This window comes from Calonectris borealis, chromosome 2, assembly GCF_964195595.1.
Source record: "Calonectris borealis chromosome 2, bCalBor7.hap1.2, whole genome shotgun sequence".
NCBI classification, from domain to species: Eukaryota; Metazoa; Chordata; class Aves; order Procellariiformes; family Procellariidae; genus Calonectris; species Calonectris borealis.
In genome coordinates, this window is record NC_134313.1 from 153,058,732 (window position 1) to 153,168,327 (window position 109,596).

Sequence of the window (109,596 nt, forward strand, 5' to 3'; positions counted from 1 at the left end):
TAAAGCCTACTTCCAGTGAAAGTCTGGGAACATTCATTATAAAAACGCAGACTGCATTTCTCTTAAATCAATTAAAATGGCAAATGACATTATAGATTTTCTCAGGTAAACAGAATTTACACATCAGCTGGCCTCACAAAAGGCCCTTAATTTTTTTATTACTTCTTTGCAATTAACTCCTTGCATGCTCAAAGAATCCATATTTATACAGAGACCCACTTATCTTCAAACAAACACTTCCCTTTGATCTGAGCTTCTGTCATTCCTACCTTCATGGATAAAAAAGATGATAGGTCTTAGTATGTAGCTCAAAGAACTTTGGAAATCTAGCACTCAAAACGAAAAATTCAGAGAAATTCATCTGTAACATTCACGTGAGTGGAGCAGTGGTATTCATAACACGGGTTCATCGTTTGCCCAATGCAGGGAATCCTATTTGAACACCCCTGAAAGTGTCAGCTTCTCTCCAGCAAAGCTCTCCCCTGGCCAGCTGGCTGCTGACCTTGTGGAATGTACTAGCTCAGCAGAGCAGGGGCTGATCTGTTCTAATTCCCTCCCTCCGGAGCTTTGCTTTCCCACCAGAGGGCATATACTGCGAGCACACAACTGCCTTCAGAGGAATTTAAAATATATATTGTCTACTAGATAAATGAACTGACTTGAATGCCAAGATTTTGTACTCGATTCTATTCAAAGGGGCTATTAATTCATCCTGTTGCTCACTGGGTAAATTATTCCACTTTCTACAAAAGCAGTTGGTTGAGCATACTTTTGTTTGGCTTCGTAGAGTGCTGGATGTGCAGCGCTTTTGAATAAGGCCATTCATTTATTTAGCTACTGAGCTAGCTGGTGGTACTGTACTGGTGTTCACCCTCATCTCCAAATACCATGGAAATAGTTACTCCCCACGTTCTAGGCTTTTAAAATCTCATGCCTTAAATTTTAATGTAAATAGAAGTCATTAAAGCTATTACAAAAATACGTGGCTACAGTGGTAATTTGGGTGAATTATGTAGAACTAGGTGTGGGTAGGAAGATGGCTGTGAGGAGGGGAGGAAGCAGCAAAACAGACTGCTAGGGTGGTGGGGGATCTCCTGAAGATAACCAAGGTCCATAAAATGGGTGGAATATAGCAGTTTTGAAATGTTCATTATCATGTAATTGTAGTTATACAAGCAGGCAAAAGAAAGGGTAGGAAGAGGAAAAAAGCAGAGAAAAACAAACAAGGAAAAAAAAAAAAACAAGAACCGTTTCCTCAGTCCACATGGGAGACACTCCCTGGGATCAGCGCTTCAACGGGTTCTCGGGCCCCAGATTGAACCTGCCATCACCCAGAGCGGCTCTGGGAGGCCCCTGGGGACAGGCTGGCCCAGGGGCTTCTCCTCGGCCTCGGTCTGGCCGCCGGGGCCAGCCGGCCGCCTCCGCGCAGCCTTCGCCTTCCGCTGCGAGGGGCTGCCGGAGAGGCAACGGCCTGAGATGGCGGCGGGAGGAAGAGAAGGCGCTGAGGGGGGGCGGGCGGCGGAGACACCTGTGTGGGGCCCGGCCGTGCCGCTGGGCGGCCGAGGGGCGCGGCGGGGCGGACTCCGTTTCCCGGCGTGCCCCTGTCGGCCTCGGGGCGGTGCGAGGGGAGGGGAAGGGCGCTGCTGTGGGGACATAACATGGGCGCCTGAAGCTGAGGCCGAGGTAGGGGTCGGTCGTTGGCTGGGCTGGAGGTGTTGTGGGCCGCGCTCGGTCTGCGGGGCGAGGTTGGTCCGGGTGCTGGGGCGGGTTGTGCCCAGCCCGGCCGGAGGGGGAGGGCTGGGGGACCGGGACGGGCACCCCGCCCCGCTGCCGCCGGGGGGTGGTGGCTGCGTATGGCCCGTCGCCTCTCAGCCCCTCTCCCGTGCAGTCGGCTGCAGGCGCCGCGACGAGGGAGACTGAACTGAACTCGCCCTGCTTGACGCGGCCCGGCGGCCAAGCAGGAGGTGGCGGGCGGTGAGGGGACGGACGGGACGGGGACATGGCGGAGACCGGCTCCGTGCACGCCACTAGGTTCGAAGCGGCCGTGAAGGTGATCCAGAGCCTGCCTAAAAATGGTAAGTGCGGCCTGGGGGGAAGACCGGTGGCATCGGCGCGGGGCCTGGCCGCCCGGCTGGCACCTGCGAGGTGGGCAGGGCCCGGAGGGCGGGGGGAGGCGACGCCCCTCTCCTGCCGGCGGCCGCTTTCTCCGGGGCAAGCGCTCCCCGGCAGGGGCGGTGGCGCGGCCCGCCGGGTGGCTTAGGCCGGGGCAGTAGGGCCGCCGTCCCTCAGCCGCCTAGGGCCGGGCGCCCGTCAGCAGGCGGCGGCTGGAGAAGCGCCTGGAAAGCTTGGTCTTCGTGCTGCCGCCCGCCTTTCCTGAAGAAACGCCGGTTCGGGGGCTGCCGAGTCCACGAGAGAAGTTCCTCAGTCAGGCGCCTGGAGGAGGGGGCCTGTCAGCTCGCCGCGGCGCGGTGCGGGAGCGCCGGGGAAGGGCCGCTGCCTCCCTGAAATCCTGAAGTCGGTTTGACGGCTTCGGAGCTGGTATCATGAGTTCCGTCTGCTGAAAGAGTTAACAGAACGGAAAAGCAAAAAAATCGGAATGTATGTTTTTGATAAGAGTAATAAAAATAAAAAAAAGTTGGTTATTACATACATCATTAATTCTGGTGTAAGTAAAGCTGGGTTTGTTGAGGTACTAAGATAAAGGTCAATGTAAACTTCTACTAATGACTAGAATCGAACCTCAAAGTATTTGATTTAATGGATTGGTTATGAATCTTCCCTGCCAGCTGTTACAGTTTTGTATTTACATTTCTTACCTCTACAAAAGTGTGTTCCACAAAGGAAGAAGAGAAAACAAAACTAGGAGAAACAGTGAAACTTATTGAAAGTGCTGTGAAATACCCAAAGTAAACAAAAACACTGCGGAAGGCTGTGTTTTGGGTTTGTTATGTTTGGTTGGTTTTTTTGGTCTTTTTTTCTTTTTTTTTAAGTTCTGGTGTCTTTCAATAAGTTACTGTTTGTGACAGTAAAGTGACTTGCAAGATACTTTGTTTACTGGGAGCTAAAGCTGTCCCTCTGAACTGAGTGAAAGGATACTTGCTTTATATTACTTATTACTCTCTTGTTATTCTAATTGTGGAGTCTGACCTTAGGAGTGGTAAAGGTTGTAGTCCCTTAAACTCAATCTGAAACTTGCTGTTTGTAAAGTAAATATTGTCAGTGGTGCTGGTTCATGGTAGATGAAGTAAATGTTCTCCATTGACTTAAATTGTACTGCTGTCAATCAGGCTGTAACAAACACACAAATACTAAGCTTGTAAAATACTCATTAATATTCTTGATTACAATGTAATTGTATTTTTAAATGCTTTCACTAGGTTCATTCCAGCCAACGAATGAAATGATGCTCAAGTTCTATAGCTTTTATAAGCAAGCAACCCAAGGACCCTGTAACATTCCACGACCTGGATTTTGGGATCCGATTGGTAGATATAAATGGTAACTTTTCATGAGTTGTTGTTTTGTTTTTGTTTTTTTTATGCTTGGAGTGGAGATGTTTAGAAGAGTGGCACCTGGAAAAAGAGTTTAGTGAGTTTATTTCTCTCTTAAAAAAAGAACATTCACAACCTTTGATGCTTGAATTTGTCTTCTATCTTGTGTTCCAACTTTCTAGCTCAAATAATTTATAACTTCTCAGAGTTGCAGGTGAAAACATTGCCTCAGGTTCTGCAGGTGGGTAGGTTTTTCTTGGGCAAGCACCATCATGGTACCTCTGCAATGTTTATCCCATGTTGTAGCATGAAATTGTAGGTGCTCTGCAGAATGAGTGATGTGGATGAGTGTCTGGAATTCTTCTTTCGCAATTTTTCATGTATGATGTGAGCATGAAGTAAATAAGCGCTCATTGACAGCCATTGATACAGCTTCAAGCTTTTGGGGAGAGGTCTGGTTTATGTATCTTTCTGGTTTGTCTGTGGCAGGGCTTCCTACTATCTGTGTTTTTCTTATGCTGGGAAGACTTCTGATTCACCAAATTGCTAAGATCTGGTTGAAAAGCCATGTGAATGCTTTGCTTATTATATTTTAATAACGATTTGTCCTGAACAAAAGTATTATTGCTGTCTTTATGGTTGTGGTCTTCTTGGGATCTGTGAAATGATTCCTTTGACTTTTTTTTGTTGTTTTTTTTCTCTCCTTCCTTCCTCCCCAGTCTCCCCAAGTCAGGGTGAAGGGGGTGTCTTTGCAGATGACTAGGGCAGTAAGCTTCCACCCACCTGGTTGGTTGTAGCTGAAATGTGAGCCACCAACCTTGGGGTTTTGCTGTAAGTGGGACAAATACTCTGGCACAGGGAAGGGACAGTGTGAAATCAAGTGCAAGACTGAGTAAGGAAATGTTTTACTCCAGTCTTGTGTTCTGACAGATTCCTAGTGGAATACTGATAAATTTGATTGGAGTTTTCTGTGTTGGAGAGGGGGAGATTTTTTTAGGTCATAAGTAGCTGCTGTGGTAACTGGGGGCAATGATTAAACTATTTGCCTACTAGATTGATGTCTCTTTCCCCGGTTACTAAACTCAAAAAGGACAGATTTTTCTTGTAGCCTGTTCTAACTTGCTGACAACTGTTTGTAAGTGCTGGCTGAAGTGTCTGTGCCTGCTCTTTTTCTGCAGTAGAGGGTCTTTTAAAAAAAATCAACATAAACAAAAGGAAAATGTGTGTGTCTCTCATTTGGGCTTGTTAAAAACTTACCAGGTACAAGATCATAGCTGGTCAGTGGGGAACTCTTCAGTCCCTAAGCTGTTCAGTTTGTTGCTTCTTTGTTGATGCACCACTATGTGATTATCCTAGCAAATTATATACTTGGGCTTTTAAAAAAAAAAAAAAGTTGTGAATTATTGTTGCATTTTATTTGTGTTGGAGAAACTTTGGGCATTACATAACTGATCTCCTTAAGGCCAGGCTGAAAAAATCCAGGCTCTGAAGATACTGAAGATGTATGTGACTTTCTTTCCTAGGGATGCTTGGAGTGCCTTGGGAGACATGTCCAAAGAAGAAGCCATGATAGCCTATGTTGAAGAAATGAAAAAGGTAAGTTTACTAATGAATGGAAGGAATCTTCTAGAACAAATATTCCAGAAATAAATTAGAGAACATGAGTACGTTCTTGCTGACTCCTACTGTCACAGCTCCAAATGAGTTATTCCCTATGTGAACTGTTACATTTCAGTACTATGCTGTTTGGCCCGTGGGGAGAAGAAAACTAAGTAGTTCATTCCAAAGCTATAGAATTTGGGTTTTTTTCAGAGAAACATGAGCTCTCTAGCTGATATGAAGCTTAAATGACAGCTAAAGAAAGTGGAAGTATTGAAATCATGGTAAAGGGGACAGTGGGGAAAAGAGTGGAACTTAAAGTACAACAAAAGAAAAGCTGATTTGCTGCAAACTGCCTCAGTTCTCAGAGTTGAGAGAGTAAGTGATCCTTATCTTGGAAAGGAAAAAACAACCCTCCAGAGGGCCTGCAGGAGCAAGAGTCTCACTCTCATGACTGGAGACATGAGTATAGTCAAATATGTAAATTTAATCATCTTTGAATTTTTTTCAAGAACTCAGGAACCTGAATTTTCTGTACTTGTCATGAAAATATTCCTTGTATATTATAGTTGCAGTCAAACAGAGTTGACTAATTTGGTCTGTCTTTTTTGGAATAGATGTAACTTGTAAACAGTTGTAATTATTAAGCAGTAAACATTCAGAATTAAAGTTTGTTGTCTTTTATTAGCTAACCCTTTTCACTGCAGTCTTTTCACTGAAGCTCTTCTAGGTGGCCTTTCCAGTTTAAAGATTATTTACTGTCAATCCGGATAAAAGTATAATTGTAATCTATTATTCTAATGAGGTTAGCATCAAGGAGAGAAAATGTAAATTCTACTCCGAATACACTTGCTTTTCTCCTAGGCCATTATCTTGACATTGAACTCTTAACATGTTTAATGATTGATACAACAAAAACTTTTACTAGGCAAGGAGCTGGAGTCTCACTACTGTTCTTTTTCGTATCTCTAAATTTTGGTAACTTAGTTCCTGCTGGTATTACTGTAGCTGCTTTAAAATGAAAAATAAACAACTTCAGAAAACACAGAAGGCCAAATATTATTCATTTGGTCAAAAATCCCACTAAATTTTAATAATTCCTTTTGAATATGTGCCACAAGATTTAGTGTTTCATTTCAAATCTTGGATTCAAAATGTGTTAACACTTCAGTAGAGTACCTTATTTTTTTTCAATACAGTAATTGGTTTGGTCAGGACATGAAAACTAAGTGAAACTGCAATGTTTGTTCTAAAAAAACCCCTAGTAATCCTCCTGTGAGGAAGTCTACTTACTTGACCCTAATGAAGCACAAATATTCTGCCTCTGTACAGATTACATGTAGGGATTGGAGAGCAAATTACTTCTTGCCTCCCTCAGCTTTGAAACTGGGCAATCTGTTTACCCTGCTTTGGTGCTGTTTCAGCTCTCGCATTTGAAATACTAGCTTCAGCTTTTCCAACCCGATTGATTCTGCTTGAAATGTCAATGGAAGTGCATTTCAAATGGATCCATTGGGTTGTTCTATCAGCACATGCTGCACTAATCCTTGTGGTGTTACTGTGGGCATTCTGCTGTTGCTGCATAGGTATCCATGTCTAAGGGGGCAAAAAACCACTTATATACTACTATCACAGGACTGTGTTTGAGGGTGTATAAGATTGCTATATTCCCCCCCCTACCCCTGGGGCATGTTCCTAGCATTTGCACATTGTGTTTGGGCTATACATGCATCAGATGACCCTGTCACAAGATACTTTTATTGTAAACTTTTTTGGTGGTTTTTTCCCTTTACGTGGTAGCCTTGAAAATCGCAGCTGTTGAGGAATGTGTCTGGCTGAGGTTTTGAGGTTCTGGTGGGAGATGACCAAACATGTCTTAGTCTTAGCTAAGATGAATCTGAGCTCAGGTGCACTTTGTTTAAGGTTAATTAATCTTCCAAGTAGCATTTCTGAAATTTTTATTAGAAATGAGTGATATCTTAGCATGAAGAAATGTTAACACTATATGGTGTTTCTAATTTAAAACAAGAGTCTTCATATATTAATTGTCTGGCATTCAAAGAAAACAGTAATTCAGGCTACATGATAACATACGTTGCACTTTCAAATTTTAAGATTGCATATTATGCCTAGTGGCTATATAAGTAAGCAGTTGATTTTGTTTGTGGAAGTATTTGCTCTTTTCTTGCTCACCTAAAAACTAGCAGTTACAAAACTCTTACTTTTAACAGAAACTGTGCGGTAAGATTCTAAGAATTGCTCCAAGTTGCAGAGAGTATTTTGAGGTCTGTTTAGAACAGATGAAAAGCAGTTACATGCAGACATTATAGAAATACACATACGAAATAGTTTACAGTGCAGACTATAGAAGTAAATACATAGCAAATACAAATGTTATTCTAGAATAGGTTTCTTGTTTCTCTCAATGCTATTGAAGTTAAAAAAAAGAATTAAAAAAAAAAAAATCACAAAATTGTCCTGTCTCTGGTTCATATCCAGCTTTGTATCTGAGCACTGAGTATTTCTAACAAATATGGAATGAATTATATAATCTGAATAGATCAGAGAAGTGGCAATGAAACTGCAGTTTGATAGGATCGTTGTCTCTTGGTATCCTTAATTGGTTTGCAAGTGTTGACTTGTTACCTGCTAGCCTGCCTGGAGCTCCTGCTTTGTGAAGTAATGCTGTAGCTTTTGCTTCTACTGCTTAGTGACGTGCTTGGTGCTCTTGAGCAGCATGTTCTGTGGCAACTTGCACCTCCACCTGTTGCTTTCTTGGTGCTCTTCTGGAGGAGGAGGTGTACTGTAGCTGTTAGTTTGCTTCTGCCTGAGTCTTTTCCTATAGCTATTGCCTCTTTTAAAAAACTAATAAAAAAAGTAGAGGATGAAAGAGCAACAAAGCTATTGGCAAAAAGCTTGGCTGAAAGGACTTAAACTAGGATGGGACAATAATATCGTATGCTTTTAAAATAATATTCAATTATCAAATCTCTTCTGTTTAATCTATTTTAGATTTAAGATTTTGCATTCCTATCAGATGATCAAAGGTTTTGGTTTTGTAATTTAAAATGAAGAAATTTTTATCAAAGGAAGAGCTCCAAATGACTTGAAGAACAGAACTTGTTTTTAGTTTGCTTTTCTTCTAGTTTGCTCTGTCTTTGTACTGTCCCAGTTTTGCTGTATTCTGTCCGTTTTGTTGTTTGGGTTTAGATGGACCCAACAGGACACTTGTGATCTGCTCCTTACATTCCACTGAAGATGGCAGGGTTTGACAAATACGAAGAATCCTCTAAGAAAAAAAAATCTTCCAGTTTCATTTTCTCTGTGGGAAGACTTGTCTATAAAATAAATTGCATCAGATAACAGCAGCCTGTTGTACTTTGAGTTGGTTTAGTTTGAAATTGTTGAAATAATGGATTCCAAGGTCTACTAATACTGTGCTGAGGCTGTCCTTTAGAGTTGGCAAATGCATTAGCTCTCCCATCTTCTTTTCACCTAAAAAAAAGTTAATACAGCTAGTTAAGATTCTCATTTGATAGATTAGTTTTATGTTGTTTTCCTTCAATTAAAAAAAAAAAGTAAAAAATCAGAATAATGTATTAAGTGACATAGTGAAATATTACTGAGTTTTACAATGACCAGCAGTTTCTAGAATCAGTTGAAATGAATGAATCATTGAAATGCTGTTTCATAAGATGCTTCATATTTTGGACTTGTGCAGATTCTTGAGAGTATGCCAATGACGGACAAAGTTGAAGAATTACTACAAGTAATAGGCCCGTTCTATGAAATAGTAGAAGATAAAAAGAACAGAGGATCTGACCTAACCTCAGGTTTGGAAAAATAACTTCCTTTATACTACTAATAATCACAACTCCAGATTTTTTTGCGCTTGTTTTCTGTAAATGATTTTAAAGCTAAATGTTGCATCTTTCTGTTCATTCTCTTTACCATATGGCAGTTCGAATGGAGAAAGTCTCTAAGTATTTGGAAGGTAGGAATAATAAATTATGTGTAAGTTCATCTTTTCCATTGTTTTGATGCTGTAGTAACTACCTGCTAACGCTTGTGACTTCTGGGCTTGCCATCTCATTAGGCTGGATTTTGTTTTATTTTGCTTTTGCGGTACAAAACAAAGTTAGACCTAGGAAGCTGCATGTTTAGTCCTTGCCTACAGGCTTTTTGAGCTGCTGAAGGAAGCCTCCTCCCAAAAAAAGGAGAGTATTTAAAACAAACAAATAACTCCCCCAACCAAATATAGTTTCTGCCTTTCCATTAATAAAAGGAACAATTAATGTGTACTGCTGCATCCTGATGTAGCTGCAGATTATCAAACTGCATGCAGAGTTGGTAATCCAGCTCTGTGATCTGATCTAAAATAAAAAAAATGCTTTTTTAATCATGGTTTCTTCAATACATACAAAATATAAGATGAGTTTGTGAAACTTTCAAGTTAAGTTTTCTGAGGCTCAAGTTCATGAAGGGGATATCTATTTAAATGTTTTAAATCTCTGACAAGTGGCAAACCTAGTGGTGTCATAGCTGCATAAAAATCGGTGTGGTGATTTTTATTTAGCAATACCATTGTGAGAATGTTTTGATAATAACAGTTATGTTACAGGTAATGTGTTTATAAGGTTGTAATATAAGCCTTAGAGTTGTTTAAATCTGGCTTAAAATTACAGTTAAAAATCGAAATGCAACAGGGCAAAACTTGAAACAGTTTTTAAAAAACAAACTATTGCACAAATTAATTGGTTTAATGTGTTTAAGAAGTAGGAGTCAGCTGGTTAAGTTGCCTTTTGCATGTGGCTTTTTTTTCCCCTACCTTAAAGGAGCATAGTTTTGATTTTGGTTTTGGTATCAAGTCTCAGACAAACAGAAATAGTTTTTCATTGTTTTTGAGGAGGGGTAGTGGTAGAAGTTTTTAAATGGCCATTTTGAAAGCTGTGTGACTTTTCTCAACTAAAATCGTGTATGCTTCATGTCTGGGATTTAATGAGCTTGCCTGTCAGCTGGATTGATGGGCAAGACTGTAAGAGTATCAGTAGATTCAGGTCAGTGATCCATGTAATAAGGATTTACTTGGACTTGGTGTCTCTGGCACAGTGCCAAAAGCCACTTCTTAAAAAAGAAATTGACTTATCTAGGCAAACAGAGAATCATGGAAGTTAAACCATACCTGTTTCAATAACAAATCTAGCATACTTGTTTTTTAAAGAGGCAGCTTAAACATAAGACAGTGTAAGTAAAACAGAATAGCAAATTTCAGCTTTATCTTGTTCTTCAGTGTTGCAATAAATCTGGTGATATGTTGTCATTCATAGAGTTTAAATCTGCAACATCTAATTATGTCACAATGAATTAAGACAGAATTTTCACAAAGTCAGTTGTATGTTACAACTTTACCATTGCATTTAAGACTTTAAAACCCTTTCTTCAGTGCTGTTATGACTTTCCCAATTAAAAGTGAAGCTGGAAATAATAATTATTACTTACAGTACAGGTCTCAAAATATTTCACAGAAGTATGGAAGCATGAATACCTTCAGTCTTCCAGATAAATGCTAAAGAATAGAACCAATCTGCCCAAGTCTGTGTTTGAGATGGTGTAGACACTGGTGACAATACTGTTAAAAATTGACACATGGTTATGTTTTGATTGTGTTAGTTGATCCAGTCCTGTTTCTTCCCCTGCCCCCAAGCCACTACTCTCTGTAGCTTCTGTTGTGGAAGGTGGTTTTCATGGGCAGGCAATTGGTATGTTCTGGAAACTGAGGCCCTTCTCTTGAGTCTTTTACTTCATACTGTACTCCCACCATCTTCTGGCCCATTCTGCTTTGAGTTTGCCCTCCATTCTTCTGTCAGATTTTAATCAGTATGAAGGTAATTGTCTAATTGTTTAAGAATGGCATGCCACCTCCTCAAAATCGACAGTATTCTTGAATTAGTCAAAGCGATAGCTGATGTAAACTTCCAGACTATGGTTGGTGTATCATCTCTAGCAGATTGGCCTCAACATCAGCTATGGCTGGTGTATCATCTCTAGCAGATTGGCCTGCCTCAAGAGAAAACTGTAGCCTTTTAAAATTGAATTTCTACTCCTTGTGGTTTCATTGAAAATGTTAAATACAAATACTGTCTTTGTGAATCAATAGAGCTTGTGGCTTTCCTTAATGAAGAACACTGAGGCCTGACATGCCAGCATTAAAATGACTTGTAACATCTACTAGACAACTAGGTCAAACTTGCTGGATCCATGGGTTACAAATATCCAGACTTGGATGTGTTGGTAAAGAAAGGAAAATAGAGAATTCTGAGCAAATCTGAGGGGTATTTCAAAAGGATCTAACCTGGGTAGTGTTTTGAAAGTTCATCCTGCAGCTGTGTGAGAAGCTTAGGTTCTCTAGGAAGTTCATACCTGTCAGAAAGAGACTACTGACTGAAGTACTTCTTTACAGAGAAAATTATTGACAAATTATTTTCAGGTACATAAAATACTAGATATCAAAGAAGAAAGTGGGATCTTAGCCGTCATAGCGCTGCAGAAGAGAATAGGTAACTGTTGCAGTATTACAGAAGGACCCTTTTGTTTGCAGCTGCTGGAAGAGTAGAGGGAGGACTATCAGGTAAGGTGGGGGTGTGCTGGGGTGCTTTAGAAGAGCAACCTTTTAACTTTTTGCACTTGCTAATAAATGCACAAGAAATCTGATGTCTAAGCCAATGCTAAAAAGGCAAGCTTCAAAATACCTTTGCTCAGTGAATTTGAAATTTTCAGAATGGGCATTCAAGCTTCCTCGTTATGTTATACCTGAAGAAGCCAAAGGTGGTCTAGAATTGGCACCCTACTGATCTGATACTGGGCGAAAAATATCGAGAGTTTCAGAGCCAACTCATCCTTCTGAATGTTTCCTTAAGAATGTTTGTGGATGTTTTCTTTTTTCTGAATGTGAGAAATCCAAAGGGGGGCAAGAAAATCCCTACCTTACAGGCATGTACTAAGTTAACTCAACTAAGCAAAGTATCTGGAAATTGTTCACAAGTTCTTCAGTAGAATTTTCCTACTCTTTATGCTTTGTGGCAAGGCATTTAATCTGTTTTAAAATCCTACTAAGTAAAGATGACCCTTTGCCTTTATGCTGAGTAGTAGTACTCTTTGTAAGCCTTTGTGAAGACTAAATGTTGCCTCCAGTAATGACAAGTTGTGCACTGCAGAGGCTGTGGAAAGTTTCAGCATTATAATGCTCCTAAACTTTGTCATCCTAATGAGTGTTTCTCTCCTGAAAACTTTGCTCCCAGCTGTATTGCAACTGCACCTATTGAAGCAAGATGACTCATATTGCTGCACATGCTGGCTTTGGGCAGTGCTGATTGCAGTTTGCGCTAGGAGCCCACGCAGGGCACTGCTTCAGTAGCAGCTTCTGTGAATGGCGGAAGTTGGCCTGGCTCACAGGCAGATTCGGCCGTTTACCAATTTGCTCAGTGTCTTCCTGCATTGGGTATGGGAGCTAGGTTTAAAAGATGATACTCGCTGAGAACAAGCAAATACATGTAAACGCTTCAATTTCAAAGGTAGTAGTTAGTACACGACATAGGTAAGCTTGGAGGGGAGGATTGCACTTGAAAAAAGTGAGTCTGTGCTTAATTACCACTTTCCAGGTAGAAACACTTGCTCTTAAAATGCAATATATTTTCCAACTGTGCTTCTGTAGATTGCATATGATTAGTTTCTCTTTTCAAACAGTTTTATTTTCTCAAAGAGCTTCTCATGTTATTTTCAAATCTTTGCTTTGTAATAGAGCATTTTGGTGGCACGTTTTTCCTGCTTATGTGTGGGCCTCTTCTGTGAAACACCCTCTGTTTGCTGCATAAGCTCACTTTTTCATTTCTGTTTGACTTCAAATACACTTGCTAAACTGATTTCCTTCCTTCTGCTTCCTCTTTTCTTTACTAGGCGTTTTAAGGAACTCAATGGCTGTGAATCTTCTTAATGCTTTGTAGGAAGGGGGAAAATACTAAAATCCCTGAAATAGCTGTGCTTTAGTAGGATGTGTTGAATGGGTGGCAGCACCACAGCTAAGAGGTGCATTAAGGCAGGGCAAGCATGGGGCAGAAGGAGCTGGTGGGTGAGAGAGGTTTTTAAAATTCCATCCTTTAAACTTTTTCTCCTCTTCTAGTTTCCAATGATAAGCTAAAAGCTATAATCGAGGTTACAAATTATATTCAGGGAGACCAGTCTGAAATTTACTATACAAATATTTTTCTTAATATCTCACTAGTTTAATAGTTTACCTTAATAGCATCTAGAACATTCTCTGCAGCGTTTGCTGCAGGGTGGGATTATAGGGTTAAGGGCCGGGCCAGCAAGTGCCAAAGTCAGTGGAGAGTCTCAATGAGATGTGGATCAGTGTCTCAACAAGCTGTGGCTTGTCCTGTTGCAATATATACCTGTTTCAGGCTTTCCAGTTCAAATCTGAGCCTACTTTGTGATTCAACTTCAAACTGATGGTTTTATGCCAGTGTTGTCTAACAATGTTGGAAATTAGGGCAGAGCATCAGTATAGCTCAAGCCTGAGGATATCAACACCTTCTCTCATACAGAGTAGTAGAGAATGTATCACCACAGGGTGAGCAGCGGAGTATCCAAATATGAAAATGTAAGAATAAAAATTGTTTCTTTCAAAGTGGAGGGAGCTAAGAGAAGCTCTCTTCCATGGAAAGAAAAGCCTGTCTGTATTCTGTTTCATGCTGGATTGAGTTAACATAACAGTTTTTGTGCATAATTGGTCTTTGGACCTGGATTTTTTTCCTCCAGCCAGACAACAGTTCCCTGCAAAAGAGAAAATAAGTTGCAAAAGCTCTTCAGGTTTTGAGAATCTAGCAGATGTACCCACTTGCTATAAAATGTTGGTGTCTTATATTTTAGAGGTCTCACTTGTAGTTAAGATCTTTTAATGAGAAAACTGAAATCCAGATTTCTCACACCTCTGTTCTACAAAGACAAGCTACAAAGAAGTAGTAGACAGAGGTATGGGAGGCTGGGGAAGAGCAGATGTAGGTAGTTGTATTTTGATTGCTTTCAGAAAAGTGCCCAGTGGGCATGGGCTGGTGTCATGCATAACTTCGTTATAGCAAAAATAATTACTTTAATCATAGCCTCTAAGATGTATGGAAAAGCCATCTGTGTTATCTGTGAGGCTGTGTTTAACATGGGCATTGTAAAAGGCTGTTCAACTTGTAGACTTGGAGTAGGTAGCAGGAGAATATAATCTTAATGTTATTTTCTGTTTGTTTTTTTTTCTTGTACAGGACAAAACAATTTTTGATTCAGGCTACAATATTATAGACCAGAGTTTCTGGACTATAGGTGACTCAGCAATTTGGTTTTCTGTTGCTTTCAAGCATAATTCAGTTTTCTTTATGGGGTTCTGAGTTCACTATGCTCATGGTTTTTATTTTCTGGGACAAAACTCAAGAGTGTAATGCTCCTCTTTACTTGCCACATGAAGTAAAAGTTCCAAATGTTGACTGTATCTCTTCCACACAGAAGGGAGCTTAGGAAGTCCTGCTCATTATCCCAGAGGGAGGTAGAACCAGACATGGGGACATCCTGGATACTGAAAGATCTTACTATTCTTGCAAGTTTCTATAAATATCTAAGAAGCAGCTATTCTTTGTATTCATTCTTGTGTGTGATCGTTGGCTAAGGTGTTGACACTAAATTGGCAAAGCCTGGATCCATTGGTCTCGCTGCACATGCACCATGTAACTGACCTGCGTGTGCTTGGTGGCCCTGTACTCTGGGTATTGAAAAGTGTAAAGGTCCAGGATGACTAGTCAGTAATCCTAAATACCATACTTGCAAGTTAACATAAATGTCTAAGCTGCTGCTATTGTCTGTGTTCATTCTTATCCACAAATTATTGTTTTGATGTTTATAAATGGTAAATAAAGACATGGGTATTGTTGATTAAATTGTTTTTTGAAATACAGTGGCATCTCTTTGAGTGTAACAGCTTGAAAAGCAGATGAGCAGAGAGGAATGCTGATAAAACAAGGCTGTAGTCTTTTGGAGTATTTTAAGAGAAAAATAAAGAGGAGGAGAGGCTTCTTTTTCTCTGTTTTAGTAAAGTTTAGGAAGACTAAACAACAAAAAAGAAAAACTGTGTAGAGGAAGATCTGGCTGCCATGATCTGTGTGCTTAGGGAATACATTTTTCAGAGAACTTACACTTAATGCACTTAAAATTAAAAGTGATAAAACAGTGGTAGTTAAAGTAAGGAATTTTATATTTTTTCTGTCTCTATTTTTGACAGACCTTTCTAAAATCTTTTTATTTGTGATAGCAGCTCGTTTGAGTACTATAGAACAGATGTTACAGAGCAGGCTGGGCCCCTGGAAACTTTCTTTGTAGTGTGCTATATTAAAAAAAAAGGGAAGGAAATGAGGGTATAGAAACTCATCATCTTCTAGCTGAAGAGCTTATTGCTCCCAGATGCTTGGATGTACTCCTCCTTTCTCACTGCGATTACTCACTGCAGTGAACTCCTTGCAGTATTGGGATACATCAGTTTCAAAAAGGAGGTGGAGATTTGTGTAATTAAGTGTATTGGAAATGGCAGAACGTGGTTGCATAAACTTGGAATTGAAGCAGGGAACCTACTTGGATCAGTAACAAGCATGAAACATCAGGTTGTGATGGCAAGAAAAGAATTCTAGTTACCTGATTATCAACAATTTTGTACAGCGTATAGGTCTCTCTCTGCGACTCAAATTATGACAGAGCTCGAGTCTACTTCAACGCAGGAGTGCAAAGAGATCCCTATATAAGGTGATATAAGTGTAGGTCATGGAAATAATATTTTAGTGGCTAAGATTTTGCTGCTATTGAGCAGATAGTAAAGTTATGGTATTTTACGGAAGTCCATAATTAAATTATGAGGATCTACACAGCTAGTTAAATGTTTTATGATGTGTTTCACCCACTATTGTAGAGTGTTTCCTGATCACTGGTATTTGCAAAGAATGAAAGAGGCTGTAGGACTTGTGTGAGGATACTGTGTTATGCTGAGCCAACCATTAGCACAGCTCTAGCAGTGCATGTTGATTTTGTATAAGAGTTACATGCCTGTTCAGAAAACCAAAAACACAAGACACTTGAGAAAAACCTGCTAGGCTAGGTTTTCTTTGTAAAAGGATCCTCGAGCTGGGGCAGATCCACAGGGGCATTTCATAGAATGGTTTGGGTTGGAAAGGACCTTAAAGATCACTTAGTTCCAACCACCCTGCCATGGTCAGGGACACCTTTCACTAGACCAGGTTGCTGAAAGCCCCATCCAACCTGGCCTTGAACACTTCCAGGGATGGGGCATCTACAACTTCTCTGGGCAACTTGGTCCAGTGTCTCACCACCCTCATAGTGAAGAATTTCTTCCTTATATCTAATCTAAATCTACCCTCTTTCAGTTTAAATCTGTTACCCCTTGTCCTATTACTACATGCCCTTGTAAACAGTCCCTCTCCAGCTTTCTTGTAGGCCTCCTTCAGATACTGGGAGGCTGCTATAAGATCTCCCCAGAGCCTTCTCTTCTCCAGGCTGAACAACCCCGGCTCTCTCAGTCTGTCTTCATAGGAGAGGTGCTCCAGCCCCTCTGATCATCTTCGTGGCCCTCCTCTGGACTTGCTCCAACAGGTCCATGTCCTTCTTATGTTGGGGGCCCCAGAGTTGAATGCAGTACTCCAGGCGGGGTCTCACGAGAGCAGAGCAGAGGGGGAGAATCACCTCCTTCAAGCTGCTGGTCACGCTTCTTTTGATGCAGCCCAGGATATGGTTGTCTTTCTGGGCTGCAAACGTACATTGCTGGGTCACGTTGAGCTTGTCATTAACCCCCCCAAGTCCTTCTCCTCAGGGTTGCTCTCAATCCATTCTCCACCCAGCCTGTGTTTGTGCTTGGGATTACCCCAACCCATGTGCAGGACCTTGCACTTGGCCTTGTTGAACTGTGAGGTTCGCACGGGTCCACCTCTCAAGTCTGTCAAGGTCCCTCTGGATGGCATCCCTTCCCTCCAGCATGTCAACTGCACCACACAGCTTGGGATCATTGGCAAACTTGCTGAGGGTGCACTCAGTCCCACTGTCCATGTCACCAACGAAGATGTTAAATGGCGCTGGTCCCAATACCGACCCTTGAGGAATGCCACTTGTCAGTGGTCTCCACTTGGACATCGAGCTGTTGACCACAACTCTGTGAGTGAGACCATCCAGCCAATTCCTTATCCACTGAGTGGTCCATCTGTCAAATCCATGTCTCTCCATTTTAGAGACAAGGATGTCATGTGGGGCAGGGTCAAATGCTTTGCACAAGTCCGGGTAGATGACGTCAATTGCTCCTATCCACCAACTCTGTAACCCTGTCATAGAAGGCCACTAAATTTGTCAGGCACGATTTGGGAAGCCATGTCGGCTGTCACAAATCACCTCCTTATTTTCCATGTGCCTTAGCATAGTTTCCAGGAGGATCTGCTCCATGATCTTGCCGGGCACAGTGGTGAGACTGACTGGCCTGTAGTTCCCCGGGTCTTCCTTTTTTCCCTTTTTAAAAGTGGGGGTTACGCTTCCCCTTTTCCAGTCAGTGGGAACTTCACTGGACTGCCACGAGTTCTCAAATATGATGGATAGTGGCTTAGCAACTTCATCTGCCAGTTCCCTCAAGACCCACGGATGCATCTCATGAGGTCCCATGGACTTGTGCACCTTCAGGTTCCTTGGATGGTCTCGAACCTGATCTTCTCCTGCAGTGGGCGGCTCTTCATTCTCCCAGTCCCTGCCTTTGCCTTTTGTGACTTGGGTGGTATGGCTTGAGCACTGGCTGGTGAAGACTGAGGGAAAAAAAGTCATTGAGTACCTCAGCCTTTGCCATATCCTGGGTAACCAGGTCTCCCATTTCCTTCCAGAGAGGGCCCACATTTTCCCCAGTCTTCCTTTTATTTAGGCTCCTGGCTTCCATATAGGTAACAATAGGTGAGAAGTTAGAAATAAAATACATATTTTTGCGAAACTTGGCCCTGTTATACAGGTCATGGAGAAGAATTGTAGTGCTGCCTTTAAAGAAATATATTTAAAATTGCTCTTAGGAAATCTCTTAATAGAGCTGATACAAGAAAATAAATAAATAGTGAAAGCTTGTAGAGAGGCTGTATGTCTGTTCTTCACATCCTTTCCATCTCACCATTTTCTTTTGTTAAATTCTTCCTGCTGTTTCCATGTTGTTACTGTTACACAGCTCTTACTATATCGTATTTAAAAAAACACTCCAGGCTTTTACAGTAGAATATAACTCCTGGTACAGCTACAGAGCAGTACAGCTTCGATTTAGAATACTGTCACAAATCTCACAGTTTGGTGTTGTAAGCAGTGAGATGAAAATAATAAACCAAGAGGGATTCTATAGTATCTAAACGAGGGCAACAGAAAAAGCCACTAACATTTTGCCTGCAGTTGAAGCGTGTAAACAGAAAGAATAAAGAGGTGGATGGATGGGTGGGATTAGCACAAAGCAAATAAGGTTTTAAAAGGTTGCTTGACTCTTATTCATCATTCATATTAAAAGAGACATTCCTCAGGAAGTAGCCATTAACCTACCAACAGGGACTGTAGTCACTACTAGTTGGCTGTTTAGTCTTTAGCCCTATCATCCCCAATATTAGTCATCATTGCTGGTTTCTTAGCAGATACTGAGAGTAACAAGGAGGACGGCAACAAACTGTGATTTTATCGTGTGGTAAAGCAATTGGGAATGGACCTGATGAGCATAGCAGCGTAAAGGTTCTGAGGAAAAGTACACAATTAAGCGTGATATTTCAAGTGGCCAAATCTCTGTACAATGCTGTGTTCTTCAGAGTCGGCATCAAAGCAGTGCCTCTTTATGGTCTTCAGGAGCACTTTTGCTGAGAATGATTTTGTGGAAGACATGATCCTGATGGATTTCAGTTATTTAGGTGTCCCATGGCATGATACCATAAATCTGTTACTGTTGATACTTTCTCTCAGTTCCACCTCTTTATTTAAATATATGTGATGTATCGCTTAGAAGTTTCCCCAAATGAATAATCTCCTTGCTGAAATTAAGTGAAGAGAAAATATTCAAAGACCTTCCCTTCCCTTCAAAAAGAAAAAAAGTAAATCTTAAGAAAAAAGCTCATGGTATAGCTGGGGCTTTTTACAATATCTTTGGTAGGGCGAGGAGGTTCACAGTTTTGATTCGCCTTCCTTCACAGCTAAATGTTCCTCCTAGTCTTGTCTTTCCTGTTTACTCCCACGACTGGGTAGGACACACAGATGATTGTGCCCCCACTCCCTTTTTGTTTCAAAGGGAAGCTTGATGCTTGCCTTACCATGCCAAGGGAGCTGTGTCTGTGCTTAATGCTCATGCTGTGAGGACTTAACTGCTACCTTATCCTCCTCAAACTGCTGCTTCTCAGAAAAACATCGTGAGAATTGGGTTTCACAATAAATGAAACATGTTTACAAGAAATTAACTGGAAATATGTTGGGATTTTTCTTCTGTGAAAAAAATTTCCTTGGAAATAAGAAGTGTTCTTCAGTGAGGAGAAAATGAGCGTGTGATTCCTTATATTCTTGTAATCTACAAGACAGACAATAGCTTTTCCAGTTCTCTTTTTACAATAAAAAAGCATTTTTTTTAATCTTCAGATAAAAGTTGGATTAAATCAATCCAAAACACTGACGCAGGGTGCCCACAGAAACCTTACCTTGCAGTAAAACTAAGGTGAACAAGATATTTAACATATTCATTATTTCTATGCAAGAAGTTAAGTTATTTTGCCTTTTTTTTTTTTTTAAAGCACTACGGATAAGCTTTGAAACTAGAGGAATGTGGGAAGGTTCTTCATTACAAGTCTAAAACAGAAACCCTTAGCTCTAAATTACCATGCAGCAAAGAAAGTAGCGGAGCTGGTTTGGCAACTCCAGTATAATTGGATATTATTTTGCTTTTAATGTTAAGCCTAAACATAAGAATTAATCTTTCAAGGTTCTGACGAGGGAAAGTAGAAATTATGCAAATGGAATGCTGTGGTGACAATTAAAACAGACAGGATTCAGCCTTGGAGTCAACATGTAAACTGTGCGAGTGCCTCGCAGAAACTGTCCCCTCTTTGTATCTTAATCACTCTGTCCTAACATAGGAAGCTTAAATGATCATTAGGATGTTTTTAACTGTATTTTTTTTACAGGAGGTGGTAGAATTGTCCCTTAAAATCTCCATATTTTTAAAGGATCTTTACTTGCAATTCTTTGTACACTCAGAGTAAATTGTTTGTGATTCTTGGAGTGATCAAAGATGTGGAAAACAAGGATTTAGCAGTTACTTTGTCTATTTCAAGATTTATTTTTTTAAATATTTATGTAATTAGACATGCAAACAAATGCTCAGTGCATTTATTTCATCATCTTTTTCACTGAAATCAGAGAATTTATTTCCATATGCCCTTGGCTAGATAAAGATCTGTATAAACTCGAGTCTTCTTACCACATTTTGCGTCTGCTTAAATTGCTGCAGGAGAAGATGCATGGGATATTGTATCTACCTTCTGCAGAATCCTGTTGCTCACATAATTTAATAAAATGTTTCAAAATTTGCCTTTGAATTGAGAGCAGTTTTGAAGCATTTCAGCCCAAAAGGGAACGTCTGTAAAAATGCTGACTTCTGGGTTTAGAAGAACATGGCCACATGAGTCCTAGAGAAAACTGATCTGCAGCTGCAGTTACTGCAGCTATACCATAAATATGGGTAATAGTCTTGGTCAGAGACTCAGTAGTGAAAGTGGCCTGCTGCCTCTTTCCAGTAGGCTTCCTTGGAATCATTGAGAATCTCTTCACCAGTAATCAGGCATTCTGTGGTGAGCCACAAAAGAGAAACATTAAACCAATTAAGGAAGAGCTTACAGAAATAAAGCTGGCATTATTTGGTACACCTTCTAATATGGAAATACTTTTGTAGAACTATGATTAATAGTTTGCGGGGGTGGGGGGGTTCTATATTTGTTTCTTATAAAATATATCTTTTTTTCCTCTCTGAATTTTTTCTTAGACCTTAGTAATGTCATGAATTCCACTCCAAATATAAAGGCTGTGAATGGAAAAGCTGAAAGTAGCGATAGCGGAGCAGAATCAGAAGAAGAAGGGCTTCGTGAAGAGGAGGAAAAAGAACTGCAGCTAAATGGAAAGGGTATGTTTTCTTCACTTGGACCACTGTCTCTTCCAAAGTTATTCCTAGCCACCTAAGTGGCAGAAAATCCCAAAGGATCATGAATGCTGTACCTCTTCAGGAGAATTAGATGCAAATACACATGGATGCGTGTGTGAAGAATGGCAGCGTCTCAACCTGGGTTATAAGATTTAGAACTAGTAGAAATTTGTGAGCTATACCATACAATTTTTGACTTGGCTAGGAAGTTCTATCGGTAGAATCATAGAATCATTAAGGTTGGAAAAGACCTCTAAGATCATCGAGTCCAACCATCAACCCGATACCACCATGCCCACTACACCATGTCCCTAAGGGCCTCATCTACACGTCTTTTAAATACTTCCAGGGATGGAGACTCAACCACTTCCCTGGGCAGCCTGTTCCAAGGCCTGACCACTCTTTCAGTAAAGAAATTTTTCCTAATGTCCAATCTAAACCTCTCTTGGTGCAACTTGAGGCCATTTCCTCTCATCCTATCGCTAGTTACTTGGGAGAAGAGACCAACACCCACCTTGCTACAACCTCCTTTCAGGTAGTTGGAGAGCACGATGAGGTCTCCCCTCAGCCTCCTCTTCTCCAGACTAAACAACCCCAGTTCCCTCAGCCGCGCCTCACAAGACTTGTGCTCCAGGCCCTTCACCAGCTTCGTTGCCCTCCTCTGGACACGCTCCAGCACCTCAATGTCCTTCTTGTAGTGGGGGGCCCAAAACTGAACACAGGATTCGAGGTGTGGCCTCACCAGTGCCGAGTACAGGGGCACGATCCCTGCTCCTGCTGGCCACACTATTTCTGATACAGGCCAGGATGCCATTGGCCTTCTTGGCCACCTGGGCACACTGCCGGCTCATGTTCAGCCGGCTGTCAACCAGCACCCCCAGGTCCTTTTCCTCTGGGCAGCTTTCCAGCCACTCTTCCCCAAGCCTGTAGCGTTGCCTGGGGTTGTTGTGGCCAAAGTGCAGGACCCGGCACTTGGCCTTGTTGAACCTCATACAGTTGGCCTCGGCCCATTGATCCAGCCTGTCCAGGTAGGCTAGCTAAAAGTCTATACCCTGTATTGTTTTGTTTTTTATTGCCAGTGCTGTTTGTAAGAGCTGTGAATGGCTACATGGGCTATAACAGTAGAATTGAAAATAACTTTTTTTCTTCAGGGAAAATAAAACAGAACTTTCAGCGAGATTCGTTTAGGGTGTCCATAAGAGCATCAAGTCCATACCAGCATCTAGTGAAAACCAAATGAAATTACATATTTAGAACTCTATACAGATTTTTTCCTCCAAGGATGTTAGGATAATTACTTAGTTTATCAGAGACCTACTTTGGATTTGCTTACGTATGTTTTAAATATCATCTGCTTTTTATGCAAATTAAATTTTATATTTACACTTTTTACAAGAACAGAACAGTCCCTGTGAATGTGAATCTAGGAGCATTGATATATTTTGTTGTGCAGATACATTATACTTACAGTCCACTAGAAAGTTAGCTACTTGAAGAAACATGTTTTGAGCTATTAGGTGCGTAGCTTTCTGTTTGCAAGGTTTTCTTTTTCCTTTACAGACTATAAGAATGTGAAACCAGAATCAGCACCTGCTAAGGATTTGGAAAGTATTGTTACTAATGGCTGTTACAAGGACAGCTTTATCCCAGATATGCAGAATGGCATCCAGACTAAATCTGCCCTGAATGGCTTGAACCCGGACGAAGAAATAAAGAAAACGGAGCCACGCCTAGAAATAGCTAATAACAGTGCTCACCAAGGTATTGTCCTTGCAAGACCGTATTTTCATTTGCACGTTTTTCTTGGAAAATATTTCTTTTCTTGAAAGCTTAATCCTGGGATTCAGAGACTAGCAATGCTGTCTTTCAGTTGTAGAAACCTGAAGAAAGAATACTCCAAAAAAAATCAAATTTAATACCAGTTTAAAATAAGGCTTTCTTTTAGGATCTCCTGCAGAGAGGTGGATTCAGAGACAGAGAGGCCCAAAACCACAGAAATACAATTGTTTTCTTTTAAAATCATTATACTACCTATGCAAATACTATTTGCCTTCGAAAGCTAATTCATAGTGAAATGAAAATCACCAATATCTTACTTGTCTTTCTCAAAGGTTGAACATATTATAAATGCCAGTTTGTTGAAACTGATGTCTAAATATATAATTTTAAAATTAACAGATAACTTCAGGGAAAACTGCTTTATACTGAACTTAGGAAGGAGAGTGGAATGAACAAGGTGAAATTAAAATTATCAATTTATAATACAGAAATGCCAATATGAGGTATAGTTTTCCCATTAGTAAAAGTTTTGTATAATTCCTATATTAATATAACCTCTTTATTCAGAATCTAACTTCAGCATGACAATCATAGATAAAAGGGGCATGAGTTGAAGCTCACCTAGGCATTTTAACTCATTGCTTTACTTTTTGCCAGGATTGGCTCACATTTAAAAAGCATTTGTGCATCTCTCCTTTCCGTACAGGTGCAAATGAAGAGAATACTGAAGAGGTCTCAGCAACTCAGCACTTAACCAGTGATTCAGACAGTGAAGTTTATTGTGACTCTATGGAGCAACTTGGACTAGAAGAGGTAGGGGCTTAGTATTCCTAGGTGTATTTTAAAACTAGTATGCTTATTTTTAAATAAGTTCCTATCTGTCAGATGAACCTGGACATGCAGAGGTGAATGAAATAACTCATGCATACCTTTCTCCTGTTTGGACTATTGTTTTTTGTTCTTTTTATTGTCAGTCTTTTACAACTTGGTTATTTGGAAATTTTTGCCCTCAGAGAATTTATGTGAGGAGAAGGTATCAAAAACAACAGTACAAAGAAACAACTGTCAAAACAACAGTACAAAGAAACAAAGGGCTGTGTCCACAAATGAATTTTGGGTCTCCTAACATATATAGGGACCAGAATCCATATCTCTAAGCAGCAGGGAGTGTCTTTGTAACAATGAGCTTTTTGCGTGCTCTTTTTCTGGTCTAATGAATCCTGCATTTGTTTCTTAAAATAAATAAAGAGTAAGCCGTGGCAGGTGGCCTGTAGGCCAGTGCATGAAAGTGGCCTAGGTCTAAAGAAGTGGGAGTTGACAATGATTTTTGGGTTCTTTTGTACTCTCTTCAGCCATAAGGTACATCTCTGACTTCCATATAAAAGGTGGGCACCAACTGTGCTGGCTTAGTTTGTCTGAATTTGAGCTCCTGCTCATTGTATTAACCGTAGTCTTAGTTGACTTACTGGCTTGGTCTTCCTTCAGAGGTCCAGTTTAAGTGTGGACTTTGTAGATTGTACTCAAATGCCTAGTTTCCTGATTCTGGGGAGGAATATATGAATGATGCATGGGATCAGAAAGACCAATAAGCACTCTAATATTGCATGATTGTCTTGTCTAGCTGTTTCCTGACGATCTAGAGAATTCCTTTTAGCAAATCAAAATTTTACCCAGTAATGAAGCGTGTTGGGAAAGGTGATTTGGTAGAAGTGCTGCAACCTCTCTTATCTAGGTGATTTCCCAATCATCTTGTGTATCGTTTGAGCTTGTTTGAGATTCTTTAATTGAAGTGGGTGGATAATTTGTCAGAATTTCCCAACCTGCATGAGAAAAGTTCTAGTTCTGAACAAAATAATGACTGTTCAGGTATGTGTAAATAAAGACACAAGTGGAACTACAGATGAATCAATTCAAACTAGAAGAGGTTCATTTAAAGAATTAAATACAGCTTTTTATTGGAAAAGATGTAGCAAACACTCTGTCCTTCAGTTCTGATGATAGTTTTATGAACTGCTATTTGACAAATGGGATGTTGGCAGCAGTTTCCATTTCTTTGCCCCTCCTTTTGGTTATTTTGGCTTTTTCATGGAGTTATTTTTCAGCTAGCTGAGGTCCCCAGTCTGCTTCAGCATATACTTGTGCAAGTGCTTGTCCTTGCACTGAACAAAGGGTTGCATGAACCACCTTTGGGCAGTCCTGTTGCAGAACATGTAATTGTGACCTGATCAATGCATATGTCGTCCATTTTTAATATCGTCCTATAATACCACCAATTTTGAGTGAGACGTTGATAGAATACAATGCCTTTCTTTTGTTTCATGAGAGGTACAGGTTGCAGCCAAGCTGTTTTGAACAAGTTGATAATAAACAATGTGATCTCTTTGCTGTGAGTGTAAACACTGCCTACTCAAGGTTGCTAATAGCACGTGACTTTTGACAGTGTGGCTCATGAATCCAAATTAGGATACTATTTCACTGTCTAGGAAGCAAAGCCAATTTTACAAGGGAAAACTGAACATTTTCAGATCTTAATGTTCTATTTTAGTGATTACTGAGTATTACTGCATGTTAGAAATGTCTAAAGTAATTTCAAGTGGTATCACTGTTTTGAGAATATTTGCCTCAAATGCCTTTTCAATCTGAAAAGGACATTTAGACAATAGTAAGCGCATTGTACAGGAAAATAACTGCTCCTGTTAAAAGAAAATTCTTAATTCTGGGCAAACTATTTTGCTGAAGTGGAAGTAGAGATGATGTTCTTTATTTTTATTGGTTAACTGTCATGTGTTACAGAATTTGATTACTTGCTAATGTTAATTTGTAGCCCTTGGAGATCATCACATCAGCTAAAGGATCTTTAAAGCATTCGTCCCACTTCTTGGATGTAGATCACAGTCTTCTGTTAGAAAATACGGATTTTCCAAGGCACGCTTGCATGACTTATGAGAATCTCCAACCTGGAGATACTGTAGAGGGAACAGCTCAAGAACAAGGCGAAGTCAAATGTGGAGGAGAAGATGGCAAAGCCAGTAATGGGGGCCCTCACAAGGAGAAGAAAGGTGGAGAAAAAGCGGATTTCTACAGTGTCAGAAGAGGGAGAGGTACTGTGCACGCTGCTTTTGTTTTCCCCACTCTCCTAATTGCCGTAAGTTATTGGTGCCTGAGAAGCACTTGTCAACATTGTCCAGTAAAATAGTCATGCGGTATAGTGCTTCTGTCCTTCACAATAAAAATAGATAACAAAATCCTAATTACAGTGGGTGGCAATCAGCTTTGTCTTCAGAGTATTTATTTGCTATGTGCTACGGAGATCTTGTATAAGCATATTGGCTTTTTCTGTTTTGGCTTACCTTAAACTCCAGCTGCTATTATGGCACCTGTCTTTTTAGAAATGTAATCTTCAAAACTTGTCTATGCATGAGAAGAGTTTCTTTACAAGTTACATGTTTATTTTTAAATGCATATGCATTTATACCTCTATGGTGTCTTATTTGAAACCATGGAACATCTTGGAAAGTGATGCATTGTTTTCTATATAATTGGAGTGTTAGCCACACCTTTGAGTGATTCTGATATTATCTATTATGATTCTTAAAACTTAATGGTTCTTAATCACATAATAGTCCAGATGTTCAATTTATGTTGGACCTCTGCTCTTTTTAATTCTGTAATACTTCTAATATGGTGAGCAGCACCATATTCCAGTGGTATGATCTGTAAAGTGAAGGATAAAGTTTATTTTACTTGTACTAAAAAAAAAAAGCCAGAAAGTATTTTATTTATATATAGCATGCCTTTTTGTATAGCACTTATATGTGATCAGATGCAAAAATTAAAAAGAAAATCCAAATATAACATTTATTTGGAAAGAACATATTATAGTTTAACCATCTCCCCTTCTCTCTTTTGTTGTTTTACTTAGGTTTGCTATTTGCAGGTGGAAACCTGATAGTCTAGCTGTATATAGTTTAAAGGAGTATTGTAGGTTGTAAACAATTATCTTTTCTCATTACTCTATTCCAGTGTTCTTTGTTTTCCAGCTGGAGACTGTGCCAAACTTAAAACACACCTACCCTTGATAATGAGACAGATCTTACTTTCTTTTCGCTAGGGCAGAATTTACTGCTGAACTTGACTGGATGTGAATTAGTAATTTTTTGCTAAATGTTTATGCAGCTCTGGGACCTTGAATGATACTGTCACGCTTAGGCTGTAGGGAAACATCTCAAATGATGTTGCAGTTACCTCCCAGTGCTTTTGAACCGTCTGAATATAGCCTATGGTTAGGAGTACCACACTCAGTTCAGGAGGGAGAAAACTGAACTGTTAAAATCAAGCATTTTCAACAGAGTTGGTAGCCCATTCTGTGTTTTATGTATCTATTTTTTCTTCCTCAACATAGGGCATAGACTTCAGCCTCTAGAAGATGGTTCACAAGGTGGACAGATGGGTAGTGGAGGGGACGGAGAGCGCTGGGGATCAGACAGAGGACCCAGGGGTAGCCTCAATGAACAGATTGCAGTAGTGCTGATGCGGTTGCAAGAAGACATGCAGAATGTCCTTCAGAGGTTGCATATGCTGGAGGCGGTTACAGCATCACAGGTATTAGTCATTGAAATTATTTGATTACTTTTTATTAAATTTCCTTGGATATTTTTATGCTTTTTCAGATTAAAATTTCAGACAACATTTTCTTAAACTGTAAAGACATTTCAGTTATATTCTGTAGTTTATTTCAACTTAAAATTTCTTATTGATACCTACTCTCAGGAACACAGTTCAGGACTCTTGTACATGTGAGCAAAAACATGCATTTTGACCTAGAGATTACCCGTATATTATTTTACTGATTTCTGATCAGACTAATCTTAGCCATAGTTATTGATACACATTACACAGTCGCTATATAGAGATTACATCGTTAATGTTAGTAATACACGATCCCAGATAATTTCTTCATCAGTAGATCTCAGAGCATTTTCAAAGGAAGTGAGAAATTATCTTAATCTTCCAGACTGGTAAATGTTTGCAGGCAGAACTTCTCATTCCGTTTTTCAGTTAGCAGAAGACTGATTCTTCGTAGCATTCTTTCCCCGTGAAGTAATCCAGCTTCCTTGGAATTTCACATCATGTATACAAGATAGGCAAAAGAAGTCTTAAGCAAGTATAGGTATTTATTGATGTAGTGGTTCTTTTTCCTTCTGTTTCAATGGCAATACTGTATATTCGGGAGAATAGAATATGCTATGAATAAAGTTGACCCAGCAATGGAAAAATGTTTGGTTTTGTTTGATTTGCTGATATGTTTTGATCTACCTGAGAATGAGAGCTGGATAAGCAGTATCTTACGGGATGCACATACTCCAAATCTAAGGCAGCCAGGGAAAAGGATTTATTAAAACCATGATTTCACTCCATCACAGCTATTCAAGAATCTGATGTTTGGATACAGATTGATTTTCTTTTTTTGCCTGAGCAATATAAGAAATAGTAAAAGATTCTTCCCCAGCAGTTCATGCTGTGCTTGATACCCTTACTTAAAGAGAAACAGAACCTTCTGTTTCACACTTACATAAATTAAGAAAGACCTAGAAAACTGACTGCTTTGTTTTTGTGGAAGTACCACAATAGTGTATGGGAATAGTCTTGAAAAGTTTCTGGTACTTCTCATCTTCTCGATTGCCTGGAAGATTTGAAACAGAGTATTCTCTTTCCTGTATGCTGTTAGACATGCCTGTACCTATAGGCAGGCTAAAACAGTGCTTTTTGCCTTTGTGTAGACTAGTGTCGAAACATGTAATCACGCAAATTAAGCTGCTGGGATTTCTACTCTGGGTTGCAACTGCTGGGACTGGACCAGAGTTGAGGAAGTTGCTATGACAAGTTGGGCAGGGGGGCCTTGAAAAACTGTAAAGAGGTCCAGTAAGTGACACTGATTCATTTTTTAATACACAGAGATGTGATAAAAATGCTATAAAGAGTAATGGAAGCATGAGAGGTAAGTTAGAAACTAAGTGGTGAAAGGGGTGTTGCACAGGGGCAGTTCTGTTCCTTAAACTGTCATATATACAGATTGCAAAGCCTTCACAAGATGAAAAACTTCGTATTCTCATTTTGTGAAGCAGAAAATTTTTAATTGCAGTTTCTTTTTTATACTTACCAGCCTCTGTTTGTATTTAAAGGCAAAATCTGCAACACTACAGTCAAATCATCAGCCAGCCTCCTCTGTCAAGGTAAAATACTGTTTTTTCTATTTGCAAAAAGCAGTGTGAATGGTGAAAAAAAATGAGATTAATATTTTATATCTAGCTCTTAGTATGTGCTTTTCATATTGTTCTCCCTTGACTAGGAGATAAAAAATAATCTATCTCTGAAAAAGTTATTTGGTACATTACTTTTTTTCTGGTCTTACTAGTATTTTCTACTTTACTACTGTAGCATTTTAAGCGATTGAAAAGTATACATGTGGTATTCAAAATGTACGCACAGATTGCTGACTAAATTTTTTTTCTGTTTTCCTTAGAAACCATCATGGTGGCCCTTTGAAACTTCTCCTGGTATTTTAGCTTTTGCAATTGTATGGCCATTTATTGCCCAGTGGTTGGTACATGTGTATCTTCAAAGAAAGCGAAGGTAAAGATGTGCATTCAATAGGGCATATATACTGCATTTCTTGTGTTTAAACCAGTATGTAGTATATCATGTTATTTAGACAGGACATAAAATACTGCCTTCATGCGTAAGAAGAATGCAAGGGTATGCTCTCAATAAGGCTTTGACAGTGTATCTGAAACATCAGGTCAGTATCAAAATGGGCAGCTTGATAGCAATTGCTTTGATAAATCCTGTTTCCTTGAGTTCATAGAATCATAGAATCATTAAGGTTGGAAAAGACCTCTAAGATCATCGAGTCCAACCGTCAACCCAACACCACCATGCCCACTACACCATGTCCCTAAGGGCCTCATCTACACGTCTTTTAAATACTTCCAGGGATGGTGACTCCACCACTTCCCTGGGCAGCCTGTTCCAAGGCCTGACCACTCTTTCAGTACAGAAATTTCTCCTAATGTCCAGTCTAAACCTCCCTTGGTGCAACTTGAGGCCATTTCCTCTCATCCTATCGCTAGTTACTTGGGAGAAGAGACCAATACCCACCTCGCTACAACCTCCTTTCAGGTAGTTGGAGAGCGCGATGAGGTCTCCCCTCAGCCTCCTCTTCTCCAGACTAAACAACCCCAGTTCCCTCAGCCGCTCCTCACAAGACTTGTGCTCCAGGCCCTTCACCAGCTCCGTTGCCCTTCTCTGGACACGGTCCAGTACCTCCATGTCCTTCTTGTAGTGGGGGGCCCAAAACTGAACACAGGATTCAAGGTGCGGCCTCACCAGTGCCGAGTACAGGGGCACGATCACCTCCCTACTCCTGCTGGCCACACTGTTTCTGATATAGGCCAGGATGCCGTTGGCCTTCTTGGCCACCTGGGCACACTGCCGGCTCATGTTCAGCCGGCTGTCAGCCAGCACCCCCAGGTCCTTTTCCTCCGGGCAGCTTTCCAGCCACTCTTCCCCAAGCCTGTAGCGTTGCCTGGGGTTGTTGTGACCCAAGGGCAGGACCCGGCACTTGGCCTTGTTGAACCTCATACAGTTGGCCTCGGCCCATCAATCCAGCCTGTCCAGGTCCCTCTGCAGAGCCTTCCTACCCTCCAGCAGTAGTTCTTTGTTTCCAGACACGTCTTGCTTAACGTTCCATTGTATGTATCAGTGACCCATAGCTCTGAAGATACCAGGCTAAAGCAGATTGTACAGTAGAGTCCTTGGTATGGTTTTGATAGGAAGGTGCGTGTTTCAGTCCCAAGAACTGAAGCCAAATGCGCAACAAGAAATTCTGGAAGCTAGTAGGAGTGCTTTCCATTAGCTGGGAATTCTAGGTAGAGACATGTATAGTTTTCTTTGCCTTGAAAGTTTCTCAGCATAAGAAAGTATTGGTTAATTTGACTTTGTATGTGGTATGCCTTTTATGTGGCAATTTAGGTTAAATCCGTGAAGTGTGACGCAGGATAAATAATTTCAGTGAGCATACACAAGTGGGTGAACTTTAGTGTTGTTTAGCTAATAGCTCTCGAATGGCCATGTTGTCTCTCTCTCTCTCTCTGAACAGTATGCTGTTCGCGTAAACCTTTTTTGATCATCTGTTCTGACCTCTGTAGCACCCTCAATTAATTCACAGGTTCGGTCAGAAATCAGTTTTTAGAAAAGCGCCCTTTCTAGCAATTTTTCTAATATATTGTTTTAATGATTCAAAGCTTAAATGAATAAACAAATGGTACATTAGTTTTAGTTTGGATCTGTTTAGCTCAGCTTTCATTCATTGGATTTTCCTAGATCTTTATCTACTTGACAAAGAGCCCGTGATGTGTTTTCCATGGGTACTTTATTGCTATCACCAGGTCATCTCTTAATCTCTTGCTTGAACAAAACAGATGGAGCAACTGGAATCTCATTTTAAAGTTGTTTTCCAGTCTTGGGATGGTTCTGGTGGCTCTTTCCCAAATGCTCCACAGTTTATCAACATTCTTTTTGAGTTCTGGACAACAGGACTTTTTGATTGCTGGCACACAGATAGACACTGGTCTACTAACAGTAATATCAGTGTCTCTGTGAAACACAGAGATAGCGTAGCCCCAGATAGGCCTTGTTTTGTTTACTCATTCATGGATTGTATTAAGATGAGGTGAACCTCAAGAACAGAAACAACTAAAGAAATTTCTGTGTTCTTCAGCTTTCCTCTTTGTTTCTGAAGAAATCTGTCCATAGCCAGAATTTAAGGGCTATCTGCTTCTGCATCACCTTTCCATCCAGAGTTCCATCTCCTTTAGCAATGGGTAGGAAGTTGATCAAGTACACTCAGAGAGAAAATGGAATGGCAAAACAAGAGTCCCTCTCTGGTTGTCCCATTGCCAGTTTCAGCTTGTACTCTGTGTTAAGGTGTGTAAGCTTTTAGGCAACAGCTGTACACAGTGCATACATTGGCCATATTTATGTACTTTCGGTTTTAAAATACATGAACTGTCCTGGAGCAGAAACCAGGAGTCTGTGTTACCGTGTGAGGTTTTCTCATCGTGAAGCTGTGGAGCCACGACTCCTGAACTCTTTTTGCACAGTGGAGCAAATTCCATGGAACTGGTGGAGAGAAGGCCTTCTGTAGCCAACAGCTTTGTGTTCAGCTCATATCCCTGGGAAGGGGTAGCTCAGCTCACTCTTAGCACCCTACTGTACAGCGTTCTGGCTGGTTTAGGTCATCTTCTGAGCCTCTTAACCTGTCTCATTCCTTTATAGGGAACTTAATGCTGACGATCTGGGTACTCATATTGGAGCCTTCACTGAAGAAAGCTTGAAAACCTGAATCCTAAGGGCTCTAAAACCAGATCACAGATAGAAATATATTTTTAATAATGATTGAGAGTTGTTTAGATCCAGCTTACAATTTTAGAACGTTCTCATTGCACGTTTTCTGGAGTCACTGGAAAACCAGCTCATAAGTGTTGCTCTGCTGTGAGCCAGCAAACCACTGACTGATGTGGTCAGGGACTGTTCTGAGGAATTTCATCTGCAGTTCAGAATTCTTAGTGATATTTTGTACTCCTCGGTGTAAGTTGTGCCAATTTTGTAAACGTGCAGATTGTTTTGTAACTTAAGAGGGCAAATTTTCAGGTACCTTGAAGCAGTGTTGTATTTTAATGGATTGGAAATCATTCGTGTGTAACCTTAATTGATTTGTTTATTTAGACAAATGAAAAATCATCTCATATGTGAAGGTACATTAAACTAATTTATTTGGTTCCTCTTCTAGAAAACTGAACTGAGAATTCATGGCTTTTTGCTTAAAGACTGCTAGGAGAAGATGGCCCTGGAAAGCGAAGGAATTCTGAATTCTCATAGAATCTCAGAATCTGGGATGATGTTCCTTCTGTTATAGTAATATTTTATACTACCTTTGAGCTAAACATTTAAGGACTAACATCATTGAAACTTGAATGATTCACAGCTCCTAGGTTACAAATAAAATACATTTAATAATTCCATCCTCAAAACCATATGAACATTGATTATTTTGGAATGTGCTTGTGGATGGACCTTCAGTAATTACTGGTCTTGCTGATGTCAGATGATGAAGAGAATATCATCTTTGTAAAAGAATAAGTGAAAAATATGTAAAACTGTCACTTTAATATAGAAATAATTTTACAATCACAACATCCCTGCCTGTTTTTCCACAGGGTTTCATATTATCAGATGAAAGCACTAATAAAGTATGAATTAAATGCATTGTAAGCCGTTGGAAAAATACAATATAGCTCTGAAGAATTCAAGTGGTTACTTTTGCTGCTAAACAAGTGTGGGGCAAATTTCCATATAAATTGGTCAGAAATTAAGTTGAAAACTTCACTTATCCTTTAAGATTGTAAAGGAGATTTGGGAATTGATATATGTCTTGAAAGTTAGAGCCATTAATAACAGAGGGACTGTCAAATATAAGCTTGGAAACAGCTTGTGGTACAAGGGACCCATCTAAGGAGGCTGCACTTTATATTTTTAACTTTGATAATAGTATTCTTGTTGACAACAGCTTGTTTTAACTGAAATACATGGTTTAAGCACAAGGTGCTTTAAAATGAGATGAAAGCTAGCTCTGTAAGTGTATCTCTAAGATTTTGAAAAGCTCAGTGCACTGTAAGTTTTCTGTTGTCAGTTTATGTCAAATTAAAAAAGATTTAATCCAGCCCTAATCTATTGTGGACTTTTCCCAAGTCACATTACGAAAGATATCAGTTCTGGTATTTCTTTCTTATCCTTCTACTTCCTTTCAAAACAAAACTTTTCAGGTAATTTTGTTGCTGATTCTTTTTTTTTCTTTCATGGGGTATTTATTAACCAATAAATATACAGATAGACTTACAACTTTGTGAAGTTTGCTTGATTAAAGCATGCATTAAAGCATTGCTTGATTAAAGCATTGCTTGATTAAAGCACTTAATTTTAAAATAAATTAATATATAAGTTGTCTAAATCTCTGGAAGAGGGACATGCACTAAAATTAGATTTGACAGAAAACAAAGACATTCATTTGCTATAAAGAATTACATCATAACATAACTTGTGTTTAAGATCTGAAATTTCACCATATTATTGATGTGCTTTCATTCTCCACCTGGACTACATATTACAAATAATTTTTGAGGAAAGTTATTTTTTGTCGTTCCTGAAAATCTTTTCTAGTTTGGAAAACATTTTTCATACAAGCTATACTGTATAAAAATGTAATCACAGAATTTAATGTTTGTTTTACCAGAGCAATTTTAATCTTGTTTTTAGTTGTGTGGGGTTTTTTTAGGAGTTACTTTTCCCCCTCTTCTGATTTTCTTATTGTAAAGCTGAAATAAAAAATAAAATGATCAGAACCTTTTTGAAGGCTGCTGTAACAATCGGATGGTTTCACGTGCCAGAGATGAGTTTTGGTATGAGATGTACTGAAAACTCAGGTTTGAACAAAGCTTATGCTGGAAGGGAAGTGCTGCTGTGACCTGAAGCCATTGTGCCTGTAGCTTAAAGTTCCTAGAGTGATTGACGACTTACCATAAAACGATAGAAATGATTATAGCTGAAGGATACTCTAGCTTGAAGGTCACTTTAAAACAATAAAAAATCCTGAAGCAGCATGTCTTCTGTGCCCTGGAGTGCCTCCTCCCTCGGGTCATAACCATGTTACATGTAGGCATCTAGCTTTTAGAGATGGTACAGATGTTCTCAAAGGTACTTAACTGTTAACTTCCCACTGAAATAAATGTTATTTATTCATGTTTCAATAAATCAATCCCTTACTATTTTGTATTTTATCTTGAACTTTCTTAATGTTTAGTAAATGCTGTACATTGGATGCTTTGACTGTACACAGGAGCCTGCTGGCTACGTCGTGAAGAAGCAGTCTCAATCTTAAAGTTGTAATACAAAACAACATCGCTTTTATAACCATTTACTTATAACCATTTACCATTTTATACCATTTACCATCATAACTGGGCCTCAGCTGTTAGGGGTATCTCAAACTCACCAAAACTTGAACAGATTTCTAGTTAGCTGGTATTTCATCTTAAAGGTAAGAAAAAATGATTTATTTTTTATAATTTGCCCACATACAAAGAGAGACAGCTTTAACTTGGAGAAAGTGGAGAAGCAGATCACTGGAGCATGTTGTTCTAGCTGGTGCTCTCCCCAGGAGGGCTGGCAGTCAAAACAGTTCTGCATAGCACTGAAAACAGCACTTTTGAATCAAGTGTCCAGCTAGTTTCCTGCAGTGAATCAAACTTCATCTAAAAAGCATAGGTTTGCTCTGGATGAAACCAGATGGAAGAAGACATTCCACCTACTAATAGGCATTCAGTTGAGGGAAACAGAACAGAGCCAGGTATAAGGGGGGGTGGGGTGGGTGGGGGGCAGCCCTCTCTTTCTCTCCTGCTCTGGTCCTGCGGCAGCACAGTAAGTGCCGATGGAGATGGCGCCACTGTCTGTCTTTGACTCATTCTAGTTACCACAGAGGAGCAGACTCCCAGCAGGAGTTACAGAACATCCAAGGACTCCTTGCTCCCCTGCCATGAAATGCACAAATGTAGCTTGTAATAAAGATTGCAGGGAACTGGAGGGCATACACACCTGTATTAGAAAGTGTTGGGTATCTCCATACTTACAATCATTGTCTTTGCTGGGGTAGGAGGAAACCGTCGGGGTTTCTGTGTAAAAATCCACCTCTAACCCCCCCGAAGAGGGTCAAAAGTGTAAGACAGTTTAAAGACAAAAAAATGCAGAACCAAGGAACAGCAAGACTGCAGTATTTTATTTTATATATTTACACAAAAGTGTGCAAAGTAAATTTTTTGAGAACGTAGTAGAGAGGAAGAAAAGAATGCATTTTACTTTTAAGAGTAACCATAGGTAAACCTGATCATGCCAAAACTGGAACCAACTAGCTCAAGAACACATGGCAGCATTTCAGTATCTTGGCCTCCAAACATTGCACAGCATATAGGTGAGGCTAACGCAAGTTACTGGTAGTAATAGTTGTCCAAGACTGCTATTTCTGTGTAAGAAAGTGTGACAATTACTGATCTCTACAGTTTTTAGCACAGTTCTGTCCAGCTAACAGCAGATAAACTGTCTCCCAAGATAACCTGGAAGCTAGAGAGCTTGTATGTAGTTCATGCACATAAAGAAGTTTAGACCTTCAAGAAACACCATGTAACAGCTGGAGTACTTGCCAAGTGGCATTACACAGCTTCTAAGGACCAGAAAATTTTGCCAGCTTACACCAATATTTGTAGTTGATTACTAACGAGAAAACAACTTGAAATCTCTTTCAGCTACTACATTATAGCTTTTTGTACTTTTCCCTGTAGTATTTCAAGTCAAGCAATAAGTGGGGCAAAAACAATGGGATTAAGAGTTGACAAGGAATTCCATATTGAAGCTAGGATTCACCTTTTTAACAAAAAAAAAAACACCCACAAACCAAAAAACCCCACAACAAACAAAACCACACTACAAACCCCAACCATCAACTTGTTGAATTCAAGTCCATGTTTGCTATGATCAGAATAAATGCAAGATATTGAAGAGAATGGGGTATTGCAAGGCTTCAGTGCTAATTGTGCAGAATTTAACAGTTCTAGACAGCAGTGTAGTGATAACTTTTTACATTAAACATTCTGATTTGTCAGTCGGCCTATTTATTGTTCTACAGAATTTATGTTTTTACATTGCATTATAAAACTATAGTAGAAGAACCATAATTTTCTTTTAGAATAAGGTTTTTATAAGGTTTGAGGTTTTTGTAAGAACAAAACAGTAAGTTAACAAGATTCTTTATGCCTAATGTTTTGGTATACTATTATCTCTAGCTCTATATACGCTAGCATTAGATTAGCTAAAAGACTTTTAAGCAGTTCTGTAGTTCATTGTGAATGGTCAAGAAAAAGTTTAGATAGACGCTTACTTGACCCTTGCAGCGGATTAGGAATTTTTTCAAGGGGTTAGAGGTTACCTTTAAATGTTATAATCTTACATGTTATACTACTGTAACTAATTTTTTCTGCCTTGAAGGGAATGTATTATACAAAATGGGAACAGGTTGTAACCATTTGTAAAGTACTGAAGACAAAGAGCTGTTGTGGTGTTCAGTTTACATTATTTCCTAACACATTTTTAGAGTATTTTCCTCAGTATGAAACTGAGATTCATTCTTGTAAGACTAGTTTTCTTAAACAAGATTACTAGAAATGGAAGAATAAATTTCACAAAATACCAGTGATTACTTAAATTAAAGTATTCCTCCTCCCCCAGTTTATATATTCTAACTATACACAGGAAAAATGCTAAAGAACTTCTATCATATTCAGAGAATATTGTCTATGGATACTGCTTCGGTAACACATTACATTTGATTGCTTGCACCTTTTTCATCTAACATTAATTTTGGTGAGATTCAACAATTTAGAAGTTTTCTGAAACTGAAGTTCTTAGCAAAGGGAGTGAGAGTCACTGTATGTTTTGCCACTTGCCAAGATTCTGTTTCACTGTGGGAGTTATCACACCTAGAGCTGGGATTTGTCATTCTGAGCTGTTAAGAATTAGCTCTCTTTTGGTCCTAGGAAACTTCCTTTTTCTCCGCCATCCCCATTCCTTTCCTAGCTACCTGAGGGGGAAGCCTAGCAGACGCTGTTTGCTCAGAATTCCATCAATAAATCTGTCTTCCAGGAAGCAGGGCAATGAAGGGACAACTCACTCCCCCTGCAAGGAGGGTCAGTTCATGAGACTCAAAAGCCACTTGGCAAAAATCACTAGCAAAATGCTTGGCTTCTGGCACGTGGCCACTGGCTGGCACCACCATCTAGCACAATTGATCTTTATCTAGCAAGTACAAACCTGAAAAATAAAAATCCTGAGAAAGATACCTATGCAAGAAAAATATTGAAGATAATTTAAACAGAATTATCTACTAATAAACCTCTAAAACCTAGCAGATGCAAGTTTTGTGTTGCATTTGAAAACAGATTTAAATATACTTCCCCCTAATTAGGAATTATAATACTGAATATACACTTGTAACTTAAGTTCTAGTAAAATCTAAGATCTGGTTGTGAGTTTACAGAACAAGTCTGTTAATTTGCAATGCATTATAGTCTTTAATCTATAGCAGCTTCAGTATGAATAATACTTCACTTGTTAGCTAACGCTCAGGTGATTTTTTGTTTCCTGTGCTCACTCATGTTAGATGATAAACACATATACTCAACATTTTCTAATTAAAACAAGTAATTGCTAAAATGTATGCTGTTCAGTCCATCTTCCTACAGCGTAAGTGGTTTCAATGCAACGATTTACACAGGCTTGCCCCAGATATCCTTTCCCTACCCCATTTGTCTAGGAAAGGATAATAACTGGTGGAACTACTGTCAACCTCACATGTCACATTTAGCTGAGTTAACTTTGAATAACACTGTCTTTTTTAACCCTTCTTGGGATAAGATAAACAGAAGTAAGATGTTTCAATGCTGCATTAAGATTTCAATTTTTCACTTCAAATGAAAACATCTGTTTTGCACAGTGGATATATATATTCAAACCGGTCAGAAAGGAATACTCCCAAACAAGACTGCTGTTACACTGAACCACCAATAGGTAAGTTATAATTAGATACAAGTAGCATGCATTTATGTCCTTTCCCCATTATGTTTACCTGGGAAATAACTTCACACCTCCTAACTGGATTTACTCATTGCTATTAAAAAAAGCCCCATCATTGCCAAGTGTTATTAGCTCCAAGAAATACAACACTCTGGCCTCTTAGTAAGGTGCAGTAAGTGAGATAAAAAGTAGCATGGAAGCACTTGATACCAGCTAAGTTTTGTACAGTAGTAGTTTCACTTCAGAATAAAGGATATAATAATAAAAACAGACTGATAACTTAAAACACACTCTGAATTTGGCAAGGAAACTTACTTAAGACCAAACTAGTGTTATAGGACAACCTGTAAGTGTGCAAAAACATGGAGAAAGTTCACTTATCTTGATGCTATAAGCTAAATCCAGACACAGTCAGGTGCTGAGCGTTATTCCTAGCTTCAAAGTAAGAGGTATCAGTTTCATCATCCGGCTGAGGTATAAATGGCATAGTTTGATTCTGTAGATTATCCCAGTCCACACCATGAAAAAGGGGGTGATGTTTCAGTTCTGAAACAGAAGTTCATATAAGCATTATAAACTTCCTTCTGTCCAAGCGCCATAGTCACTTTGTTCCTTTGATGCATAGCTGTCAGTAGATTTGCTCTATTTTGCTGTTTTGGAAATTCACAAAAGCGCAAATAGCAGTTGGGTTTTGATTACCCCCAACCTCAGTGGGATCAAACTATTGCCTTCCCCTAGTTGGAGAACCTATTCTACACAGCACACATACTGGATCAGAGGTGCCCGAGGGACATTTCTCATGATAGGGCACCACGGACATTTAAGCATCACTTCAAGGTCTGTTTCTAATTTTGCCAAAGTTCTGTGCTGAGTAGACACGTGGGAGTCACTCCCACCCTCCTCCACTCCAGGCCACCTGCCTTTTGCTAGCTCATGCAGCAGTCCTCCTCTGCTTTTTACAGTCCCCTTTGGCCTACCACCAGACACAAGTCTAAACACCCTTACAGTGAAGTTACCACAGATCATCAGATTCCCCTTTCCAAGCCTGAAGGTGGGATAGCTAACCAAGCTGCAAGACTTTCTGGCTCAAGGAGAACTCCCCTGCCCTGTCCATTCTGACCAGAAGGTGACTTCCTGGCACGCAGGATCTGATATGTCTTTTGCATAACCTGGAAACCCCACTCCCTGCTGATAGTGACTTTGCTACTTTGATTCAATCCAAGAAAGCACCTTTTCAGCCAAGTGGGATACAAACCCATGTTTTTAATCACCTGCACCACAAAAATCAAAAGCAAATAGGAAAAAAAAAAAGGACAGGTGGTTAAAAAAAAAGTCACTTTTAGGAGGAGGTGGAAGTTTGACCACGACACTCACTATAAATTTTAATTCTAAGCACATACCATCTATCAGCTAAAAGCCTGTGGTAAGACATTAACACTTGTTTATTATTTCTAAATTTCAGGATCAAATAGTATAACACAATATTAAAATTTATTTTAGATAAAAGGCAATAAATCAGAGGGTTAGTCTTCTAAATCCTTCTAATAGCTTCAGCAACTATACATGCAGCAGGACGCTGCACAGATCTACTATCTCAGAACTGTATGTAGTTCTGCTCTTAAAGTTCTCACGTACTGAAACCTGTCTTCAGCTGAAAAGGTGAGCAGACTTCATTGTCTTTTCCAAGGCAGTATTGATGTGTACCATAGCTGGCAGTCAGCTCCTGCCCACGTCCTTGAAGAAGGGGGAAAAGACAAACCCAAACCTCGGATACCAGTGTTCTCTGCCAAATGCTGCTTTAAAGCTTCTCTTATCTGGAAAGACTGAACTCATAGAAGCACAGCACAAGGACATGACATAACTGGGATTTCTCAGTAAGTTAGGCTTCATGCTGGAGGAACAGAGAGAGGGGGGGCATGTGTGTTGGGGAGGGGGGAAAAAGATGACAGTGATGGAAACTCAATTACAATGAAGAAAACTTAATGGTTGTCCTGAAAGCTACCTATAAATTGGATAAAGAGATCAGATACAGTTAAAGGTCCCGACAAAGAATGAATTTCCAAGAACTTCAGATTGGAAGAAACCATTACGTGATCCAGTTTAAATTTCTATGCATGACAGGCAACTAGATTTCCCCCTATTATCCAGGAATAAAGACAATAACTTGTGTTCAACTAAAACATCTTCAAATTAAGATATTAGATGTTTTTTGAGAGACATTAAAGAGCCACAGAATTCCCTGTTGTCATCATGTTCTTCATTTATAACCAGGTGCCTTCTCTAATTTGAATTGGCCTGGTTTCAGCTTCTAGCTTTTAGTCTCTTTATGAGTAAGCATTTCCATAATATTTTCCTTCTCTAGTGATTTCTTGGGCAGTTTTCTCATAAGATTTCTTCCTCTTTTTCCGAAACATCTCACTCTAAGCTTCCGTCATGATATCAATTTTTTTTATAAAATATAGTCACTGTTACAACAGCAAATGTTTAAAGTCCTTGTACAAGGGAAAAAAATTATATAGACTTTGTATAGTATATATTGTCTAACTCTGTGTTCCCCCATACATTCAGTAAAGATAGGCTGATTCCTAAGAAAAAGCTCCTTTGAATTAACTTTTCTAGGAGGCTTTTCTCCCAAAGGATAGGCTTTTAACCAAGGTTACTGAAATCAGATAGGTCAACAACCCCAAATACCTGTTACCAAGTTAGATAAGAGTGAACTTTAGTATGTCAGAAGTCAAACACTAAACATCCATAGCAAAACAGCATTAAAGCAAAACAAAAGTTCAATAAAAAACCACCACAGCCCCCCAAAAATTTCCTCATTCAAAAGGGCAAAATCCCACAAGAAATACAGAAAGTACCACAACTTGTATAGGGCCAGAACACTTAACATGGAACCTAAATAGGCGTTAAAGTTTATTAGTCTAAGTTTCAGGAGGAGGACATCACCACTTCGAAATTTTTAATTAGTTGCAAAGAACACAAGAGAATTTTAATACTAACCCTTCAGTCCAGCTCTCTTAGCACTGTCAATTGTTAGAAGAATATCTATTGCATTTTGGGCGTTATCAGACAGCTTTTCTTCACCCTCAGGCCAGGGAATATCTACAGGCAAAGATGCAGATGAGTCGGTAACTCAAACCATAAAACAAAGGTTGGACATACATACTTCCCCCAATTACTGAAACAGATTACCTCTTTTCAAAATATTTTGGAAGACTTGTGCTGGTGTTTCATCATTAAAAGGTGGAATTCCAGTTAGAAACTCAAACAGACAAACTCCAAGGGCCCACCAGTCTACAGCAGAACCTGATAAGAGAAATCCAGGTCATTATACTAACACAAAGGTTTACTGATATTTGCAAAGATTTCAAGATTAGCCATGGCAGAAATTGAAGAGTGTTTAAATCCTCCAGAATTTCTTGGAAGTGAAGGAAGAGACAAAATAAGTTGTACTTAATAATCATGCAGAAGATTAAAAAAAAAAAATATTAAAGTCTGCTCCTTAATCCATTATAGATAATACCAGGGTTTACCGATAAAAGCAAGAGGGCTCTTAAGAACAATCTAATTTTCAACTCCCATCACAGAGAATCCAGGAGCTAACTTCTCCAAGAGATTGTTTTGTGATAAGAAACAGTTGTCTTTAACAACTGCTCTAGAGCCTGGATGAATGCTCCATGTTGTAACCCGTATCTTTCTCTCAGTTCTTTCAGAAGTCTCCAAGAATTCAAACTACTGAACTTGATTTTCAGTTGTCTAAATTTACGTCAAAATATTGAAGACAGCTTGCAGAATGAGCCAGCACGCAAGAAGCTGGAATTGCTTTCCATTAAACTAAAGTTGATTAGGGCAATGCATAGTTACTAGCTATCTCTCCTTTGTTATTAAATAGTTTTGGTTTTCCACATTTCAGGGTTTTTTTTGCCAAACCCATCTTATTAACCTACTTAAAAACAAGCAGGCAAAGCAATCCCAGACACCACTGCATGCATTCTAAGCTTTCTGCATCTTTAAGCCATGCCCACTCCACTGTATAAAGAATAGATGCCACGTTTGCTGCAAAAAAATCTTTGAAAGAGAATAAATGTAGTTTTTCTTGGCTTTTTGGCATATAAAAAAAAATTAGGACACCTCCAAGTTAAGAAAAACAAATGTTTTGAGCCATTTCAAAAGGACTATTGACTAAGTTTAGAAATGCTGAAAACTGAAGTGTGTAACTAGTAATCTAATGCACTTCTAGCAACTTTTAACAGCAATAATAGTGCCCCACCAAGCTAAGCATATCAAAGCAGTGAGATCACATCCCCTGTTGTTAGAGGTATTTGGATGTTCAGATAAAGTATTTCCAGCTTCAGTCAAAGTCCAATAAGATCACAACTCTGAACGATGCAGTAACACAGGTTTCAGAAGCAATTTTTCCCACCCGAAGTTTAACTAAAGATTTGATTAACTTCTACCATATCCCTGTTAAATCACTTCTATCAATATTTGAAGCAAGAAACAGAAATACCAGGTCTTGAGCATCTGAGCCTTCTTCACCCATACGCAAAGTAATTCAGACTGATCGCAATAAAGTAAAAGGAAGCAGTGAGACAGAGTGTCCCTGGTTTATTTCCTGTTACACAATGTCTTTAAGAATGCTGACTTTACTCCTGAAGTATAGGCTTAAGTGGGATTTCCGATAGCCTAGTCACAGTGATACTGATGTTTCCTGAATCTTTTGTGGAAGTATCACGCATTCTTATGTGGAGTGTATATTGGACATATCTTTCTATATAGAAACATTGTTCACCCGAACAATTTTCTTGGAAATTGTGATCTAGTTATACTTTGACTGTTCACAGTTATGCTGAACACTCCACTTCTGCACAGTATATAGCAAACTCACCAGAGATCAGAGTCCCTGCATATGAAAATATGAAAAGACAACGAAGCAAGAACATTACAATTATTGCAAAAAAACCTAACAAATACAAATATCAGATATCAAGTATGATTCTCTGAAGGCATAGGAATGCAGATTTTTTTCTTAAGGTAGTAACTCAACAATGAAGAAAGATGGCAATATTAAATCTAAGTTAAAAACAGAAATAAAATAGTTTTGTAACATGATTATAGTTTAGGATTACAACTACATTTACAAGCAAGTTAACAACACCAGAAATATTTAGTGAGGGAAAATTTTGAGTTCGAAGCCAGAAAACCCTGGCTTCACTGAAGGTAATGGGAGATTTTTCATTTCCTGACATAAAACCCAGGCTCTTTGCAAGTTATCACTGAAGTCCTGAAAACACTCAATAATTGCACAGAACTCACCTCGCAACAAAATTTCACATTGTCTAAGTAGCATTGATTACATTTCCAAACTATTACCCAGTTTTAACGGCTGCCAAATAACCAGGATTCCTAAATGGAAGTGCAAAACAACAACTACATATGTTTAGTAATTTTAGTCATTACAGTTAAATTGTTAAATCTCTTCATGCAGTTTTAGTTAATGTATATTGGCTGCATACAGCAGAATTTTACTGTTCCATGGATTAGTAATCACTATTTCTCAATGAAGATATCATATTTCATATAATTTTCCTAAGACTATTAAGCTCTACAAAATAAAAGTATACTTTTGAGATGGAAATAAAATGTAATTATAAGCACAACAAATGTATCAGGGATACATTGCATTTATTTTTTGTTAATGGTTCTTGCAAGTTAGCAGGAAAATATTTCAGACTTTTTGTTGATCTCAGTGGAGCTCAGGATTTGAGCCAGAGAAATTTATGCACTTCAAAGTTGTGCTATTTTATTTTCTTATAGTATTTTGCAAAAGAATATTTGATGGCTACTACTGTCCCTTTATATGGAGGATCCTGCCAGAAATCTTGGGTGTTTCATGAGGTCACTCAACTCAGTAACTGATTTTAATGCAGCTTTATAAGCTTGTCTGAATGCACATAACACTTTAATATGCATGAACAGGGAATACATTCTAAGAAGAATTGGACGCTTAATCCTTTCATACTAAATTTCACCAAGTTGCCCCTCCCCACCCTGAAGAATCTTTAAGGACACTCAGGATGACCAAGTTGTGATTCCTAAGCCACATACAAGTCCCAGGCTGCCTAAGCACAGCTTCCAAAGCATTAGATTAACAGCAGGCAAGACTATGTTGGACAGTCAAAACCTCCGGTCATGTGAAAAAAGTGAATGGAAGGAGCAGCTGAAGCAAACACAGCCATGAACGTTGGCAAAAGTTAAGCACTAGGTATTTTTAAAGAATTCACTATTGTATTACTTGAAGGGTTTAGAACTCCAGAGACATTTAGAAATGTAAATACGTCACCTTTCAAGTATTTACAAACTCCATGGTTTGTTTGTCTTACCATGAGGCTTTGTCAAAAGCAGCTCAGGTGCCAGGTAGTCTGGGGTCCCTAGGATGCGTTCACCTTCTACTGGGGCAGCTCCTCTTCTTACGCTCTTTGGAGTCCTATATGGTGTGCCAGCATCTCCCTGATGAGGTGTCTTAAAAAATGCAACAAAGATTTCAGACGTCAAACAAAACCAGCTGAGAAACTTTCATCTCCAGGTTTAGTAATGGGTATAACAGTTGATACTTAAGTTCAAGTCAAGAACATGTCACAAAACATACATTCCCTGAAAAAGTATGAAACGTGCTTCCATTTCTTTATCTCAACCATCTTGAATCAATGCCTACTCTTCAAGAAAATTTTCTCTAAGTTCTTCCTCCAGTGTCAAATCCACAAGTAATGTCTCCAAAAAAAAACCCCACCTAAATCTTAAACCCCAATCTTAAACTCCTCTTTCAAATTCAAATCTGAAGATAACCTACTAAATAGAATGTCAAAATAGTCTTCAATTTTAGCACTGAGTTCTTAATATTAGTCAATGAAAAGCAAGCATATATGTCAGATACCTGTAAAATAAAACGGAGAATCCTGACTTTTCTCACATATTGCATACCAGATGTACTCAAAATATATGAAATGAGCCCTTTATTGTTTAACCTGTACCCTTATGGGTTGCATAGTGCCTGCAGATGAAGTTCTGCTCAAGTTAGACTTAGTGACTGTTTACACAAGGTACACAAACCTTTTGAAAATAATTTGGTATGTTATTGGAAGATAAAATATGCAGGCTTGCGAAGAGATCAATAAATTCTTACAGCCAATAGGCTGACTGCAATGAAAAATTTCTTGTTATGACCTGGAGATACTACTAAATTATCTTGCAGAGATATATACCCTTAATTCCCATATATCTGGAATAATTTTGTTTCCATCTTGATCTTCAGTGCAGCAGAGATCAATTCATTATCACTATGCCATAAAGGCTACAGAATCCACTATTAAAATAGAAAACAGATAATTGGATTGCAATTATGTGATTTTAAAAAGAATCATAAAAGTATATAAAAAAGGTATCCTCCTGTTCAAATCTAAGTTACAAAAACATACAATGCCATCAGTCACTATTTCTCAGGAGATGAAGTGCATACTACTCTGACTCCATTTCAGCTAAATGCAAGCTAAGGTTCATGGTCAATTAAAGTTTTATGCATATGAAACAGAAGCGAGCAATTCGGACAAAGACATCAGAAAAAAAGGCTTCCCCGAAAATAATGTTTTGAATGTCCCCTTTTGGTACACCAAATCACTCAACACACTGCCAGTTCTGTCAGAAAGCTTTAAATCCTACAACTAGAACCTAAGTAACTGGATGAAGGTCTTGTAAAGCTATGCCAAAATGAAACAGGAAACACCGATTGAAAGGTATACTTTTCCTTTTCCCACATTGGGGCTCTAATTTACTTTAGGACAGTAAGATTTTTACTCACCATCAGAAGGATTAAAACGGTCAAAGCAAAAACTTCATAACCTGCAAGCAGTTTTACTGTTTACATCAATCTTTGTAAGAGGCTTGCAATTGGTACTTGAGAGTACACATTACACCATCACTTTTACCAGGATAAAAAAAGAAAATAGCAAGCACAATAGCAGTTACTAGCAGCTGAACAGGATTTGCAGACCATCTTGGGAGGGATGCAGGATAAAAAAAACAAAAAGGGAGGGGGGGAAATCAAAGACTTCCCATTACATCAGGAAACCTATAATTACTCACAAAAGTACCACACTGCACTAATAGGATGAGACAAAATAGCACAGGCTTTCTTTACCAGTTCACTGTAAAAGTAATGGATTTCTCAGAGTGGACAGACAATGCATGTTGAGTCAGAAGCAAGCCAGTGGACATACAGTTCTTGCTAAGCTCTTACAGAAATTATAATTTTGGCCACACAAGTGCAATAAGCAAAAGCCTGTCGGCAAGGGTCACTTTCGTAGAATCATAGAATCATTAAGGTTGGAAAAGACCTCTAAGATCATCGAGTCCAACCATCAACCCAACACACCATGCCCACTACACCATGTCCCTAAGCGCCTCATCTACACGTCTTTTAAATACTTCCAGGGATGGTGACTCAACCACTTCCCTGGGCAGCCTGTTCCAAGGCCTGACCACTCTTTCAGGAAAGAAATTTCTCCTAATGTCCAACCTAAACCTCCCTTGGCGCAACTTGAGGCCGTTTCCTCTTGTCCTATCGCTAGTTACTTGGCAGAAGAGACCAACACCCACCTCGCTACAACCTCCTTTCAGGTAGTTGTAGAGCGCGACGAGGTCTCCCCTCAGCCTCCTCTTCTCCAGGCTAAACAACCCCAGTTCCCTCAGCCGCTCCTCATAAGGCTTGTGCTCCAGGCCCTTCACTTTGACAGACTACCTCAAACTACTTAAATTTTCCCTAAATTATCAACAGAAATAATTTCAGATCACTAATGTCTAATGCATGCACAAAGTTTCTACATGTCTCCTTACATACCTGATAGACCCTATATGGTCTTCCTTTCTGTAATGGAGTAATAGCTGTTGGGTAAGAGCCACTACAAGCAGGTGAAAGATCCATTATATCTAAGGAAGCCATGCTACATGGCTCAGATACATTCGATATATTAATTGGACTATTATAACTTCGAAAAACAACAGCATTTTTTTTTAAGAGATTCAGTGCTTCCATCATCTTTTCTGAAGGAGAAGATACTGTGTCAAGGTAAGTTTCTTTCATGTGTTTTTGGTCATTATCCTTTTCATTATGTAACAGCTTGCAGTCCTGGACAGTATGTGCTTCCTCTCCATTTTGCGAGGCATCTCGGGACTCTGGTGATGTTATTAGCCTGTCTTCTGGTTTTGGTTCCTCAAAGGAGAGGTCTTTAACACTTCTGTCCAAATCTAAAAGCTGCTTTTCTAAATGGCTTTCTGTAGCAGACAATTCAGGAAATAAGTCAGAATCTGCACTGAGGATTCCTAAAGGTTTTTCATCATCAGTGCCTAAAAAACTTGAGTTCATGTACTCATTTTTATCATCCTTTTCATGGCCTGCATCCAGATCACACATAAGACTTTTGGCTATAATTGGAGTAAGTGATTTTTCTACTGTTTGCTGGTTACCAATAAAACTCTTAACTTCTTCTGTGTTTTTGCAGGTGTCACACAGGCATCCATCATCACAAAGCATTAAGGATTGAATTTCTGTTGTCAAACCTGTCCTTTTGTTTGCTGGAAATTCTGAGATCTGACAGCCACGTATATATTCCGCGTTGCTTTTTTTAACATAGTTAAATTCCTGACAAGGACTAGTGTCAACTAATTCAAAGCTTCTTTTTACACCTGGCTTTTCAAAAATTTCTTCCTCTTTGATAGGCTTGACAGGCTCATTCTGCCTTGAAGGATGTTGTTGATTGGAAGTTTCTGCTGTTTCATTAGTCATATCTCTTTTGTTTACGAAGAGTTTTTCTTCCCAAATCCTATTTTCAGAAAGACATTTTCTGACTATGCCTTTCACATCCAGTGTGGTCACAGGAGTATCTGTTATATCAGAATGTTCACTTCCCAGCTTCTGCCTACTGCCAGAATCATTGCTGCTGATGGGAGAAATGGCAGACTCCAGTTCTTTTTTCTTTAAAACTTTAATACCTTTGCTATTCAGTAATTCTACATTTGAAAGGAGAGCTGACCCACTGTTACTTGTTTTGGCTGTTGTAGAACATAGTTCATCTTCCCTTGGCTGCAAATGAGCACATTAAGTTTTGAGTAGCAAGAAAAATGGGATTACAGCATTATAGAAATGTGTCCTTTAAAATACCTTATTTCCACGTCCATAAAGAACTGCAAATTGGCAAGTGCTATTTATTCTTTATAAGCATTAGTAGTGACAAACATGACATAATACATTCAAAAAAATTAAAAACTACATTAGGGATAATTTGACTTTTTTTAAGAACATAAAATAAGCTTGCTAGAATACATAGAAAATGCAGTATTTTTAAATGCATGAGGATGAAGAAATATAGCAATTAAAGTTGTATTTGTGATTTTATGTTAAGAAGTTAAGCTATAGAAGTTCTCGGTTTCCAAGAAACCCCAAACCAAAGAACCCCATCCTACTATCCTGTGGCATATTATACTTCAGAGATGACAAAAGGCAAGCCTGATATTACTACTATTTTTGTAACACAATACTAAAAACAAGGCCTTGGGAAATGGACAGATAAAACAAAGAATTATAAATTTGTGTGTGATCTAAATAGGAATCGTGGCAAGGGACTAAATAGCACAGCAGCATTCTTTTAGGTCTGCATTTGCACAGAATTTCATTAACAGTTTAAAATAGGAGAAAGTATTTTGTAACAGCTATAATTACTGGTGTTAGGTTAGTTGATACAAAATGCTTCAGTAATATAAACCATAAACTTTTTCAGTTTTTAATAGCTAGTAGAAGTTTGAAGTGTATTTTGTTTATTATTTTTCTCAAGTTCTGCCTTTTAAAGAAATTCTTTTGTCTGCACGCTCAGTTAAAAAAGCTATAGCAATAAGGTCAGCTTCCAAAGAGCCAGTGCTCCCAGCATTGCCCACCTTGTGAAGAATAGGGCTAAGCCAGTGCCATCCAGTAGCAGCCTTCTCTTTCACTCCTTTCTTGCGGGCTAACTGGCATATGCTTTTCCCCATTATGTTGCAAAAGTAGTTTGATCCAAAACTCCTACTCAGCAAGGATTACAAGCCCTGCTCCTTCTCCTGTAGGAAGGCTTCTCTACACTTGAAATAACTGGGGGAAGTGAGTAGGAGATCTGCAAGAGTGCATATACAAATACAAGCTAATTTTCATTTATAGTGGGAAGATGAAACAGTCCTGACCTCTACATCTTTCTCCCACCTGGGGCTGCTGCAGCATTCTGATTCCATACTGGACAGGTATGTGTGCGACTGACTACTGGCACTGGAGGTACCAAACCTTTTTCTTGACTGAAGTAGAGTAGGAGTTAAACTTCTCACTGGCATCGCAGGAGTTAATTGAGAAGTATCAAGATCTTGAGAGAAAAAAAAAATTCAAATGTTGATACAAATAGGCAACATATATTAACCAGCTTCACACTATGCCAAGCTTTCACATCAAAGGAAGTTATGGAAAGCTATGCGTGACATCATAATTTCTCTTGTCATCTTTCCTGCATAGTCAATTCACTCAATTTTTGAAGTCGGGCCTTGACAAGAATTTAAAAGCAATATGAACATTAGCACCATAATAGCCTTCTTTCATTTCAGGTTAGAAATGAGACAGCAGCAAGATAAGACAATTTAAATGAAAACACACATTGCTATATTAAATCTTTTTCAATGAAAGTATGCCAAGAACTGACACTATTTCTGTAAAATCTTAAAGGGTCGTTTTGAATTCAGTAGTTGTATGTTTAAAAAACAAAAAAATCAAAAGATGACACAAGTAGTGTAGGTAAAAACATGTCAGACCTTAAGCACTGGAAGAATGGTAAACAGTAAGACACTGATCGAAGCACACCTTTTATCAAGTGGGTCCAAGCTACTCACATAAAATTAAAAGACCACAACCCTACAGCCAGGGTATTGGTACAAGGCTTGGTATACTCACATGTTTTGAATAATTTAGTTGAAAGAGGGGTATTTTCCTTTTGGACCATAGGTAAGGGAGAAACCACTCCATGCAGACTGTCAGATGATTGACTTGAATTGTGCCCTGGCATTTTCATTCCAACAGGAGTATACTATCAAGCAGGAAGAAGCATAGTTAAAAGTTAATGGAGCCTGAACAAAACATCCAGGATTGAGAGTATAACTTCACACATTCTTTATTATGTTTGCATCGGAGCTTAGCCATGCTCATTTACCAAATTTTTTGAAACACAACTGATAGTCATCAACTTGAAATACAGTCCAAGGTAATCACTTCAGAATTTCAAGGTACTGGAAACATGTAAGTTATTCTACCAGCTGGCAGAAGAGGTGCAGGAATAGCCTTATCACTCCATTACATTTAAGACAGTAAGTAAACTAAAAGAATGAAGTACTTCAAAGACAGTGAAAATTACTTACAAAACCCAGAGAACTGATGAGAGACAACAATTGTCCTGGAGTACGTGAGTAGTCTTGTTTTGGCTTTGCCATTGATGGTGTAGTAAGGATATCTATCATATTTATCTCTACAAGCAGACAAAAAAATATGAAGCAGCTCAGATTTTCCTTTTGCTATCATATAAGCAAAATTACAGGCATTTACTTAAGTTTTATCAAGAGGGAAAAAAATTTAGTCACATACTGAACAAATATACAAAAGAAGCCACCAAACCCAAGTGAAGACATACCCATACATTCTTATTCAACACAAGCTGTTTCTTCCTGTACATCCATCATAAAATTACAGTTTATAAATACAGAAACTGTAAAAGTCCTATTTCTTTTCCAAAATACTATGTTGTGTTATGTTTTCTAACTTGATACTAGCTTTGGGTTTTCGGTAGCAATTGCAGCTTATGGCCTGTGGGCTAAGATGTGGGTAAATTTGATTCAAAGCTTGCCTTCTCTCCCAAATATATCTCAAAAAAAGTACATATTAATTTTCATAGGAGAAAATTTAACCTTAGATGTCATTTTTTGCTCACTGAAGGTAAGTAGGCTTATAGCTCACATATCATGTTCAGCTAGACACAGTAATCCGTCCCATTAGCACTTATCAATTCAAGCAGTATATTATAGAAAATACAGTACATTATAGAGGAAAATCCTAAGTATTTTCTATGCTCTTAAAACCATGAATCAGAAACTCCATAGACAACTCTGAATTTCTATATTCCTTTAACTATATAAAAAGGATGTACCCACCAGCAGCTGTCTCAAAAAACTAAACTGGTGCTGTGCACCATTAGTTTGGCTGATATGGCTAAGGGGTTGGAGGTGCAAACTAGTTCAGGAACTAGCTATTCACCTTAAGACCTGCAGCCTATTGCCTGTGCCAGACAGTCATTTAACTCTTCAGCTATATTTTCTGCTACTTGAAAACACTATGTTCATATACTAAAGCGCTGCTGTATAATCTTCTGTTAGGGACTCACCACCTCCCCTTGTCCCACATATTAATGTCTGGAAGGTCCCAGTTCAGGTTAGAAATTAATATATACAAGGACAGAGAAACTTGAACTGAAGGACAGAAATAGCCAGAGAAACACCAAGAAAAAGCCAGAATTATCCATTCACCCTTTGAATTCTCTTAGTGGACTTCATAGAAAACTTTCAAATCCATACCCCTCAGGAGAAATGGCTCTAGATCATATTTCATACACCCTTGTCCCAAACAATAAATATTTTAGCTTCTGAAGTGCAATGCATAGAGCAGACCCTTTACTAGCACGTACCTTATCAGTACTCACCTACTAGAAATCAGATATTAATGCAACATTTGAGCTTATTTAATTGAAAGCTGCCCTCTACAGGGATGTAAAGCATTCAAGAATATGGGAATATGACACAAAAATACATTCTAATATAACCAAACAGATACAGACAACTCTTACCTCTGTTCAGAGTAACTCTGGAAAGCCCAAAGTCTGTCAACTTTATATGGCCCTGATTAGAAATGAGCATATTGTCTGGCTTCAGATCCCTGAGACATGAATATAGTTGAAGTCAGCAAAAATACAACTGAACAATATTAAGAAAGTTAACTGACCAGAAACACTCAATACAAAACATCGATTATAGCTGTTTCTCAGTAAAATCTCTTAGCCAGCAGAAGATTCCAATTGAAGAAATACACCAAAACAATTAAACATATCTAGCCCTAAATATTGTACAAACATCTCAGGCCTTGTAAAACCACCATGCATGTTACAAGAGTTGCACATTTTGTGTTTCAGCAGGTTTAACAAGCGTTCTTCCTGAGTACTACCATCACAACATTTACTAATGTGTAGCTCCTACACATGACAGTACACATGCCAAGCAAACCTCTAGTAAAAGTGTTCATGTGTGTTCTCTGTAGCACCACTGAATGCAGCAAAGAACTCTCACTACATGGGGATCATTAGAATAGTTAATGTCCCTTTGTGTGTCCTACAGTTACACGCTGGCAGCATCCAGAGGGTTCCCGAACTAACAGTCATTTAAAAGCCACAGGGAGAGGGGACCTATAAAAGGCAGCATAGCTGCTAATACACCACTGTACTGGGGGAAAAGCATGCAGGAAGGGGAAAGCAGTGTATATTTGTCTGCTTAACATATATGGACAGAGTTTATTTTAGGTGTTGTTTCATGACATTGCTGCAGTGTACACATGCAAAAAGAGCTTCCAGAAGCTCTAGCAAATGAGGTAGCTAGCTATTACTATGAAATGGTGATTGGTTATGTGTTTGAGTTAAAAATTAAAAACCCAAACTACCAAATACTTATTTGTAAGAAAAAAAAAAAGTAGGTTTTACCTGTGGATTATCCCATGCCTGTGAAGATAGTCAAGAGCCAATGCTGCTTCAGAAATATACTTAACAGCCATTTCTTCATCAAAATATCCATAAATATGGAGAAGAGATTTGACGTCTCCGCCAATAAGGTACTCCATCACCTGCCATTCAAGTGTTTTAAATTTAACGTTTTAAATTTAACATTTTAAAACACATTTCAAATTTGCAAGTAAAATATAAAATAGTTTCCTATAAAATATAAAATAGTTTCCTATAAAACAGGAAAATATAATTTCAAAGAGCGGAAGCTGATAGAAGCTTCCTTGTGCAAACTTCATTTCCCACACAATACTTTCCACTTGGATAAAATAATTAAAGCTTCAGATGACAGAGGACATGAAACATGTTCTTTTAATAGCCCATTTACTTATTTTATATTATTTGCCTAGCCTACTTTCTGTAGTCAGCTTTTTAATTAACTTCTGACAGATTTCTATATTATAGAAAATAAATTGCAAAGCACTTCTCTGAAACTCAAGGCCTGAAGCCAAAGACCACCGATATTTTGATTTGTATAGAACAGGTATCTCAATGATTTTATTTTGCAAGTGTTTATACACAATATTAAATTCAGACCCAAGACTTGTGAAGTAAGTGCAAATTTCCAGAGACATATACAGTGAGAGCTACTGTGCATTTAAGACATGAAAAAGTGTGTTTAAAAAAATACAGACAACCAAAAAAACTTAAGTAAACCCACACATTATTATGGCCCATGTCCTATTCCAGATAAAAGAAAAGTCAGCGGGGTTTCAGAAACTCACTCTTCAATGACAAGAACGAATTTATGGGGCTTTGGTCAAGAAATCTCACCAGTACTTAGATTCCAATATATAATACTATTCCATATATATGGCTATAGCATCTCCTTTACAAATCCTTCACCCTGAACTCCTCTACTCCACGCAGCAGTTAACAGAGGTTCCAAGAAAAGAAGCCTTCATTTACACTCAAAATGCGCTGTAAGAGTGCATAGCAACCTCGCCTCAGAATTTAATTAAGCTGTTCACTGTGTGTGCTTACAGCAAACCAGACAAATTACGCTAGACCCTTTGTAGACAATCTTAATCCATACTACCTTTATGTGGAGGCAGTATGTGAAACCACATTCAAGTCCTACTGTACTCCATAGTGCTCCATGTAGACTAGCACTTAGTTTTGCCACTCCATTATCCTCTTGTCATCTAGGCCAACTACCATAACGAGTTTTGAGCACAGGCAACAAGTAAAAGAGATTTCCTTTAAGTGAGCCACGGGGTGTCTTTCAGTCACTTGGCTTCTACTTGAACAGAATGGTTTCTTGTTTTGTTTTCCCTAAGATCTCTACATATTCCTAAGATATATTAGTTATTAGAAAAGACTACTGTAAAAAAAGGGAACACAGGTGGAAAGATCTCAAAGACACCAGGGGAAGAGAAATATTTCACTTGTTCAACCATTCTGAGAAAGAAGAAAGTAAAAGTGACTAAGAAATACCCACTCACTATCATAAAAATATGTTTTCAGACATGAATATAGTGCTGCACTCCATTTTCAACACTGTCATAAAACACCACAGCCATTTATTTACTCACTAAATAGACGTTATTAGCTGACTGAAGTGAGTAGTATAAGTGCACAATGAAAGGACTTTTACTAAGAGCCAATGCATCCCTTTCTGCCTGGACCTGGTGAACCATGTTTTTGTTGATCATGTCTGCTTTTTTCATCACCTGAAAAACAAAAAAAAAATCAAGTAGATAAACATTCTTTTCTTTGCTCAACCCACAGTTCTTTAGTCAGTTCATTTATCTCTATACTTCAAGCATACATATATACACGTAAAACAGAGCTATACCTTCATAGGCAGACAGAATTTTAAACTACAGGTTATTAGAGAACCATTTTCATTGCTTTCCTTCTAATTTGGTCCTGAATGGAAATCACACTACCAATATTTACTGCAATTGCATACACTGGAAAATGAATCTTTAGGCTGTATGTGAAATTAAGCTGCCCTGAGTCAATCCTCTTATCCACAGTACACAACTCAGAACCAGGAAAGAGTGTTTAACGCTTAGATATACACTTGCTGAACAAGTCTTTCCATCTCTTCAGAGGCTGAAATATATGGCCTGAGGATTGAAAATAGAGTGCAGCAGTAAGCCATCCCATCTTGGTATCCTCAAGAGCAAGACTGCAACTATTCCAGCCTCTAATTCTTAACTTTCCAGAAAAAAGCAAGTTAATTTTTGCTTAATTTAAAATTTACAATCAAGTCACCCAACAAATAAGTTTCCTTGGGAAGAAGCCTCAAAGGCATGCAACTCACAATGAAGAAATAACAAGCTTAACTGTGAATTAGACTCTAATTCCTATATTGAATTACTCCACTGTATGCTGATGGCCGCTCAATATTAATATTAATCTTGAATAGAAGATGCATAATAGCACAGCTGATATGTATTTAGGCAAGCATTGCATATACATTGGAAGTTTGCCTACCTTCAACACCTGGATATGTATGGTGATATTAAAGCAAGTTTAATTTATCCATTCTCTATGCAACACAACTGTAAAAAGTTGAGTCTACAGCTACCACGACCATTCAATAAAGGATATGATAACATATAAAAATAAGACATAAGAGCGTAATTTGATACCTTCTATGTAAGTGCTGACCTTAACTGTGAAAATATTTAACATATGTTAAATTCAGTAGCTTGAATAATCCATAAGTCTCACTGCAATACTTTCCATAAACTTGTGTAAGATACTAAAGTAACACACCTGAACCACTCTATATGCAACACCTAAACTGCAGAAAATGAGTTTCCACAGCTACCATCACTATTATTAAAGTTGATACAAAAAAAATTCCAAGAAATACACAGAATGCACAGAACTACACTTTTAGTAAGTGTTGACCTTAACTGTACAAATATTTAGCACGTTAAATGTTGTAGCTGTGAACAATCCATAAACTTCATAATAGTTATAAAGGATTTACACAGAAGCTTTCACCTAACAGGCTTATAATAAAATCACGTAAATAGACATATACAGCTCTGAAGAACAATGTCTATTTTGCATGATGTTTTTACATTTCCTTTACTTTGTGTACTATGCAGCTGGTTACAATCCTTTCAATTGCAAAGTCAAGCTCGCACAAACCATCGGTAAAGTTTTTACTACTGACAAGCCTAGTTTTTAGTCCTTTGTGTATCAACATAAAAAAACCTGTTGCATTTTCTTTTTTAAATGTGTACTCAGCAAAAATCCTTTTTATAACTTGCTCTCTTTATATATCTCAGAGGCAGATTTTTCATTCACGAACAAACGTGAGAACGCCCTCCCAAGTGGCACGACAGCTGAATGTATCCAATTATAACAAGCAAATAGCGCACTGACGCTTTGGAAGAGTTTTAGCGTAGTTTCCTGGACATTTAAGGTACTTCTAAAAGCAGTTGTCGTTATCGGATGCCTCCTAACCAAAGCCTCCAAGCGAACAGGAACGTCCACAGAAAGCTAAACGCAGCCGTGCGGACAACACATCTCCCGGGCACCCGGCTTCTGCCAGAAGAGCGGCAGCTCCCCAGAAGCCCAGGTGCCGGAAGGCAGGGGGACTCATGTCAGGGCAACCGACGGGCCTGCCAGGGCAGGCCTCCGAGGGCGCCTCCTTCTCCCCTCGGGACGTCCCTTTCCCACACAGGGTTAAACGAAAGCGGAGGACTGCAGCGCCGCGACAACGGGGAACGAGGGGGCCCCGAGGGCCGCAGGGGGCGGGGAGGCGCCCCTCGCCCCTCCTCACCTTCACGGCATAGAGCCTCCCTGCCTTGCGGCCCAGGTACACCTTCCCGAAGGCGCCGCGGCTGATGGGCTTCACGATAGTGAACTCCTCGATGGAGGGGGGCCGGGGAACCTCGATACGCCTCGGGCCGGCAGTTGCGGCGGCACCCCCCTCCTCCTCCGGCCGCGCCTCGGCCGCCGGCTCCACCGTCCCCATGTCGCGCCTCAGCCCTGGCGCCCCGCGCCGATTCAAAGCGGCACCCGCCCCGCCCCGCGGCGTCACCGGCCAACGGGCGGGCGCGGGGAGGAGGGCGGTGCTCTCGCGAGACCCCTCGCGCGGCGACCGTTGCGGCCGCACGAAGGCGCCTGTAATGGCGGCCGAACCGGTGCGGCGGTAGGCAGCCCCTCGCAGCCCCGCCTTCCCTGCTGCGGGCAGCCCCTCGCTCACATGTCCGGGCAGCGCCGGGGCGCTTCATGTGCCTGCCCCGAAGCGCTCCCGCCGCCGCCGTTAGAGACGCCATGGCTGCCGTTCTGCGCAGGCCTCTGCATGGTGGCGGCTGCCCTGATGCCCGCTCTCCGGTCTCACCCGTGCGATGCTGCTCCGGGTGGTATCTGGTGAGCAGTGTGCTCGGTTTTGTTCACAACCAGAAGGAGTTAAATATTTATTATGGACGCAGGCAAACTGAATAAAGTTGGTTGCAATGTTACCTTCGGAGTTTGTGAGTGTTGCTCTAGTGCAAGTATTTCTGATAGGCTCTCCTCGCTCTCTCTGGCTAGACCGTATTGCCTCATTACAGCCTTCCCAGCTGGATCAGAAGGGCTCCTTAAAAATTTCCTCATTCTCTTTAATGTATACAGCAATTAAAAAAAAAATCCACAGCATTCATTCTGTGGGGTCTTGGTTTTTTTTTTAGAACATCTGTTATGACAAACTGTCAAAGCTGTTGATCTGACTAATGACTACACAATTTGTTATCTAGGTTTCTAATTTGGCAGTAGGTTGTTACTTGCTGTGAGCAGGTAGACTGTCCTTTCATTTCCATGGGATGCTTGAAGGTGTAGGAATTCAACAGAACTCAGTGTGAGACATTAAGGAACTGGAAGGTAATATTTAGAAAGAAACAACTGATTTTCATTCTACATAATAATTTTCTCATGCTTCACTCACATTTTCTCACACTTGCATACTTGCAAGCTCCAACAGTTGTGCGTCCAAATGGCGTAGCCAGGATGGCTTGTGTGCAAGAATATGCTGCCTATCCAGTCCTTACTGTTGCTGCTGAGCCCTTAGTGTCTCTTGGCATCCTCTGGATTGGTGATGACAAACTTCTTTCTGGGCAGGTCTTTTATGATCAGGAGTTAGAATAATGTGATCTGTTGCTTTCCTCGAATTCCTGATTACTTCAGCCTCTAGGGCTTGCTCCCTGTTTTCTTTGATTCCTTATTTTGGATATCTCCATGGATACATTCTGCCTTCCTGTTGTGACAGCAGGGACAGGGACGGCATTTACAGCGTACGCTGACCTTGTTGCCATCCTTCTGTTCCCGGAGCACAGGCCTTCTGACAAATCATCTGTGATAGCGCCTTATCGGAGTGCGGGCCTTCTGCTCTCAGTTTACACAGCACCGTCCTCAGTGTTTACCAGTTTTACTGCTCTCAGTTGTGCTCTTGGTCATTCTTTTAACCCTTGCCTTACTGCTTTTATGTTGCTTTCACATATACATTCATAAGTCACTCACACCAATCTTATTTGTTCTGTTGCAGTCTATACATCAGCAAAGAGCTAGCTCTGCAGACGTCAGTGCAGAACTATGGGTCTCTTAACACAGTAGATTAGTCTCATCAGGCCCTTGTTTTGCTTTAAGATACATCACTTACAATCTGATGCTGCACAGGGAGGCCTTGCTTGTACTCGTGAGGGAGTGCTGCTATCCCACAGATCCCAGCAATAGATGCAATTTAATGAGCAAATGTAGAAAACATGTTTTAAATTAGCTTTCTATAATGGTATTAAATACAATTTATCACTGGCTGTATTTGTCATTTAACTCTGCAGCATTAGTTTAGCTGTGTCTCGTTGGCAGTGATTCCAGCAGAGAAGCCCAGCTGAGAGCAGGAGGGATTGCTCCTTTTGGTGACACCACAGGCCGACATCAGGTTGTGCCAGCTGTGAAACTCTTAACTGTCAGCCTGCATGTGTTCCACTACAGCCTGAGCTCATCTAAGAGAGGACCCACGTGTTCTCTTGCTTCCCTTGAGGCAGCACTACCCATTGTTCAGCTGCGTGGAAAACTGCTTCATGGAGTGGATCCAGGTAAATGTTCATCACCTTTTAGGTTTTTTTTGCTGTTGAGTGAGGTTTCTGCCAAGTCGGCTAGCTGAGCCACATGATTGTGATCATGAGCGTGGAGAACAAAAGGGATATGCATGAAGGCAGGGCGAGGCAGCACTGTCGCTGCGCTGATCCGCATTGGTGTAAGTTGGTGTGGGATGGCACTTTCAGTGAGGAAAGGAAGAACAGTGAAGAACAGTCGTCAGGTGAAAGAAAGAAAATGCTAATAAAACCCCACAATAATTGGAGAGCACATGGAAAAAAATAGCACAAGGCATAGAAAAGGATGAGTATCAATGACCAAATTCTGCCATATGTAGATGCGTGTGCCTATAATCTCTTCATTTAGATTACATTTTAACTGAATGTGAATAACAGTATTTAGGTTATTGATACATATTTTAATTTGTAAGTTTCTTTCTACATGCGGTATACTCTAACTCCCTGCAAAATATTTTCAGTACTTCAGGAAGGCATCTTGAGTAGTGATTGTAAAGGATGTGACCTAAATGACACATAATTCTTGCAAATTTGTTCCACGTGCAGTGGCTACGCTGATGGTGATCCTCCTGCTGACACCCCGCGGAGCTGGCAGCTACGCTGCACTGCGCTTGTGGTGGTAGTCTTGGTCTGGGCACAGTGTGACCGCCCTGCCTCCAACCCACGTACACCCCCACGCTGGAAGTCTTCTGCTGAGCAGGCGTCCTGCTATTTGAGGGTTTAGAGGAAGCCCTGGGGCTCAGAGCACCCTCTGCTTCTGCAGAGGTGTCAGAACGAAGACACGGCCCGAGCACGCCCTGTGGCCAGCCCCGCTGGCCCTCCGCGGCCAGCTCAGCTGACAGAGCGCAGGCCCCGCCGCCAGCCTTCCTCACCCATCACCCTTTGTCGCGGATCGCCCCTTCCTGGCCCAGCAGCTCCGCCGCCCCCGGGTGACAGCGGGCACCCCGCGGGGCCCTCCCTGCTCCTCGTCCTGGGCATCCCCGGGGCCTGGCTGCGCCCGCACCCCTCCTCCTCCTCCTCTTCCCGCCAGCCCCGTTGTGCTCCGTGCCGGCGGCCCGGCCGCACGGCTCCCCGAGGCAACTGCCCCTGCAGACGGGCCTGCCCGGGAGGATGGTTTGCCCCCTCACCCCCCTCCTCCTCCTGTAACTGATGGTTTGATCCTGCACGCGGCGTAGCCGGGAAACGCGGGAAAACAGGGGTTGCTAAGGGACCTGGTTGCGAGGCAGCGGCTGCGCGGGGGCGGGGTGGGGGGGAAGGGTGGTGGAAGGGAGAGGCGACCCGGAAGCTCTACCATCTCCAGCCTCTTCCGGGACAGCTTCGGGCCTGGTCACTGCCGGCCGTAGGGGGCGGCCATTTTCCCGAAGAGTGGAGCCGTGGGGCCCTCCTGCTGGCGGCGGCGGCGGCTGCCACAGCGACTGAGCGGCGGAGGCTGACAGGCGGGCACGGCTTCTGCGTCTGGGCTGGGAAGCGGAAGAGGCGCCTGTGGTCGCCGCCGCCGCCGTCTCCGCCGGGAGGATGTTTTCCTTCTCAACCGTGCAGCCTCAGGTAAGGGGCTCGCGGAGCGCACTGGCAGCGGCCCCGGCCCGTTGCGGTGCGCAGTTTGCTGCGCTTGGGGCCCCCTCTCCACCGGGCTGCGGTCGGGGGCTCGTTTCGTGTCCGGGTAGAGGCAGCGGGGCCGGGTGAAGGCACTCGGGGGGCCCGCGGGTTGAGGGCCTCGGCTGGAGCAGCCGAGGTCCCGGCTGCCACTTTTCTGGGGCTTTGGGGATCGTCGAGCGGCCGTGAGCGAACGAGGTGTGGGGAGCGCATTGGGGGGGGCTGCCGGCTCGGCAGCACCGAGTGTTGCAACGGGGAGGGGAGCGGGTGGGGGCTGCAGCGGCCTAGGGTTCTTATCTGGGAAAAAAGAACGTAAATGGAGGAGAGAGGAAGGTACAGTAAAAGCTTGTGAAATCTGTAATGAAGAAGTTACCTGGAGATGACGCTTTTTAGTATCTGTTTTTGTAGTAGAAGCAAGGGAAAGCTGGTGTTATTACAGCTAAAGTTAAACTGTGCTGTTAATTGTCATGGGTTGTTGTGGAAACCAAAAATAAATGACTTAAAAATTAGAAGAGTTGGAGGAAAAGTCCCTCAATTATTTGTTACATAGAACAGTCTGGATGCAATTGGGAAGGCATCTTTTATTAGATAGTGAGTTGGGTGGGACTAGTGGGTTTTGTGGACTTTGATCTGAACCAGTGGTTTTATTTTTGTATTTTGTGTTAGGGGGATTGGTATGCGATAGTTTTATTCCATAGTGGGATTTCGTTGTTCTTTCCAGATGTGGAAAATGTGTTAATTGCTTTTGTTAGCATAGTGAAATGACAGAACTTGTAGTGATATTTTTAGGAATGTGTCATTCCACCTTTTCATAGTGGGAAGTGTAGGACTAAAGGTTAGTTAGTGGTTGGGATGCTGGCTTTGACCTCTGGAGGTTTTATGGTTTTGCCACAAACTCCCAGAGTTTAATTATAACTTTGGACAATTAATTATGAGGCAGTTTTCATGTCTCACAGCATTGTCTCTCTTGATGATCTGTCTAGTCAACAGAGAGATGGAAGTTCTTGCGGAAGGACATTCATAGGCAGAGGCTTGATTGGGTATTGCAATCAGATATTGTTCCAGCAGCCAGAGTTGCACCCCAACTCTCTTCCCTAGTGATGTGTAATGAGACTGAGGTGTTTTGGAAGTGTTGGCATTGTTGGTACCGTATGTTAACAATAGACATAGTCATGTGCTAGAGGAGGAGCCCTGATATGTGGTGCACCTGGGCTTCTGTACTGATTGATGAGGTGGTGTCTCTGAGTTGACCGAGTGCTGCTGAACTGCAGAATTGACTGTGATATGTGTATATGCTTTGTATAGGTTAGTTTGATATGGGGTATGTTGCTAAAGTGGGATCCCAAGGAAGAAAACATAAAGGAGACTTCTGGGAATAACTTGTATAATCCAGGAAAAAAAAATAGATATTTCGAGTTATAAAAGTATTACTTTATACGATGAAAATAGTTGTTGTTTGGAAAGTAATACAGGAGTCGGTAATATTTAAGAACGGTGATCTCTGAATTAGTAAGATGTTGATAAATCCTCATGATTCAATGCTCTTCAAAAGCAGCCACTGAGCTTTCTGTTCAAGTTGGTTCAAGGGAAATCAGCTTGATGAGATCAGTTGCTTGGATATCTGTCCAGCGATAATCTAGAATTTACTATGTTATAATATTTCATATTAGAGTCTGAAATTAAGGCCTACCACTAAAGAGTACCTCATTTACCATTCTTTTTCTGTTCATGTTGTTTAAAGAGCATTACTTCTCTTCTGTGGCTGTGTTGTGAAGTCTTATCAGAATGGTGATCTTAGGTTTGTCTTGGCGGACACCAAGACAGGCTCAGGTTTATTGTAAGTGAACATTTCTTTCAAAGAAGAGAAAGTTCTTGAATGACAGTAACTATAAAACATTTCAAGGAATGGTGTCAACTTGCAGACTGTTCAGCGTAGAGTCGTTTGCTATTGTTTTTCCCCTCTTTTTCTCTCCATATTGATTGTGTTTCCTTTTTTTGTGTCTTCTATTGCTATGTGGGGAAAAAACATCTATTTGGAATATAACTTAATTGACTGTGATGGGGGCATGGTGATTACAAGGGAAAAACATTCAGTTTCACAGTTTTGTATTTTATTTGCATGAAATGATTGCAAGTTTGTAATATTTGTCAGAAGACAGCAACAATCCTTATTCTTCTGTCATCTGGTTGCAACAGCACATACCTAACACAGCAAACAAGTGATACATCAAAAAAAAAAAAAAGGGAAAAATTAAAAAAAAAAATTCTGAAGGAAGTATTAAATGTAGTAGCAATTTTGTTTCCCTGCTGTTTCAGCTGAGAACAATCTATAAGAAGTGTCTATTATTTTTTTGTAACTAAACATTGTCTTAAGCGCAAATTGAGGGCAGTCTTTGCATCTTCTAAGAGGTGATGAGTTCATCAACCTAGTTCTGTATTTGCAAATCTAGTGATTGTTTTCTTAAACCATGCTTATGTTTGAAAACCAGCAAATGTAGCCTTTTTTTTTTTCTTCTCTTCCAAGCTTTGTGAGCTTCTAATCTGTCATGAGTACTTAACTTTCTTTTTTCTTTAAATAGAGGTATCAGCTAACACTATGGTGTTGAAGCTAAGTTCATGTGGTTTATTATGAAGTCCTCAGTTAAAAGGCAGTGTACAAGATACACAATTATAAGGCAGGGTTTGGAATGGAGATATGTTTAAATAGTTTAAACAAGCCTAAACTGTTATCTGATTTCTGCCCCTCCCCCCCCCCCCCCAGGCTACTGTTCCTCTGAGTCACCTTATCAATGCCTTTCATTCACCAAAAAGCTCCACTACTACTGTCAGCACAGCATCCGTACAGCCTGTCCAGAGGGACACCTCCCCGGAGCATGATCCTCAGAAGAGTGAGGTACTAAAAACTTTTGGAAAAAGTGGTTTGCTTTTAAATGAATTAAATCTGAATAATATCAGTTTACGTGAATGTAACATTTAACTTGTTTTAGAAAATAATGTAATGTAACTAAACAAAACAGAGTGTTAACACATAGAATGTAACTTCAGTCGGTTGGTGCTTTGGCAGTAACGATTCTACGAAAATACAGTATTTCCTTAAGAAAAAAAGCTAGTACTTGTCTCAGTAGTAGTTTGCAAATCAGAAGGGGATTTGTTTTCACTTTCAACTTAATGTTTCTTGCTCTAAAGTAACAATAACTTTTCTGTTAATAAATCCCTTATTGTCTTTTCACACTCTTGAGTTCTAGCAAAGTTTGTTTCATTATCGTTTGTGAGAAAACAGACTGTAACTTAAAATATGTTGAGGGGTTTTGAGAGATTAAGTAACATATTTGCATGTTTTCTTATTTTTCTATTAAAATATCTTTCGTTATCATTAGATACTTTTTGTGCTTCACATTGAAAATCAAAATACAGAAAGTGCAAAGTAGTATCAGATCTTGCCACTTCTCTTTCAACTCATTTCGTACAACAAGTTTTATAGCTAAGAAAATGTTTGGGAGGGAAAACATGGAGTTTCTCACTAGCTGCAGAACTTTAGAAATCAGCATGGATTGTACTAATCATCCCTGTGTTGTGATTCTGTGTCCTTTTTTTTTTTGTGATTCTATATTTGTTTCTAGTGATAAAAATTAATTTCATCTTGCCACTTCTCTTTCAACTCATTTCTTACAACAAGTTTTATAACTAAGAAAATGTTTGGGAGGGAAAACAAGGAGTTTCTCACTAACTGCAGAACTTTGGAAATCAGCATGGATTGTACTAATCATCCCTGTGTTGTGATTCCTTTTTTTTTTTTGTGACTCTATATTTGCTTCTAGTGATAAAAATTAATTTCAGCAGGAGACCTGGATTATTGAGTGAAACTAAAAGAAATAAAATTCAGTTCTGTATTTGTCTTTCTAATCAGCAAGAGAATCTGGCCTCCTTTAAATACAGGTGTTTTTTTCACATTTAATACTTTCTCTCTAATTCATTACACACCTGTTTGCTTCCTCCTAGAATGATAAAAGTATAAAAATAATAATTTAAAAAGTCTCTCTTAAGTATTTTTAAAGAAAGTTCTTAAAGCAAGTTGATTAAAGTATAATAAACCTAAGCTTAAATAAAGGTTAAGCTCAAATTTAAAATCAGCAAATACTGACATAGTACATGCAGTTCTAATATTGAATAAAGTTGAACTATTAGAATGGCAAAAATAATTTTTTGAGAATGTGAAGCCTCTCTGCTGTGAAGTTAAATCTGTATTTGGAAGTAGTAACCTGTTCTGAAGGGTCACAGAAGATGTTACTTTTTTTTTAATCTTCTCCCCCATTTATCATTTCAGTAATTTTCAAAGCAATTATTAAGCTGAAGTAGGAAGGCTTGATCTACTCCTTTAAACAGTGTGTAAAAGTCAAATGATGTTTAAAAATGTATTTGTACTTATTTTGAGTATAAGTGGACCAGAAGCAATTTACCCTAGCCTTTAAAACAGAATACTTTGTTACTTAAGAAATCCATTTTAAACTATAGACTTTGAATATGGTGGTATTCTGGATGCACGTAGGAATCTGTTCTAAAAATGCTTCTTTTGACATTTTGTTCAAGTATTTTTCATGTATGTCTTTTTATTGGAAATCTAGTTTCACCTTGAAAGTAGATCAACATAAAGCTTTTACATAAAAACAATTTAGGAAAAACAAAAATATAATCCATAAAGTTCTAAAAATCAAAATTTACATATCTGTGCAAATACATTTAGAATAGAATATTTATTTCTCAGTTAAGAAAATGTTACTGCAGAAGCAATATTGAGAGGCTAGTAGATATTTTATAGGATCCAAACCAATATGTATTTTTAAAACATACTCGCCCATAAAAAGATTTTTTCCTATCTGTAAAATACAAGATTAAAATTACTTTGATCAAGGTTACTTTTTTAGTAACTCAAGTGTATGTGCCTTACCTCCTTGTTTTTTTCATAGTTGCTTTGCTTTGTAGGAAATCCCAGATTCCGTTTCCCCATAGAAACTTTTGCCTTTCATTGTGTGTCTACCTCCCTCGTGGCTTTTTAAGATTTTAATTCTAAGTATAGTTTCTAGATATCCAGTCTTTGTGTTGCTGCTGAATCTGCACTATCTGCAAAAAGGCTAGCCAAAAAAAAAAGAGTTTGGGGGATTTTGCTGTTTGTTCACTTGGATTAAATATAATGGATGGCAATTGCTGTACATATTTCCCCCTCTCACTCTCCATTTGCTCTGTCATAAAGAGTAGAAAGAATTGGAAACCTACATTTTTTTTGTGCCTGCTTTTATCAGGGAGCAGGAAGGTGTTAAAAAGACTGAACTGGGAAGAAAATATACTTGTCATAAATGTACTGTGACAATGAAAATATCAATGTGTGCAAATGGAAAAGTTATTCTGCATTGACGGTAGAAAATATTTTTTCTTTAATCATGTCCTTTCATTCATTTATCTTAATTTAGAAATTTTTTATTTCAGTCTGAACTGTGAAATGTAGATGCTGTATCGAGCCAAAAAATTAAATCAGTTATTCTTAAATTTTTTTCCCTGAAGGTAATCTTAAGTAAATTTTGAACATTAATTTCTATTTTGCAGTCTGTACTTAATTTAAGAGATCTGGGATTGTCTGATTTGAAAGCTAATCAGTTCAAAGAATTGGTGAACAGGTTGCTTCCTGGCTACTCTACGGAAAACAAAGTCTCTTCGCAGTGGCATACATCGTACATATCTGCTGAGTCCTTCTTTGAAAATAAGCATGGTATGTTTCAGAGTAAAGTGCTTATGAGAATTGATAAGAGTTACATAATAAAGGTGAACACAGTTATTCTTTAGTTTAATCTCTTAGGCTGTAGATAACTCATAGTTTAAAAAAATCTTTAATAAAAAGTATTAATGTATTTTTTATTGTATACAGGTTGTCTCTAGAGTGGTGCTTTTGAATCTTAGGAATTTTAGAAAATTCAACCCAGATTTTGGAATTGTTTCTTCAAATTCAGATTTGAAGTTGGCTGCTATTAAACTTGTCTGAACTCAGCTGTAGTACAAGTGCATTGTCTCTTAATGATGAACCCGAGCTATGAATTCTTTCACCAGTTTGTTTCACCAAATAGAAGAAACTAGATTTTGCTAATCTACTAATGTTACAGAGTCATGAACATCTCCAGTTTACATTAAGTTATTCCTTTTTTGCCTGAACATTACATGAGGATATTAATTAGAAAGGAATTCAGGGTGGCAAACTGTTACCAGTCCCTGTAGAGTATTTAATTGCTGAAATAAACCAAGAGTGGTTCCTTACAGTTAAAGATGTTTTGGGATTAGCCTAAAATATGGGAAGCAAGGCCATTGTAGCTGCTCAAGAATGTGTTAGAAAAAGCAGCATGTAGCTGACATTTGAGATACTGCCTATATGGTATTGCAGTTGAGAGAAAGAGCTTAAGAAGAATATCTCAGGGCTGCTATTAGAGAAAAAGTATTAAATTGCGTTGTGATGTGAGATATAAAAAATTAGCCCAGAGGCAGTTTCCTGAATGTGAAGAAAAAAGTTGCAAATGCTTCAAAGCTTTGATAGATTAACTTGGAAGCTCACCAGCTGGTGATTTCGTTCACAGTTGAACAGGCAAGGTTTTAGGTGGAAAACTGCCACAGGCAAGGGAGATGGTAAATCTTCAAGAATGTACTTTCGGTGTAGGTGACACTGCATGCTATGGATGACTGTTACTATTGTTTTAAACTGATGTGTTCATAATTATGTAGTATTAGATTAGCCGGTTTGCAGTATTGTAGAAGATTGTGGAATATACAGCATTGTAGAATTAATAGCTAATCTTTTTTTCTCCTTTCCATAGTTTAGTAGGAACTTTCAGGGTTCTTTTTTGCTGTCCTGGATGTATCTAACTGATGCAATAACTTTCTCAGAATATGTAAAATAAACAAAAAAACCCACCCTTTTTGTGATTATATTAGCTTCTGAATTACTATGGAAGAGAGAATATGTGGGGTTGGCCTCAATTTTTTTTGCCCTCCGTCCCCAGGTTTCTGATGTTTCTTAAATAATTCTTACCTGCTAAATGAGGGTGAGTTCTTTGAGCTTTTGGTAACTAAACAACAGATAAATGACAGTCCTCTTGTCTTGCAGTCTATAGCGTGCTTGAAATAGTATCTGCTAATAACTTTTTCACTGTGATACTGTTTTATTTATTTCTTTCTTCTTGTTTCTGTATTGCACGAGGACTGTACAATTAAGTAGACTTAGTATAGTTTAAAATGTTTTCATACATTATACATGGTCTGTTTTAAAATGCCCATGAGCAATCTGTTCTTTAAAGCCTTTGAGACTGAATGATTGGTTGAATGCTGGTCCTTCAGCTTCATGACAGTCGTTGGATTCCTGTCCGGGCTAGATAACTTTATTCAGCTCTGCACAGATATGCAGAGTTTTCCCTCCCAGATACAGCTTCAAATTCAGGATTCTGGGTACTAATACTTTTTGGAAGTTCTAATTAGAAGAAATTCTGGTATATTGCAAAGTGCCTGACATAGATAGTTAGCTTCTTTGCATTAACCTGTGTACTGGTAATGATTAATTTGTTTAATTACAGATGCCTGAAGGACCGTAAAATAGAATAAATAGCAAAATAGAATTAATATTTAAGAAAGAAAAAACAATCCTGTGAGAAGTAATGTTTAGTTGCCATTTAATATAAGGTGTATTTACTCTTTGCTGTATCTTTTTACAGGTTTTGTGGATGTTTTCAGTGCTTTACGCTCATCTTGTTTGTACAGACAGCATCCTAATCCCCTCCAAAATTTCTGTTCAGATGTTCGTTGTTGGCCAGGTATAAAACAATAAACTACACTGTTTTGAATCTCTATAGTATCTTTTTAGTCCGGGAAAGTATTTTTACTTTTGTCTTAGAGGCGTCACTGAGGAAATACCGGTAAACTTCCAGGAGGAACTTTACATTGATATTAACACTTTAAATCATGAAGATATTTTTGCATTTGAGTAATATGTTCCCAAAATTAAGTTAGTAAACATGGTGTAACTATAGAATCTTGTTCAAAGATGTCAGTATTTGTGGATTGTATTCTTAAAAGATGATAGATGAGCTTTTGGATCAACAAATATGTTGAATCTGGTATTCATCCAGATGAACTTTCTGAAGTGCCTGGTGACTGGTTTAAACTGCTGGATGTATGATGGGTAACAACAGGGCTGCATTAGCAAGAACATAATCAGGACCTCAGGGAGCTCAGGTATTGTCCTCTATTCAGTTCTTCTGATGCTACATCTGGATATTGTATCTGGTTTTGTGTCCCATGGTTAAGAGAGAGATGCTGACAAAATGGAGATAGCCTAGTGATGGGCCACAAAAAAGGGTGCAGATTTTCGAGCATTTAATGTACGGGGGAAGCTGAAAGATCTGAGGTTTTAAAGTTAGCAGAAGAGAAGGGAAGGAGTGTTCTAATTGCTATTGGAGCTATATTAGTTACCCTTCTCCTGTACACCTCAAAGGCGGCAACAATTACAAGTAAAAGCAAAGGAAATTCCTGTTGGAAAATTTTCACAATGAGAATGGCTAAGTTCTGAAACAGATTGTCCGGAGAGGTTGTGTTATCTTAATCCTTAGAGATTTTCAAAACTGAGCTGGATGAGGTCCAGAGCTACCTGATCTGATATTGAATTTAGACCTTTTTTGAGCAGGGGTTTGACTAGATTACCTCCAGAAGTTCCTTTTATCTGGTGCTGTTCTATGATATGAGGCTTAGTTAAAACTATTGATTATTTTAAAACATAGTAGCGAAAGAAGATAAATATTCTTGGCCTTTGTGATTTATGTGATAAAATCTCCATCGCAAGGTTTCTGATATGATAGAAGATGACATATAGTGCTATAAGTTCACTGTGTTTAAATGGTCTGATTTCTTTTGTCAGTTTCTAAGTTAACAGCACACCAAACCATTCCAGATCTCTTCAGGGCACCTTATCAGCTGAGCTTTTAGACAAAGCTTATCTTAGAGCAGGAACCTTCATTCCCATCCTTCTGGTTTAGCTTCTGAATGTTTCATGTTTGTCAGCCTGCCTGGATTTAATATGGCTGTATGTCTCTTCTGTTCCCTGAGATGGTGACAGGGTTGGCCAGTGATCTGTAATTCACAACATGAACTCCTGATTATTTTAACAAAAAATTTTGTGGGGAAAAATATATTGTGAAACAGTAAGCAGTTTGCTTGCAAGTTTAGATTACAAACATGGTTCATGATCACCTGACTATCCATTTACAGTACTAAAATTTACTCGTTTATTTATCCAGTTGTTTATTATTAGACCCAGAAGTGTCTTTCATAGAGTTTTCTGGTTTTTACTTTTTTGGTCAGGCATCTTAAACAGATTGCTGTTAGCAATTCTCTTCACTTTCTACTGTGGATATTTTGGGAAGATTATCTTCAGTTCAATCATGATAGTCTTTTTCATATAATAGTTTCTGAAATATCTTAGGCCTTTTTTTTTTTGTAGTGGTAGTAATGGATAGTTTCTAACTTTTTATTACTACTATTTTAAGTTTACATACAATCCCGGACCTTTAAGACTTTGAGATCAAGAGCAAGACGTCTGCAGTCAACGTCTGAACAATTCACAGAAACAAAAAATTCACTTTCTTCACTTTTGAAGGTAAATACGAGTAGCATTATGAAGTTGTTTTGGGCTTATTCAGACCATCTCTTTCTCTTGAATGAACCTTCACAATTTACCAAAGGTGTTTTGTTTCACTAATGTGAAAAAACTTCTTAATTCTAAAACTTCAGCTAATGACAACATACTGTTTTTTTTACTAATACACAGATTTGCTTCATATATCATCAATATAAAGATTATTTGAATTTTTTAGGATAGTAGTTTCAGAGTTTTGAACTCTAGAAATAAAATTCTTCGTATTCTGTTTTTGTGGCTTTGTTAAAAATAGCTTGGAGTCAAATGAAGTATTCATTTAAACAAAAATACAGCTAGTTTAACATACAAGAATGTGTATTTTTTTAAGCAGTTCAGCATGTGATTGATGCTTTAAAAACAGACTTAATTGTGGCTAGTATATTTTTAAGATACAAAAATTTTCAGCTCTGTGTTCTTATGTGTTACAAACTCACTTATATACTTTTAATTCAGCAGATAATTATCTAGGTTTGAGGTATCCAAGCACTTACAAATCCAAGTTAACCTAGGTAGTCTTTGCTTCTAATTGATTATACAGAAGTCAGGCTAATTAAAGTATTTGATCTTATTGTGTGTGTAAATTAGCTTTGAACTCTCCCTTTCTTCTAGGCATATGTGGTTTATTTCATCTGTGGACTAGGTATACCATGGATGAAGATAAACCAGAGCTAGCTTTATGCAGTGCTGCTCTTAAATTTGGTAATGGCATATGAGGGCATATGAGATGTATTTGATCAAACTCTATCAAAACTATACTTACGAAGATATTTCACATTTGGAAACAATTTAAATTGATTTAATGAAGCAAAAAGCTTAAGCTAATAACTCCCACTGAATCCAGTGTACAAAGCTAGCTGTGTACAAATCTGTCTTAGGCTGCGTTTTCTGTTTGGAACTGTGGTCCAGGAGGGCTCTGAACCTGACCTGTTCAGCAAAAATCAGGGTGCCCCTGCTTGGAGCCATTGTGATTCCTCACTCAAGCTACAGCCCTGTGTCATCTAACTAAGCCCATAGCACCTGAATTATATGCTTTCCCCCCCACCCATGCTAGCCCGGTAGTAAGTTAACTATGTATCAAAACTTAGTGTATACTAATGCTGCTGTGGAAAATATTTTAGGGCTTTATTCTGAGAAAACGAAGAATTGATGTTGAAAACTTAGATACGCTAATGAAAACAAAAAACATCCCAGAGGCACACCAGGATGCTTTTAAAACTGGTTTTGCAGAAGGCTTTTTGAAAGCACAGGTATTCCTGCAAAAAACACTTGGTAAGTTGTTTTAGTTCATGTATCTTGTCTTTGCATTCAGAAAGTAGTTTATTTCAGCCTATTTTAAAACTTCTTTTGTTTTCTTTTACAGATTCCTTAAGAAGATCACGTTTGCTTTCTTTCTTTCTCTTCGTTCTTTGTTTTTATCTTGCTATATATTCGTCATTTTTACCTGGGAAAGGCTCGTTTTCTGATGCTGGTTAGTTAACTCCTCCCCCCCCCCCCCCCCCCCCCCATTGTTTCATTTGCATTGTTTCTTCCAGCAAGTTTGGCACAAATTAAATGTGTTTTGATATTATGATTGGTTTAGGATAACGTTTCAACATACTAATGACAGAGGAGAGTTATTTACTGCTTTTGGCTACAGCCTTTCAGACAATAGTGACAAAATGTTTATGGAGATAAAAAAGTTGCCTGTTAGTATAATTATTTTAATTCTTTTGTTGAAACAATTACATGGAACCAATTACTGTTCACCAATTATGTATTTGTCTTTGAATTTAGATGATGCATTATCTAGGTCAGCAGTAGGCAAAATGGTTTGATTTTTATTTGTAATCACAGCCTGGTTTATAGCAACTAGGTATTTGCATGGCCAAATTATCATCTTCAGAAATCTGTTGGAAATAGTGGAACAATCAAAGGCTGAGCTAATGTACATGGAGAATTTCAGCTTCCTGCTAAGTTGTCACCAGGGTCTCAAGAAAGTTAGGCTATGTGCAGAAGCACTGAGGAAGAACAACTGGCTTTGTGTACCTGCTTTTGCATGCAGGGCTTTCTGTACTGCAAATGACTAAAAAGCACTTACATCACTGAATTAACTGCAAATATTTCAAAGATTTTTTTTTTTTTAAATAAATCTTATTCTTGGTGGACACTTGTAAATGGAAACATACCCTTTTAAAAGTGCAGGTGTAAAGTTGTGGCTTAATGGTATGCATTCAAGTGCAAAGTTCGGTCTTGGAATGAAATGACTTCATGTGTAAATTTGTTGTTCAACATCTACTGTTTGCTATTAGTACGCTTTCGAACATCGAGTATCTTTGATGCAGCAGTTGATCCAATCCAGTTGAAAAATGTCACCTTTGAACATGTAAAAGGGGTAAGTTCAAAAGTAAAGCGTGTATGAGTCGTTGCTTAACTGATCATTGTGAGCCTGAAGAATGTCTTTCTCTGTTCAAGAAATTTCTTTGTGTGAACTGAAGCCTTTTATATATTGACCACTCCAAGATCAAGGAGGGTTTTGACCACTCTTGTTCTGTTTTATATCTTTGAGGCATTTAATATCTTACAAAAGGTGCACTCTCAACTTGTTGAATCACATTTTTAAAGGCTAGAATAGCAAAAGGCAGGCCATAAGTATCCATGTTGATCTATTTTTTGCAGAAGTTGACTAATACAAGAAGATAGTAATGCCATTTGATCATTTCTCTCTTAGTACCATCTCTTTCAGATATCTGATATTAGGACAGGAGATACAGAGATTCCTAGAAAGAAGCGGGCATGTCGCTGCTGATGGGATAGCTTTATTTTTTCTATTCAACTGTTCTTTGGCTGTCAGTGGCAAAATGAGGACCTTCTCCTTGGACAAATAGATAGAATTAATCTCTTTTTAACTAATTAGACTAATCTTGATGTAGACTTTTTGATTCTGTATTTATCTTGTTGGTCAGATCTGGTCTTTAACTGTTTGGTTATTCCTTCAGTGTTATTAACTTTAGTATTTATTCCTATGAACGGTTCTAGGAAATAGGTTGAATTAAACTCATGGACACTTGGTATCCACACAAATTCTGTAGTACACTTTTATCTTCTCTTTCTGTTGTGTATTTTTGATCAATACACAATTAGACTTAAGTCTCTAATACAAAAATCACAAAAAAGATGCAGTATTTTATAAATGCTTAGTTATATTTTGTGGCATGTTTTTAATGTGTAGGTTGAAGAAGCTAAACAGGAGTTGCAAGAAGTTGTGGAATTCCTGAAAAACCCGCATAAATTTACTGTACTAGGAGGTAAACTTCCAAAAGGTAAGAATCATTGCTCAGCAGAAGTGAAAATCATATGTAGCCGTGGCTATCTTTGTAGCTTTGTTCTATACTGAATGACTAATTTACAGCCTAGCTTCTGAATATTTTTTCCTTTAGTTAGGGAATCAAAGAAGTTTGGTTATATACTGTAGTATTTAGCTTGTATTTGGGAAAAATAGTGAAATAATGTTAGACATCGGTAGTGAATTTCCTTGTTTATTTAAAATATTTGAGGAACAAATGAATCTTCAGAGAGAGTTGCGAAAGCTTCCTTACTAAAGGAAACCCTTAAATGAGGTACTTGGGGGTGGGGGAGTGGAGGCTTCCTGTCTTACCTTCGGTTCCCCATGTGTAAAAATTGGTCACTACTGCCTACCCCCACAGAGAATTTGATGTATCTGAGATATTCAGATAGAAGAAACAAAGATGCCTGGATACATCTTACATTTGAAAAAAATTCAATAATAACATTAGGGGTAATAAGCTATGACAGTGCAAAGCAGTGGACTGTAGATACCAAGAAGCCTTTCAAAAATCAAACCTGTGTTTATCATTGTTAGCAGCCTTCTTTACAGGGTTAAGAATCGATATTTCTTTGAAGTCCCAAGTAAACCTTTTAGAGATGATGTACTGAACTACAAAAATTCTTCTACGTTGTCACTGAACATAACGTAGTATTAAAAAAATATTTACTGATAAAGTTATGCATAATTGGTGTTAATGCCTTTTTGAGTAGAACTTTATGTAGTCCAGAGGTTTTTAGGTCTGTATTTCCCCCCTCTCCTTTAACTGTCTTTATAACGATATCTATAGCTTCCTGTCACCAAAATTTTTAATTCTGTGGTACCTTTTCTCATCTGAGAAACATACGTAACATAAGTTTAGTCTTGAAAACTTACCCAAGATAATGCAAAAATGTCCAAAAAAGAACCTGTATTATGCAAATGAATATGTTGAGGTTAGACAAAACTTCTTTAGTTATTAAACTAACGTACAGTAGTCCTTTATCTTGAAAGGCAGGGGTTTTATGTAACTGAACTCATAAAAGGCCTTTATTTCTTCTGTATGGCTTTCAGCACTTTTAGCGCTTGCTAACTGCTTTAGACAGTTCAGAAACAAATGTTTTCATTCAAAAGGATGATTAAGCTTGATCGTAGTAGAAGGCCAAGTGAATCTGAAATATGTAAACCTGATAAGTCAGTTTTGTGTTAGTGCTGTTTAAAGTCAACTACTTGGATGGTTTAATTTAAAAAAAAAAAGTTCCACTTTCAGAAACAGCTAGGAAAATGTTAGTTTGAAGAAGACACTATTAGGGACTTGGCAGTAACTTTGTAGCATACTTCAGGCTTCTGTTTTTATTTGATAGTCTTACAAGTCTTTGTTGTTGTTTCAATATGGATCAGAGTGTATCTAGATCTGTTATAGGAAGCTTCTTCAGACTGCAAGTAATGAGCAGTATCTGAAATGGGATGTTAACAGCTTTTTGAAGCCAAGTGTAAATTATTTCTTCTAATGTGTGGAAGAAACAGTACCTGTATAATAAGACTCTGTGGGTTTGGTGTTTTTGTTGTTTTTTGGTCTTTTTAGGTATTCTATTAGTTGGACCACCTGGTACTGGTAAAACTCTTCTCGCACGCGCTGTAGCTGGTGAAGCTGATGTTCCATTTTATTATGCATCTGGATCCGAGTTTGATGAGATGTTTGTTGGTGTAGGAGCTAGTCGCATCCGAAGCCTATTCAGTAAGTTAAATATTTGTGGTTTTGAAATCTTTTAACGTGTGAGATTAAATATGCAGTGTTGTTTACAAGGTTTGATTAGGTACAATTCTGGTTACTGGAAAGCAGTAGTGTATGAGGCTAATAAATAAAACTTTAATTGTGTAGGTAAATCTCAGAATTCTGTGAGTATCAGTTAACTGTAGAATCTTGTTAGTTGTCAGATGAAATTGTAGCAAAAATTGTAACTCATGTTGCAACGCTCCCAGAGAGAATAGAAGTAATTTAATTAGAATGTCATGTCCTATAAATGGAACTAAATGGAATATTTTAAATTGTAATTTACTTACTGTCATGTGTAAAATATTGTAAATTTGAATTAAAGTGTAAACCTAGGATATAAAATAGTGTTAACCTCAATTACTTCCCTCATATTTTTATATTGTCTTTTTTTTTTCTCTGAATTAGTTTTACAGTGTAGCACTAAGCTGAAACTTCCTTTCTCATGCCCATCAACAGGTCCAGAATAAAGGGCATTACAATGAAACTTCTAAAATTAATGTTTAGACTGATAACTTTCACAGAAGAGGCTTTCTATTTTAAGTATGCAAATAAATATTATCGGGGAGGGGGGAATCCAGCTTCTCTCTTAAATGGAAGATCGATAGTGTCAGGCATATACAATGTAGAAAGTAGTTTGCATTTGTAGAAGAAATGTGACTTGCTTCATGGAAGGGATGCAAAATGTAACGTGTTGTACCTTAAAATGTGCATTTCTTTCTGTTGACTACAGAAGTTTAGATGACTGACTTGTACATTAATATCAATGTTACAGATATGTCTAGCTGGATGAGATGAGTTGCATCCTGCATATACCAGTCGATGGTCTTAAAGTTTATTATTGTATTTTTATTTTGTGTTTTTAATACCTGTAAACTTGAGGGTGAGGTCTTCACTGTTAAATGACAAACAGGTTCTATTAAAATAAGTTAGTGTTTAGACCCGTCACATTTCATATTATTTTTATTTAATAGGTCAATGTTCTCTACCCAAGCCTAATTTCATAGGTTTTGTTTTAGGGAGTTGATATGAAATGCAACAAATTTCTTAATCTATTTTACTAGTAATTTCTTGTAGCATGATAAGAATAAGCTGATGTGGAGATGAAGAACCTTGCTTCTCTTTGTAGCGCTTCATTTCAAAAATATATTTCATGTCTTTAGGCTAAAATCAAGACAGTTCTGGTGATGTCTAATAGAACACTTTATAATCCAAGAGTAATAGAAATAGTAGAATCCTAAATTACATGATACGCTGTCTGTTCTTTTGTGTGGTTGAAGTGTCCCGCTATTTTTCCTTTGTCAGGGGAAGCAAAAGCAAATGCACCATGCGTTATATTTATTGATGAGTTGGACTCTGTTGGTGGGAAGAGAATTGAATCTCCAATGCATCCCTATTCAAGACAGACCATTAATCAACTTCTTGCTGAAATGGATGGGTAAATATATGGATTCTGAGGGCACAGAAGGTGCTTGACTGACTGCTTTGATGTTTTTCGTAATTTTTTTGTAATGCTTTTAAGGATATAAATTTAAGATGCTCTTATGACCACTTTCTAGTACTGCCAACAGTAGCATTAATGGCTTTACTGTAAAGAATATAGAAACTTCTGAGTTGTAGTAGCACGATAGCTGCAATTATTTTAAATAATTTCTCAATTTTTTAGGCTGGCTATATATCTAAAGGAAGAAGTTCAATTCTGAGATCAGGGCATGTTTTTAACCATTTGCTGAGTTAAACATAGTCATTCTTGGATCACATGTTGTGGTTTGACAGCGTGTTTTTGACTGGCCAGTTGAGGTCATCCGAAATAAGAAATAGAAGTAGTTATTGACAAAAAAAGGTGTAAATTCTGTCTCCAAAAAAACCCCTAACTTTCTCACCCTTTTTTCCCACACAGATTTAAACCTAATGAAGGTGTTGTTATTATCGGTGCAACAAACTTCCCTGAAGCGTTAGATAAGTGAGTATAATGTATTGATCGTTTCTACAGAGCATGTATTAAAAACCAAACAAACAAAAAACCCCACAAAAACAACAACAAAGTTGCTTGTGAATAATCTTCAAGTATTACAGTGTTATAGCTGGGGGTTTTCCCTCTTAAAAAGGATGTGTATTGACCAGTTTTTGGCATTTAAAAAGTTGTTGAGTTAAATATGGAGAAATAAGTAACATGCTTCTAAGTATCTAAAATTTCTGGAAGTTTTTCTACTTAAATTGACTAGCTGCATTCCTTGTTTGCAATGCAAAATTTTCAAATGCAAAAAACCCTTTAAAATGGGTTGGTAATAAACATTTTTCATCTGTCTTTTTACAGATAAGAAAAACGTATTCTTTGCAGCTGCGCACCAGACATAGTCTATGCAGATGTCTTTAGAAATATCAAAAGGATTTTTGTTCCTTATATACGTTAGTAACAGTTTACTGCAGCGTTTTTAAGTCATTGTATTAAATTGTCTTTTCCCTTAGTGCTTTAATACGTCCTGGTCGCTTTGATATGCAAGTTACTGTTCCCAAGCCTGATGTAAGAGGTCGTACAGAAATTCTGAAGTGGTACCTTAATAAAATAAAGTATGATCCATGTAAGTAAATACTTCACTGTAATATCTTTTTATGTAACAGTTTTTATACTGGATCAGCCCACTCATGTATTAGTCCTTTATTCCATCAGCAATTGTGGCTTTACCACGTGTCTCAGTAAAGAACACACAAACTGTCTAGTATGTAGTGTTACAACAGTTTTCTGAGGCAGTGTTTCTTTCTAGTCCCAAACAGTTCATAGAGTCTTAAGAATTAGGCTGCTTCTAAAGCTGAAAATTTTTTGTTTAATGTATTATTTGTAATAGAACATGATACTTGCTTGTAATTCGATCATTTCTTGATATTTCTTCATGATACAAGCTTTTTCAGGAGCAATATGGACCCTAATGACAAATCTGTCTGTTTTTCCCCACAGCTGTTGATCCGGAAATAATTGCACGAGGCACAGTAGGATTTTCTGGAGCAGAGCTTGAGAATCTTGTAAATCAAGCTGCCTTAAAGGCAGCTGTTGATGGAAAAGATATGGTAACCATGAAAGAACTAGAATTCTCCAAGGACAAAATTCTAATGGGTAGGATTTTATACAAAAGACATACATTGATGTTACAGTACAGAGGTTTTCTTGTGTGATTAAGACTTTTACAGAGAAAGAGAGAAGTTTTTATGCTTTTGATTTTTGGTTTGGTTTTTTGGGAGGTTTTTTGGGTGTTGTGTTTTGTTTTTTTTTTTTAAACCAAATAAGTCTTTTGTTTAGTTTATTCTGAATAGAACCTTTTTTGACCAGAGAGTAGTATGTAAAATCTAAATCTAGTATGGAACACCTTCTGTAAGACTTGGTACTTCTTTTTATCAAAAATGCTGCATTTGTACTTGAGCCTAGTGGAAGACACCGGCTTGATTTTTTTTTTTTATCCTTCCCCTACTTACTCCTAAAGGAAAGGAGAGAATAAATGACCAGGAATCTGAACTTCTGTTTGACTAACTTAAACTTAACACAAAACTTTAAACATCTGAGACATATACACTAAAAATCTGGTGTATTCATACTTGAGAGAAGAAATGGAATTTTCTCAGATACTCAGACTGCATTTTAAGTCTATTCCTTTAAAAGCAATTTGTCCTGGAGTATATTAAGGTCCATTGTAGACATTAAAATCCTACTTGTAAACATTTTGCACTTAATGAGTGTTAGTTAACTTTGCTTGCATGCTGTTCCTCAGCTACTTTGTGCTCTGTTTGAGTATACATAATGTGTGGATTGTGGTGGTCAGCTGTACAAAAAAGTTTATTTAATGTTCCTCTGTTTAAGGACCTGAACGTAGAAGTGTAGAAATTGATGAGAAAAACAAAACCATCACCGCTTACCATGAATCTGGACATGCTATCATTGCATATTACACTAAGGATGCAATGCCGATCAACAAGGCTACAATCATGACACGAGGAACAACACTTGGACATGTGATTATTTCTAGAATTTTATGTTGGTTTAGTGTGGCTGAGGAATTTTCCAACAATGCTATTTGTTGTAATTATGTTAATGCATATTGTAATATGTTGAAATACTCAGTTATGAGCAATCTCTTGGAAAACTCACTGATCATCTTTTCTGTATGATAGAAAGCTTTCTTCCTTCATTTTGAAATAAATGGCATATGCTGGTGTAATAGTTCACATATACAAGGAAGGAAGTGTAAGTATGTTTGATTCCACTGCAGTTAAAATAGCACCCAACAGCGAAACTTTGAAGAATGTCTAAAGGACTGGAAAGTAGAAGCACTGCTCAACTGTACTTCTAACACAAACATCCTTTATCAAGTTGCTCTTTGTCCTATGTGACTTCTTCTAAACCTAATCGGTTACCTACCTTGTTTCTAGCATAGATACCCCTAAATTTTTCTGTTCTGCCGTTAGCTGCCAAGCGTTTGAACAGGAACATATTGCTGTCTGTTTCTGTTGAACTTTATCCAAGTTAATATGCTCAGTTAAAGAAAATCATTGGCCTGAATCCTCCAGGCAAGTTGATTTGTGCTCAGTGCAAGTGTAGGGAATAAGGAGAAATGGATAGAATAGATTGTTCTGTTTCATCTGGTGGTAGGTTTAAGTTGCTTAATTTTATGTGGTGCTCATGGCCTGTAGGAGGCTATTTCAGCTGGTAGACTAAGGACCTCCAAGCAAACCTGATGAGTGCGTAGACAAGGAGGAGGCCCAGAGCATTCAAATGGTTGCATAAAAGCCTTTCTATCTGCTTTGGATAGAAACAAGAATATTTTTCAGATTATTTCAGAATTTCTTTCGTTTATTGTTACCTGACCACAGTTTTGTATCTTACAGGTATCTTTGCTCCCAGAAAATGACAGATGGAGTGAAACTAGATCCCAGTTGCTTGCACAGATGGATGTCTGTATGGGAGGAAGAGTAGCAGAAGAGCTCATATTTGGAAGTGATCACATCACAACAGGTCAGCTGATTGGTAGTTAAAAGAATTTTTGATCAAAGCTTGTGGACTGGCATCTTTAACTTGGTTTCAATAATGTAATTTACATCTGTTTGCTATCTAGGTGCTTCCAGTGATTTTGACAATGCTACTAAAATTGCAAAACTGATGGTGACTAGATTTGGAATGAGTGAAAAGGTAGTATCATCAATCCTTAAATATTTACATGGTACAAAGAAATGTTCTGTTCTGTAACTAAATGCCTATTTGGCCGTCTGATGACAGAGACTAAGTAGTTCTGGCAGAAAAGAAAGTAAGCCTTTTGACTGGCCCTGCTGTAGAGAACTCAACTAGAAAACCTGTATATTTGACAGTTTAAAAACTAACTTGCAAGATCTTCACCTGAAAATTACCTTGAAAGTTACTAATGTCTGCAGAAAATGTTTATAATAAAACCAAACATTTTGGAATTGAGGATAATCTTGGGTGTGGGGGGGGCGGGACATGAAAGCATTGAGTTTTCTAGACTTCTAAAGAAACTTCTTTAGTCATCTTTACGCATCAAGTGTTAGTAGTCTGGGGATTTGTTTTGTTTTTTAAGTAAGAAAACACGTAATCAGGATCTTTACTGTGACCTGTTGAAATAGAACTGTGCAGTGACTACATAATTGATGAATAGGCTTCTTGTTTTGCTTCTGTTGCAAGCACTTCAACAAGCATTTGATTAATGATTTTATTTGTTTGCACGTAGAAGCAATAGGTGATGAAGCTCTTACAGTGTTTTATGTGTATTACTGCAACAGTGGCAAGATAAAAGATTTCTTTGTTGTTGTTTAGCTTGGTGTTATGACCTATACTGATACGGGGAAAGTTAGCCCTGAAACTCAGTCTGCAATTGAACAGGAAGTAAGAACACTTCTACGGGTAAGATTCTTTCCCCCTCTGCTCCGATAGATTTATTTTGAGATGAGTTGAGCATCAGCTTACTTGATTGTTCAGTTTGGTAATGTATACTGGTGAAAATACACAGGTCGATGGAAGTATTCCCAAGTATTTAATGTAGCTGCAACTTTGAATCTCTGCATATCAAAACTTTTTGGTGATTGTCATGCACAAGTAGTGAGAAACAAGTTGGTGGTGTTGGGTTCTTCAAGATACGCTTTAACACTTCCTCTTACGTTTGGCCAGGATTTGTATTTTGCCTATTCAGTTCTTAGGAAAAAAAAGTGTGGCTATAAATTGTTTTAGAACAGATGTGAATGTTTTGTGTTACTCCCACGTTTCATAACTTGCAGCTAAATCATTTTGTGTAGAATCACAGGAATGGCCATATCAGATCAGAGAGTTGCCTTTTCCAGTATCATGTTCCTCACAGTGATCAGTATCAGGTGCTTAGGGAAATTTGTAATATTCGATAATCACAGAACTTCCAGATCACTGTTCTGGTAATCTGAATCAGTTTGGAGCAGGCAGGAGAACCATTTATGTCATAACATTTAAATGATTAACACTTTTGCTGTAGCTGTTTTTGAACTGACTTGGTCATTTAAGAACTATGTAGAACTAAAAGGTGAAGCTGGTAATGCTGGCAATGTGCATCTGCTTGCAGCAATTGGTAACTTGTTGGGTAGTTTTCAGCTTTCTAAAAGTACATAATACTTCAAGAGTTTTATAAGCTTTTAAGAATTTTAGTCTTTGAGGAACATTCCTTGAATGCTGTAGCACTGCTCATAATGTAAAATCAAATATATTTAATTTAATCGGCAACTTTTCAGATCTAGTAAGTCTTTTCTAAGTCATATGTGAAAATACTAAGGTTTGTCTCAGGATTTTATTTTTAGTCCAACTTAAAATGCAAAGGTGGCATAAAGTTTAGGGGTTTTTTTTAGTAATTATGCTAGCTAGATTTTAAGTATCTTTGTGAGACAGGAGCTGTGCTACCTATGAAATGTAAGGCAGAACTGTAAATGTTTGTTTCAAGCTGTATTTAACTGGAAACTATTTTTAAAGAGGAATCTCGCTGCTGTTTTTGTTCTAAAGTCTTAAAATCTCCTTCCACTTTTTTTTAATATTAGGACTCATATGAGCGAGCAAAGAACATCCTGAAGACTCACGCAAAAGAACACAAGAATTTAGCAGAAGCTTTATTGAAATATGAGACTTTGGATGCCAAAGAAATCCAGATTGTTCTAGAGGGAAAAAAACTAGAAGTAAGATGATAACTTCTGTGATACAGTAACTGATAATTTGAAGAATGTACATCTAGCAATGCAGTAGTCTTACGCAGCATAGCCTTTTTTCCCTTCCTGGTGTGTGTATGGCATTAGTGACACTTCAATATTATTCTGTCTCTTGTGAGCTTCTGTTACTCATCTATTTGTTGTGTCTCATCAGAATAAGACACACAAAATAAAGCAAGTTCCTTGTCATCTGCTCCCTATCTTCTTCCCACAAGAAGTTATTCAGAAGGATAAATCTCAGGGTTGAATTCAGCGTTTTGGTTTAGTCAAATGTGTTGAAGCTGAGAAGAAAAACATGCAGATATACTGGTGTGTTTTGGCATAGCTTCCTAGGTCATGCTGCTACATGTGCGTTTGAAGTGATACCCCACAATATGTGCTATGGAATATTTTACAGATAGTGACGGATTGATTTGTAAAACAGTAGTATGTAGTCTAACTAATGCTCATACTCTGTTTGAGGCTAGAGATCACTTTTGAAGACAATTTCTTGTTTAGAAATGTAACAAAACATCTCTAAGAATGAAGCAGCTACACAGTGCATCTCTATTAAAGGGAGTTGTGGGAGCTCTATGTTGGACAAAAACGTTAGTCTAGATTGTGTTTTCAGTGCTCTTGGGGTTAAAATACACACATGTATGGCTGGGAGAGAAATTTTAATGCAAAAACAACAGGCTAAACATGTCTAAGCCTCTTTGGACCACGTTTTGGGCAGAACTGTGGCAGGGATAAGAGAAATACCTGTGACCTCTGATGTGCTGCTGACAAGATTCTTAGAATTTTTTTTTTTTTTTTTATTACTGCAGTAGACGGATAACAGTGCTTTGATGACAGTGCTTTTTACACTGCTGGAGATTCTACAGAACTAGTTTCTACTAATACTATGTATGGGCGTTTGATAATCCAACAGATAATTTCTTCAAAGAGGGCAGTATTGCTCACTGAAGAGTAGTTCAGAAAATGTCTGAAGCATGTGTTGTTTCAAATAACATTCCCAGTTCTGTTCTACAGTAGAAGTAGGGAAATAAAACCTTTTCTTTCAACCCTTACAAAAACCTCTGGAAATTCTAAGATAATAAGAAAAAGTTTTTGAAAACAAAAGCAGTTTCCAATCAAGTGGAAGTGATTGCTAGCAATTATATGCCAGTATTCTTCTGATATCATGGAACTGGTTTTTAGGAATAACACATCTTGATCATAATCTTTCTGCACAATTAATTGTAGACTCTTGGGACTATAAACTTCTGTTGCAGAGAGGGCCTTTATTAGCATATTAATATTAAAGGTTACCATACTTGGACATTAAAATAGTTGGGCTGGTGCCAATAAATGTGAATGGAAATTGGTAGCTACACTTAAAACTAGCAGTAACATAGTATTTTAGAATTTTCTGAGTGTAATGCTTGATTATAACCTAGTTTTTTAGTAAGAGCACATGCATTTTTTTCTTTCAAAACCAGGATAACTTTCTATTTGCCTATTTTTGTCAGCTTACTATAGTGACATCCCAGTGCAGTGTGGGAGAACTTCCAAATGTTACAAAACAGTATACCAGATGTCTAGGCTGACTAGTTACAGTTGTACATGTATTTTAGAAATATGCCAACAGAAACAGAAATATACTGCATATTTGGCATCTGTTTTTGGAGTAATAAAGGTTAATTTTAATTATGCATATTGGTTTTCTTTTTATTCACTGTAAATTGTTACAAAATGTAATGCCAAGTTCCCTACTATGTAAATTGAGGTGTATAAAACATTTAAACTTGTAAATAAATTTAAGAATGATGGTAAAATTGCATTCTCTCCAATTAGATTTCTAGGGAATGTTCTCCCTAGAAATTTAGATCTTTTTTCAATCGCTGCTTCAGTAGTGGGACTTAAATGGGAACTTTTCCAGCTAAATAATGTGAATCTGCATTTAGAAACAAACGCAAAAAACTTCACTTTTGAAGTCACTAAAATCTATATTGAATGATCTGATTTGGGAGGTAAGTCCTTGAGATATAACTTCTTTTTCTCATTCAAAAGCTTCTTGCTACCTGCAAAGAAGAAGTGAGCACAGTCTCAAAAAAAAAAAAAGTGATATCTCATTAGGTCATGAAAGAAGATTGTTAGAGATTAGACATCAAGTGTAAAAGGTATCTGCTTTCTGGCCAACATAACAGCAGAGGTGTTATTTAAGAGTTTACTGTTACACCGATGGTTGTGTGCATGCGGTATCTGGGGGGTTTCAAAGAAACTTGTCTGTTTAGGCATTGGGTTTGACCTCTGGTGTTCTCAGGTGCATCTAGGAGCTGAAATTCCTCCTCAGATAATCACTGGACAGATGTAGGAGACCACAAAGGCAGCTTCCAAACATCAGTCAGATGGGGAGAATAAAAGTAGACAGCCTCATGTTGTTGAAAGCAGAGCTTGGTGCTTTGATGGACTGTTTGCTTTTTAAATAGTGCGAAACTGGTCACAAGCATAGTGGCACATAAAATAAGAACGTCAAACTTGAGCAGGATTCTGAATTTTCTGCATTCCCAAGGCTGACTTGCCAGAATTCTGCCATCAAGCTTAATACAAAGAAAATCCAAACTTCCAGTGAAAGATGTGGCCTGCTCTTTCTGGCTGCTTCCTCCTGTGTGATGACCTGAGTCAGCTGAAACGTTACAACAGTTTTCTAAATCTTGATCCCTTAAACTGGCTGTGAAAATAGAGCTATCAAGCCATTGGTAGCTGTCTGCTCTCTCGATCTGCTCGGAAACCTTTCCTAGAAGCAAGCAGAGCTATTTTTGCTTCTAAAACATGGCCAAAGAACAGAGCAAGAGGTGAGAATACTCACTCTAAGTAGGCCACTCACTCTACTTCCCTCAGAAGCAGATTTCCACTCTCTTTTTCCAAGAGCATGACTCCTGTTCCTTCTGTCTAGTATTTATTAAGACGCCTTCCTCTGATATTGGCCAATGTGAGTGCATCATCTGCTCTTTTGGCAGCTTCATCAGTGCAGAAATGGCTGTATCATTTGCCATAATAAAAGCACTAATATGGACACTGAAACATTTAATGGGAGAAGTGAGGACTCTGGTGCATGGGGATGGTTTGTTTTTTGGTTTTGCTTTGTTTTTATTGAATCTAGCTTTGTGGTTAGTGCCTCATCTGGAAATTGTCTGCCGGCTATAACGCCGAGATTCAGTGATGTACCATACTGGGTTTTGACTTCCACCTCAGGAGCAGATTTCTTCTAAGATTGATACTAGTTTTCAGTCTTTACTATTTCAAGAACTGCTGCTCCTGTGAACAAAACCTGCTCTTCAACTCGAGCATTTCAAGACCTGTAACTTTTTTTAATAAACATTTACCCATTATTACAGAGCTACTTTCACAGTAGAATATTCAGCTGCCTTAGTGATGAAACAACACACCCAGATTTGGTTTGAGTATCTTTCCAGGTAGGAAGTTTCCACAGAAAAACTGGAATGAGAAGGAAACATGATATTCTTCAGAGATAGAAATTTTCAGGAAAGTTCAGGATACCTTTTGCAAAGAATTTCATACAAGAATTCTCAGGCTGTCGTACGTAGAGGGGTGGGCCTTCTTGACTGTCAGTGATTTATCTTGAGCTTTCATAGTGAGTCTAAATGGAAATTAATTTAATGCCTGTAGACTATGATTCACGGCTCTGAAAATTAATATCAGTACTTCGCTTGTCCTGGAAGTTAATTACTAATTTCTGAGTAGCTTGTCTTCCAGGCTATTGTCCCCATAAACAGAGACATCATGAAGGAAACAGAAGGATTCTGCCCTGTCTACTGGGTCTCATGCAACTGGTCAGAAACCCACAAGGAACAGAGGCAGACCCTGGCTTTGTCACACTTGCTGCATCTCTCAGAAGAAATACTCCACAGCTGCAGATTTGGACTGAATGGTTTAATAACTCCTAGACCAATTTTTCCAAAATTGTATCGGTTACCATCATTCATTTGATTTTCAACAGGTAGCTCATTAAATTGGCAACAAATTATGTACTGTCTTTTCATCGAGTGTCTTGTCCCTACAGCTTAAAAGATCATCTCATATATTCTTAGCTCTTACTCAGTGAAAGCTCCTCTGCTCTATTGACGTGTCATAGGATGGGTTGTGTCACAAATGAGTAGTTTTAAGGCCGCTTTAAAGATCACTGACAAAGATACCGGCAAAAGGTGATTTTAATAGAATTTTATAGAAACATGACTTAACACAATTCGATGGCAAGGTTCACTCTATTACTTATTACATGGATTCAGTATACACAGAGAAAATCGTGTCAGAGTTGGAATGATTTGTAGAGAGATTGAGGGTAAAAGGGAGACCCTCCCCTTGAGTCACACGCTTCGGAGAAGACCCGGCTGGATCCAGTCTTAGTCTCAGACTTGGAAAACAGTTTGTGCCTAATACCAAAGGGATAAGGAGGCCCTCCCATTGAGTCATGAGGTTCAGAGTAGACCCCCTTACTCTCTAAACTCCTTCTCAGAGAGGAGTCTAGGTGCGGCTGCATCTACCCTTAGTCTCAGACCCAGGCAACGGGTTACAACTAAAGGGTTAAGGGTGTTTAGCAGCAAGTTAGAGTCCAACAATACTTAAGTATTAATCAATTTGGCAGCTACAAAAGGAGTTGGTCAAGTTTTTCTACAAATACTAAAACAATTGAGCTACAAATTATATTCGTTAGTGGTTGTACACATAAATGTGTAAAAAGATCTAGATCAATCTATATATATATATAAAAATACGAATATGGTACCAAAGCTAGATAAGTTTATGAAGGCCTAAAGCTAGATACATTTATAAAGGTATACCTGTTAAAAATTCCCCTCAAGTCTCGTGAAATACTCATGTTAAATGCCTTGGCATTTCCCAACGGGCGAAGGGTTGAACCCTGAGGAGCGTCTCGGCCGAGGAGTGTTTCAGCCCAAGTCTCGGTGATCCTCTGAGTCTCACAAACTCAAGAGTTTGCGAACTCTGAGAGGCGTCCCACTCAGAGGGAGATTCTGGGCGCAGCCCGCTGCGGTCCAGGAGAGCTCAAAGGGTCTTGCTTGGGACCGCTGTTTATAGGTTTACAAGATGATTGGCTTTAGTCATTAGTAAATTTCCATCTTGGCCACTATCTGAGGTGGTCGGGGGTAGTAATTATGGTATTGTTCCACTTGAGCTATGATCCAGGTAGGGAATGCTTCAGGGCTGTCAGAGATGACGAATTATCCCCTGCTTTTGTTCCCTACCTTGATCAGGTAGCCGGTGTTCCTGGTACGATCAGTGTCACTCCTCACCTTAGCCATGCAAGAGTGCCTGGTACAGTCAAGGGACGCTCAACCACCCAACTCGTTACGCAATGGCTAAGGCCTAACAGGAGTTCCTGAGATCGTAGAGTGGCCCAGAGGAAGGGGGGGAAATGCACCACCACAGGTTGTCACTGATGAACACAATACAATTTATGGGTTTATAGTTTTAGGACTAATGACTTAAACCTGACTTGCTTTTTTGCTTTGTCCTGAATGAGGGCGTGATTCTCTCTAGTGAATCCTTGCCCTGTCATGCTATGGCACAGCATCTTCCATGGCAGTTATCCAGGAGCTCCACACAAGTTCAATCACCTCTGGCATATCCCTTCGCAAACTGCAGTCAACAGAAGCTACACGCAATCTTCTTAAAGCTACATAATGTTTAATCTTAGTGAGAAAACAGGACACCACGAAAAGAAGGATTTGAGTAGAAAATGTGAATCACTGTCTTCCCTAAGGGTTTCTCATGCTGCATTAGGAGCCTAAGCAGACTTCGTCTCCTGAAGGCTTACGCATCACTGCAGTCCGAGGCAGTTCTGACCTCTTGTAATCTTGCTGTAAAACCTCCAGGTTTGAGCCTCTTGGCGGGAAAATTGCCTTCAGGCTCAGCGCTGGGCTGAGTTGCAGCATCAAGGTAAACAGGCAGGAAATGCAAACCAGTGGGAGTTATTCTTCCCTCCCGAGTACATTGCCTGACAAACCTGTAACGTAGTCCATTAAGCTTATGCAGTGGTCAGTGTTTATAAAACATTCAGTAAACAAGTCACAAAAAAAGGTTTAACAACATTGAAGTGTTAGTCAAGCGCACACAAAAATGAGAAATGCAAATCCATTCTGTGCGTTTTCATTTCTTCTGTTATTTTTCTTGCCTGGCTTTTCTGAAGCCTTTGCTTCCCTTTTGTATTTATTTTTCTGTCCATTTTCTTCATGTCTTATATTCCCTGAAAGTCACTGCATTTTAATCTACATATAATAAATATATAATATATTACATTTAACTTAGTCACGGACAATCTTTATCATCTCTAAACCTAAGCTCTATCTTTTCAGATTTGGTATTGTGGGGTGAGCTGCCAATGTTTCCAAAAAAGGTTAAAAACACCGGAATAAAAACAAGACCGTGAAGAGCCCCAAACAAAATAACAAGAAACATGATCTTGAAGAATGTCCTGAAGATGTAGGTTTTTGCTGCAGCTAGGACAACTACTCCTAATATAGTAGAAACTGCACCTTGGAATATTGGGTAACCTAGCAGGGACAGAGCTTCGATTGCCCTTTTATTGGCTGATGACTCTCCACTCGTAACAAAGACATAGGAAATATGAGCAGAAAAATCTACTGAAAACCCTATACAAATGACCAGGTTGATCATGGATATGGAATCTAGATTGACGTTCCAAAATGTCATGAAACCAGCAACACCAACTATAACAGAAGCTATAGCAAAAGTCACCCACAAGCAACACAACAGGTTGGGAATAAGCAAAAGGGAGACAACGAGCATTGCCCCGGCAGCAATGACAACGTTCTGAATGGTGTTCTGCACTATTACCAGGTACTGATCGTAGTAGATGAATGCTGGGTGGTACACCATTAATGGAACACTGCACTGCTTGGCTGTCTCTCTTAACTGATTGAGAAGAGTCTTCTCGTCAACAGCTGAGGTCACGTTCACTGTCTGGATGAAGAAACGTGAAGCTTCTATTTCATCCTGAGTCTTGTTAATGTCCCACTCAAAACTGGGAACACGTGCGAACAGTTTAGGTAAGTTATTAATGAAGAGAGTCTTAGTGCTTATATTTATGCTACCATTTTTGGCAAGTTTTGTGTATGCTCTCAGCCATGACTCTGACAGGTTCTTATCTACATAGGAAATGCCCTCTAAATTCTGTGTGCAGTTCTCAATGCCAAGGCGAACAGTCTCATTCCAGTACTCTACGCTTTCAGTAATGACAACCATGACCCTGGGTCCGTATGCTGAGAAGTATTTGTCTTCATCATCATAGTATGGAATAACATAAGAGTCGTCACTTGCCAGATTTCGAAGATCGATGCCTTCCCTGATACGAGTACATCCATAAATACTGCCACCCAAATATGCTCCGTACAGCAACACCACAAGTAGCTTGATCCATTTATTTGTAAAAAAAGGACCATAATACTTTTTAAAGAATATGTTCATTGGGTGTTCACCTTCTGGCTGAGATGACTGCCTAGAACAGTTGCCTATACAGCAAGCATTGTACAAGCAGGACTTCTCAGCCTGATCTTTATCTACTCCCACAGGCATACAAGTTAGCCAGTGTCGGTTTCCTTGTTCCCTTTTATGATTTAATACAATAATTGCCCCAAAGAAAGTCATGGTATATATATAGCAGAAGACAAAAGCAGTGCCTGTATAGAGGCAAAATGATCTCACGGACGGAAAAGCAGTCCAGGTGCCAATGAAGAAGGACAAAACATCTGTGAGAGTGGTGATGGTTACAGAAAGTGCTGCTTCTCCATAAGTCTCGGCCAACCGAGATTTAACATCGGGTTTCTCTTTTTTTCTTGAACTTTGTTCCCAGGAAGCGATCATGATGAACATGTCATCAACACCAACTCCTGCAGGAGGAGGAGAAGTTAACACTGCATTGCAAATGGCAGCTTCCACTAACACTCAACAAAAGTACAAAATTAATCACATTTAAGACTGCATAAGATTTTGAAAGTTAGGCTATTAACATTGCTTCAGTGCTGATGCAAGTTAAACAGATACAGGAAAACAGATCCTTTGTGTATAGCTGAATTTCTTACATTTCAGAAACTCCTGGTGACCTGATGGATTGTTGGTCCCTCATCCTACTAAGCTGAAGGACTGAGCACACCTAGTCCATTTGTGACAAGTGTGTTGTATTTGCTGTCCAGGTGTCCAGTGATGACATAGATTTAAATACATCGCTTATTCTGATGCTCAACTATCTTATCACTAGAAGCATCTCTCACTATCTTTGGAATCTCTTCTTCATCACTGCAGCAAATTAGCACAGTAATTTCTTGCTCTGCATTCAGCAGACAGGGAGAGCAGTTGCTATCACATGGGAGAACAGTGATCCCAGTTTTCCAGAGGCTCACTTTTTTATGCTCTTTGCATTTACCTTCTCTCCAGTTTATCTTCGAGCATTTATTCATGATTATTCATTTATCTTCACATTTATACTGATGTGCCTGCATATATTACCCACCAGAGTCCTGGGAAACCCTGTCAGGAAGACTGGGTCCTGGGCTAGAGTTTTTTGTAAGGCACAAGAGTAAGTGAGCCAAAGTTCAAAAAGGAAGAGCCAATGTGCTTCTCTCAGCTCTGCTAACTCTCGAGATTTTAATCACAGACCTTTCAGTATTTTGCCAATATTACTGTATCAAGGGCTCTTCTATTCCCTTAAAATTAATCACACAAAAAAGGGAAGCAAGACCACGTGAACAGAGGAGCAAGCAAAAATTCTATAGCTAAGCATAAAAGAATAGATGAAACCACTATCTGCTGCCTGAACAATCAATTGCCATTAAACACGCAAAGATGAATTATTTGTAAAACTGGATAGATGTCTTGATCAAAGGCATTCAGGGGAAGCACTAATAAAGTGCTAGTCAATGTTTTAATCAAGAAAACAGAAGATACATTTAAATTCCCAATGATGTCTGGGAAAAGTTCCAAGCACTTCAAGGGGTATGATCAATTCACAGCAAGTTTGATAAACTGGAGGGATAAACTGGAGAAATACTCATTTAATTGCTTTCAGAATTACAGCAAGTCAATGAACAAAGCACTCCACTTCAGAAACAAACAAATAAACAAAAAAGGACTGCACAAATATAAAATGGAGAATAACTCGTTAAGTAGCAGAAAAAGATCTGGCTGGAGGAAGGAAGGACAGGAAATGGAGAGCTAGAGGACAAACAGGTAAGAAAAGAGCGTGATGTGCAAAAAATGGTTAGAATGCATTAGAGAAGAGACATATGGACAGGTGCTGGTCCAAGAACACAGGTAGATTAGTGGCAGGTGGCTGGAAGTACTTTTACCTTTGGCTGTCTTCCCTGAACCTCTCCCAGAAACTGCATTCTGCATAGCAGGTACAGCTGAACATAATGGCTGATAGAGTTAGATAAACCAAACTTGGAGTTACCCTACTATGTCTGGCTTTAAAAATACAGCAAATCAGAAGCTGCTCTAAGTGAAGTTCAGCTATCCCTACTGAGCAAGATAGTGTCCAGAAAGAAGGTGGACCAGACAGGGGCTGTATCATCTCTTCGATATTAATCTGTCTACATACTTGAATATTCAACACTATGGAAGACAGCATGGTAACAGTCCTCTAATGAATAAGGGACTGTTAAAAAATAATAATAAAATCAACTATCTTCCACGTATGTGGAAGAACAAGGAACAAGCAACTTAAAGATATCAGGGAAGCCTCAAAAATTCTTGCAATAATTAACTACTAGAAACAGCTTCCTGTTTAATTCTCAAGAAGTTCTTAAAAACACTTGCCAGGAGTGGTTCAGTTAGATCCTGCCTTGCAGCAGGGAGGGCAACCTCATGAGGCTCCCTCCAGGCCCCAACTTCTATGATTTTGATGAGGTGGTTTTCTTAAAAAAGCCGATTCTAGCATACTGGGATTCAGTAGCAATCTCAGTGCTTAGCCCTCCCACTCATGCCTATTCCTTATAACTGTGAAGGAAAGTTTGAAAATGTTACTTGAACAGACCGTAAAAACAACCAACCATGTAAACCCACAAACCAAAAAAAGAAAACACACAGAATTGTTATTCTAGGAAAGACTCATGATTTTTAACGAGGCCTATGACTTTTAAATGCTTGGGACTGGTTCTTAGTTCTCAGAAGATCAGCCAGAAACCCAGAATAAGATAAGCAGCAAGTCAAAAGGTAATACTGGACGGTGGCGAGCCAAACTGCTTCCAGAAAGCAGGCAGGCTTCAAAAGCAATTAATCTAATTTACTGGTAATTTGTTTGCTTTAACGCAAGGAAGACGAAAGTCTGCATGTTATTTGTAAAGACCTGAAGAGACTGGCTTAAGCTCTTTTCCAGGTATATAAAAGGGTCTTTGTGAAATTAAGAGCCTGTGCATTTGATGAACAAACAAATGCAAATACAAAATGCATCTGAATTATGCGGGAAACAAGGAAACTATGCATATCCTAAGGAGCATTTGTATTACACATCTAATCAACCCAGGAGTTCCATGTGCTTTCCTCAGTATGAGACCAAGACCAAGAAAATATTACATGAATTTATCATATAGCAGACCAGATAAGGATTTTAAAAGCAGTAATTTATTTGCAGCAACATTATCTAATGGTATTTGGAAAGTTCAGCACTGGATGTCAAGCAGTCTGTGCAACTGTGATGCAATGATACTAACTTCCTTGCGTTTCCGGGGGGAGCTAGTGGCACAAATGGTGCATCACTTCAGTTGTATAGCTAAATAAGACCGTTTACTACATAGTGATTATATTGCAGAGGAAATTTCACATCTTAACAAAACCAGATGGATTATTTCTTATTTGAAATTGCAGACAGTCCTGCTCATTGCTTAAGCCATATTCAGGCCCAATTTTATCTGACCAAAGACTACACTGAAAATAGGATACAAAAACTTATGGTAACTTACTTCCGACATTCACCTCATAATACAGGTACTGGATTAAGTCAGTGCTAGTGTAGCACGAGCTGCACACTGGACATGTTCTGTGGTGCTGCTGTTGAGCTACCCTGAGGCTAACTAACAGCAGAGAAGTAGGGAGCTCTCACTGTACTGCAAAAAGAGGTGGTCAAGAGGTGGATGGTTTGGGGAAGACCTCTGCACCTGCTTAAATTGCTGACAAATTCAGCAGTCCCATAGAACAGTACTAACAACAAACTGTTTTGGGGTAGACAAACTTATCCAGAGCTAATGAGATGTGTAAATGCTTATAGTACGCCTACAGAAAACAGCAGGGAATGATACAGAGGAATACAGTGACAGAACCCTGTTGAGCTCACCTCAAGTATTAGCACTAGTTAAATAAACGATTAATTATCACGGCTAAATCACCAGGGACGCTCGAACAATGCCAGAAGTGCTAACCTTACCACCCTCTCATTTATAGTTTTCATGCCGTAGCAGTGGAACTAGAGCAGGCATCGTTTTTTGGGAAAAACTGCCCTTCCGCGACAGCCCAGCTCCAGCCCCAGTGTGGGTTCAATGAGCTGAGGGGCTCACCCACCTGTAGGAGCTCAGAGTGCCTCCTGCCCTCACTGCAGGATGGAACTGCGTATGATCTGATGCTCATATCATAAGAGAGTAAAGTTGTTTAAACTCCACTTTAGTCTTCGTATCTGAATCCAACTCGCTTTTTCTACTTACCTAGAATAAGAAATGGTGCGTTTGCTACAGTGACCACAAACGGCACTCCACAGAAGAGCATCAATCCAAAGCTGCTTAATACAGCTAAACCGGCAGAAACCACTCCACAGCATGCAAGCCAGACATTGTTTCTTATACAGTTCAGTCTGAAAATATTTTAAGGAATATCTTAGTTACATGTCAAATATTTCACCAAGGTGTTTGGCATGACAAGTGAGTATTCTGCACAGATACCAACAGTATCCTGTCTGTGAAGAGAACTCTTGATGAAAGCTGCTACTTGCAGGAAAGCCCCTCAGTGACAGCATTGGACAAGATTAATTTATATAGGAGGTGCTAAATACATTATTACTGCTAGCCAGTTATATACATAAGAGTAAAGATGTGTACTGATCTTTGCATCAATAACAAGAGAGGTGGCAAAATGAAGACATGTAAGGTCCACCAGTGAGAGGCTAGATTTAGGGTGACCCAAAAAATTATTAATTTTTAGAAGCTCTTTCCTTTTGCACGTGTTCTTGCTGTAGCATATCAGTGTAGTATGGAAGCATCTCCAGGCAGTAACTGCTGTGCACAGAAGCTTTCTCAGCAGACAGATTGGCTATCAGCCATTTGCCAAGCCGCCCCCAAGGGCTGGCTCAAGGATTCCCTGTGAAACACTCCCAGCGGGAGACTTTGCATGTGATGCTATTGACAGCACCACACTGAGAGGGTAGAGAGTTGCCTCTTGCCCGATTAGTATTATTTTCCAAGCTGTAGACCATTTCTGAACTTTAAGGGAACCTCTCACTTCCAAGGTAAGAAGCGTATGTTGGTAGAACCGTCCTGTATCTGCGCTCACAAACGACTGGACGTGAGATAGCTGGTATCCACAAATTGTATAGCCTAATGGGCATTATGCTTGATGCAAGCGCTAAACCAATAAGCCCACCCTCTGAGAAGAACTTTATTTCTCAAGCATAGCACACAAACACTGCTGTACAGCTGTCAAATGAACAATTGTTCATCTTCCACCAGCACAAAGAAAGGGCAGGCTAAGTTAGTTCTCTGTGCACAGCAGGTTAGGCTCAGACTCTACTAGCAAGCAGAACACCTCAAGTCGTACCCAGACTTGCAGTAACCTATGAAGCTAGTGCTCATTCATCTGTACCTTAACAGAGCAGGTGGCAAAAGGTGCAAACACATCTTAACATGGTATGCTTCCTCCTCCCCGCCCTGCTTCCTTCCCTTTTTTAACTCATCTTCACAAAAATTAGTATCTTGCAGGCAGGATGAGGATAGAAGCTACGAATGAAGCAAGAAAGTAGTAGAACAACCTTAGCAATAGCACCACTTATTCCTTCCCTCCCTCCAAATGACTTCCCTGTTTGACTTTTACACATCTTTTCGGTGAATGTCTCCACTGGGTATGCCAAGTTGAGCTGGTAAGTTTTATTCAACAGAAGTGCTTGTGCAGAATTCTGCTGCTGCCAGGCTGGCTAGATCACGCTTCTGGCCCCCTTCCCGCATAGGATAAATTAGAACCCTTTCACAGTTAAATGAATTTACTTTGGCATAGTGTTTTTCAGTGCCAAAGCTACCGCACCTCAGATCTCTTAAAAAGGTAAGAGTAGGGGGTTGTTTTAGTTTTTTAAAAAGTTCCAAAACCATCAGCTAGAAAAAGGATTCTTATGAGGTGGGGACTACAGAAATGACTGATGGCTTCAAAGAACAGACGAATAAATACTAGCATTCAAGCTGTGCATGTCTGAACTGAACGCTTGTTCAGGTATTCGTCTGATACTTATCATGAACCCCATTTAAGCAGTTGGGAAATACACATAAGTAGGAGACAATCGGCAAAGAAATACATGTTGCCTATTATTACATAAAGTCTGCAGCTTCAAGAATGACTTCACTTCACAAGAGCAGAAACCAATTTAGGCAAGGTAAAGAAGAGCGGAGGTCACTCCTCATCGATCCATAGCTTAGAAGACGTTTTACCTTAGGCAAGAGATGACTGAAAAGGTTATTGTCAAGAAATACGTTACGGAGAAGAGTGGGATCACGCTCTTGGTATTTCCTTCAAACTCCTCTTGTCTGGACAGCGAGGTAAAGTAAGTCACCTGCCGTTAAAACAACAAGGAAAGATGAAGTACTTCTACTGTTTTTCATGGTCTTTATACTCACGCACAGGCAATGCTAAACACGTTGGCACTAACACATTTCTGTGGCCCTCACAATCCCAAGAAGCACCGCTTGCACCGAGCAGAGGCCAAGGACAGTGCATTGCACGAGCAGTGTGGAGTGGACGACAGTGGACACATTGCTCGGAGCACTACAGCCAAGCCTACAGGCCGGCCCCCGCCTTTTTCCTCCACCATCTCCCTCCTGGCAATGGGGCAGCCCAGGCATTTCGGATCTCAGTGGCCCCTGCACGGCTGTCCCCACCGCTGTGTTACCTGAATGGAGGTGAAGCCCAACGCCACCACCTCCGCCGGGATGGCCCGCAGGAAGTCTTCCCGGCTCTCCGCCGCCGCGGGGCCGTCCTCCCGCAGGTAATACACCAGCTTCAGGGCCTGCGCCGACAGCACCCGCCCGCCGGCGTCCGTCTCCACGCCGCCCAGCGCGGCGCCCAGGAAGATGTTGTCGTTGACGGGGAAGGTGAGGTTCTTCAGGGCGGCCGCCTCCGCATCGCCCAGCAGCGGCAGCAGCGGGTTGGGGCTGGCGCAGACGACGCCGCTGCGGGCGCAGAGCCGCCCGTAGCCGCGGGCGCGCACCGCCGCGTCCAGCTGCAGCACGTCGCGCCGCGCCGCCGGGGCCAGGACGGAGTAGACCCCCCCCGCCGCCACGGCGATGAAGGCGGCGTAGGCGCCCTCGGTGGGCAGCCGCGGGGCGGAGAAGCGCTCCGAGTCGTTGGTGGGGAAGTGCCGCTGCACGAAGTCGCGCTCGGCCTTGGCGGGCCCCCACGTCGGCGTGAACTGTTCCTCGATGTCGTTCACCTGCCGCTGCGGCAAGAAGAGGAAGCCGGACCCCAGCCCGCCCGACAGCAGCAGCGGCACCAGCACGAAGGGCCAGGGGCAGGCGGCCACGCCGCTCCCCAGCCCTTCGAAGAGCCGCCTCAGCGGCCGCTCCACGCAGTTGGTGTTGCGGCAGGAGCAGCCCTCCGCGGGGCGCCGCGGCTCCGCCATGGGCGAGGCGGGGGCACGGGCTGCGAAGGCAGCTCCCCCGCCGCGGGCGCGGCTCACGCCGGGGCGGCACGGGAGGAGAGCGGCTTTCTCCCCCCCGGGGCGGCGGAGGGAATGAGCCTTCCTCAGCGGCGCGGCCAGGGCAGTCCCGGCGGAGCAGGCGGCCGCGCCCTCCCCCGCTGTGACTCACCGGGGCTTCCACCGCCTCCCGGAGACAGGCCGGCGGGGGCAGGCGAGGACACGAGGCTCCCCCCGCTGCCCTGCGCCCCGGGCTCGGGTCTCCGACGGGCGATGCTCTCTCTTAGCCTGTGGTGATGGTGTTTCGAACCATTCTCCCATCCACCACCTCCTACCTGTGCACCTCGGTTCCTGCCCCAGCCATGGCTGTCTCTGAAGGTACGCCAAAAGCCAGGATCTGCAAAATGATCTGCACTGAAGCAAAACAAAGTGTCCTTTTGCACAGAAGAGCGTGAGGCACAGGCACTTTTCTCTCTCTGCTACCATCGGCGCCATGTTGTTTGATGGCTGTTGGAGCCGCTTGCTCGCACTGATGGGGAGTCCTGCCAGCCAGGTGCCTTCATTGAGCCCCTTCGTCTTGCTCGGGCACTTGCCTGGCCCCTTGTTTACCATAACACTGTAATCCTGCAAAAAGAAATTGACTTTCTTTGTGTGTAATGAGCTGAACAAACAACTCACTGAGGAGTCAGGTGTCAGGCCTTTGCAAGGGGAAGAGTGAGGCTCGGCAGGAGGAAAGAGCACAGCTGGTAGCAAGACCGTGTCATGCACAGTTGTCTCATGAAAGCTCACGCGTAGTGGAGGGCTGGGATTACAATAATTTTGGAGTTTCCATTTGGGATCTTGTGTCTTGAACTCCCTGTAGCAAACAGGATTGGGTATGTGAACAGAGAGCAAGCCTAGGAAAGGGACTTCCATGGTATATAATGGAGTCAATTAGACTGATGTTACAATATTAAATCCAGATCTAGCTTCCCTGTTGTAAGAAAGAGGCTGCAAAATTAAAAAGTGAGGGATAAGGTGTAGTGATCCTGAGCAGGAGACCATTGCATGTCGAGGAGTTAAGAGATCACATAGCAGTGAGGCTGTGCTGTGCTGCATGCCCAGCGTGGCCCTTGGGCTGTGCTGTGCTGCACCAGTGCCTTGTCCGAAAGATAACCTCAGCCAGCCCATGGTAACAGAGGAGCCTGCAGCCAGCTCCCACTTAGTACTAGCGATTTGGCAACCTAGACTTCGTTTTCTTTACGGTTTTCCCCAAATCTGCTGCAATCGTTACTTCATCACTAAGGATTATTCTTCTGCCTGGGAGCAAAACATAGGAAGTGGTGATGTACATCTTGCTGTGTTTGCTCTCTTGGTAAAGTTTACAAAACGGGAGTGAGAGCTGAAGAAGTAAAAGACTTTGAAACAAGGTTTAGTGATTGCAATGGGCAAGCCACAGTGGTGTGTCACACTAGAGCTTTGCAGTAACAATGATAGAAAGCATCTTTCCAAGTCCAAAAAATACCCTGCAGCCTGGTGTTCTTGACACTGGTAAGTGACAGTGATTTGAGTGCCCTCTGGCTGAGAACACTAAGCTCAGATGTGACACTTCTGGAGAGAAGTCTAGCCAATTAGCTAATACGTCACAGACAGGCACTTCTTCTTCTTGCCCTTCTTTGAAAGAAACAACTCTCTCCTCTCCTGCCAGTACGTGCAAAGAAAAGTTGTAGGTATTTCTTCTCTCTCATCCTAAGGAGACAGGCTTGCCACCTGTGGGCATAAAACAGCCAGCCAGGCTCTGAGCAGTGTGCCAGATCTCCCACTATGCCCAGCATTTAACGCAGATTGGATCCTGGTGATTCCCTTTTCTGTGCGCAGGTGTTCTGAGGAAGGTACATCAGTTCTGAATTTCTCTGTGGGAGGAAGGCACTTAGAAGCTCCTTCCTGTAGCTCCTAACTTGTCAAAATCTAAGTTTTTTAATGAATCTGACTCCAAACTGATAGCTTCTCCCATGTTCTGTTCTCAATTTCCTTGAACAGATTTATATCATGTTAGAGTAAGAGCTCTTCACATAGGAGGAATCTGTCCTCAGAAAAAAGGGGTAAGCTATTTGATGTCATGTAGACACTTGATGAATTCTTGACAAAGAGTTACCCAGCTGGATGAGATAGCCTCTATTATCCGGAGATAACTGCAGAGAAAAAAGACCCGTGTCTGTGAATAAACTACAGAGATACACCTATCCCCATAGCCAGACACCAAGACGACTTCTAGGATAACCTGGCAGTAGACCAGGTTGTGGATGATCCACTGACATTGCAGCAGAAATGAAGACATGGTGTCCAGCTAAATACTTTCACTGTAAAAAACAGCCATAAAGGGTTATTGAATATTTTAGGCTCATCAAGACAGAAGATAAAAATTGACCACTTGTCATGGCTCTAGGAATTTATGTGTTCCAGTTGGCAGCCAACCACAACGGGTGTTCCCCAGGGCTCAGTATTGGGACCAGTTCTGTTTAATATCTTTATCAATGATCTGGACCGAGGGGATCAAGTGCACTGTCAGTAAGTTTGCAGAAGACACCAAGCTGGGCGGGAGTGTTGGTCTGCTGGAGGGTAGGAAGGCTCTGCAGAGGGACCTGGACAGGCTGGATCGATGGGCTGAGGCCAACAGTATGAGGTTCAACAAGGCCAAGTGCTGGGTCCTGCACTTGGGTCACAACAACCCCAGGCAACACCACAGGCTTGGGGAAGAGTGGCTGGAAAGCTGCCCAGAGGAAAAGGACCTGGGGGTGCTGGTTGACAGCCGGCTGAACATGAGCCGGCAGTGTGCCCAGGTGGCCAAGAAGGCCAATGGCATCCTGGCCTGTATCAGAAATAGTGTGGCCAGCAGGAGCAGGGAGGCGATCGTGCCCCTGTACTCAGGTGAGGCCGCACCTCGAATACTGTGTTCAGTTTTGGGCCCCTCACGACAAGAAGGACATGGAGGTGCTGGAGCGTGTCCAGAGAAGGGCAACAAAGCTGGTGAAGGGCCTGGAGCACAAGTCTGATGAGGAGCGGCTGAGGGAACTGGGGTTGTTTAGTCTGGAGGAGGCTGAGGGGAGACCTTATTGTGCTCTACAACAACCTGAAAGGAGGTTGTAGCGAGGTGGGTGTTGGTCTCTTCTCCCAAGTAACAAGCGATAGGACGAGAGGAAATGGTCTCAAGTTGCATCAGGGAAGGTTTAGATTGGATATTAGGAAAAATTTCTTCATTGAAGGGGTTGTCAAGCCTTGGAACAGGCTGCCCAGGGAAGTGGTTGAGTCACCATCCCTGGAGGTATTTGAAAGACGTGTAGACGAGGTGCTTAGGGACATGGTTTAGTGGTGGACTTGCCAGTGTTAGGTTTATGGTTGGACTTGATGATCTTAAAGGTCTTTTCCAACCTAAATTATTCTATAATTCTATGATTCTATGATTTGCTAAAGTTTCTTTCTGGCTCCTCAGGAGCTGGAGACAAGCTCTGATAGTGATCAGGAGGTAGGAAATGGCCTGGTGGCAGGAGCTACCCAATCAGGGTACCCAGTACATTGGGCACAGGTAGATGCCTTTAGGTTAACTCTTTCTGAGGCTTGGGGGTCTGACTTATGGCGTGTCCAGCTGAGTTTGGAGTACCTTCAAGGATGGGGACTCCAGAGTCTCTGGGCAACCTGTACAGTGTTTGACTACCTTCATCGTGATTTTTTCTGCCTCAGAATTGGCAAGGTTTTGGTAGTGGGGCTGCAGGGGCGGCCTCTGTGAGGAGTGGCCTGGGGCTGCCCTGAGTCAATCACAGCCAGTTCCAGCCGTCTCCAACAGACCCACTGCAGGGCATGGCTGAGCCCATCCTAGGGGAGTCTGTGGCACCTCTGTGAAAATGTCTCAAAGTAAGGGTGGTAAACACTGAGCAAAAGGAGAAACAAGGCCAGAGCAGGAGGAGAAGGAGGTAAAAAGATGCACTGGACCCTGGAATTAAAAAGTGACATGAAGAAGTCTTTTATCCCATTCCTTCCACCATAATGCAGCATCAGGTATGCCTGTGCCATTTCTGAAGGAAATTTGACTAACCTGTTCTTTACAGTGCCCACCATAGTACCTGACAATGACAGGGAAGTTCTCTCCTCTCCCCTCCTCTCCCCTCCCCTCCTCTCCCCTCCCCTCCTCTCCCCTCCTTTCCTCTCCCCTCCTCTCCTCTCCTCTCCTCTCCTCTCCTCTCCTCTCCTCTCCTCTCCTCTCCTCTCCTCTCCTCTCCTCTCCTCTCCTCTCCTCTCCTCTCCTCTCCCCTCCTCTCCCCTCCTCTCCTCTCCCCTCCTCTCCCCTCCTCTCCCCTCCTCTCCCCTCCTCTCCTCTCCTCTCCTCTCCTCTCCTCTCCTCTCCTCTCCTCTCCTCTCCTCTCCTCTCCTCTCCTCTCCTCTCCTCTCCTCTCCTCTCCTCTCCTCTCCTCTCCTCTCCTCTCCTCTTCTTTCCCTCCATTTGGATGAGGCAGGAGTGCTCTGTGGGCTGCCTAGCTACTGCCTCTGTTTGCATGCATGCCTGGGTGAAACAATAGGACTTTGCTACCTGTGCTAGGCAGTGACAGTCCATGGCCCTGAGGTTATGTGACCGCAGATGACATGAGAAATGCAGCACTTCAAACACTTGTATCCAAAGTGAGCAGTCTAATTGTCAAGCTGTGGGCTATCAATTGGGAGATGTGTGCCCTCTGTGCCCTCACTGGCCAGTGTGCAAGAAAGAATCACGTTCACGTTCCTGGGGCCTCCAGGAAAATGCCCACAAAGGAACAATGGGGGTGGCCTCGTGATGACGGCAGCCAGATGGGATGTGAATTCCTGGTTTCCTCCAGGGCAGCTTATCTCTTTAAAATATTGATTCCAAAGTATTATTCTGGCACCAGGACCCGGAACTAACAGGTATTTATTAATGTTGAAGGTCTGCTCTTCCTTGCTTTGGGAATGCACAGTGACTCTGTGAAATTGCCATCTGCTGTGCGCTGTCAGGATGAGTGGCTGCTGCTCCTCTGCTTGATGATGAGACTGGTATTTGCTGTGAATATGGTAACCTTAGGCATTATGTAGGAGGGGACAACATCAACACAGAGGCAGCCGTATTGTGCAAAAAGCTGTCGCTGCCTGACGTGATGTCTCCAAGCTGTCAATATGTGTTAGGCATGTTCTGAGGCCATTTCGGTGTGACGCTCTTGAGGAATTTCTACGTTCATTTGAGTTTTCTTTTTTATTTTTAGGAAGAATGAAGTTGCATAAGTATTTTAACTGTCTGGGTGATATGCTGTTTCTATTGTACATTATAGTGATAGACAGAATTTCAGCTTATCAGTTGTAGAAGGCCACCAAATTTGTCAGGCATGATTTGCCCTTAGTGAAGCCATGTTGGCTGTCACCAATCACCTTATTTTCCATGTGGCTTAGCATAGTTTCCAGAAGAATCTGCTCCATGATCTTGCCAGGCACAGAGGTGAGACAGACTGGTCTGTAGTTCCCCTTTTTAGGGGTCTTCCCTAAAGGGAAAAGGTCTTCCTTTTTTCCCCTTTTTAAAAATGGGGTTACGTTTCCCCTTTTCCAGTTAGTGGGAACTTCACCAGACTGCCACGAGTTCTCAAATATGATGGATAGTGGCTTAGCAACTTCATCTGCCAGTTCCCTCAGGACCCATGGATGCATCTCATCAGGTCCCATTGATTTGTGCACCTTCAGGTTCCTTGGATGGTCTCGAACCTGATCTTCTCCTACAGTGGGCGGCTCTTCATTCTCCCAGTCCCTGCCTTTGCCTTCTGTGACTTGGGTGGTATGGCTTGAGCACTCACTGGTGAAGACTAAGGCAAAAAAGTCATTGAGTTTTTCAGCCTTATGTATCAGCGAATACTGATCTGAGCACAAACTAAACTTTGATTCAGCAGAGCTCAGATACACAACAAAGATATTGAAGGGACTAACGTGAGCATTTATTCTGTTATCGGTGGAAGGGATGACCTTTCATACCTCTCCCCATTTCATTTATGGGAAGGTAATTTTATACTTCCCTGAGATGGAAAATTTTTGCCAACCACACAACCAATGTAACCATTGTTTCTGTGCCAACAGGATGTTAGAGAAGTTATCTCCTTCTCAGGTCAGTCCAGGCTCTCCTGACGTTTATTTATTATGGGTGTGCGTATCGGAGTAATATCTTTTTCTGTTGCCAATGCACATATGGAAATCTGCTTGTGTGGCTCTATCTGTGCCTATGCCTATGTATTTTTATCGACATATGAATTTAAACTTTTTTGGGGGAGCCAGAATCTTTGCAGAAATGTCAGTACCCAGGTAACCTGCTTTATATACAATATGCCAGAAACCTGTAGAGAATTTCAACTTCTTGAATTCCTGTAACTTGGAGAGCACTTGAAAGTCCTCCTGAGTTGAATCCCCATTTGAACTTACCCTCTGGAGCATTTATTTTCAAACTTAAGTTAAGGAAGATCCCTAGGCAGTATTGGATTTCAAATCTGAAGTCTTCCTGGGTCTCTTATGCCCACTGCTCCTTTTTAGCCTCAATTAATATGCGTAAGTTTATTTTTCTGGAAATATTGTGGTGCAGCTCTGTCTCCTGTCACAACTTCTCATAGTAACTGGCTGTTGGCTACAATGTGTAGGTGATATGTTTGGCACAAGTGCGGGATTTTCAGCTCAGCTCAGAACACCAGCAGATAGAATGACCACATCAAGTACAAAGCCACTTTACAAATCTCAGTGTTTGATCTTCTCTTTGTTTTTATCTCCCTTTTCCCCCATGTTTTCTGCCTCCCCTCTCCTAAACCCCTTCTGCTAATTAAGTAGCAACAGATGCTTACGTGCTTCAAATCAAGGATTTCTGTCTGATGTTCTATGTGTTTTCTTTTCTCTATAAGAGAGGAAGTACATTTTCTAGGTATATTTCAGTATCAGCTTTGTTTTGTGTGTAGGCACGCTGTGGTACACTGAGAATGGAGAGGTTTTGTATGGTTAGCTTTACCATTAGCTAAAGTTCCTGTTGGAAGGCAAAGTTCCTGTTCCACTCTTTATCTGACATGCAGTGATAGTGAGAAAGAACTGAAAATAAGCTAACGTCAAGAAGCGGCCATAAATGTCCTGCCATCACCTACTACGGGAAGTCACATGGACAAGTAAATAAAAGCTGAGCAGGTGATTTGTACTCTGCCTGAAGCCTAAGTCCCCTGCTGAGGGCAGCAAGGCCAGGAACTTCACCAGAGCCCCTCCAGTTTGAAACCTTAGCCCTTGCGCAGATTTTGCGTGAGGATGTAACTGTGAGGAGGGAGTCCGTGTGGGCCCCAGGCGCATCCCCCCGCCGGGGGCTTGGCTGCCAGGGCCTCAGGCACACAGTGCGGTGGCACAGCTGAGGGCGACCCGGTTCCTCGGGAGGAGGGGAGAGGCTCCCAGAGGGGCTGTGCGGGGCTGTGGCAAGGGCCCACCCCCAGCCTGTGGAAACTGCCTGCACCTGGCCATGGCTCCTTATCTGGGTCCAGACCCCACCTGCGGGCCGATGGCCTGGCCTGGCCTTGGCCTGTCCCCATCCCCACGGCCATGCCTGCTGCCCGGGACTGGGGCTGCCCCCACTGCCCCCTGGGCTGCCCTGCTCCCTGGCTGGGGCAGCGGGGCAGGCCCCAGCCGCCTGCAGGGAAGGCTATTGCCATGTCCCTTTGCTGGAGAAAATAAACTTGACAAAGGCCTTTAATTCTCCTCTGATGGCCAGATGAAAACTATCAAAAAACTTGTTCTATGCAACTGAAATTTCATTTCCGATCAGCTCAATTCCTAAGCATTTATTCCAGTTCTCATACTGAAGTTTTCTGGACTTGGCCATGTCACTTTGGTTTGCCCCTCCTGAGAGAAAGAAGAGGCTCTTGCCTCTGGAGAACCATTAGCAGTGTTTGTGATGTACCAAGGGTTGAAAAAAATGAAAAGCCAGAGGCTAATATTATGGCCACAGTATATTGGCTGGCGTACAGGGTCTGGTTGGAATGGAGCTATCTTTCCTCATAGTAGCCCATATAGTGCTGTGCTTTGCATTTGTGGCTAGAATGGTGTTGATAATTCACCAATGTTTTGGTTATTGCCGAGCAGTGCTCACACAGCATCAAGGCTGTCTCTCCAGCCCTCCCTCCAGAGACCAGTAGGCTAGGGGTAGGCAAGAGGTGGGACAGCTGACCCAAAATGACCAAAGGGATGTTCCATACCATATGACATCATGCTTAGCAATAAAAGCTAAGAGAAAGGAGGAGAGAGGGAGCATTCGTTATTAAGACATTTGTCTTCTGAAGCAACTGCCACAGGTACTGAGGCCCTGCTTCCCAGGAAGTGGCTCGATATCACTTGCTGGTAGGAAATAGAGAATACCTCTCCTTTGCTTTGCTTTGCTTCTGTATGTGGCCTTTGCTTTTTTGCATTAAACTGCCTTTATCTCAACCCATGAGTTTTTTTCATCTTATTTTCTCCCCGTCCTGCTGAGGAGAGGGAGTGAGAGAGTGGCTTGGTGGGCATCTGGAGGCCAGCCAAAGTTAACCCACCACACTGGCACAACTAACACAGCAAATCCTTTACTGAAACCTGAACGAGCGCTAATGCCATCACCAATGTCCTGTGTCCCTTTCCAGCTGACAGCGTTCAGCACCCTTCTTACGGCAGGGCAAGCCCTCAGTCTTACTAGTGTCATAGGAAGATAGTGCTTTACCTTCTTACTTTAGCCTATTAACTTCCTTATAGACAGATTGGCAAGGAGTCTTCCATCTGAATATCTCAGTTTCCAAACATGCCTTGTTGTTTTGAAAATACAGCAGCCTTCCCTGGGAGCTGGAGCTCTCTAAAAGTTCCTGAGAGATTGTTTCTGTGAATGGAGTTGGCCATTTTCTAACAATGCTCAGCATCTTGACGCGTGCTGCCAGTGTTCACTTTCTGCCTGCTTTATTGTCTGTAAAAATGATTATGAAGCCCACAGTTTCTGATGAAGGCAAAAAAATCTAATGCAATAAATAAACCAGAAAGGGAGTAGATGATACATTTTTTGCAGTAAGTACTTGAAATGGAGTCAAAGCCCTAGTTCCTGCAGTGGGTATGGCGATGGACTGGCTTATAAACTGCCTCAGAAATCAATTGTCTTTAACAGACAAAGGCAATACGTTGTCTGACATGGTGTAGGCAAAAAGTTTCCCTTGTTTTTCAGCAGTGCAAAGTATAGTGGACATGGTAGAAGTAGTATTTAGATGAGAAACGTATTTTGGAGATGAGAAAAGAGACTGTGACTCATGATACGTGCATTTAGCCGCATTTGAAGAATTCATGGTTGTTTCCTGTACTTACGTAAAGGGAAAAACAGTGTGAAAAAAACGAAGTAACTCTTACTGTAGTAGGTCTGCTTCTTTCTCAGTGAAGTACCAGCTGAATTTCCTGTCAAAGGTACTGTAGCCAAAATGCAGAAATAAAGAGCAATGGTGCATGAAGGGGTTTCCATAGTAACTATTACTGGTAGATTGACAAACTTAGTGAATGTTTCCAGCAGAAAATACAGGGAAATGTCACATTTCAGAAACGTGAGGCTTTCTGTTTTAGATAAAAATAACACTTCGTACATCCAATCTAGAACAAAACTCCTAAGATCTAGTTTTTCTTTTGATCTGAATATTGCTTCATCTGCCCCTTTTAACATCACATACTGGAAACTGTCTGCAAAGTCCTTGGTCAGGCTTCCAGGCTTAGGTGGCTGCTCTGCAGGAGTTTGGGAGTTGGAGTTTCCAGCTTCCTCATCTGACATTGCCTTTGCTCTTTTTTTTGGCACTTCAGGTTTGTTTTGCATCTGGCTGTTTGCATCTCGGTAGTTCTGGGAAACAGTAGTTATTTTTATTGTGAACCATATTGATCTACACAGGCAGCTGTATTCTACAGAAACTCAGACCTGGATCATAAATCCTTATCTAGCTTATCACCACTTATTCTGCCATACAACCACATCAGCAGTTACCTTTCAGAAATGAGATCACATCTTATCTGCAAATAGATTAGATTGCTTATCTTACGACTTTTACTTCTGGGGCATCGGTCTCAGATAATAATACCTATCATTATGGGTTGCTTACAGAAACTTTAAATCAGTAAAAAATCATCCATGCTTTTAATCAGATGCTCATACTTCTGTTACCTTTGTCTCTCATTAAGTGTCTGTCTGGTGATACAATATGTTTTTTTCTGTTGTTAGTGATGGACACACAAATATTTAAAGTGAACATGCTTAGATCTGCCTGTCTCCATTTATGTGTAGATTTAAACTCTGTGTCATGGTTTAACCTTTTGGGTGCCAAAATGGACTGTTGTGGTTTAACCCCAGCCAGCAAATAAACCCCACACAGCCGCTCGTTCACTCCCCCCGCTCCGGTGGGATGGGCAAGAGAACTGGGAGGGCACAAGCAGGAAAACTCGCGGGTTGAGATAAAAACAGTTTAATAATTAAAATAAAATGAAATAGAACAATAGTAACAATGATAACAACAACAATAACAGAATAAAGAAAGCAGGCAATGCACAATGCAACTGCTGACTGACCGCTGACCACGTGTCACGAACGGGGGGCGAGGCCCCCCCCCCCCCCGCTTTTTATACTGAACATGATGTCACATGGTATAGAATACCCCATTGGCCAGCTAGGTCAAGCACCCCGGCTAGGCTCCCCTCCCCCCACCTTCCCCTGCATGTAGCAAGGCATGGGAGGCTGAAAAGAGAAACAAAAAGTCCCCAGTGCGAGCACCACCCAGCAACAACCAAAGCATCAATGGGCCATCAACGCTCCTATCATACCAAACCCGAAACACAGCACACCCCCAAGCTACTGGCAAGAAAGTTAACTCTGTCCCAGCCGGAACCAGGACATTCTACTAGAACCAGAATGTATCAAGAACTTTTTTTGCATATATCATAACAGAACCATGAAAAGCATTTCAAACTCTTGGATCTTCAAACCTGTGGCTGCAGAAATTCTCCTTAGGTGTAAGGAAAAACTTTTCCATCATCAGTGTGGTCAGATACTTGAACAGGTTGCCCAGAGTGGTCGAGTGATCTCCATTCTTGAAGATATTAAAAACCTGAACACCCTATTTAGCTAGCCCTTCTTTGATTGCTGGAGTTGGACTACATAATCATGAGACATTCCTTCCAGTCTAAGTTATTCTGTGATTCTATGATACTTTTG

At 40.1% G+C, this 109,596-nt stretch overlaps 4 protein-coding genes and 1 long non-coding RNA gene across 13 annotated transcripts; 3 read left to right on the top strand and 2 right to left on the bottom strand.

Annotated features, from left to right (window-relative positions):
* The first annotated feature begins 1,473 nt into the window (after positions 1–1,473).
* Positions 1,474–36,900, top strand: ACBD5 (acyl-CoA binding domain containing 5). Of its 9 annotated transcripts, none has more exons than XM_075143972.1 (14): positions 1,474–1,683; positions 1,889–2,075; positions 3,378–3,498; positions 5,015–5,087; positions 8,812–8,923; positions 9,052–9,084; positions 21,202–21,339; positions 22,918–23,118; positions 23,843–23,949; positions 25,961–26,237; positions 27,539–27,738; positions 29,319–29,369; positions 29,660–29,769; positions 32,987–36,900. In XM_075143972.1, exons 2-14 carry the CDS (start codon positions 2,000–2,002, stop codon positions 32,997–32,999), a joined length of 1,512 nt encoding a protein of 503 aa, XP_075000073.1. In that variant the 5' UTR covers positions 1,474–1,683; positions 1,889–1,999; the 3' UTR covers positions 33,000–36,900. The 9 variants fall into 9 exon arrangements, with proteins under 9 accessions (XP_075000073.1, XP_075000069.1, XP_075000071.1 ...); XM_075143968.1 differs by having other exon boundaries at positions 1,595–1,683; positions 32,473–33,018; XM_075143969.1 differs by lacking the exon at positions 1,474–1,683 and adding an exon at positions 1,727–1,745 and having other exon boundaries at positions 32,473–33,018.
* Positions 36,005–57,754, bottom strand: MASTL (microtubule associated serine/threonine kinase like). Its single transcript, XM_075143963.1, has 12 exons — positions 57,556–57,754; positions 55,340–55,477; positions 53,727–53,866; positions 52,824–52,912; positions 51,349–51,455; positions 50,888–51,020; positions 50,137–50,309; positions 47,768–49,009; positions 45,258–45,396; positions 42,067–42,180; positions 41,875–41,976; positions 36,005–39,417 (listed from the first exon to the last, which is right to left on the bottom strand). Exons 1-12 carry the CDS (start codon positions 57,748–57,750, stop codon positions 39,260–39,262), a joined length of 2,730 nt encoding a protein of 909 aa, XP_075000064.1. The 5' UTR covers positions 57,751–57,754; the 3' UTR covers positions 36,005–39,259.
* Positions 50,113–58,240, top strand: LOC142079569 (uncharacterized). Its single transcript, XR_012672714.1, has 2 exons — positions 50,113–50,193; positions 57,059–58,240. It is a non-coding gene; the product is annotated as an uncharacterized LOC142079569 (long non-coding RNA).
* Positions 58,241–61,162: 2,922 nt separating this feature from the next.
* On the top strand, positions 61,163–85,145 carry YME1L1 (YME1 like 1 ATPase). Its single transcript, XM_075143966.1, has 19 exons — positions 61,163–61,411; positions 64,221–64,352; positions 67,058–67,220; positions 69,202–69,300; positions 71,029–71,138; positions 72,296–72,446; positions 72,538–72,645; positions 73,466–73,548; positions 74,386–74,476; positions 76,064–76,216; positions 77,558–77,690; positions 78,153–78,215; positions 78,722–78,834; positions 79,209–79,364; positions 80,103–80,254; positions 81,128–81,254; positions 81,355–81,428; positions 82,068–82,154; positions 83,306–85,145. The coding sequence occupies exons 1-19, from the start codon at positions 61,382–61,384 to the stop codon at positions 83,447–83,449; spliced, it is 2,169 nt and encodes a 722-aa protein (XP_075000067.1). The 5' UTR covers positions 61,163–61,381; the 3' UTR covers positions 83,450–85,145.
* A 1,447-nt stretch (positions 85,146–86,592) lies between these two features.
* PTCHD3 (patched domain containing 3) lies at positions 86,593–98,351 on the bottom strand. Its single transcript, XM_075143965.1, has 4 exons — positions 97,623–98,351; positions 97,165–97,286; positions 95,182–95,327; positions 86,593–91,380 (listed from the first exon to the last, which is right to left on the bottom strand). Exons 1-4 carry the CDS (start codon positions 98,349–98,351, stop codon positions 89,780–89,782), a joined length of 2,598 nt encoding a protein of 865 aa, XP_075000066.1. The 3' UTR covers positions 86,593–89,779.
* Between the last annotated feature and the right edge of the window lie 11,245 nt (positions 98,352–109,596).

Coding starts and splice junctions, on each gene's coding strand:
- MASTL (XM_075143963.1), bottom strand. CDS start 57,750: ATGGGGACGGTGGAGCCGGCGGCCGAGGCGCGGCCGGAGGAGGAGGGG. Junction 53,867..55,339: donor CAGCTAATAACGTCTATTTA/GTGAGTAAATAA, acceptor CTTGAATGGCAG/GTGATGGAGTACCTTATTGG. Junction 50,310..50,887: donor AACTAAATTATTCAAAACAT/GTGAGTATACCA, acceptor TTTTCTCTCAAG/ATCTTGATACTTCTCAATTA.
- ACBD5 (XM_075143968.1), top strand. CDS start 2,000: ATGGCGGAGACCGGCTCCGTGCACGCCACTAGGTTCGAAGCGGCCGTG. Junction 2,076..3,377: donor CCAGAGCCTGCCTAAAAATG/GTAAGTGCGGCC, acceptor TGCTTTCACTAG/GTTCATTCCAGCCAACGAAT. Junction 21,340..22,917: donor ACTGCAGCTAAATGGAAAGG/GTATGTTTTCTT, acceptor TTTCCTTTACAG/ACTATAAGAATGTGAAACCA.
- PTCHD3 (XM_075143965.1), bottom strand. CDS start 98,351: ATGGCGGAGCCGCGGCGCCCCGCGGAGGGCTGCTCCTGCCGCAACACC. Junction 95,328..97,164: donor TCAGTCATCTCTTGCCTAAG/GTAAAACGTCTT, acceptor AAATATTTTCAG/ACTGAACTGTATAAGAAACA. Junction 91,381..95,181: donor CGCACCATTTCTTATTCTAG/GTAAGTAGAAAA, acceptor CTCCTCCTGCAG/GAGTTGGTGTTGATGACATG.
- YME1L1 (XM_075143966.1), top strand. CDS start 61,382: ATGTTTTCCTTCTCAACCGTGCAGCCTCAG. Junction 67,221..69,201: donor CTTCTTTGAAAATAAGCATG/GTATGTTTCAGA, acceptor ATCTTTTTACAG/GTTTTGTGGATGTTTTCAGT. Junction 72,646..73,465: donor AGGCTCGTTTTCTGATGCTG/GTTAGTTAACTC, acceptor GTTTGCTATTAG/TACGCTTTCGAACATCGAGT.